Source organism: Cricetulus griseus, chromosome X (genome assembly GCF_003668045.3).
Source record: "Cricetulus griseus strain 17A/GY chromosome X, alternate assembly CriGri-PICRH-1.0, whole genome shotgun sequence".
In the NCBI taxonomy this organism is placed as follows: domain Eukaryota; kingdom Metazoa; phylum Chordata; class Mammalia; order Rodentia; family Cricetidae; genus Cricetulus; species Cricetulus griseus.
Window position 1 is genome coordinate 25,914,130 of NC_048604.1, and position 102,846 is coordinate 26,016,975.

The 102,846-nt window shown below is 42.7% G+C and overlaps 2 long non-coding RNA genes across 10 annotated transcripts; both read left to right on the forward strand.

Annotated features, from left to right (window-relative positions):
• The first annotated feature begins 21,664 nt into the window (after positions 1 to 21,664).
• On the forward strand, positions 21,665 to 73,005 carry LOC103159158. Of its 9 annotated transcripts, XR_003488517.2 has the most exons (9): positions 21,665 to 21,800; positions 22,930 to 23,088; positions 31,011 to 31,076; positions 39,172 to 39,290; positions 52,274 to 52,349; positions 53,934 to 54,117; positions 54,353 to 54,459; positions 71,970 to 72,010; positions 72,482 to 73,005. It is a non-coding gene; the product is annotated as an uncharacterized LOC103159158 (long non-coding RNA). The 9 variants fall into 9 exon arrangements; XR_004771507.1 differs by lacking the exon at positions 52,274 to 52,349 and having other exon boundaries at positions 21,786 to 21,918; positions 72,482 to 73,003; XR_004771506.1 differs by lacking the exon at positions 53,934 to 54,117 and having other exon boundaries at positions 21,786 to 21,918; positions 72,482 to 73,002.
• On the forward strand, positions 46,821 to 47,867 carry LOC118239435. Its single transcript, XR_004771511.1, has 2 exons — positions 46,821 to 46,962; positions 47,408 to 47,867. It is a non-coding gene; the product is annotated as an uncharacterized LOC118239435 (long non-coding RNA).
• Positions 73,006 to 102,846: the final 29,841 nt, after the last annotated feature.

Genomic DNA, 102,846 nt, shown 5'->3' on the forward strand with positions numbered 1-102,846 from the left:
GGGTATATAGGAAGCACAAATTAAACTTGCTGCATTTAAACAAAAGGACAAAGTCAGGTGGTAGATCTGGGAGGAGTTGGGGAGGTAGGTGACTGTGATCAAAATGCCATGCATAAAATTCTCAAAGAACTAATAAAAATATTAAACAAAATATTATAATGACTTAAACATTCTAAAAGTCACAGATATTAATTGAAGTTACTTTTGCCATCAACTTCTGTTGGTCAAGAAATAGCCTGTTTAAATGGAAGAGAATTTAACACTCATTACAGTTGCCAAATTACAACGATGTCATGTTTAGGCCAAATAACATACCAAGAGGAATCAGCTGCATTATGGGAAGAGTGGCAAGACAGTTTGTCCTCCAACATGGTAAAGTGCTAAATGATGCTACTAATAATTGCATAAGGATAACAGGCATGAATCATGGTCACCATAGGCAAAGCAGATAGAAGAACATGTGGTCACCCTAGCTACAAGACAAGCTGGTTCTCCAGAATCTTCCACATTGCCATTCTGTCCTCAGTATGTTTGTGAAATGCAAAATAAACAAATGGCTAAAACTCAAATAACAGCAAAAATGAAAGATTCTGATGTAGCAATGAATACATATCCAGATATTTCTCAAAGGGGGATGTATAATCGGCCAACTACCACATTAAACACCAGAATACAAATAAAAGCCACAATGAAGTATCACCTCACACCTATCAGGATAGCTATTATTTGAAAGACAAAAACCAACAAATGCTGCTGAGGATATGAAAAAAGGACCTACAAACAGGAATGTAAACTAGCACTGCCATTATGGAACACAAAATGGAAGCTCTTCTTGGTTTTGTGTAGATGTGTGTGCTTGGTATGCATGCATGTGCATGGATATCTTTCTCTATCATTCTCTACTTTGTTGTGGCAGAATCTTTCAGCTGAACTACGAGCTGGCTGATCCAGCCAGCTTCTGCCTCCACAATACACTGGGCCATCTTTCCAGCCCCTAAATTGAGCCTCTTCAAAAACTAGACAAGAGCTGAGTTTGGAGAGGTGGTTCAGCAGTTAAGAGCACTTACTGCTCTTCCAGAGGTCCCGAGTTCGGTTCCCAGCATCGATATCCACATCAGACTGCTTACATCACCTGTAACTTCAGCTTCTGGGGATCTAATGCCTCTGGTCTCCTTGGGCACCTACACTCACATGCACACAATCATAGGTCTACACACACACACACACACACACACACACACACACACACACACACACACACACACACAAATAAGTTTCAAAACCAATTAGACAATGATGGAGATGTTGCTAATGTAGCAGAGTACTCACCTAGCCCTGGGTTTAACCTTAACACTACATAAACTGGGTGTGGCAGTACACCAACGATCTCAGAACTTAGGAGGTGGAAGCAAGAGGATTAGAATTTCAAGCTCATTCTCAGCTCCATAACAAGTTTTAGGCCAGCCTGTGATACACAATCTCAAAAACAAACAGACAGACAGCTAACACAGGAGCTAGGGCATACATCCAGGGAAGTAAAATCAGTATGCTGAAGAGACACCTGTATTTGCCCACTTATTATAGCACTATTTGTATGTAGGTGACCATTGTGGAACAGAAAAAGAAAATGTAGTGTATGTATACAATGTAATATTTATCCTTAAAAAGATTAAAATTCTGCCACTTTGCAGAAACATGAATAGAACTGGATGAAATTATGTGAAGTAAAACATATCAGCTACTTATGTGGAAGCTAAAAGGTTAATGGGCACAAAGGTGTAGTTGAACAGAAGTAACTTACTTTCTTTCCCTTTTGTTTGGAGACAGAGTTTCACTACATAATCCAGGCTGGCCTCATATTTACTGCCCAAAGCCTTCAGAGTCCTGGGATTACAGGAATGTACCACCCAAACCTGCAGGACAAAGAATTCCTTTTCTGTCTTTCTGTGTCATGTGTATGGGTGAATGTGCAAGTGCAGGCCTGTGCACATGGAAGCCTACTGCTGATATTGGCAATTATCCCCAATTTCCCTTTCATCTTATCCTTTGAGACAAGATCTCTGAATCAAGCCTAGACCTCACTGATAATGTCTAGTCCGTTAGTCAGCTTGCCCCGGAGAGCCTGTCTCCTACTCTGGAATTAGGAGTGTGCCACCGTGCCCACACAGCATTTATTTAGGTTCTGAGAATCAAAACTTAGGTTCTCATACTTGCATAGCATATGGTTTAGCTACTGAGCCATCTATGAAGCCCTGGTTACTAATGTTCTGCAGTAACCTAGGAAAACTATGGTTGGAAATAATTAGCCAGACACTTCAAAATAGTTAACAGACAAGCTTTGAATATTCTCAATGCAAAGAAAATGTCTGAAATAAGAGACAACGAATATTACTCTGATCTTATTTAATGCATATTTTGCATGTAGTAAACACGTGACACTATAGCACATACACTTATAATTACTGTGTCAATTAAAAATAGATTTTAAGGGCTGGAGAGATGGCTCAGCAGTTAAAAGCACTGGTTGCTCTTCCAGAGGATCAGGGTTCATTTTCCAGCACCCATATGGCAGCTCATAGTTGTTTGCAACTCCATTTCCAGGGGATCCAACACCCTCATACAGACATACATGCATGCAAAACACCAATGCACATGAAATAAAAATAAATCATTTTAAGAAGCTCTCTCTCTCTCTCTCTCTCTCTCTCTCTCTCTCTCTCTCTCTCTCTCTCTGTGTGTGTGTGTGTGTGTGTGTGTGTGTGTGTGTGTGTGTGTGTGTATATTAATAGATTCAGGGGGCTAAGGCAGGGGACATTGAATTAGAGACTAGCCAGACCCTTCTGAAAACACACACAAACTCAAGCACACACACGCACACACACCACTCAGAATGGTCACGGTGTCTTGTTTGCTTCTAGACATTAATTTTTTTAGGATCTTGGAAAGACTGATGAAGAACTTTGGGCACTATGTTAGCACAGTATGTCACAGAACATCAATTCCCTTTAGTGTAATATTTAAAAAATGCCTCTCTTGAAAGATGACAATAAACTTATGTGGCCTAGCCAATTTTCACTAGTATTCATATATCCCTTAAGAGCTGACTTTTATCTGTCTCTGAGCAATTTTTTGAATACAGTTTTAGATACTTTTGACTAGCATTTTCCAGATGTTTGAAAACATTCTGGCAATAATGTTCAAAGTTTTCTGTTGAATCAGCATAAACTAGATGATTAAATAAGAGATTCAAAGAAACAAAAAGCTAGCTGATAAGCTATCAAGAAAAACATTAATACAGAATTATGTAAAATTTTATATTGTTTTTAAATTGTTGCACAACTAAGAAACATGAATAAATGATTTAGAATGAAGTCATATAAAGGCAAACGTCCAGTTTAAAACCTTGGGATTTTAGTTAATTGCAAATTTCTTACAAGCCAACATTACATGGCTGCTAAAAACCTCACAGCCTTCAGACTGTGTTAGTGTCCAGATGTGGAATATTCACATCCAATTCAGCTACAGAACGAATATTCCCTCAGTTCCAAACACATTTTAGGAGGAACACTGACAAATGTTCATGTCTTTAGAAGAGCAATCAAGATAATATATGAGGAAGAGTTGGATGAGCCAAGACTATTTATCCTAAAAGGAGGGAGGGTTGACATGTGGAAAAGAAATCCAAATTCCATGTACCTTTACTTTACAGTGGAATTAAGGCCAGCATATATACTTAATACATTGTACTAATTATTTTCATTTTAAAATTTGCACACACCTATTGCACACCACACACACACAGCAGAGTATGTGCCACAGCACATGTGTGGAGGTCAGAAGACAACTCTTGGGACCCAGTTTTCTTCTCCCACCATGTGGACTCCAAAGATAAAAAGTCACTGAGCTCATGGGAGCTCTCGGACTCCAGACCAACAGCTAGGGAGCCTGCATGGGACCCACCTAAGCCCTCTGCATGTGGGTGACAGTTGTGTAGCTTGTTCTGATTGTGGTGGCCCTAGCAGTGGGACCAGGATCTGTCCCTGGTGCATGAACTGGCTTTTTGGAATCTATTCCCTATGGTGGGATGCTTCTCTCTGCCTTGATGCAGGGGGAGGAATTTGGTCCTGGTCCTGCCTCAACTTGATATTCCACGCACTGTTTACTCCCATGGGAGGCCTGTACCTTTCCAAGGAATGGATGGGAGGGTGGGGTAGAAAGGAGGTGGAGGGAGGGAACAGGGGGAAGAGGAGAGAGGGAAAGCTGTGGTTGGTATGTAAAATAAATAAAAAATAAAAAATAAAAATAATTTAAAAAACTGAGGTCATCAGGTTTGGCAGCAGGCACTTTTACCTGATGAGCCCTCTGGCTGGCTCATGACCAATACATTTTAGCCCTGTATATGAATCAACTTTGAAACAAGCAAGAGCAGTACAAAGTGAGTTGGGTTGCCTTGGGAATTATGAGTCCTTCCCATCAGTAACAAGAGACTTCAGTGTAGACTCAAAAGACTAAGCATTTTCAAGTCTCTAATTATCCCGAAGAATGGTCAACATAAATAAAATCATGAAACCCACCTTCCCCGAGACAAACATATAAAATTTCCTTGCATATAAAATTAAAGATCAAGTCTTATTTCACAAAGGCAGAAATTTAGTGAGGATCATTTTTTAAACCTATTCCAGATCTCTGTGTGAGGCTTTGAAGAGGAGACTTTAAGTGGATATAGTGGCACGTTCCTGTAATCCTAGCATTCTGGAGTATAGGGCAGGAAGATGATGAGTTCAAGGTGAGTTTAAGACTTTGCCTCAAAAAAATAATAGAAGGAAACTTCACTTTCTCAGGGATTAATTCCATGCTATTGGTTTGGATTACACAGGTTTGAAAAGCAGGTATTTGAATGAATATTACATGTCCATTATAAGATGTAGAAGGCTGCCAATATCGTTACCAGATAAGCTAAAAGTGAAAGATAAGTGACAATCAAGAGAAACCTGGGGGGTGGGGTGGGGTAAAGATGGTTTGCTAGGTAAAAGTGCTTCTACTACAAAGTCTGCGGCCCAAGTTAAATCCTGATAACAGATATAAAGGTCAAGGACGGAAACAACTCTGCAAAGTTGTTCTTGACCTCTAATCATGCAATTTGTGTGTGTCTTTCTCGAATGTCAAACATACTTACATGAATGAATGACAAGGTTTCACCACAAAATGTGTACGTACACACACACACACACACACACACACACACACACACACACACACACACACACACAGAGGAAACCTGGGTTTGGAAGAAGGTAACAGAGAGGAAAATAAAGAGTCACATGAAATGAACGCTGGGAAGGGACCAGAGATAAGTATAATTTATAAAAAGCAGAGAGTTGTGAACATAAAAAATGAGGTATATGCCTATTGGAGAAAGCTTACAAATTGGCTTTGAATATTAAAAAGAGGAAAAGAAAAGATATGAGGAGATAATTTAAGGTTTCTCTGTATCTGTATATTCAGGCTTTGTACTTGGTAAGCAGAAACGGAGAAAAGCAGGGAGCACAATGCCAAAGAATCCTTTGCCAAAAGGGAAGGCAGTTGGAAATCTTGAAGGAAATAATGATTGGGGAAAATTGTACCATGGAAGTCAACAATGAAACAAAATGGAACAGCAAGCATGCTTTTATGATAGATTTGAAAGATTTTACGATGGTGATATAGTTTGTAATGCTGGGATTAATGGCCCATGCCTGTAATCCTAGCACTTGGCAGGTGGAGGGAGGCAGGAGTTCAAGTATAGCCTCTGTTACATGGTGATTTTCAAAGTCAACCTGGTTACACAAGGTCCTGTCTCCCCCTGAAAAAAGTAAAATACACATGTGTAGACAGAGACAGACAGATCCTAGTCAGCTCTGTGAAGAAAACTATGGGCAGGTGCTAAGAATAGAGGAGTGCTAACCTAGAGAGAAGAAAGGAAGGAAGGAAGCAGGTTGACATACAGAAACAAAAAAAACCCTGCCAATTTACTATTTGCAGACAATATAAAAGGTTTTTCTTCTCCTAGATTTTTATTAAGGGATGTAGAATACATGTTATTTAGACAATCAAAATGTTTTAACTTGACTAGGGAGATGGCTCATCAGGTAAAATCACTTGCCATGCCAAGTGTGAGGACTTGAATTTGAATCCCTAGAACCCACATAAAAGTGGGACAAAAAGGGAAAGCATCTAGAATTCCAGGATTCCTATTGGGAGATAGAAGATGGAGACAGGAGAATTCCTGGAGACTCAAGAACCAACTTGCCTGACATGCATAGTGGAAAAACAACACAGACCCTGTCTCAAACAAAGTGAAAGGAGAGGACCAAGGTTGCCTTCTGGCCTCCATACATGTGCTACAGGATGCATGTACCTGCATACACACACACACACACACACACACACACACACACACACACACACACACACACACACACACACACACACACACAGAGTTTTAACTGATTTGCTTTGCTCTGTTCTATCAACCACAGAAAGGCAGCATCTAGTCACTAGTATGCTTTAGACTTCTATTTTCTATTCTAGACATGGATGCTCTCCCATAAACTTATCACAGGGTTTCCAATTACAATCACAGCACTAAGAATTACCCAGGATTCTGTATCTGGGATGTTTTCACAAGAACATGGCTTAGGAAAAAGATCTAGGGATCCTTATATCCCAGTTTGATTCAGGAGCTCTGGCTTACAACAGAAGAATGTTAGCTCTTTTATGTTTTAGAAGTTAATGGTATATGTCAAGCATGATACCTTACGCCTATAAGCCCAACTACTTGGGAGAATGAGGCAGCAAGCCCACAAGTTTAAGGCCTACCTGGGTTATATACCAATTTTAAGGCCATGAATTTGAGGGTAGCTTGACCTACATAAAGCCCCATTTCAAATAAAAATGAATGATGACAATGATGAAAATCACATTATAATAGAAAATAGTGGTATGCTACCGGTTAAAGGCATTCTTATAACTGAAGAACAAATTCATCTGAGTCTGAAACTATGTTTTCCCCCTCAAATTTAGTGAGCTTAGCAAGTGGCATCGGTCCAGAATTTGAGACATATGCTCCCCCCTCCAAAAAAACCTCTCAGGAGCTAGAACAATTATAACATTATGAAACAACTGAATGTCTTCTAAGTGAGGATATCACAGGACTTGTAAAATTAGCTTTTATGAGCTTTTAGTGTAGGGATGGTGGCTCACACTTGCAATCCCAGCATGCAAGAAACTAAAGCAGAAGGATAGTTGTATGCTGTCAGTCCTGAGGTACATAGTGAGTTCTAGGACAGGCAAGGATAGCTACAAACCTTTTATTTAGTCTTGCTACACAAAAGTGGCTGTAGCTTAGTTGTAGAGCACTTGTAAAGCATGTTTGAGGCTTTACATTCTATCACCAGCCCTTCCAAAATAAATAAATACATGAATAAAATAAAAAATGAAAGAAAGATAAAACAACAACAAAAGAGTTGAACCTTAGGGCTAGAGATATGGCTCAGCAGCTAAGATCACCATCACGCTTCTGGAGGACCGGGTTCAATTCCCAGCACCCTTATGGCAGCTCACAACTGTCTTTAACTCTAGTTCCAGAGGATCCGGAGATCCTCACACAGACATACATGCAGGCAAATAATGGACATAAAATAAATAAATAAATAAATCTTTAAAACCTATATTAAAAAAAAGAGCTGAACCTTGATACCAATGACCCAGAATAGGTATGGGAAAACTAGCACAACCATAAAATGTTATTAAAAATAAAATTAAAAAGTACATTAAAGGCTGCTAGGACTGAAGAGTGGAAACTGGGGAACAAATGTAAATGCTAACTGGGTCTTAGCAGAAAGTCTAAAAGTTAGATCTCGGTGACAGTTATACAACTCTGTAAATATACTGAAAAACATGAAATAGCATGTATACTTTGTGTTTTTATTTTTGTGGTGCTGGAGATGGAACTCATGGTCTCGTGCCTGCAAAGCAAATGTTCTACCACTATAGCAAATGCTATACCATACTGTGGTATGTAGGTCCATAAATGCATACTCTAATTTTATAGCATTTGAATAATATAGCATTCAATAAAGCTGTTAAAATATTAAAACTGTTTGGCAATTGTTAAAGTTTAAGTGTAAAAAAGTTGCATTTACCAGTGAAATTAGCTGTGTTTTAATTAGTTGTCTTTGATGTTCAGAATGTGGTAATATGGTATATTTTCAGAATGACATTGAGAGGACTATGGCATTTCTGTTTTAAGTGTTTGCATATTTCACTTATCTTCAGGTACCCAGTTAATTTTTTCTGAAACACATAAATTCTAGTGTGAATAAAGCTTAAAGCCATCTCTTATTTGGCGGGGGGGGGGGTTCGAGAAAGGGTTTCTCTGTGGCTTTGGAGGCTGTCCTGGAACTAGCTCTTGTAGACCAGGCTGGTCTCGAACTCACAGAGATCCACCTGCCTCCGCCCCCCCCCCCCAGTGCTGGGATTAAAGGCATGCAGCAGCAGCAGCAGCAGCAGCAGCAGCAGCAGCACCACCACCACCACCACCACCTGGCAAAACCATCTCTCATGTTACTGAGAATCTAAACTCTTATGTTTCCAAGTATTGCTATTATTATTATTTTATTTTTGAGGGAAATGGGGGAAACCAGGGAAGGAGGGACGCATTCCTTGTAGCCCAGGGCAGCCTTGAATTCCTGGTCCTTCAGCTGCCATCTCCTGGGAGCTTGGTTTAAAGATGTATACCACACTGGGCTCCTGTATACTTAAAAATGATATTCATTTATTTTGAAGGCGAGGAAGGTTGTATCACAACCTGCATGTGGCAATCAGAGGACAACTTGCTGGAGTCAGTTCTCTCCTTTCACCATGTGTGCCCAAGGCATTGAACTCAGGTCATCAGACTTGGCAACAAAGTGCCTTTTGCTGCTGAGCCATCTTGTCAACCCTATTATTCTTTTGTCTTTTTTTTTTTTTTGAGACAGGGTCTCACTATGTAGCCCTGGCTAGCCTCAAACTCAAAGATCCACCTGCCCCTAGGATTAAACACATGAATCATGTCTGGTTGTATTTTATTTCTTAATGCAATGATTTCCCCACTAACTATATAAGTTACTTCCTGACATGTTTCTTTTCCTAGAAAGCCAAGTGGCTGTAGGACTAGCCTTCTATGCTATTAAAGTTATGTTCAATTATGAAATCTTGTTACAACTGTTAACAATAGCTTCTATCCTAAAACTTACATATTTATAAATTAACTCCAAATGTTTTAAAAAGTAAATTTTGGGGCTGGAGTGGTGGCTCAGCGGTTAAGAGCACTGCTTGCTCTTCCAGAAGTCCTGAGTTCAATTCCCAGCACCCACACAGTGGCTCACAACCATCTGTAATGAGATCTGGTGCCCTCTTTTGGCCTGCAGGGATACATGCAGAAAGAACACTGTATACATGATAAATAAATAAGTCTTTAAAAAATATTAAAAAAGTAAATTGGAACTGGCTTATAGTTTCAGAGGTGTAGGCCACTGTCATGGCGGGAAGCATGGCGTCATGCAGGCAGACATGGTGCAGGAGGAGATGAGAGTTCTGTATCTTGATCCACGGGCAACACTGGGCATGGCTTGAGTATATGAGACCTCAATGCCTATTCCCACAGTGACACACTTCTTCCAGCAAGGCCATACCTCCACCAACAAGGTCCTACCTCCTAATAATGCCACACCGTATGAGCCTATTAGGGGCCATTTTCATTCAAATCACCATAGTGACCTATTTGTAATCCTGCTAAATTGGAGGCTAGCCTGGACTACAGGAGATCCTGTCTCAAAGACAGTATATAAGCTCGGTTTAACACCACACAGTGTGCTTATCATATGCAAGGACCTGGGTTCAATTCTCAGCACAGGAAATAAAAGCATCCATTATAGATTCAGGTTGGACAGGTGAAACGGTTCATTAGGTAAAGGCCTGGAAATCTGAGTTCAATCTGCAGCTCCCAGGTGAAAGTGGAAAGAATGAACTGATCTCACAAAGTTTCCCTCTAACCTCCTCATGCACATTGTGGACCCCCCACCCCCGCCCCGCACAAAACATTAAAAAAAGATGTACACATTTTTAAAAATCAAACTCCAGATTGTAGGGCCAGGGGTATTTTATTTTAGATCAATGCTAGATCAATGCCCAGTGTTCCATCCCCAGAACTAAAGCAAACAAAAACAGAAACAAAACCCCAAAACTCAGGTTGTAGATGAATACTTAATTATAACGAACATATATTCATGATACTGTATTAAGTGAAAAAGCTGTTTACAAGGTTTTGGTGTAAGTAAGTGGTACAATGCCTGCTTAGCATGCATGAGGTCCTGGGATCTCCATTATAGTGATGATGACAATCCCAATAATACAAACATATAAAGTAGGGATATTATAAACTGAAATTTTATTATTGCAAAGCATGGTGGCTAAGGTTGATGCAGAAAAACTGCTCAAAGTTTGAGGCAAGCCTGGGATACACAATGATTTCCAAGCCAGCTTGGGCTCCAATGTTGAGACCCTATTGTTTACAAAATATGTTATCTCTGGGTAATGCTATTACTGATTTATTTTCTTCCTTGTGCTTTCTTTCACTGTTTAAATTTTATGCAGCAAGTATACTGAATTCTAAACAAAAGAATAAGCAGGTGGATTCTTAATTTGTCAGGGGACCATTATACAATCCTGCCCTACCAGAGTGTCATCTGGCTACTATCCATGTCAAAATGCTTCCTTCATCTGTGAATACATTAATCTAATAAACTGAGTATCAGGGCCTTATACTGCCAGGTTTTGACTTTTCATTAAAGACAAGTTTCATAAATTACAGAAGAAAGATATGTTCTTTAGTTCACTACCTATCCTGAGATTTCCTGCCAGTTTGTTACTTAGGTAACTGTCTAGGAGGAAATCATACAAGAGAGGAGAAATTGTAAATTGATGTCAACAGTGTCGAGCATCAGGTTAGACTAGAGATGGAAAGATAAAGGTGAAGTCCCAGTGACTGGCACTTACCAGGAAACAAATGCCTTTTGATCCACTGGTTAGATGTAAATAACTCAGCTACAAAAGGGGGGAAAACCCCAGTTAACCCAATTCCTACATTGTTGGAGGGGAGGGGAATTTGTCTACTTATGAGATAGATAGGGTCTTACTCTGTGGAACAGGTTGGCCTAGAACTCACTATATAGCTCATGATGGCCTCCAATGACTCCTGCTTTAGCTTATCAATGCTGGTTGTAATTTTAAAAATCAGCACACGAGAGAAAGTTGCTATGGGACAGAGCTTGGGTGGAGGGTTTTTTATTGGGGGAAAGTGAATGGGAAAAGGGGAAGACCAGCCTGTGGGGACAGGAGCAACAGAAGGAGAGAGGGGCGGGGAGGGAGAGGGAGGAGAGGGAAAGGAGGGGCAAAGAGGGGAGGGGAGGAAGAGAGAGAGGGAAATACAGAGAGAGGGAGAGAAGGAGATGGGGAAGGAGGGAGAGAGGAGGCGAGACTAAGAGGCAGAGAAGCAGAGAGAGAGAAAGACGGGAGGTGGGCAGGGGCCCTTTAAAAGGGAACATAGTGAATGTGCACAGGTGGTGCTCTTAGTAGCTGCAGCTGAGGGTGTATCCTGTCAGAACCCCAAGGATCTGGCTCATTAGTTTGGGGTTGAAAATAAATGGGCTTTGTTGCAGAGTATTTTTAACTGATCTGTAGTTAACTATTCATATACTGTCATGTTAAAAATAAGAGGACTTGATGATGCACACCTTTAATCTCTCAGCACTAGGGAGACAGAGGAAGGCAGATCTGTGAATATGAGACTAGCCTGATCTACACAGTGAGTTGTAGGGTCTCCAGTGCTACACAGTGAGACCCTGTCTCAAAAAAAAAAAAAAGGAAAAAAGGAAAAGGAAAGTATAATGATTTTAAAGGCCTAATAACCACCTAAAAATTAAACCTAGATGGCTACCTCTAGCCAAAAATGTCTCTCAATTTTTTTTATTCCTCATATACCTTTTACAAATGAGCAGCTGGTTGAGAAACAATTATACTGAAAATTAAAAGTGCTACATTTTATCGACATTCAGAAACAAAATTGTCCATCCTTTAATTCCAGCACTTAGGAGGCAGAGGCAGCAGACATCTGAGAGTTCCAGGCCAGTTAGAGGTACAAAGTGAGATGGTCTCAAAAGATTAAAAAATTCATTGACTATGTGCTGAACAGGACAGCAGAAATTACTCCTTTCACAGATAAAGACACTAAAGCATACGGAAATGAAAATCTGACCAAGGCCACATAGTTGATTACTGGCAGAGAACTATGTGTTATTCTCTGATCTTCTGTGCTTGATTAGATAACTTATTCTGACAGTGATCTGGGTACATACAGTATTGAATCAGGTGATCTCACAATGCAATGGTTGGTGCTCATTTAGTGGATGGTTTGGCAAATAGGTTATATTACCTACCCTAGAAATGTCTCAGAAAAAATTGTTATTCATTTTTTGTAATGCTGTGGATAGAAACCAAGGCCCATGCATGCAAGGAAAACATTATACCAGGGCTGTACTGATCCTGGAACGAAATATTCAATTTTATGTTCATGCTAGGAATCTCAAGCAAGAGCTAAACAAACTATTTTGTTTACTTTGGGACAGGGCCTCACATAGCCCATGTTAGCCATACACTTTTTTTTATACGAATTTAAAAATATCAAATTACATTTATTTATTTATGGGGGGGCATGTGCAGAAGTCTGGACTACTTGCAGCCACTGGCTCTCTCATTTCACCACGTGGGTCCCAGGGATTTAACTCAGGTTGTCCAGGCTGGGGACAAGCAACTTTACATACTGGGCCATCTCACCAGCACTGATCTTGATTAGCACTCTTGATCCATCTGCCTCTACGTCCCAAGTGCTAGGATTACAGATGTGCAGACCTGTGCTAGTATGCCTAACTATGTTGTTTTTTTTTTCAGATAGTGCCACACTATGTAGCTCAGGCTGGCCTCAAAAGTTGTGATTTTTCTGCTTCAGTCTTCTGAGTGCTGGGATGACAAATTCGTACCACCATGCCACACCTTTGAAACAAATTCCTGATGGGAGGGAGCCTACTTTTTTCCCCTTTTCCCATTACAAAAATATCTGGTACGTTTATCCTGTCTAGGTTAAAACTTACTATGTATCCTGGGCTGGCCTAGAACTCTTGGTCCTCCTCCTTTGACCTACCAAGTATGGTTTTAACGTCTTCAAGTACCAAACACTACCTTGCAATTTTTATTTTCCTCAATACCATATTATAATTAAATGCTTAGCTGCAAGTAAATATTTGCTCCAATCCAGAAAACAAAATAAGATGAAATGAGAAATTTCCTTAATTTAAGCATAGGTTAGTGTAACTCTATATCCCGTCCTTTTTTTGCCATGTTTCCTTTAATAATAGATACAATTTATCAGTGTACTTTTAAATTTTAGTTAGGATGCTTTGATATGTGATATCTGCTTTAACTTACAGAACACACTTATTATAGCTTCATGTATAAAATGGGCAAACCCTGGTTCTGACTGGTGGTTACTTGTCAGACATAACACAACAAATGAAAGACAAAAAATTCAAACCCATTTCTTGTGATTAACATAGTTCTAAAGAAATTACTGCTGGTGGGGGTGGCACACACCTTTAGTCCCAGTGCTCAGGATGCAGAAGCAGACAGAACTCTGTGAGTTCGAGGCTAGCCTGGTCTTGAGTTCCAGGACAGGCTCCAAAGCTACACAGAGAAAACCTTGTCTCAAAAAACAAAACAAACAAACAAAAACAAAAACAAAAAGCAAGCAAACAAAATACATTATTGGAAAATATTATTGGCAGAATCTACTGAGGTATAAGAAAATGTGAAGCTTCCTAACCTTTCTATGCTTGAAAAATATTCTGAAGCATGAAAGGCAGACCACATAGGAGTACAGTGAGAGACCTGTTCTGTTCACTTTGAGAAAGGGTTTCACTATGTAGCCAAAGCTGTCCATGAACTGAGGGTCTTCCTTTCTCTATTCATAACTGATAATGGAATTACAGGGATGTCCCATCCTGGACAGGCTCTTCTAAGTCTATGGTTCTGAGGTCAATAAAATGGTTGCAGATATATAAAAATTTAAATTACACATGTAAGTATAAATGGCATGGAATGCATAGTAGCACTACCTTTTCTCCATTTAACCAAATACCATTTAAAATAAAAGTCAGTCTTAGCCAGGCATGGTGGCATATACCTGTAATCCCAGTACTCAAGGAACAGGGAAGAGAGGACTGAACACAAGTTCAAGACTAGCCAGCTCTATATGTGAGTTCCAGTACAGCCAGTTATACAGTAAGACTGTCAAGAAACAAAAAGTTGGTCAGGCGTTGGTGGTGCAAGCCTCTAATCCCAGCACTTGGGAGACAGAGGCAGGCAGATCTCTGTGAGTTCGAGGGCAGCCTGGTCTCCAGGGCGAGTGTCAGGATAGGTCCAAAGCTACACAGAGAAACCCTGTCTCGAAAAACCAAAAAACCCAAAACCAAAAAGTTGATCTTAGCCTGGCATCAATATACCAGGCCTATATTTCCAGCACTCAAAAGCGCAGGAAGCTAAAGCAGGAAGATTAAGAAATCAAATCCCAGCTGGGCGGTGGTTGTGCATGCCATTGGGCAGATCTCTGTGGGCTCCTGGTCTATAGGAGTTCCAGGAAAGCCAGGGCTACACAGAAACCCTATCTCAAACAACTAAAACAAAATAAACATAAAAAAAGAATTCAAATCCTACCTGGACTACATAGCAGAGCTTACTTCAAATTGTAAAAAGTCTACATTCACTCAGTCTGACCATCCAATTAGTATTACTTATTCCCAGGCTACAAAGTGTAACTGTTTTTCACCATGTCTCAAAATTTTAAAAATAACTATAAAACCAGATCATGAACCAGGTAGAGTAGAGCACATCTATAATACCAAATCCTCATGAGGCTGAGGTAGGAGGACCCCAAATTCAAGGCCTCCCTGAGGTACACAGTGAATACCAGACTGGCATGGCTAGACAGCAAAACACTCTCATATACAAACATGGCTGAAAAGATGTTTCAGGCCAGCGTTGGTGGAGCATGCCTTTAATCCCAGCACTCGGGAGGCAGAGGCAGGCAGATCTCCGTGAGTTGGAGGCCAGCCTGGTCTCCAGAGCGAGTGCCAGGATAGGCTCCAAAGCTACACAGAGAAACCCTGTCTCGAAAAAAAAAAAAAAAAAAAAAAAGGATGTTTCACTGTGTCAAATAGCTTGTCTTGAAAGCTTGATGACCTGAATTCAATCACTATAAAGGTGTATGAAAAGAACTAAAGAACTAATTCCGTAAAGTTGTCTTCTAATCCCCACACATACACTATGGTGCATGTGCACATGTATAACAAACATACACAATAAAAATCAAGTCTAATAACAGCAAAAACAACTCCCACAAGGTGAATCAAATGTATTCTTAAGAAGACTGTACATGAAATCATAATTAATCAAAATAACAAGACTACAATTATACTATAGTCCAAAATAATAAGAACCCATGTTAAAATTCAGTAAAATGGACACAAATCTGGTTTTGCCACAGAACAGATGAAACTATTAAACAATAATTGATCAGATGAAATGTCCAGCTCACATTTGGGCTTAAACTTGTGTGTCTAGTACAATAATTAACAACTTCTTCATCAGAATTTAGAAGGACCTCTTTTTTGGATTACCCTATTAATCCAAGGAATGTCTCTGTGCAATCAGAGGCATTCAGTTAGTAGGTTTGTAAATCTATGTGCGTCTGTAGGTATGCCAGGAGTATGAAGGTGCCCTTACAGGTTACAAGAGGGCATACATCCTGGGACTGGCTTTACAGGTAGCTGTGAGCTATATGATGTGGGTGCTGGGAACCCAACTGGTCTTCTAGAAGTACAGCAAGTGCTCTTAACCTGTGAACACCAAGGTAATTAATTCTTTTTACTAAGAACTACACTTTGTATGATAGTCAATGTCTTTTTTGTTTCTTTGTTTTTGAGACAAGGTCTCATGCAGCTGCCCAGAACTCAGCTTGTAGACCAGGCTGACCTCAAACTCAGAGATCCACCTGACTCTGCCTCTCGAGTGCTGGGATTAAAGGTTTCACCACCATACAGGGCTTTATGAAAGTCAGAATCTATGCATAGGTATTTGAAACTACCTCTACAACTGTTTGCCCAGAAATAGTTTCTGACTTCCCATAAACTCTCTTCATCTCAAACCCAGAAGCCTGCTTCTTCCCTTTTATAATCCTATTCTGCATCTACCACACAAAACAGGCTAGCAACTGCCATTCATACTCCAAAAAAATTCAAATTCAAATACTTACCACTAGAAGTTCAAAATTAAATGCCAGGGAGCTGGGAGCAATCCCAGTACTCAAGAAGCAGAGGCAGGAGGATTTCAGTGTGGTTAAGGCCAGCCGAGACTACACAGAAAGATTCCAAATCTCAAAATACCTCTGCCACCAACAATAATAAATACATGAAATTAAATGAAAGAAAGCTGGCTATGGGAGCATCCATCTATAATCCTAGCACTCAGGAAACTGAAGCCTGAATAAGGAAAAGGGAGGGTTCAAGGTCACCCTGAAGATACATCTCAGAGCCCTATCTCAAAAAAATAAATAAAATATAAGCCACAAGTTACTAAGGGTTTTACTTTCATCTTTTCTTGTCTCTTTAAAATGTAACTGATATTATTATAAGGCTTTACAAAATGGCATGTTCACTGGTGGTGGTGGCATGTGCCTTTAAGCCAAGCACGAAGGAGGCAGAGGCAAGAGGATCTCTGAGTTCCAAGACAGCCAAGACTGTTTCACAGAAAATCCCTGTCTTAAAAATCAAAAAGATCAAACAAACAAGAAGAGGCATGGTCAGCAGGGTGGTGGTGGCGCATGCTTTTAAGCCAAGCAGGAAGGAGTCAGAGGCAGGCGGATCTCTGTGAGTTCCAGGCCAGCCTGGTGTACAGACCGAGTTTCAGGACAGACTTCAAAGTTACAAAGAGAAACCCTGTTTCGAAAAAGGCATGGTCTCACTGTTCCTGGGCTATTCTTAACATCCCAAGCTCAAGAGATCCCTCTGCAAAGATCAATTAAAAATGAAAACAAAAAATCAAAACCAGATCCTTCTGCTTAAACTTCCAGAGTAGCTGGCATTATATGAATGTGCCAGTCTAAGCTACACAGCAAAACCTTGCCACAAAATGTAAAATAAAAAATAAGAGCTAGGTGATGGTGCATGCCTTTAATCCCAGCACCCAGGAGGCAGAGGCAGGTGGATCTCTGTGATTTCAAGGCCAGCCTGGTCTCCAGAGTGAGTTCCAGGACAGCCAGGGTTACACATAGCGGAACCCTGTTACAAAAAAAATGAAGAAAAAATAATGAAATGAGATAATTAAAATATAATTGAATCTGAATCTTTGGAATCATGGAGCTCAAATCCATACAAGCAGGTTATCCAATAAAAATTACATCTTGAAAGACTTTTTTTTTTGACACAGGAATCCCAACAAAATCCTGAATGAGAAAGTACTGAATAAGGCCAAGACTCCTGCCTCCATCCCCATTTCAGGGTATTTTCCACTGTATTTGATTATTGAAGTTCAGTATTAATTTCTCATTTTCTAATACTGTTTGTGTCCTGGAATGGACATGGACAATGACCTTAAACAATGCTAACAGGTTACATAATACTATTAACAGATTACCCCAGAGATAAAATTTAAGAATTGACAGCTTATCATAATCTTACTGCCTCAAAATAACAAAGGCACTTTACCATATTCATCTTTTAGCTCGGTTTTTGAGATGGGAGGTCTCAACATGCAGCCCAGGCTGTCCTGGAACATGTTACCCTCTTGTCTCACTTTCCCAAGTACAAAAATTACAAATGTGTATCACTGTATGTGGTATCTAGTCATCTTTAGACCCCTAACACAGCATGCAGTTTATTCGAACATACTAGGTACTCAATAAATGTTTACTTTCTAAAACAGAGCCTTTTCCCTCCTGCTAGCACTTGCTACTAGACTTATTAAATCAAGCAAAAACTGAAATCTCATTAAGTTACATTAGGAGTCTCCAATCATTAAATATAGAGGATATACTAAATAAATTAATGCACACAATGAAAGTTAAGGAACCATTTATTTATATTAAAATTATAAGTGCTACTGGTCGGTGGTGACACATGCCTTTAATTCCAGCACGAAAAAGACAGAGGCAAGAGGATCTCTGTGAGTTCAAGGCCAGCCTGGCCTACAGAGTGAGTTCCAGAATAGCCAGGACTGTTACACAGAGAAACCCTATCTCAAAAAACCAAACCAAAAAATTATAAGTGCTATACTAAATTAACTGGCATATTAATTATAATACTTGCCAACTGAAATGTCTGACTGACCTTTCGCCAGCATTATTTTGTTATCTTAGTTGGCCTGATTGAATGAAAGCAATTTACACATGATCTAGACTAGAATGTAGACTCCAGTTCAAAGTCTGCTAATAACAAACAATATAATTCTGAGCAATTCATTGTTTTCATTTTTAGCTCCTCATTAGCCTATCAGTAACAAGAGAACACCCTTTTTTAAGTTCTAGGAAATGACTACAAACCCTTTGAAGCTTTTATCCCCAACTTAAAACATTTACTATTTTTAAAACTTTATAATATGTAATGAGGACTGGTAAAGATGGCACAAAAAGCAAACACTTAAGTACCAAATAATGCCATGCAATATAAAAATTGTATTGATTGTGAGTCTGTCTGTACAGAGTTTGATGTAGCCCAAGTTGGCTCTGAACTCTTGATCATCTTCCTACAAAATGCAGAGATTACAAGTGTGAGCCCTGACTCTGCTTATTTTAGTATTTTATGTGTATAGGTACTTTGCAAGCAGTGTCCATGGAGGCCAAAAAGAGATGCTGAGACCCCCAGGGCTGGAGTTACAGCTGTCTTTGAGATACCATGTGAGTGCTGGGAATAGAACCCAGGTCCTCTGAAAGAACAGTCAGGGAGCTTAAACACTGAGCCATCTCTCCAATGCAACTTTGTTTTTGAAGCAAGGTCTCACTATGTAGCCCAGGTTGAACTTGAATTTGCAGTTCTCCTGCATTGATTACAAAGTGCTAGGATTAAGCCACCAAGTCTGGCTTTCTTTCCCTCTTCTTCTATTGGCATATATTTATTGTACAAAACAAAGGGTTATCTTATTTTTCACAAATTATATAATGTACTCTGCTCAACTTTTAACCTTTTCTTTGACATGTTCAAAAAAATCAAACCCAGAGCCTTACACATGGTAAGCAAGTACTCAGTATACCACGCTGAGCTACATACATCCCAATATAATTTGTACATACTTAACCTTTTAAAAAATAATTATAATCCAGAAAGATCCTGTGATTCAGATTTATCTACATGTCGTATGTGAAATATGAATCCTATAGCTTGCTATACTATTTGATAATCAGGAAGCTTACTATGGTAGACTAACCTTTTTACCATCTCACATGAATGGAGTAACAATAAGTGAAAATCAAAATAGAAACATAAATACCCAAATAATCAAGCCTGTTCTGTTAAGACAACATAAGCCACACAGGATTTTTACAGCACACATCATTGATATATAAATAGATATGGTAATAAATATTTATGTGTGCTTCATAAAGCATTCAAATAATAAAATTAAAACTTGTTTATAGTCAAACATTCAAACATCCATATGTTGAAGGCACAAGAGAAAAGCAAAGTGAAAAGTTTGCCAGCCTTCTTCAAAAGTAACCAGTGTTAATCATTTTTCCTGTTTATCTTTCAAGGATCCATGTGACCTAATCCAAGTAGATATAAACTTATGTTTCTGTGTCTCTAGGTATAAATCTGTCTGGTCTAAGATGTTCTCCATTCTTAATGGGGGAAAAGAATCCCAGGCACAATCTTTACATACATGTTCAGTACACTGACAATGGTCCAGGCATCAGCACAAGGTAGTATTATGCTGTACAGAAATGGTAAATAGAATATACTTAGATTTTGTGCTTAGAGGTTACATGAAGCAACAGGAGTGCAAAGGTCAGGGATCCACAAAACCTGACTTCTAATCTAAGTAGCCTTGTAACCTTGAGCAAGTCATGAAAGCTTGAGCCTGAGCCTTAGTTTCTGCTTTGTAAAACACAAGGATTGAGCTAAGCTCCTTCCCAACTCTAAAATGGCATAATTATTTCTAAGATGGCCGGCTCTAACAGTGTTCTCTTGAACTGGCTACAAAAAAAAAAAAAAAGTATTAAGGAGAAATGAGAAGAATGAAGAACTACAGTAATCTCCAGTCTTCCAAAAGGAAATATCTATGACTCGTTCATCATCAAGGCACAGATGTAGTGTCACAATTGTACTTGAAGGTAAAGCAGTAGATTATGAAAATCTGATAGGTTTGTTTTCCCCAAAGTTTCCATTAAAACGTTTTGCTTTTCGGAGATGGAGAGAGCTACTGTTTAGTTTCAGCAATCGCCACTCCCCTCCCTTAAAAGAGTAACACCCTGCCACAATTCAAGTAAACTGTGGAGTTAAAAAAAAAAAAAAGAAAAGAAACTGAAAGTCAATTTGGCATTTTTCTTTCAGAAGTAATGCTGGGGAAGTGACCGAGGGTGGCAAGAATGAATTTCCTCCTCTTCGGCCCTCATTCTTTTGGTTTCACATACCAGAAACACACTATCCTGACCCAAACATGCCACAGGCATCAGATGGGAGGGGGGCAGGGAGATTGATCGTTATCTTTTTTGTTAAAATTATTTAACTTGATTTACCTTAGGTGTCACGAAGTTTAAGGAGGCTGACCCGAAGGCTTGAAGCCAGTCACCCTACCCACGGCTTCCAGGGGCAATCCCGGGAACCTTGGACAAGAAGTCCAGTCCAAGCATTCGCCGCGGGCAGGCGGGCGGGCGCGGCCTTCCCGCCCAATTAGGCAGAGCTAGCCCAAGCGGAAGGGAGGGGGCAGAGGAGGAGGGCGGGGAGGAGCGGGAGGAGAGGGAGGGAGGGAGGAGAGGGGGGAGGAGGGAAGAGGAGAAGAGGGGAGGGGAGGGCGGGAAACCCACAAGAGCAGTACCCACCGCGCCAAGTAAGCCCGTCCAAAGCGCCGCGAGCGACCGTTCCCGAGGGGAGGGTCCCGGAGGAGGGGCAGCCCGAGCCGGATCAGGAAAACCCAACTCCGCGGGGCGGCGGGCCGCGGCCTAGGACAAGGAAACGGAAGTCGCTATGTGTCCCTCCCTCGGCCTCCACAGGCCGAACGGTCCCCACGGAGAAAACTCGGAGACCGGAACCAAGTGCGTCCACGTCAGGGCTTTAAAAAAAAAAAAAAAAAAAAAAAAAAGCCACCGGGTGCATTCCGCCAGCTTCCCGGGCCAGCCCAGCCACTGGCCTCGGGCCATGTCCTTCCCACCATCCCCCGGGGAGCTGGGCTCCCGCCCGACGAAGCCCCTCCTTCTTTCCCGCTCCGCCATCTTCCGACCTACCCGCTCGGGCCGGGCGGCCCGCGATTAGCGTGGCGCCCGCTCCGGGGACCACCAACGTCCCGCCGCTTCTCGGAGCCGGAAGGGGGCATCCAGAAAATCCCCAGTCCGCCTCATTATGCAGCCCGAACCCCCTCCCCAGCGCCAAGCCAGAGCCTGACCCAGCGGTTGCACATGCGCACAGGTCACCTCGCAGTCCCCGCCCCCAACCCCAGCGTTTCCTCTTTTAGTATCCAGGACTTTTTTTTTTTTCTTCCCATGGCCTTTATCTGGATTTTAGGGTGAGGAGTAGGGGAATTCAGGTAAGAGGATTAAAAACCGAGGGAGAAAGAGTCAGGACATACTGGATTATTAGTGGCTATCAGGGACTCCACTAGGTGTATAACATACCCTTTGTTATGTAGAGAACCCTGAAAGGCAGGACACCCCTAATGAAACGCTCTGTCCGGGGAAACTGAGACCCAGAGAAGTTAATTATCCCAGTATCACCTACCTAATAAAAAGAGAACCGAGATGAGAGTCGGTCGTCTCCAAATTGAGCAAGATGAAAAGGAGAAGAGAGACAAAAGAGTGAGAGATGTTTGATTTGTGAAAGAGAAAGAGAAATAAAAGAAATAATGGGACGAAAATGGAAAAGAAACACAGAAAGTCTTTGTACACAAAATGATGATCCCGCCCCTAGATTATTCAAATATGCTTGTAGGGTTGTCAGATAAACCTGAATTTAGGTTTGAGGAATTTGGGCTCTTAGTGGCTAGTGTAATAAGATATATTCTGAATATCATTTCAAAGAAGATCATGAGTACCACCTGCCTGGTTAAATATAATGCTGCCCTTGATGAAAAGGAACTTGGAAAAGAAGACAAATATTTTTGGTTCTTAAACTTTTGCTAACATAGTATCTCTCCTAATAATCTTTTTTATTTTAAATTATTACATTGAATTACAGTGTGAGATCAGAGGACAACATGGGGAGCTCATTCTCTCCCAGCATGTGGGTTCCAGGGATGAATTCAGGTCCTCAAGCTTGGTGGCAATACCTTTATCCACTGAGCCACCTGTGTCCTAGGCCCTGATGTGCTTTTACAGCCCTGAGAATTACATCTGACTGATTGCAGTGACGGGAATTACAAACAAAGACTGGGAATGTAAGGCATGGGTGGAGCGTTTGTCTATAGCATGTGCAAGCTCTGGGTTTCAAATCTCATCACTGCCAACAAAACAAAACTCCAAGCAAATATCTGTCTCATTTCTCAGAGAGCTCCCACTTAAATATATAAATCAGTAACCTCCCCCCCTTTTTTTTTCTTTAGATGGGAGTGTTACCAAGCCACCCTCAAATTCATCAAGAGAAGGGTCAGGAGTTCAAGGTCATCCTCAGTAGCAAGTTTGAGCACAGCCTAAGATTCATGGGACCCCGTCTCAACACAAAACTAACAAAATTCACCTCAAGCTACCTCCTTTGTCTTACAGTAAGTTGGTCTGCCATCACCTCCTTTGAAAGAAGCTGATGTCAATTGTACTGGTTTGTGTTATTCAACCCTTGATCTTTCTGCTCTCAGGTTTGCCTGACCATCACCCAGTCTGATTTCTCCGGTCTTAGGCTTGTCGCCACTTCCCCCAGTCTCGCTTGTATGAAGCTGAGTTAAATCCTTCCATTCTGACTTCAGGATAATCGTAAATCCCCTTAGCCTTGAGTTCACTCTCCTCTAGGACAATGTGTAGTGGCTTCTAAGAAAACTTCTTACCATGCCCTGGCTCTTGCCAGTTTGCCTGTCTGTCTTCCTGTCACTTATTGAAACTAGTTGAACAGAAGTAGAGCCTTCTCTAATGCCCTTACCTGAAGATTTTGTTTTCTCACTTTTTGTTCTCTCTTATTCTTTGAACTGAAAGTGTTTTATAGAATCTGTGCTAGGTAGCCTTCCTTGTCTAGATACTTGTTCCAAGCTGGGTTCAAACTCAGGGCAATCCTCTGCTACAACCTCTTGAGTGCTGAGATTATGAGTTTGAGCAACTACCCCCAGCCAGCTAACAATGTTTTTATTGTAAAATGTACACAAATTTACTATTTTAGCCATTTTGTTTTAACAATTCTAAGTGAATGAAAATGAGGCCGTGAATGCTCCAAGGTGTGTTTGAGAAGGACAGAGTTCAGCCAGAGGCATCTGGGAGGGTCAGGACTGAACTAGGCCATGGAGGGGGAGGGGAGCAAGAGGGGAAGAGAAGACAAAGAGAAGAGGGGGGGTAAGAGGATCAAGAGAAGAGTCAAGGACCAAGAGTACTCATGGCCAAAATGGCGTTTTTTTTATATAGCTGGGGGAAGGGAAGCAAAGCCCAGCCCCTGGGCTGGAGAGGTTTAGGGTAGGAGGTGGTGTGAGAAGTGCTGGGAGGAGCCACAGGGACTGAGTGTGCCTGGTCCCTGGTTTCTGTGAGATCTGACAGCAAGTTCAGTGTCATTCAGTACATTCCTGTTACTGTACAACCATCACCACTGCCCATTTCTAGAACCTTCCATCTACCTTCCTCGTTAAACTTAATGGTTTTTTTTTTCTTTGTTACAGTGCAGTTTGTCGTGTCACACAATATAGCTACTTGTATAAATGTCTCATTTCTCCTCTGGTGTAAGCTCGTTTATGGGAAGATCTTTATCCAACTCATTTTTGGAAAGCCCTTGAAGTCACCTTTTCCAAATTTTAAATTTATTCATGGGAGCCAATGCCAGGTCATGTGCGTGGAGGTCAGAGGACAGCTTGCTAGAGTTGACTTTCCTCCCACCATTTGGGTTCTAGGGATCAAACTCAGGTTAAAGGTCCCTTTACCCACAGCTCCCTCTCTCTAGCTCCTTGGATTTTTCAAGACAGAGTCTTGTGTATCCCACACTTATGACATAGCTGGAACTTTTTTCCTTTTTTATTATTAAGGCCAGAGAGAGAGAGACAGACAGGCAGACAGACAGAGAGAGAGAGAGAGAGAGAGAGAGAGAGAGAGAGAGAGAGAGAGATCTGTGTAAGTTCAGGCCTGTGCACACCATAGGCATGTGACAGGCACATGTATGGGGGTTAGAGGGCACAATTCTGCAGTTATCTACTTCTGCCATTGCTTCCATGAATCCAATTCTGGTCACCAGGCTTGTAGGCCCAATCTTGAATTTATCATCCTTTCTCCACCTCCCTGTTGCTGGGATTATAGGTGTGCACCACCCTGCCCGGTTTCTGTGCTGGTGACGTCAGGGCTTTGTGCATACTAGGTAAGCCCTCTCCCCACAGCTGCAGTCCCCAACACCTGGACACATCTCTAGATTCTCTCATCTCACATCCAGCCCACCAGCAAAGCTTACCATGGCTATCTTCAAATTATGGCCAGAGTACGAAAAGTGTTCATCAGCTTCACCAGCACCCCCCCCCCAAAGCCCATCCCTCTCCTGGCCCCCAGTAGCCTCCTCATTGGTCTCCGTTCCCACTCCACTCCATTTCCATAGCAGCCAGTTACCACATGTAAACCATAATACAGACCAGTTTTCCTGTCAGATGCCTTCACTGGCTCTCTGTTTCACTCAAAAAAAAAAAAAAAGACTACTTCCAAAGGTTATGGTGTCAAGCGGGGTGGTGGTGGCACCCACCTTTGATCCCAGCACTTTGGAGGCAGAGACAGGCAGATCTCTGTGAGCTCAAGGCCAGCCTGTTCTACAGAGTGAGTTCTAGGATAGTCTCTAAAGCTACAGAGAAACCGTGTCTGGAAAAAAAAAAAAAGATAGGTTATGGTGTCAGCTACCAGATGGCGTCCAACAGTCTTCACCTCTGACTAGTCACCACTAGTCATGTGCTTGCATGTGTTTCTTCTGCAGAGAATTAGCGCTGTCCTGTGTGACTGATAGAATACAGAAGTGGTGACCTATGACATTTAAGGTGAGGTTGTAAAAGGTCTGTGGTTTCTGCCTTGCTCCCTTGGATTGCTTGTTGTGGAGTAAGCCGGGCATGTTTGAGTACTCAAACAGAAGGTGAAGCTAGCTGCCATGGCTCATGACTAATCCCAGTACTCTAGAGGCCAAGGCAGGAGGATTATGAATGTAAAGCCAGTCTAGTCTACATAGTAAGACCTTACTTCAAGAAAGAAAAGAAGACCATTGCCACATGCTTGTAGTCTAGTCCTTGGAAGGTAGAGACGGAGGCAGGAAGACCAGGATTTCAAGATCACACGTAGCTACATAAGAAGCCAACCTGGGCTACATATCTCAAACCCTACCCAAAAGGGAGAAAAAGAAAAGAAAAAGAATGAAGGAAGGAAGGGCAGGAAACCAGATGACCCCGCCCAGTATCAGAACTAATGCGGAGAAAATGAGTTCTACCCCTTTTCCATCTTTCCTCCCCCAGGACCAGCTAGCTGCCACACCTTGCTGACCACGTGAGTAAGACACTTGGAAGAGGCTATTTCAGGCCTAAGACTCCGATAACTAGTCTCTTGAGGACCGGCATGTAGCTCAGTTGGTAGAGTGCTTGCCCAGCACACATGAAGCTCTGAGTCTGATCTCCCGCACCACATAAACCTAATGTGGTGCTTTATGCCTGTAACTCCAGCACTGGGGAGGCATTGGCAGGAAGATCAGAAGTTCAAAGTCATCCTCAGCAACTTAGTGAATTCAAAGCCAGCTTGGAATACATGAGGCCCTGTCTTAAGTAAATCACTAAAAGAAAGCAAAATCCCCTGTCATAGGTAGGTATTCTATTGCTGTGGAAGGACACCATGACCATGGCAACTCTTCTGAGGAAACCATTTAGTTGAGGGGGCTCACTTACAGTTCCATTATCATCATGGCGAGGAACATGGCAGCATGCATGCAGATGTGTTGGAGGAGTAGCTGTGAGTCCTACACCTTGAAGTCAACAGGAAGTGGTCTTAGACACTGGGCAGCATTCTGAGCATAGGAAACCTCAAAACTCATCCTCACAGTGACACACTTCCTCCAGCAAGGCTACACCCACTCCAACCAAGTCATGCTTCCTACTAGTGCCACTCCCTGTGAGATTATGGGGGCCAGTTACTTTCAAACTAACACATCCCCCAAACAAAACCGTACAACTTACAAAACCGTACAACTTATTGAGAACCAAAGCTAGAATTCTCTCTTTCTTTCCTTTCTTTCTTTCTTTTTTCTTCCTTCCTTCCTTTTTTCTTTTTCTTTCTTTTTTTTTTTTTTTTTTGTTTTTCGAGACAGGGTTTCTCTGTGGCTTTGGATGCTGTCCTTGAACTCACTCTTGTAGACCAGGCTGGCCTTGAACTCACAGAGATCTGCCTGCCTCTTCCTCCCGAGGGCTGGGATTAAAGGCATGCTCCACCAACACCCTGCTCTTTTTTTTCCCCTTTCTTTTGTATGTGGGTCAGACAACTTCAGATGCTGTTTCTCAAGAGCTGTGGTGATTAGATTTTTGTTCATTTGACACAAGCTAGAGTCATCTGGGAAGATAAGAACCTCACTTGGAAAAATGCCTCCGTCATATTGACATATAGGCAAGTCTGTGTGGTATTTTCTTTATTAATGATGTGGGAGGGCCTAGCCCACTGTGGGTGGTCCCAACCCTAGGCAGATGGACCTGGGTTGTACAAAAAAGTATATTGAACAAGCAACATTCCTCTAATGGTCTCTGCTTTAGTTCCTGCATCCAGGTTCCTGCCTTCAGTCCCTGACCTGCCTTTCGTCCATGATAAACTGTAAACTGTAAGATGAAAAAAGCCTGTTTGTCCCCAAGTTGCTTTTGGTTAGGATGTTTATTACATCAACAGAGAAGCAAACTAATACAGGAGCTGCCTCCCAGGTTTTGGAGCTAGGGACTCTCATTTTGCCTAAAGATCACTGTGTATACCAGGCTGACTGGCCAGTGAGCTCCAGGGAATCTACCGTGTCTCTGCCCCACCCCCCTTTCCAATGCTTGGATTCCAAGCCCGTGTTACTATGCCTAGTTTTTTCTCCATAGGCAGGCCTTCATACTTGTAAGGCAAGCACTCTTCTTGAGTTATCCTTCCTCCCAGTCCTATACTGTTGTTCTGCTTTCGTTTTCAGAAGCTAAGTTTTGGAGTAATTTATGAGTCTCTTACACAGAAACAAACAACTGATAAAAATCCTCCCGGCTTCATCCCTGGCATCTCCATGTCCTCACCTCTCACCTTCTATTCCGTTAGCTTTCGTGCTGCAGTGGCTTCGGTGCCCATTCTGTCCGGAACACTGCCTCCACACCCAGTATCTCCATGCCTTGACTTCTGCCTCTCTTGTCATCTTTGCTTACTTGTCACCTTCTCCAAAAGCCCTACAGTGAGCACCGTGTTTAGAGCTTTTAAAGTTGGACATGTAGCCGTGCTCTAAGTCTGGTGAGACCCCAGGACTATTTCTAAGAATTAAAATAAAATTATAATTCCTCCTCCCACTGCTCTCCTTCTCCTTTCCCCAACTCTATATTTTGTTGTCAACAGCATCTATTGTTTCCTTTTGAATTGTTTTTCTTTTTGAGACAGGGTCTCATTATAGAGTCCAGGCTGGCCTGACTTGCAATGCAGACCAGGCTGGCCTCAAACTCATAGAGATCCATCTCCCTCTACTACTCAAGTCCTGGAATTAAAGATATGTGACACCAGGATCGGCTATTTTTCCTCTTTAATATTTTTATAATTAGTTTTAAAATTAATGTTTTTTTTCTGTTTTGTCTTTTCGAGACAGGGTTTCTCTGTGTAGCCTTGGCTGTCCTAGAACACGCTGGACTCAAATTCACAGAGATCTGCCTGCCTCTGCCTCTTGAGTGATCGGCTTAAAGTCATGCACCACCACAGCCTGGCTCAAAATAATAGTTTTTTTTTTTTTTTTTTTTTTTTTTTTTTTTTTTTGGTTTTTCGAGACAGGGTTTCTCTGTGGCTTTGGAGGCTGTCCTGGTACTAGCTCTTGTAGACCAGGCTGGTCTCGAACTCACAGAGATCCACCTGCCTCTGCCTCCCGAGTGCTGGGATTAAAGGCATGCACTACCAACGCCCAGCTAAAATCATAGGTTTTATTATGACATTTTCATCTTAAAATATCATGTGTCTTGCTCATATTCCTCCCACTATTTTTATCTATCTCCTGCATTTTCTGATATACTATATAGTTATCTTACTATTTTCTCTTCTTTTAAAAATATTTATTTTTATTTTTAGTTATGTGTATATATAAGAATCTGTGTGGGGGGTTATGTGCATATGAGTGTAGGTACCCTTAGAAGCCAGAAGAGGGCATCAGAGCTATTGGAACTAGAGTTACAGGCCTCCCAGTGTGAATACTGGGAATTGAACTGAGGTCTCCTGGAGCAGTAGTACCTGCTCTTAACCATTGAGACATCTCTCCAGCTATTTCTTTTGTTTTTGTTCTCTTTCTTTCTTTCTTTCATTCTTTCTTTCTTTCTGTCTGTCTGTCTGTCTTTCTGTCTTTCTGTCTTTCTTTCTTTCTTCCTTTCTTCCTTTCTTCCTTTCTTTCTTTCCTTTTTTTTCCCCTCCAGACAGGGTTTCTCTGTGTAACAGTCCTGGCTGTTCTGGAACTTGCTTTGTAGACCAGGGTGGCATTGAACTCACTGAGATTCACCTGCTTCTAGCTCTCAAGTGCTGGGATTAAAGGTGTGTGCCATCACCACCGCCTGGCTTGTTTCATTTTTTTTGGTAGAGTATCTTTTATTTATTCTTTGACAATTGTATACATGTAAACAATGCATCTTGATCATATGTAACCAAATTCCTCTCTCTAGCTCCCCATAGGAGCTCCTGACTCCTCCTTCCCACTCCCCCTTGGGCATGGTAACATGCCCCCTCCATTCCATGTCCTTTCAGCTGTTTTCTTGTTTCATTATTTTATGTGTGTTAATGTTTTGGATGCATGTATGTCTGTGTGTTCCTGGTGCCTGCAGGGGTGAAAAAGGCATTGAATCCACGGGAACTGGATTTACAGATGGTTGTGAGCTGCCATGTGGGTGCTCGGAATAGAATCCAGGTCCTTTGGAAGAACAGCCAGTGCTCTTAACCACTGAGCCGTCTTTCCAACCCTCATCTGTTTTTTTTTTTTTAACTATATATTTCTTCCTTTCATCCCACTAGAATAAACCCTCAAGAACAAAATGATCAGGAGCCAGGCCTGTTCCTGCATTCTGTAACCCCAGCATTTAAGAGGGTGTGGCAGAAAGAGCAAGAGTTTGAAAACAGCACCACTAAATAGTAAAACCTTGTCTCCAGGGATTGGAGAGATGGTCCAGTGATTAAGAATGCTTTCTGTTTTTTGCAGAGGACCTTCATTAAGTTCCCAGTGCTCACATAGTCATTTAAAAACCATCTGTAATTCCAGTTGCTGGTGGTCTCATGCCCTCTGTACTTTCATCAGATAGTACAGATGAGCTCTTACAGTCTCGCATAGAATTAAGAAGAAAGGAAGAAAGGGGAAAAAACATCACATAGAGCAGGGATCTTTCAGTTGTTCATATAGTTCAAGTGCCCACAACAACATTTGACATGATATGTGTTCAGCAGATATTTGTAGAATGGATGAACAAACATTTCATGACTATTTTAGGCCCTTGGTAAATAGTGAGTTATCCACTGGGATTTATGATCCTACAAAAGTTTGATATCTTGATTCTATGTCTAGGCATCCATAGAAGTGTTACGTTTAAAAAAAAAATCTATTGAATGCTTATTCTTACATGTGCAAGGATATTTGCTTGGAATTTTTCTAAACTAAGAAAAATTTTGGGAAAAAGTATACCAAGCACAAGACTGCAACCAGTGAAAATCACAGTGTTGAAACTTAGTCATGATGGCACACACCTGTAATCTTAGTATTCAGGAGGTGAAGACAGGAGGGCCAGATGTTCAAGGCCATCCATGGCTACATAGTGGGTTTCAAGCCAATCTGAGATGGTTGAGACCCTAACTCAAAACAAACAAGAAACAGAAAAACCTGCCAATGGCCCTCTAAAGGATTCAAACAGAAACTTAGTATGCGGCCACATAGTAAGAGAAAAAAATGGATGGCATATGGATTCATAGGAAAGTAGGAAAAGATAAGTCACATACAAACAGAAGCATTTGCTTTGAATAGGAGAAAGGACACACCTTCAGAGACTAAACTGCATTAGATGAAGATAAATAGAGGAGAATATTTAACAGTAGTCACCACACCTCAGTGGCAACTAGGTTTTTTTGAAAGCAAAATTCATAGTTACCTGCTGGGTGTAATGGCAGTAGGTTAGCATTGGAATTTTTTTACAAGAAGTTAGAAGATAGAGCCCAAATAGAGGAGATCAAAAGCAGAAGTGCTTTGATTGAAGGGGTGTGGGTGGGGTGAGCCCAGGCTTTGCCCTTAGAGCTATTATTGTCTTACGCTCTTTTACAGGAGGGGTACATACCTTCCAAGGATCACACTGGTATCAGAGGATGGCCTTCGTGAAGATCATCGATGGTAATCAATTGGCATCTACTTGCAGCATCTGCTTTTTTGTCCTCTGGCCCCCTCCTTCCCCTTTTCCCTCCCTCCCTCCCTCCCTCCTCCCTCCCTCCCTCCCTCCCTCCCTCCCTTACTTTCTTCCTTCTCTCTCTTTCTGTCCTTCTCTGCTTCTCTCCTTTCTTTTCTGTCTCTCCTTCTTAACCAAGTCTCATACTGTGGTCCAGACTGGCTGGGAACTCCTGGGACTCCTCCTGCTTCAGCTTCCTGACGTTCTGGGATTATAGGTGTAGACCAATCACATCTAGTTCTTTCCTTCTGACTTTTGCTCTGGTGTCTGCATAGCTAAACTTTCCCTCACTTCTTGCAACTGTCATTTCCTCTCCTTATGTAGTCATAAGCTGACAAACTGCTCTGTCTCTAGCCCTCCCTTTCCGTTCCTTCTCTGCCTTTATGTTCCAGGGAATGGGTCAGACAGTTTGGGGTGGTGCCAAAAGTGCACACAGTCATCTCAAGCTAAGGGAAAAGTCCATCCAAGCTTTCTATACACTAGTCCCACCCTATGTCTATATGCAGTCTCTTCAGTGTTCAAAGAGACAACAGTCCAAAAACAGCCAAGGTCAGGGAATTGTTCCTGTGAGTCTGGATTGGAAGAAGGCAAAAACTACTGGAGTTAAGGTCCAGGAGGGAAGCTGGCTTTCTGGAGGGTCAATATGAATGATGGGATGTGTGCTTAGATAGAAAGACTGTGGAGCAGAAGCAAAAGAGCCGAATGGATTCATAGCTTAAATATAGATAATTGCACATAGTGTCTGCTGAATGTTCACCATGGTCTAAGTGTTCTTTTTGTCTTTTTTTTCTTTTCAATTTTTTACTTTTATTATGTGATTGTGTGTGTGTGTGTGTGTGTGTGTGTGTGTGTGTGTGTGTGTGTGGTGCTGACTGTAGGTGTTTGTGTGTAACACTCTGGGTTTGGAGGTCAGAAGACAGTTTTCACATGTTGAGTCTCTCCTTCCATCTTGAAATCTGGGAATTGAACTCAGACCATCAGGCTTGCAAGGCAAATGCTTTTACCCACTGTGCCATTTTGTTGGCCCTCAGAATTGTAAAAAGGACTGAAGATGTAACTTGGTGATAAGTGCTTATCTAGCACATTCTAGGTCCCATGTTCAGCCCCTAGGACCTGGGATGGGGAGTCGGGTGGGGAGAAAAACCTGACTGTACTAGAAGCAACTGGAAAAGATAGAGGAACTAAACTTCTCCCCAGAACCTAGCCCAGAGTGATTGAACATGAATCATGCCCTGGAATTAGAAGTTTCCTAAAGATCTTCCAGTGATTCTGACTCACCACCAGCTTTCAGAATAACTGGTCTATAGATTAAGGTTCAAATCCTTTACTGAACTTTGCATGGCCAATGTCATCACTCCCCCTAATATGGTGGATCCCTGTCTCCTAATATTTCAGAATATGATTATATTTAGAGAAAGGGCCTCTGAAGAGGTAGTTAAGTTAAAGTGCAATTGTCAGGGTGGAACCTACTAAAACCTGATTTTGTCCTTATTGTCCTTGTAATAGGAGAGGAGGCCATTAAAAGAAACATCAGCTGGGCAGTAGTGGAGTACACCTTTAATCCCAGCACTCAGGAGGCAGAAGCAGGTGGATCTTTGTGAGTTTGAGGCCAGCCTGATCTATAGAGCTAGTTCTAGGACAGCCAAGACTTCACAGAGAAACCTTGCCTCAATCCCCCCACCCACCCTCAAAAAAAGCCGGTTGGTAGTGGTGCACGCCCTTAATGCCAGCTCTTGGGAGGCAAGAGACAGTCAGATCTCTGAGTTCGAGGCCGGTGTGATCTACAGAGTGAGTTGCAGGACAGGTTCCAAAGCTATACAGAGAAACCCTGTCTCGAAAAACAAAGATAAAAAACCAACAAAAACCAGAAACCCACAAACAACAGCAACATCCAAGATGCACATACACAGTGAGCATACCAGTGCCTAGGAAGATGGACAGAGGCCTTAGAGGAGAGTGACCTTGCTCATGCCTGATCTTAGATTTCATCCTTCAAAAACAACAACAAGACTTCTAGCCTTCTGACCTGAGACCAGACAAATTTGTATCTGGTATTTTTGTTATGGCAGCTCCAATGGACTAGACCACTTTTTTTTTTTACTCTGGCCCTGAAGAGTTCCCTGGAGCCTCTGCCATTCTTTCCATCCTCTCTCTCCCACTCCACTCTTTGACATTGTGAATCCACAGGACGCTTCTGCCGTCATCTCCAGCACTCTGTTCTGTAAAATGATGCTAACAAAGAACACTTCTCATAGGGTTCCATGAAAACCAACCGTGATCTTTGTCAAAATACTTTTCATATCTATTAAAGAAAGGCTCTGTCACGATGGGTAGAGAGAGCATCGCAAAGAGATTTTTTGCAGCAGAGGAAGGAAGTTAGGCTCGGCTTCACACATAACAAGGAAGGACAGTAATATGTAGCCAAGGGAAAGGAGAGGGGTCAACAGATGGAAAACTACCAAGAGGAAATGTCAAATCTGGGGGAATTCTTGCTGGAGGCAGGCCAGAGTGATGAGCACAGAATGAGGAATTCAATCAGATACCAAGGGTGTTGGTTGCTAGAGACTCAACAGACTCTTAGTAAAACTGGACTAACTGGACTTTAGGACACAGCCCAATGTCCCAGAGGAGCCAGACCCCAGTTCGGTTAAGGAGGGAGCCTTTGTTACTATGTAACACAATTAACATAGTTTGAGAACAGTAAGCACCCAGAAGGCACTGACTGCCATTCCCATGTACAAAGTGTTTTGTTCCATTTCTATGCCTTGTTATGTTCTGACTTGTCAGCTTAAATCTTCTGTTCCACTGCTTCGTTCACCTAATTCCTCAAGATGGACATCTTAGGAAGATGTGGTGCTGAATACCTATAATCTCATCACAAGAGTATCAAGAGTTCAGAGCCACAGCTCAGTTTAGTGGAGCATACCTTTCATCCCAGCATTCAGGAGGCAGTTTCAGACAGATCTCTGTGAGCTCAAGGCCAGCCTGGTCTACAGAGCAAGTCAGGTCAGTCAGAGCTACATAATGAGACCCTGTCTTGAAAAACAAAAAAAACAGAACAACCAAAAAAGTGTTCATAGTAAGCCTTAGCTATATAGCAAGTTTGAGGCCAGCCTGGGCTACATGAGACTCTATATTAAAAAAACAAATTACTACTGAAGTCTGTTGTAGCATGCTTTGATCTGTGTCCAGGGCCCCTCTTGTAGGCTCCACCAGAGAGAAGTTACTGCAGGGGTGGGCTTGGATAGATGATGAGTGGTAGAGGTCTTTGGGTAGAGGGACCCTAACTTGAGAACATCCTGCACGCTTGGCATTCTTCTAGGTTTGGGATCAGAACATGGAGAAAAAGAATACCTGGGTACGAAGACAGACTTTAGTTGGCAGAATGTTTGTATTTATGTCATTTATAACAGATATGGGGCCATCCCAGAATTTAGGAGGTAGAGGCAGAAAGATGAAAAGTTCAAGGCAAGCCTGGACTATGTGAAGCCCTGTCTCATAAAACAGAACAACAACAACTAAAGCCAAAGTGCTTTGCATGGGGCTGGAGACAAAGCTCAGCAGTTCAGAACACTGACTCCTCTTGTAGAGGACCTGAGTTCTGTTTCCAGAACTCACATAGTGACTCACAACTATCTGAACTCCAGCCCCGGGTGTTCTGACTCCCTGTTCTGACCTCCACAGGCACTGACTGCATGCTCATGGTGTACATAGGCACATAGACAAAACACAAACATAAAATAAAGTAAAACTTTAAAAAAGTGCTTGCCATTGCTGGGCAGTGGTGGTGCATGCCTTTAAACCCAGCACTCGGGAGCCAGAGGCAGGCAGATCTCTGAGTTCAAGGCCAGCCTGGTCTACAGAGCAAGTTCCAGGACAGGCTCCAAAGCTACAGAGAAACCCTGACTAAGAAAAAAAATGCTTGCTATGCAAGCTTGATGACTTGAGTTCAGTCCTCAATCTGATCTCATAGTAGATGGAAAGGACTGACTCCCTAAATTATCCTCTGGCTTACACACACACACACACACACACACACACACACACACACACACACACACACACACACAATTATTTTTATTATTGAGACAAGGTGTCTCTAAATTGCCCAGGTTCTGCTTCCTAGTTCAGCCTCCCAAGTAGCAGAGAGCACAGGTGTATACCACCAGACTTGGCTGGCTTATGGTGCAGTCAGGTTTTAGGAACACTTCTGCGGAGAAGAAAACCATCAAAAGAATTGAGGATGTATGCTTTGTTTTGTTGTATTTTATGTTTTCTTGAGACAGGCTTTGCTCTAACTTGCGATTCACCAGCTGCAGCCTCCCAAGTGCTAGGACTGTAGGCTTGAGCTACAATGCCTGGACTAGCAAAGGAATTTTAAATCAAAGTTGGCCTTTTGAAAACCACCGTGATAGCGTAATATAGTGAAAAGATTCGAGGGAAGAAATGGAAGGAAGTCAGGAAACTATTGCAGTAACCCCGGGAACAAGGAAGGTCCCAAAAGAGAGTAACAATGTGTCTAAAAGACATGCTCTCAAGCCATGATGAAGCATGTCTATAATTCCAGCATTTGGCAGCTTGTGGCAAAAGGATAGTGTGTTTAAGGACAGCCTGAGTTATGTAGTAAGTTCCGGGTCAGACTGGGCTGCGTAGCAAGACTCTGTTTCAAAAACAAATAAGCAGCTGGGCAGAGGTGGCGAATGCCTTTAATCCCAGCACTTGGGAGGCAGAATCAGGTGGATCTCTGAGTTCGAGGCCAGTCTGATCTACAGAGTTAGTTCTTGGACAGCCAGAGCTATTACACAAATAATATCCATCTCAAAGGCTAAGAAAACAAACAAACAAACAAAAAAAACCAAATAAGCAAAAACACCTTAATAATGAAAAAGAAAACAACTCAATTACAAAACATAAAATGCCTAAATAGAAGTTTCTCTAAAGACTGAAGAATGTCTAAAGGCATGGGTCTTTAATCCCAGCATTTGGGAAGCAGAGACAGGAGGATCTCTATGTGTTTGAAGCTAGCCGGCTCTATGTAGAGAATTCCAAGATATCTATGGCTACACAGCAAGACCCTGTCTCGAAAACATGGCTAAAAGCATGTGGAAAAGTCCATGCCACTAACCATCAGGCAAAGGCAATCAGAACCACAATGAGCTATCACTTCATAATTGTAAGAATGGTTATTTTGAAAAATATCAAGGACTGGGGCTGGGACTTAGTTGAGTGCTTGCTGGGCATGCCCCAGGCCCTGGATTCAATATCTTGCATTTCATAAAATTGGGCATGGTGACACATGCCAGTAATGCCAGCACCAGGGTAATGTAGGCATGAGAATCAGGAGTTCAAGATCAACCTTGGCTACATAGTGAACTTGAGGCTAGCCGAAAGATACACGAGACCCTGTCTCAAAACAAATCCAATTTAACAATTGATGACAGAACAGAGAACTTTTGCAAACAGTTGGTGTAAATGTGAACTGGCACAGTCATTGTGGAAAACGGTATAAAAGCATGGTCGCTTACACCTGTAATGCCAGCATTTGTGTGGCCAAGGCAGGCCAAGGCAGAAGGATGGCTACAAGTTTAAGGCCAGCCAGGGTTGCATAGTCAGTTCCCAGACAGCTTAATCTGCAGGATAAAACCCTATCTAATGAAAGAAGAAGCAGAATGAAAGTTCCTAACAGGCCAGGGGTTGTGACTTTAATCCCAGCAGGTAGATGTTTGAGTTCTAGGCCAGCCTGATCTATGTAATGAATTCCAGAACAGTTGGAGCTATGTTGAGAGACCCTGGCTCAAGAAAACAACAGCAAAAGCAAAAAGGAAGTTCCTAACAGAATTTAAAGTATAACTACCATGTGATCTAGCAATTACACTACTGCCTGTATATCCAATGAAAATGAAATCAGTTATGATGAAAAGTCACCGGCACTCCATGTTCACATTAACTGCAGCAGTATTCATAATAACCAAGAAACAGAAATAACCCGAGTGTCCATCAACCGATCCTTGGATTAAAAAAAAAAAACAAAAAAACAAAACGTGACTTGTGACATGAATGAAACTGAAGATAATTATGGTAAGTGAAATAAGCCACACAGAGAAGCCAGAATTGCTATAGAAGTTGATAGAGTGGTAGTTAGCAGAGAAGGCAGACAGTAAGGGAATGAGAGGGCTGGGAGAGGCTGATCAATGGGTAATTAAGTTGCATTTGGATAAGAGTAAGAACTCCTGGTGTGTCAGGCATGGTGACATGCCTTTAATTCCAGCACTCTGGACGCTGAAGTAGACAGATCCTTGTGCATCAGAGGCCAGCTGGAGCTACATAATGAGGCCCTGTCTCAAAACAAAGCAGGCCTTTGAAAGTTTTCACCAAAGAAGTGAAACTGATAGAAGGTATAGTTTCTGATATATATATATATATATATATATATTATAATATATTATATAGTATTTAGTTATCACTTGATGCTCAATAGTAATGCATGATTTTTATACTTTTATGTATCAGTTAAAATAGATTTAGCTGGGTGTTGGGGCATGTGCCAGTAGTCCTGACCCTTGAAGGTTGAAGCAGAGGATTGCCTAGGCTCAGGAGCTCAAGACCAACTCAGGTAACATAGTCCTATCCAATCTCTGAATAAAAGATGGAGGCTACTGGTCAGTGGTAGAGTCCTTGCCTAGCATGTGCTGAAACCCTAGTACTTTAAAATGTAAGATAGCTTTTGTTTTTATTCTGTTTAAGCAGCGTTTTGCCATGTAGCCCCCACTAGCCTAGTACTTGCTATATAGACCAGTCTGGCCTGAAACTTGCAGTGATCCTCCTGCCTCACACATCTCCCAGCACCACACTCGGGTTTTTGTTTGTTTTTATTTCTTTTGAGATAAGGTCTCATATAGGCCAGGGTGGCATCCAGTGTGAATCCAGTATGTGACCTTTAGTGAACTTGAACACCTGATCCTTCCGCCTCTACCTCCCAAGCGCTGGGATTGCAGGCTTGCACCACCATTCCCTGCCTAGTACTGTGAACAATATATTACTACTGTAAAAGTGAATCAGCCAGGCACAGTTGGGTATACTTATAATTCTAGTACTTGGGAATTGTGTGTGAGGCAAGAGGATCAGAAATTCAAGGTTCTCCTCAATACATAGGAAGTTTGAAGATATCCAGGGTTACATAAAATTACCTTTAAAAAAGCAACAAAGCTGGGCTCTGGTGGTGCACGACTATAATCCCAGCACTTGGCAGGCAGAGGCAGGCAGATCTCTGTGAGTTCAGGGCCAGCCTGATCTACAGAGTGAGTTTCAGGAAGTCCAGGACTATTACACACAGAAACCCTGTCATGAAAAGCCAATTAAATAAACAAATCAATAAATAAGCAACAATAAGTGTACTAGTACATGCCTTTCATCACAGCATTTGGAAGCAGAGGCAGGCAAAACTCTTGAGTTTGAGGCTAGCCTGGTCTACATAGTGAGTTCAAGGACAGCCAGAGCCACATGATAGAGAAACCCTGTCTCAAAAACTAAAATAATAATAATAATAATAATAATAGCCAGAAATTTTTATATAAATTGTCTTTAATTCTAATTGTTTTTTTTCCATTGTACTTAACCCCATTGAATTTTATCTTAGTGTAACATGCATGATTTTGTGCTTTAACAATCTATGCATTGAATTCTTTTTTTCCCCAGATTTATATGTGGAAGTCATAATTCCCACTGGATGTTGGGATATAAGACCCTTAGGACATAATTAGGTTTAAATGAGAGGTCTGTGAGTGTGTGTGTGGGGATGTCTTGTGTCCAGATTGGTGCCCTTGGACAAAGAGAGCTTTGTGGGCATCCTTATGTGGGGACATAGGGATAAGAAGACTGTGCACAGTCAGGAAGAGCACATTTACCTGATACTGGTTGTGTGTGTGCCTCTGTCCTGGACCTCTAGCCTCTACAACTATGAGGAAATAACTGTCTATAATATTTGGTTATGGCAACTAGAGTGAGGACAATTTTTCCTGATCACTTCTCCCATTTCTTTTTTAGCAAAAACTGAATTTAAAACGATTTTTTAGAACATCATGGTAACATACACCTGTAATCTCAGCACTTGGGATATGGACACAAAGGATCAGGAGTCCACGGTCATCATCATCTTCTGCACGGTGAGTTCAATACTAACCTGGAGTATATTAGACCTCCTGAAATAAGAGTCCTTTAGAACATATTAGCAAGCCAAGTTTTAACTATTAGACATTTTTTCTTCCTCATGGGAGTGGACCAGTACTACTTTTGGTTAGAATATGACAGAGTTCAGCACCAATTCTATTTCTTGTTTTTTGGTGTGTGTGCGTGCGTGTGTGCGTGCGTGCGTGCGTGCGTGCGTGCGTGTGTGTGTGTGTGTGTGTGTGTGTGTGCACTGGATTTCTTGAAGCTAGAGCAGTAATGAACTCCCCCATGTGGGTGTAGAGATCTGAACTCTGGTCCTCTGAGAAACCAGTAAGTGTTCAGTCCTATGGTTAAAAAAGTCCTGTCAAGTGAGATTTGCATTGTTTTTTACAAACTGACTTGACTTTCAATTCAAATGAAAGCATATTAATATACTCTTTGTGAACAACTATCATTATCACATTTATGAAGTCTATTTTTATTACACTTTACTTATTTTTAAATTAATTTGAAAAATTATATATTATTTATTTTATGTGTGTGGGTTTTTGGCCTGTGGGGGTCAGAAGAGGATGTGGGGTCCCCTGGAAATGGAGTTACAGAAAGTTACTAGCTGCCATGTGGGTGCTGGGAATCAAACCCGAGTCCTATGGAAGAGCAGGCAGTTCTCTTAACATCTGAGCCATCTTTCCAGCTCCAAGATTAATTTTTTAATGGATATTTTTCAAAGTTTCACTGTGTAACCCTAGCTAGCCTGGAACTTGCTGTGAAGACCAGGCTGGCCTCACACTCACAGAGATCCACCTTCCTCTGCCTCCCTAGTGCTGTGATTAAAGGCGTGCACCACCGTCCCCAGTCTTTCAGATTTGTATTTGTTTGTGTGTGTATGAGTGCATCCACAGAAGACAAAAACCGCTGTCAGATCCCTTGGAGCTGCAGGTACAGGAGGTTGTGAGCCCCTTGACATGGATATTGGGAACCAAACTCTGGTTCACTGGAAGAGTAGCAAGCACACTTAACTGCTTAGCCATTTCTCTAGCACACTTTCCCTCTCTCTCTTCTTCCCCTCCATGCCTCCCTGCCACCCTCCCTGCCTCCCTCCCTCCCCCTCCCTCCCTCTCTTTCTTTTTCTCATGTGTGTACAGTGCCGTATCTTATGGAGGTCAGAGGACAGATGTGTTCTTCAAATGTGTGGGTCCCGGGGATGGAATTCAGATTGTCAAGTTTGGTGGCAGGCACCTTTATGGCAGGCACCAGCTCTGGTTTCTGAATTCTGAGAAAGAGGTGGTATAGTCTTGCCATGAAATTGTTGCCTGGAATAAGGCTCTGTCATCATCTGTATTTCTTACTCAAACTCTCTTTACTTTCTCTTTTTTTGGTGGGACTTCCTCTCAGGAACAGAAAACGACACAGACTATGGATGTGACATCAGTACTATTCCTTCATTATCCCTTTGCTATGTTATTGTGAAACATTTTAAACAAATGGAGATGTTGACAGGCTGGCCTTGAACTCTTGAGCCTCCTGCCTCATGTTTGCCATTGCTGGGATTAAGGACATTGGCCACTAGGCCTGACAGCATGCACACATTTAACATCAATATATTGATTTGCTCCTTTGTTTGGTTTGTCAGAGGCTTTCTGTCTGATTCAAGTGTGATTTAAGGGTTTAACATGGTGCGACTTGGGAAGGAGTGCAGGTAAACTTGTGAAAAGACGGTTGGGAAATGTAACCGAGAATGAGGGTACCACACAGGCACTCTTGTCTTTCACTTTAGGCATGAACAAACATGAAAATCGGGAGTTGGGGCTGGGAATATAGCTCAGTTGATAGAGCACTTGCTTAGCATACAGTGTGCTTTGCTAGTACTTTATAAAACCATGGACAGCAACACCTGCCTGTTAAAGTCATTCTCATCGATGTAGCTAGTTCAAGGTCAGCCCGTGCTACATGAAACTGTCTTCAAACAAACAAACAAACAAAAACCCCACCAGAGTAGACATGGAAATTGAGGATGTGGAAATAAAATCCCTCACAGTTATCTATATTTGCTTTGGTTTGTTGGTTTGTTTGCTTGCTTGCTTTTGTTGTCATTTGAAACAGGGCCTCATATCCCAGGCTGGTCTTGAACTCCATATATATATATATTGATTTATATATATATATATATATATATATATATATATATATATATATGATTTTATATATATATATATATATTGATTTATATATATATATATATATATATATTGATTTATGAATATATATATATTCAAGGATAGCCATGAACCTCTGACCCTCCTGTCTCCACTTCCTAAGTGTTGGCACTGCCAGTATGTGCCACCATACCTATTTTTGTTTAGTTTTTAATGTTTAGTTATTTTGCACACATGAAGGTCAAAGAACAACTTGTAGTCTGTTCTCTCCTTTCACTGTGTGGGGTTCAGTGATGGGACTCAGGCTGTCTGGCTTGTCAGCAGTCGCCCATTACTTGCTGAACCAACTCTCCAGCCCCAGTTTTATGCAGTTTGGGACATCAAATTGATGGCCTTGTGTATTCTAGGTGTGCACCGTGCCAACTGAGCTGCATCCCCAGATAGTTTTTTTTTTAAGGGTCTGGTCTTGAACTATGTAACTGTGGCTGTCTTTCAATTCCTTACCCTCCTCCCTTCTGCCTACTGGTAGGAATACTGATATGTTTCACTATACTAGGCTAAGCCATCTATATACGTGAACACCTTAGAAAGTCTTCATATACCCTTAAGGAATATTAAGAATGTACCTCAGACTTTAAGACCCTGCTCTTAAATATGATAAACTATAAACTATAAAAGAAAAAATAATTAAAGATTTGACTGTATTAAAATGTAAAATTCTGCATAAGAAAGATACATAAACAAAGTAAAAGCACAAGATATTTATAGCACGTTAGAGACTCATGGTTAGCATCCAGAATAAGAGCATCAAAACAGAAAAATGTTAAAAGACAAACAACCCAATCAAAAGTGAGCAAAGTGTATGGGCAGAAAATATACAGAGTGAAATATGGCTACCATAAAATGTGTTCAGCCCTACTAGTAAGCAGGGAAATGCAAATTAAAACAATAAACTGAAGATAAATGAAAGTATACATCCACAAAGAATGATGGCATGGGCCAGCCAGGTGGCTCAGTGGGTAAAGGCACTTGCTGCCAAGCCTGATGACCTGAGTTTAATCCCTGAGACCCACATGGTGGAAGGAGAGACCCAGCCCTCACGAGTTGATCTCTGAGCTCTACATCCAGGCAATCTGTGGTGTACACATACCCATGCATATGAAAACACATGAAATAAATGAGTTTTTACTAAAGAATGGTGAACAGCTTCACTTATAATACCTAAAACCTAAAAGTAGAGCAGTGCCCATCATTGGAAAAGTGGATGAACAAACTGGAATATTCATAAAGTGGGATTCTATTCAACAGGAAAGGGGAACAAATTACTGATAGATGTGACAACCTGGACAAATCTTGGAAAACATATTGAATGAGAGAAACTATCCACAAAACAGTACCCAGTATCTGGATCAGGAAAAACCAGTACATTATCTAGAAAAAGTGAAAGCAGATAGTGAATGCCTATAATCCCAGGGTTTAGCAGGTAGAGGCCTTGAACATCAGGAAGGAGTTCAAGATTACTTTTAACCACAGAATAAGTTCCAGACCAATCTGGACTATAGGAGACCCTTTCTCGAGAAAACAAAGTGACTCTAGTGACTCAGCAGTTAAGAGTGCATACTGCGCTTGCAGAGGATCCGGGTTTGGTTTCCAGCATTCAAAATGGGTGGCTCACAACCATCTGTAAGTGTAGCTTCAGAGGATCTGATACCCTCTTCCCGTCCCCCTGGGCATGTACATGCATATACTCACACTCACACACACACACATACATAGATAAATATGTATAAAACTAAAAATAATACAAATAAATAAATCCAAAAAGCTAAAATAAAAATAGTAGTTGCCCAATGGAAGTTGAGTTAGTGAATTTTCTGGAAGCAATGAGTGTGTTTGTGTGTGTGTGTGTGTGTGTGTGTGTGTGTGTGTAGAGAGAGAGAGAGAGAGAGAGAGAGAGGGCGGTATATATGTATATGTAATGGTATATAGAGATCTATTGATATAATATATATATATATATGTATGTATATTTTGGTTTTTATCGAGATATGGTTTCTCTGTGTAGCTTTGGAGCCTATCCTGGCACTCACTCTGGAGACCAGGCTGGCCTCGAACTCATAGAGATCCGCTTACCTCTGCCTCCCTAGTGCTGGGATTAAAGGCATGCGCCACCAATGCCTGGCGATATAGATTATAATGTTTAACAGCATATAGATATAGAATATTTCATATAGTTCAGGCTGACTTCAACCTCATTATGTAAAATAGGATGACCTTGAACTCCTGGTGCTCCTGTCTCTACACCCTACATGCTGGATTATAGGCTTGCTCTACCACATCTGGCTTTTTGTTTATTTGGAACAAGATCTTAAGGTTCAGACCAGGTTGGCCTTAAATTTGTGATCTTTCTACCTCAGCCTCTAGAATACTGGGATTGCAGGTGGAAATCACTATAACCAGCTTTACTTTATACTTACATTTGGGGATAAAGTATACTAATGTTTGTTATAGTAGTACATACCTGTAATCCTAGCACTCCAGTGGCAGTAGGTACCCAGGCTAGCCAGGGTTACTTAGTGAAACCCTGTCGTAATTGGAAGGAGGGGCTGAGAGTGTAGCCCAGTTGGTAGACTGCTGGCCTAACATTAAAAAAATCAGGGGTCCCCACCCTAGCACAGTATAAACTGGTATAGTGGTACATACCTATAATCCTAACACTTGGGAGGCACAGACTGAAGGATCAGAAGTTCAAGGTCGTCTGTTGTTATATAGCTAGTTTGAGGCCAGCCTGGGTATGTGAAACCCTGTCTCAAAACAAAACAAAACAAAACAAAACAAAACAAAACAAAACCCCACCACAGATATTTATAATTTGCTTTGAATTATCTAACAAAATTAGGTAGGCTGAATTGTGTTTAGTGGGGTTGCATATAAAAGCAAGTAAGACAAAATTCCTATGTACAAATTTTATATATGTCTAAAATTTTTGTAGTAAAATACCGAGGGAAGAAGTGATGAGCTATGAGCTCACGCCATTGGAGTGGCAGAAACAAAACCCAACAGTACAAAGCATTGATGGTACAGTGAAATGTAGTGGCAAAGCTGTCTTGGAAAATAATTTAGCAGTATCTGCTGATGCTGAAGGTGTTCGGACTTTATGGTTTGCAAACTGCATCTCAGCAAGACAAAACGCCAGCCCACAGAATGGGAAAAGATACTCACCAACCCCACATCTGACAGAGGGCTGACCACCAAATATACAATGAACTCAAGAAGCTAGCCACCAAAACACCCAACAGTGTAATTAAAAAGTAGAGTGCACGGGCATTGGTGGCACATGCCTTTAATCCCAGCACTTGGGAGGCAGAGGCAGGTGGATCTCTGTGAGTTCAAGGCCAGCCTGGTGAGGGTCAGGACAGTGTCCAAAAAGTAGAGTGCAGAACTAAATGTAGAATTCTCAACAGAGGAATCTAAAAATGGCTGAGAGACACTTGGGAAAGTGCTCAACATCCTTAGTCATCAAGGAAATGCAGCTCAAAACCACTCTGAGATACCATCTTACTCCTATCAGAATGGCTAAAATCAATAACACCAATGACAGTCTATGCTGGAGAGGGTGTGGAGAAAGAGGAACACTCCTCCATTGCTGGTGGGAGTGCAAACTTGTACAACCACTTTGTAAATCAGTATGTCGGTTTCTCAGAAAAATGGGAATCAGTCTACCTCAAGATCCAGCAATTCCACTCTTGGGCATATAATCAAACAATGCACATTCATACAATAAGGACATATGTTCAACTATGTTCATAGCAGCATTATTTGTAATAGCAGAACCTGGAAGCAACCTAGATGCCCCTCACTAAAGAATGGATAGAGAAAATGTGGTACATTTACACAATTGAGTACTACTCAGCGGAAAAAAACAAACAATGGAATCTTGAAATTTGCAGGCAAATGGATGGAACTAGAAGAAACTATCCTGAGTGAGGTAATCTGATCACAAAAAGATAAACATGGTATGTACTCACTCATATATGAATTTTAGACATAGAGCAAAGGATTACCAGTCTACAATCCACACTGCCAGAGGAGCTGGGAAACAAGGAGATCCCAAGAGAAGATTGCATAGTCACATGAAGAAGGGGAGGGGGACAAGAACCCCTGAACAAAATGGAAGGGTAGGAGAGGAAGGAGGTGGGAAGGGAAGAAGGGGAGGGGGAGGAGAACAAGAGGACTGAGACAGGGGAGGAATAGAGGAGGGCAAGAAAGGAGATGCCTTGACAGAGGGAGACGGTACAGGTATGGAGAGAGGTCTGGCACAGGGGAAATGTTAGGGATCCACAGGGATGACCCCAACTAAGAATCCAAGAAGTGGTGGAGAAGATGCCATTGATGCCCTTCCCCTATAATGAGATTGGTGTCTACCTTGGTTACCATTCCTAGAGCCTTCATCCAGTAGCTGTTTGAAGCAGAAACAGGTACCCACAGCTAAGCACTGAACCATACTACTGGAATTCAGTTGTGGAGAGGGGGATGGATGAGCAAAAGAGCCAAGACGGTGCTACAGAAACCTGCAGAAACAGTTGACCTGACCTAGTGAGAGCACAGAGACCCTAGTCATAAAGCTGGGGAACCAGCATTGGACCAAACCAAGCCCTCTGAATGTGGGTACCAGCTAGGAGGCCAAGACAGCCTATGGGACCTCTAACAGTGGAGCCAGTCTTTAACCCTAGGGCACAAATGGACTTTGGGAACCCATTCCCTATGGAGGGATACTATTGCAGCCCAGATACAGCAAGGAGGGCCTAGGCCCTCCCCCAAATGATATGATGGACTTTGAAGGTCCCTGGGGGGGCCTCACTATCCCTGGGGAGGAGTTGGGGGATGGGTTGGGGGGATTGGTGGGAAGATGGGAGGATGAGAGGGCGAGGGAATGGGGGGATGGGTATGTAAATATGAGTAGTAATTAAAGAATTTAAATTAAAAAATGTTGTAAAGAGAGCTTGTTGTTCTTGAAGAAGACATAGGTTCAGTTTCCAGCACCATGTCTGGCTGCTCAGTACCTCCTATAACTCCAACTCTAGGGGATGTGATGGCTTTTGGCCTCTGAGGACACTTGTACTCCTTTGCACATGCCTCCATATAGACACATATTCATGCATAGTTATAAATTTAAAATGGGAGATCGAGAGTTTGCTCAGTGTTTAAGAGCGTTTGCTGTTCTTTTTTGTTTGTTTTTTTGAAACAGGGTTTCTCTGTGTAATAGCTCTGGGTGTCCTGGAACTCTCTTTGTAGACCAGGATGGCCTTGAACTCACAGAGATCTGCCTGCCTCTGCCTCCCAAGTGCTTCAATTAAAGGTGTGCACCACCACGCTCGGCTCATTTGCTGTTCTTGTAGAGGACCAGGATTCAGTTCCCAGCATCGCATTGTGGTTCACAGATAACATTAACTCCAGTTCTTGGTGATCTGACACCCTCCTGTGACCTCCAAAGCCACCAGGTACACATTGGGTACGTATTATATTCCTGCAGAAAACACTCATACACATAAAATAAAATAAAATAAAATAAAATAAAATAAAAATTTTAAAGTAGCTAGACAGTGGTGGCGCATGCCTTTAGTTCCAGCACTCGGGACGCAGAGGCAGGTGGATCTCTGTGAGTTCGAGACCAGCCTGGTCTACAAGAGCTAGTTCCAGGACAGCCTCCAAAGCCACAGAGAAACCCTGTCTCAAAAAACCAAAAAAAGTAAGAATACATTTAAAAAAAAATCTAGATACCAAAGTATTAGAAAATAGATCACAGACCTATGCAGTTTATAAAAAGGTAAAACAAGATGAGAGAAAATCTTTGCAGCCCTTAGGTATGCTGTTGAATTTTTACTTATATTCTTTTGAGATTTTTTTTAATGTATGTTGGTTTTTCACCTATATGTATGTACACCATGTGCCTGCAGTGACCACAGAGGCAAGAAGAGGACAGTGGATCACTTTGAAACGGACCATAGTGAGCCAGCTGCAATATGAGTGCTCCAAATCAAATGCAGGCCTTCTGGAAGAGCCATCAGTGTTCTTAACTGCTGACCCAGCTCTCCAGCCCTGCTGCTGACTTTTTACACGGAAAGCAATAGTCCCTGAAAGATCTAATTGATAAGCTGGATTTCATTGAAGCTAAATTGTCTTTTCTGACTGGGTCTGGTGTCAGGGGGTTCTAATTCCAGCTACTTAGAAGGCTGAGGCAGGAGGATCAGAATTTCAGGTCCTGCTTGAGCAACTTAGGGAGACCCTGTCTTGAAACAAAAAAATGAAAAGAAGGCTGTGATATAGCTTGGTGGTAAAAAGAGGGGGCTTGCCTAGCATTTGTAAAGCCCTATGTTCAATCTCGGTACTTCAGTAAAGAAGGCAAAACCCCTTCTGGCTGGTTGGTGATGGCATACATCTTTAATCCCAGCACTCGAGAGGCAGAGGCAGGGGGATCTCTTTGAGTTCTAGGCCAGTCTGGTCTACATAGTAAGTTCTAGGACAGCCAGAACTCTTACACAGAGAAACCCTGCCTTGAAAAACCAAAGAACAACAACAACAAAAAAACCCTTCTGTTGTGTAACAGTGTCAAGAGAATAAGACAAATTAATTGAAGAGGAGATAATATTTTCAAAGACACATGAGATAGAGAGGAGAGAGACTTATCCCAACTATAGAATGGACTCAGAGATGGAGGCAGATGGATTTTTTTCTGAGTTCCAGACCCGTCAGGACCACAAAGTAAGGCCCTGTCTCAAGGAAGAAAAAAAAAAAAAGGAAAAGAAATGTTAAAAATTAGCAGTTTTTCATAACTGTCAAAACTTGTAAGGAACTGCCCTTCAGTTTGTAAATGAATAAACAAAATCTAGACAATGGACTGCTTTGAGCACTAAAATTAAATATGCTACCAAACCATGGGAAGAGGTCGCAGAACTTGAAATGCATATTAAGTACATATAAATGCATATAAAGCTTGAAAGGACTACATAGCGTATGACCCTGTGTGACATTGTGGAAGAGGATAAATGAGTGTGAGACTAAAAGCTCAGTTAGCATCCGGGCAGTGATGAGGAACGCCTTTAAACACAGCACTCAGGAGGCAGAGGCAGAGGCAGAGGCAGAGGCAGAGGCAGACGGATCTCTGTGAGTTGGAGACCAGCCTAGGCTGTTACAAAGAGAAACCTCATCTCCAAAACCCAACCCCTCCCCACAAACAAAACATAATAAAAGGTCAGTTAGCCCAGGATTAGTTGCTGAGAGGGACCAATAGGAAGAGCACGGAAGAAACTATGTAGTGTGACAGCAATAATGGTGCTTACATGTCACTTTATAGTTTTCCGCTAACATAGAAAACTTGTCTCAAGTGAACCTTCACTTGGAAATTGCAATGGCCTCCAGCAAGGAGGATGACTAAGAGCTCGTCAGAGTGTCACTCTGTCCTGAATCAGTCATGCCTTGGACACAGTTAACACCTGGTTGTATAGAAGCCCTGAAGATTTGTAAAGTTCACACTCGAGACAAGGTAGAGCCAAGCTTTTTATTATATTAATATCTATAAAGATAGACATCATTTCTAGATTTAGACATTTTAATATATACAGCAAAAATAAGAGTCAATCTAATGCCATCTCCCCGAGACCCCTGTCTGCCATCGTAAAGAGGACTATACTGACGTGGAAGGGGCCAGATGACTTCAGCATGAACTGTGTATGAGTCACGCTGCTTTGGAGGAAGCCATTTTAGGCTGCCTTTGGGGAGATCATTTTCTGTGACTTTTTACAGTCTATATAGAATATCCATTTACACAAATTTGTACTTCGTAGTCACATAAAACTTTTATTGTAGTCAGGCAGTGGTGACTCATGCCTTTAACCCGGCAATCAGGAGGCAGAGGCAGATGGATCTCTATGAGTTCAAGGCCAGCCTGTTCTGCAGAGCAAGTTCCAGGAAAGCCGAGGCTACACAGAGGAACCCTGTCTCAAAAAACCAAACAGCCCTCCTCAAAATCTTTTATTTTATGAATGTACACATTCTTGTACATATTCTACATGAAAGCAGTTTTGTATTCTGCAGAGACAGGGCAGCAACAGCCATTTCTCCGCAGAACCTGGGAAGCAAAAAGAAACGGGCTCATGCCGGTCTCATAGGGGACAGAGGACAGTGAGTGTGATTGTCTGATGAGAGTCCCTTACTGGCTGTCACACTTTTCTGTTCTACAAGGGTCACAAGGCGCTCTGTCAGAACTCAGGTTAGTTGTGGGTCAAATGTTTGCCTCTGTGGATACATGCGAGGCTAGGGTGCCATGATGGACTCATTTCCCTACAAGCCTAGTTTTTTTTTTTTTTTTTTTAATCACTACTAATTAAACGTCTGGCTTAGAGCAATGGCTCAGTGCCTTGGGTCTGTTCCTGGCACACACATGGTGGTTCACAGCCATCTGTAAGTTCGTTCTAGGGATGCCCTCTTTTGATTTCTGCAGGTACCAGGCACACATGTGCTGCACACATACACAGGCAGGCAAAACTCATACATGTGAAATAAGCTAAGTAAATCTTAGTTAATTTCTTGCAGGGCGGTGGTGGCTCACACCTTTAATCCCAGCACACAGGAGGCAGAGGCAGGCGGGTTTCTGAATTTGAGGGCAGCCTGGGCTATAAAGTAAGTTCCAAGACAACCAAGACTAAAAACACAGAGAAAGCCTGTCTAAAACAAAACAAAACAAAACAAAACAAAACAAAACTAAAAGTCGGTATCTGGGCACTTTTGCACATGCACACAGTGTACACCGACCACTTTCACCTCTCACCTCCCTACCACCCCATAGGAGTTCTCTGACTCATTTTATGACTGTTTGTTTTGTGATCCACTGTGATTAACCAGGCCTGTCTGTGTGACTACGGATTTGAGTTATCTCTTGGAGCCTGGTGGACTCAGCAGTAGGTACACAGCTAAAGATGCTGGCTCTCTTCTTTCAGAGTCATATCAATAGCCAACATTAAAGCATAAGGTCCTGTGACCCTCATCCCCACCTTGACTTATTGGTGGGGCTTGTCTTATATGCACCCAGTACAGGTAGTTCAGTTGAATGGTAATAATGGCAGTCGTTGTATAGAGTCTAGAGAATGGTATTTCCCCTTCACCTTATCTTCCAGCTATTGCAAACTTCCTGGCCTCTTTTCCGTAGTCTTCCCTGAGCCTTAGAGGGGATGCTATAAAATTCCTTTTTTAGAGCTATGCCTGCAGCAAGCCTGTTTATTTATTGACAATAGTTTTAGTAATGGCAACTGCAGTCTTGTGTGGATGGAAGGATGCAGACCTCCCTTGACTGATCATGATTTGCAGAAAATACAAGGTCTTATTTTCTGACTGTTAGATCTTAGAGTCTTTATGTTGTTCTAGAAATTGATTTGCTTCCTCCAGCCATGTCTGTCAGGAGAGAGAGGGGGCTTAGTGGTAAGTTAACAACGTTGACCTTTGAAATTCTGATGATTTCATTTGTATCATATTGTTCTCTCCAGAGTATAGTTCCTTCTTCTCAATTAGTCCGTTTTATTGTCTTACAAGGTTTTTAGGTTGGAGTGTAGCTGTGTGGTAGAGTCTGTGCTTAGCACGTGAAAACCCCGGACATTCCGTCCTCAGCATGGAAAGAAAACATTGAGGAAAGATGTTTGCTGTGTGAAGAAGAGAACTCTTAAGCAGTGCTTGGGCGTTACCAATGGTTACAGCCACGTTTCTGTCCAGATAGAGCAGACTAAATCAACAGTTCCTCTTGAGGGTGCTGTTCCTGTTTGGGCATGCCTCATGTTATACGACACTAATGTCCTAAGAAAAAAAAATGAAGGCCAGCATTCACAAAGTCAATAACCCACAGGAAACCTGTGGATTATTTAAAAAATAAAATACTCCATTGGAAGCCTGGAAAAAAAATGTATGCCAGTAATAAAAAAAAAACATACTAGGTACATGGGAAATCAAATAGGCCGTTTGGTTAGCTGCAGAGTCAAAGGAGCTGTTGTGAGAAGGAAAAAGATGTCTTTCAAAAAATGGAAATGTCGTTTCTAATGGGGAGAATTGGGGAGTTAGAAAAACATGGCAGCTCAGATACTAAGTGGAAATTACACAGACTCAAAACAACGATGACTCCTTTGCTAGAGACTCTAAGGCTCCTCTCAGAAATATATCTGAGAAAATGCCAGCTAGCGAATCAGTGGGATTAAAGAGATTAAAAGGGGATTTGATGCATGGCCAGAGGCTGGGAGGTGGGGGTTTCAGGTCGTTGGTGGCTTGAAGGAAGGACTACAATAAAAGCTTTGAGTGTGACAGGTGACTGAGTAAAAAAGTTATTATTTTCCCTTCTCTCACTGCCTATTTCACTCTCCCCTTGGCCTTTTCCTAAGTCAGCCTGCCTTTTTGTCTCTGTCTTGAATGTTTTTTTTTCTCTTTTCTGACCTTATCTTTGTCATTTCCAAATTATGATGCCTAGTCAGAAGGCTTTAAATAGGGCTTACTGGGCACATAGGAGAGTGCCCACTCAGAAGCAGTCCTGTTAAATTTCTCCACCAAAGTAGCTGGGACCAGGAGCAGGTGAGGGGTTAAAAGTTGTATCTTTGTACTTTTGCTTTCTCTGGTGCTGGACAGGACCATCGACTAGGCCATCCTGGCCTAGAAGGGTTTAGCTGGGTGATGCTGACACCTGGTGGTCAGACATGGAAGGTGCAGAAGAGTTCATCGTGGCCTCCTACCTTTACCATTTACTGACCATCTAATGGGAGCCATTCCCTTAAAGGAATTATCTCTTTTAGATGTCACAAGTCATGCCATGCATGCTGGCTCACAGCACTCAAGAGGCTGAGGCAGGAGGATTGCTGAGAGTCTAAGGTAAACCTGAGCTATAGTATGAAACCTTCCTTTTCTTAAAAAAAAAAAATGGAGGGGCCTGGAAATGTAGCCCAGTTGGTAGAGTACTTGCCTACCAACATGAAGCCCTGGGTTCAAGACCCAGCACTGCATAAGCCTGATGTGCTGATGCACATCTGTAATCTCAGCACTTGGAAGGTAAAGGCAAGATCAGGAGTTCAAGGTCATCCTTAGCTACATAGGGAGTTCAAGACCAGCCTGGGCTATATGAGACCATGCCTCACAAAACAAAAACACAACCAACGATCCAATAAAAATAAATTAAAAAATTAATCTTTGTCAAAACAACCCTAGTGAGGCATGGTACCTGAGGCCTGTAATGCTGATACTTGTCAGGCAGAAGCAGAACTGTGTTGAGTTCCAGGCTAGCCTGGACCACAGAGTGCTTCCAAACCAAACCAAATCCCTGAAACCATCTTTCGCAGTGGGTGTCGCCATCTCAACTTGGTACGTGGATGACGTATATTAGACTGTTAAGGCAATTTAAGGACTTGAGTGTACAGGTCAGGGGCTGGAATGCTTGCCTAGCATGCTTGATGGGCCAGCGTTGAGCTCCAGCACCATATAAGCTGGGAGCACTAGCACGTGGCCATTCAAGGAACTGAAGAGGGAGGATCACGGGAGTCTTTGAAACCAGCCTTGGATAACGCTAATGTAGCTAGTTCCAGGACAGTTTGGGCTACAGAGTGAGATTTCTGTCCCACAACCAAATTATTTTATTAGTCTGGTTGGTGTATGTTAAAAACTCAACAGGAAACCAGAAAGTTATGCCACCTAATGCTGTTCAGTTGCTGCTACTTTGGAGTGTCCCACCTGAATGGGTTCTCCAGATGGACTTTTACTCATAGAAATACTGCAGTAAAGGGCAGTGAGAGCTGCATGAGCCCGGTGACCTGCATGTCATCTCTGGAACCCACAAGAAGTTGCAAAGCAGAGAATCAACTTCTCAAAGTTGTCCTCAGACCTCCACACACACACACACTTTGGCATCCATGCCCACCCCACATCAGGTACTTATATACACAATAATGAATTAAAAAAAAAAAAACAACAACCAGGACTTGTGATGCACGCCTCTAATCCCAGCACTCAGGAGGCAGAGGCAAGTGGATCTCCCTGAGTTTGAGGCCAGCCTTGTCTCCAGAGTGGATTCCATATGTATGCATGCCCAATATTCTGGCAAGGAAGACTGTGAGACTGGCGACATGTTCAATGACAGGCTGGCCAGCATGTTGTTTGACAGTTTCACCGGAGAGCTGACGATAGCATGAAACTCACAGAAGCAATATTACAAGAATTGTTGCCTAGCAGAAGCAGTGATGAAGGAGGAGAATGCCAGCTTCATATCGGACATGGGTCTGTGATATGCAGAGCATAAATAAATGAGCCCCTTCCACTGGAGGGAGGTACAGGGGAAGTGGTACCTTTTATTTAGGGCTAGAAAGTGGCACGGAGTGTATGAAGATGAAGGGATGAGAGAAGAACCATGACCAATCAAATGAGATGTCTAAACTGAAGAGTGATTATTAGCTTTCCTCTAAGCAGGGGTCCTCGGCTACCATGGGGGATAGACATTTGGAGGCATCATTTTGACTCATCAGGGAGGAGTCCAGGGCCATCAACAGAGAAGTGGTGGCTGTGCGGGTAAAATCAAAGCCATTACTGTGCTGACCTTCTCTTGGTGAAAATGATGGAGATTACCAAGTGAGAACCTTTAAAAGGCCGAAAGGTAAAAGCTTTCCCACCCTAGAACGGAGGATGTCTTCCATCAGTAAGCTACACGTTGAACCTCACTAATTTAAAGTTGTGTGTGCATGCTAGAGGCAGAACCTGGGGCTTCATGGGGAAGCATCCTACCGCTGAGCTGCATGACCACCTTTTATGAGGATTTCGTTTGCTTTCAACTCCTCTCCCCCCCTCCTCTTTTTTTTTTCTTTTCATAATCTGAACCTCTTGTGTCCTAGGCTGGCCTTGAACTCCCTATGAAGCCAAGGATGACCTTCAACTTCCGATCCTTCTGCCTCCGCTTTTGAAGTGCTGAGATAACAGTCATGTGTTACCACATGCCCAGGTATGTGATGCTGGAAATCCATCCCAGGACTTAGTACCTGTGAGGCGAGTAGTCTACCAACCGAGGTACATCCTTAGCCCTCCCTGGTCAGCCTGACTTTGGATGACAACTTTCTGAACCCTCTTGGAAGTTTGTTGGTGTTTCATTTTATGTATCTCTGTCTCTTATTTTCCTTTGTGTAAACACGTATGTGCCCCTGTGCATGCGGGTATGAGTGTGTGTGTGTGTGTGTGTGTGTGTGTGTGTGTGTGTGGTGTGTTTACTGTCAATAGAACTCAGAGCCTTACACATGCTAGTGGTTGGGATAGTTTGTTTGTTTGTTTGTTTTCCTTTTGGTCAACTTTGCAAGAATGATCTGGGAAGAGGGAACCTCAGTTGAGAAAATGTGTCCATCAGATTGGCCTTCAGGCCAGTGATTGGTGTGGAAGGGCCTATCCTACTGTGGGTATTACCTCCCTTGGATAGTGGGCCTGGCTTGTATAAGACAACAAACCGAGTAAGCCATGAGGAGTAAGCTAGTAGGAAGCACTCCCCTATGGTTTCTGGTTTAGTTCCTGCTTCCAAGTTCCTGCCTTGAGTTCCTACCCTGACCTCCTTTAATGATAGACTTTTTACTCTATAAGACTAAATAAACCCTTTACTCCCCAGGTTGCTTTTGGTCATGGGGTTTATTACTGAGCCACATCCACACCCTCTTAGACATTTTTTCTTAAAAATTGAAGTAAGTTTTATTTTATGTGTATGAGTGTTTTACCTGTATGTATGTATGTGTACCACATGTATGCCTTTTGCTCTCAGAGATCAGAAGAGGGCATTGGAAAGGGAACCCAGATCCTCTGCAAGAGCGAGAATTGTGCTTAACTGCTGAGCCATCTCTTTAGCACTTTTAGACATCTGTCATCCTTAGAGATTCCATCAAGTCCTGTGCTCTTTCTTTGTCACTCGGCCGTTTTTGATTCCGCCCATTTGACATTTTTTCCCCTAACTGCAGCAAAGGAAGCAATGCGATGGAAAGCCCATAGAGATCTTGAAGTAGATAAGAGTGAACCTGAAGCAGCTTCTGTTGGTTGGCCTTGTTCTTGGCTGAAAGGGAGGGGCTAAGTCATCCCCATAAGGTTGTTGTGCTCACCGGATGAAATAGTAGATAGGAATCACTTAGCGGAGTGCATGGCTGAAGAAGGCAGAATTTGGACAAAGCATCCTGTGTCTGTTGGGCACGGTGGCACATACCTGTAATCCTGGGACTTTAGAGGCTGACGCAGATTGAGAGTCTGAGGCCACCCTGAGCTGCTGTCAGTATGCCGTTACAAACACCAAAGGCAGACCTTGTGAAGAAGTCAAAGTCCTGTTGGGCATGGCTGTAGTCGAGTCAACTTAGGGCGGTTGGGCAAGGCTCCAGAACTGAGAATGTGGTATGGGTGGAGTAGGTGTGGTGGCCTTGGGCATTGTCCAGGGCTAAGTGAACACACAGAAGCAGAGATGCGGAAAAGCGGAAGCCTGTGCGCGACCGAAGCTCATGTGAAGCAATTGAGTCCCATTACGTGGATTAAATAGTCGCTTTGAAGAGAAGCATGGGTGCTGACAAGCTATTTTCTAGCCAGGTTGCTTTAGTCCCAAAGGTTCTTTCCTGGGTAGATCTTTGAGGGCCATCCATTATGATCCATTACGGAGTCTAACTTTGTACAGAGTCTAACCAGATAAGCAGTATTATAGGAAAAGGAGGGAGAGAAATGAGGACAGCTGATGGGCAAGGGGGAGAACTGGAGGAGGGAATTTAGGATAGTAGAAAGTTTGACTGTGAGTAGAGGCATAGGCCTTGGAACATGGAGACAGGGGGCCCAGGACAGCCTTGGGTACCTAGTGAGTTTCAGGCCAACTTGGTCCTACCCTCCCCCCAAAAAATGGACCAAAGGGCATATTTGGGGGCTGGAGAGATGGCTCAGCAGTTAACACTTGCTGCTCTTGAAGAGGAGCTTCGTTTGATTCTCGTCACCCGAATAGTGCTTCATACCATCTGTAACTTCAGTTCCAAGGCATCCAATGTCCTCTTCAGACTTCCACGGGCATCCATGGAGTATGCGCACATGCATGCAGGCAAAACACTCATACGGATAAAATAAATATTTTTAAAGGGGACACGTGTGTGTGTGTGTGTGTGTGTGTGTGTGTGTGTGTGTGTGTGAGAGAGAGAGAGAGAGAGAGAGAGAGAGAGAGAGAGAGAGAGAGAGAGAGAGAGAGAACACTTGGTAGACAGAGGCAGATGAATCTTTGTGAGTTCGAGGCCAGCCTGGGCTACAGAACAAGTTCCAAGACAGGCTCCAAAGCTACAAAGAAACCCGGCCTAAAAACAACAACAACAACAACAACAACAACAACAACAACAAAACAAAGAAAACAAAGAATTCATTATCCTGGAAGCCGTGGTACATATTCCAGTGACAGAGTTTGAGAGTGGGTTTAGATTCATTGTTACAGAATGGCTAGCTGATTAATAGGGAGAAATAGTGGGAGTGTAGGTGGAGGCTTTGTTCAGAGATGGGTGAATGCCCCTGGACAGCTCAGGATACAAGGAGACACATGCCAGGGGAGATCTCTGTAGTCAAGAGTAAAACAAGGTCTCCACCTGACCCAGTGCAGGCACTATGAAGAGACAGCCTCCCACTCAGGCCTATGCTGATCAGACCATTGAACCAACCTCAGTCCTGCACGGATGCTGTCTTCTGGGCTCCCCACCGTGTTCTCCAAAGCTCCCTAGTTCACACAACTTCTGTGGCCCTAGTCTGCCCATGTGTCCCCATCAGCCAAGAATAACCTGGTGTTTCCTCTCTGCCACAGTGTGTCAAGGTGATGATCCTGGGTACTCCCTTACTTCCTCACTGATAGGAAGACCCTGTCACTCACCCCAAGTCTCCTAGGACAGGGCCACACAGAACTGGGCTCCTCCCCAGCCAGAGGCCTGTGTGTTTGGAAGATCCAAAGGGGAGGGGGTAGCTGTGACCTGCACAGGCAGTCAGAAGCTCCCACGGACAGGCAGCAGAGGACACACAGGCCAGCGCACCATTGGGCAAAGCCGAGGAAGGAAGAGGCAAGAGGGGCTGGGAAATGAGGACTGCTCTCAGCAAATGGCTCTGCTAATTCCAGAGGGCAGAGTCAGTGTGAGTTGAATTGGCTGAGATGCGTGGGTGCAGACATAGCCATCGTGAGAGGCCTGGAGGGCCCTTCAAGTCCTGCTGTTAGTGAGGGTAATTTGGCAGGCCTGAGAGAGCCAGGATGCCCTGGAGGAGGGAGAGAACCACATTTGGCTGCAGCTCAAATGGTGGTGATGGCCCTCCAATTCCAGGTCAAGTGATGGCTTCTCAATGCTCAGATGAGCCAGGCCTCTCTCTGCATGCAGGGGCCCAGCATCCTTCTGGGCAGTGGTGGGGAGGTGCCCCATCACAGGGGAGACAAAGGGCCAAGCTTACCAGCTCTCCTGGGCAAGCCAGGCGTGGGTGATTCAAGCCTGTAATCCCAGCACTGGGAAGGCTGAGGTGGGGAGGATAGGGAGTTTAAGGCCAGCCTGGGCTACAGTGAAAGCCTGTCTCAAAACAAACAAACAAACAAAAAACCCCAGCAACAAAAGCAAATCAGGATAGAGTGTGCACACAGGGACACTTGGTTCCCCCCTAGGTGACACTGGAAAGCCTGACAGTGTCAGAGCAGACGAAGCTCCGGAGGGCTTTCTCTGACTTATATAGCCTACTAGCCTTGGGAGTACTTGGTCCATGTCCCATTCAGCCCTGGAGATGGCAGGTCTTAGGCCTTCCTCTGGCAAGACGAACACCATCAGTGGTCTTGTCTCATCTCTGATTTGGGGATATCATGTGTTATATTGATAAAAGCCAGAGGCTGCACTTATACCCTTCTTGGAGGTTGTCAGCTAGGGTTGGTGTGCACCCCACAATTGTAATGGGGATGCCTTAATCTTGGCATAGTCGCAGACTATGGACTGAGCTTACATGGCTATGTGATCACACTTGCAGTCAGTGTCCTGTGTTCAGTGGGGAGGTGATGATATGCTGGTCTCAGTGCAGCTTGTCTATTCAGTGGACGCGTGAACAGTATCTCAGGGAAGGTGTTTGTCTAGCTAAAGCTTAGCCCCAAACCCTGGTCTGTTTAGGAAATGCTTTATCTGGTGTGTTTGTGCGTCATGTCATTGGAGGTGATGTTGTGTCTTCCCTACTAGTGGTGTTTCTTGAGACATGATGGAGATCAGAAAAAGGGCTATGACTATCCCCGAACACAACAAGAGGGGGTATTTAGCTTTGTTTTTTTTTCCTAGACTTTGATATTCTTGGGACTCATGTTCTTTGTAATGACAGAACTTTTTGTTTTGTGTGAGACAGGGTCTCAGAAAGCTGAGGCAGACCTCATACTCTGTATCCTTCTAATTCCTCTAGATGGCTAGAATTACAGGAATATGCCATCGTACCTGACTCCAGAATTTCATCTAAAGAAATAAAGGGGGTTTCAGCATCTATGTCGCTCCTGCCCTGGGACACTAGGTTGACTTCCTCTGTGTGTCCGTGGGATACAGTGCAAGTGGCAGTGAAGGGCACCCAGCTGCGCAGTCTGCTGTGGCATTTGTCAAGGTCATTTTGTGTCATGAGGTGATGCTGGTAGTGGTTTCCAGGATGGATGGAGCTGCTTGAGCCTTGTGTACATGCTCTGCAGTGGACTAGAGGGTCTCTGCAGCAACCACCCCTTCGTCCCATGCCAGCAGGAACCCTGAGCTGACAGCTGGAGCAGCCAGCAGTGGCCACTTTGATGGCCTCCCATAGACCCATTAAGGGAATCCTCAAGAACAAGGTGTCTTCCCTGGTGATCACCAGGGGAAGAGATGAGTAAAAAGTCCCAGACGTAGGATGAAATGAATATCCTGGCAGTGTATCTCCAGCTGACAAAGACGATGGTTTGATGGAAGCAGATGAACCAAACACTGCTTATCGCAACATGATAGATGATGATGAAGATATCTATAGTGATTCAGAAGCCAATGATGTCATGACTCCACATATCTTAGTTAAGAAATAGGCTGCTGCTGAAAGCTAAGAGCCCAAGAGTCAGATTTGAGAATAGCAACACAGTGGAGAGGAAGAGCAAAAAGAAAAAAAGAAAACCAAAAAGCAACAACAACAACAACAAAACGAAGTAACAGGAACCCTCATCTGGGTGTTGGTGGCGCAGGCCTTTAATCCCAGCACTCGAGAGGCAGAGGCAGGCAGATCTCTGTGAGTTCAAGGCCAGCCTGGTCTCCAGAGCGACTGCCAGTATAGGCTCCAAAGCTACACAGAGAAACTCTGTCTCAAAAAAAAAAAAAAAAAACAAAAAAAGAGGGAAACCTCACTAGAACAAAGGACTGAATATTAAATTAGCTGGACAGTACAACAGATCTATATGATGAAGACGAACATGAAGAAACTGCAGATAGAGACAGCATGAATACTGAAGAGTCAACTCAAGGACCTACAACAAGTGATGACAGCAAAACAAATCATCAAGTGCATAAAAGAAATATGTTCAGTGTTGCAGTCATTTGTCAAATACAAACCTTGTTACTATAATACACGACTTCTTGTTCTCTACCATTTGTTATGTAAGTATCAAAATACATGGCTGGTTATTGTCGATTGCCAAAAATTAAAGCGATAACCATGGAGACTGATTAGACTGAAAGTGTCTGATTACTGAATATATTCTTGTGCCTCGTGCTTCACCACAAATACAGTATAATATCATTAGTCCAGTCCAAAACTGCTTTATTTTTATAAAAACACTGGTTACTTTGTGTGAGGTATTACATAGCTTTTATGCTTTAGAGATGAAATGTCATAGGGGAAACTACTTTGTTTTTGGTACCTCTCATAAAAACTGTAAGGGGGTTTGATTTTTTTCTTCTTTTAGTCAAAAACCTGTTGGTACACTGGAATATATGGGTGTATATATTCAGGGTGAAAAATATTTTTTTTGAGACAGGGTTTCTCTGTGTAGCTTTGGCGCCTGTCCTGGAACTTGCTCTATAGACCAGGCTGGCCTCAAATTCACAGAGCTCTACCTGCCTCCGGGATTAAAGGTGTGCACCACCAGTGCCCATCGAGTGAAAGCTGTTTTTACCTGTTTTCTTTAACTTGTTTTGGTTAATTGAGGAGAGTAGAAGTTACTCTTGCATTTTTCTGATCTATGATCTCTAAAATTCCTGTTGAGTTTTTTTTTTTTTTTTTTTTTTTTTTTGTGCTTGTAAGGGAAGAACTGAAATTTTTCCCATCCACACTAGTTTCCCCCCATCAAACCCAAATAAATTACCATGTTAAAGTGGCACTGGCCTTTGCTCTTCTCTCGAATATTCTGTCATTTGCTGCAGTAATGAAATTCTCACTTTGACACCTGTCAGTTCTAATACAGAAAGGAGGTAGATCAAGTAGCTGGACCATGGCAGGAAGAACAGCTAAACAGCCCGATCTCTTTCTGTACTTCTCTGATAAACAGCTTGGTCAATACATGGCTAATATTAGTTCATTCGACCTACTTAGTCCTTAGAATACAATTAACTGTGGTTCTTTTTTGCATGATGAGAGAATTGTGTGTAACCAGATATATGAATGTTCCTGAATGTAAAGACAGAATTTTGCCTAAACATTTTTAAATGTAAAGATTCTAAGTAGCCCCTGCTTTAAGGAAATATGATAATGCACATCATGATAAGTGAACTTGATTCCTCTAACATGGTAGAAATTATTTGGATTCCCCCCAAAAATGAGATGTAGTTCCTGTATGCCTTAGTTTACTGATGGTTTTCTTTATAGTCATTTGTTTGTATTGTAAGTTTTTGGTAGCACCAAATGAACCTGTTATATGGTAGACTTTTAAATTAACTTCTGTACATACATATGTATGTATGTATGTATGTATGTATGTATGTATGTATGTATGAAATAGCTTGTATTTTTTGAGTTTTCAAGACAGGATTTCTCTGTAGTTTTGGAGCCTGTCCTGGAACTCCTTCTGTAGACCAGGCTGGCCTCAAACTCACAGAGATCTGCCTGCCTCTGCCTCCTCAGTGCTGTGATTAAAGGCATGTGCTACCACCGCCCATCTATGAAATAGCTTTTATTTGAAAGGGTTATCTTCTACTTGAAATGTATGGAACTATCATGATGTCAACATTTTTAAAAAGCGGGGAGAGTACAAAAACAAAAGAAAGGAAGGAAGGAAGGATGGAAGAAAGGAAGGAAGGAAGAAGGGTCATCAAGTTGGCTCATCAGGTAAAGGTGTTTGTCACCAATCCTGAAGGCCTGGGTTTGATACCTGGGATCCACATGGTGGAAGGAAATAATCCTGTAGTTTCTCCTCTCATCTCCAAATGTGAACTATGGCACTTTTAATAATTCCCCGATAAATAGATACATTGTTTATTTATGGTCAGTATGGCGACACATAAAATTCCATGTAAGCCTGAGCTACATGACATCCTGGCTTGACAAAACAAAATACTACCAACCCAATCAAACAAAAAAGAAAAGAAAAATATAACAAGCCCCAGTTGAAGTTCCTTCTCTGTGTCTTGGATCACTTTTCCTAACTCCAGAGGTAACTACACCCAGAAATTGGACTTCGGATTTCTCATACACGCTGGAACTCTTAGCTAGCCTTCCTTTTATTTTGCTTTTCAGAATTTCATCATCCAGCAAGGACAAGAAATACTAGTTTTTCAAGTTCGTATAAACTCCCCAATCATTTTCCTTACACCTTACACCTCTGATGAGGTGTACTTTGAACCTTGCTGTTTGGAGTCTAGTGTCTTTTGATGATTCTAATCTTTTCATGAGTGTGCTTGCCAGCAAGTGAGGTAGGTAGTACTCATCAGAGCTGGGGTCATGACTAAGTTTTGTCAGCCACAAATGAGTGATCTTCAGGCCTGGGAGATGGCTCAGCAGGTAGGAGTACTTCCCATCAAGGCTAAAGATCTCAGATCAGTCCCCAGGACCCACATGGTAGAAGGAAAGACCCTACTCCTTCAGCTTGACCTCTGACCTACACACACACACACACTAAACATAATTTTTAGTAAGTACTTTGGAGTGCCATCCACTTTGACTCACTTGGGACAAAGGCAAATATAGCAGAGTCACTTATCATAAGAGTTTTTTGTCCCAAGCATATTCCTGAGTACATGCTGAACTGGGACTGGTTAGCAAAATGAAAACATCTCAGTCAAAGGGGTGAAGAAAGAAGGAGACCGGAAGTTGAAAGTTAAAGCAGTGGCAAGCGTTAGCTTCAGAGCACCGTCTTCGATTTGTAGTATGAAATTAGTTAAGGAGTAGTGACAAGGGAAGGTCATAGCTGGTGAAAAGTCCAGTGTAATCAGATTGTGAAGCCAAGGGCGGTAGCATGGGCCTGTGATTCCAGCCCTTGGGAGGCTGAGGCAAGAGTACCCAGGTATTTGAAGCCTACCTGGGTTGCACAGTGAGTGCCAGACCAACCTGGGCTATATAGAAAGATTCTGTATACAAACAAGCGAGGACAGGTTGAGTTAAAGAGCTAGCTGACACGAAGAGGAAAGAACAGCAGGGACCTGGGGCCTATTCTTTATTGATTTGTTCCTCTGGATTTACTCTCCATCTGAAGTGCTCCATGGCCTCTGGCTGTCACATTGGTTTGACCTTTGGAGTGCACTGGCAAGCATTTGCAGAGCATTGTCATTTGATGAGTTTCTGTGGGCTAGTTGGTGGGTTGTTTCCCATGTGAGTCTAAGCTCCTCCTGTCTGTGGCTCATTTCAGAGAATACTTGCTGTTTCCCTATCCAGATACAAGGCCCCCTCTTTGTCGTTCAGGCAGAAGGGCGTTCACAGCCTGTTACTATGTTAGCCCGTGTTCTGCAATATTGGCTGTGGCTTCTCTGCATCCTGCCCAGGTGTTGTAAATGGTTGCTTCATAAGATGCTTCTTTCAAAAAATATTGAAGTGAGGATGGTGTCACAGCCCCTTAATCCCAAATCTTGGGAGGCAGAGATAGGCAGATCTCTGTGCCATCAAGGTGAATGTGCTCTAGCAAGTTCCAGGACTACAAGAGTGAGATCTTGTCGCAATAAAACAATATGAAAGGAAAAGAAAAGGCGTTAAAGAGATGGCTCAGAGGTTAAGAGCACTGGCTGTTCTTCCAGAGGTCCTGAGTTCAGTTTCTAGCAAGCATCTATAATGAGATCTGGTGCCCTCTTCTGGTTTGCAGACATACATGGAGGCAGAATGTTGTATTCATAATAAATAAATAAATCAAAACAGAAAAGAAAAGAGCATAAGTAGTTGGGAAGGTGGGAAGGTGGGATTGGGTCTGGGAGGAATTCTGGGGAATAGTGGGGGCTGAATATAGTCTACCTACATCTTTGTTTTTTTTTTTTTGGTTTTTCGAGACAGGGTTTCTCTGTGTAGCTTTGGAGCCTATCCTGGCACTTGCTCTGGAGACAGGCTGACCTCGAACTCACAGAAATCCACCTGGCTCTGCCTCCCGAGTGCTGGGATTAAAGGCGTGTGCCATCAATGCCCCACTCTATACCTACATCTTTAATCCCAGCACTTGGGAGGCAGAGGCAGGCAGATCTCTGTGAGTTTGAAGCCAGCCTGGTCTACAGAGCTAGTTCTGGAACAGACTCCAAAGCTACACAGAGAAATCCTATCTTGGAAAACCAAAAAAAAAAAGTACTTAATTAATAAATATTACATTAAGGAAATCACATCTTGGAAGCATGGCTAATTGGCAGAGAACATGCTTAACATGTTGGCAAAGTTTTGGGTTTAATCCCCAGTACAAAAAGAGAAAGGAAAAATAAAGATATTTAGGAGTATTGAGTCCTCAATTTAGGAATATATATTCTTTTTCAAATACTCATTTTTAAGATAATATTTGAGACAATTCTCATGTATCTTAGGCTAACTTCAAACTCTATATAGCTGAGGATGACCTTGAACTTCTGATCCTTCCTGCCCCATCTGCTAAATCCTGTACCGCAGGATTATAGATGTACAGCACTAGGGATAGAATCCGGACTTCCTGCACACTAGGCTACCACAGCCAACTGAGTTACAGCCCCAGCCCAAAATACTGAGTCTTGCAATGTGCTTACTTGTGTAATGTCTGCTTCCCCTACTAAACTCCACGATAAAAGAGACTTGCTTGTTTTGTTTGTTTGTTCATTTAAGAAAAGTCTCCCTCTGTAGTCCATGCTGGTCTCAAATTGTGTGATCTGGGCTGGCCTAGGGCTCATTGTAGTCTTCCATTGAAGAGGAAGGCCTCAGCTTCCCAAGTGTTGACTTTACAGATGTGATTATCTGTCATAATCTCTGTACTGTTCATGGGGATAAGGATAGCACCCCTAAACAGTACTTACAAACATTTATGTTTGTTCGTTTTGCAGTGCTGGAGAGGGGACCCAGGGTGTTGTGTATGGTAGGCAAGTGTACTCCCACTGAGCTGTACCTCCAGCTCCAAGAAAAGTTTTTAAAAAATTGCATGAGTGAAAGCCAGGCTTGACAGTGTATTCCTATAATCTCAGTGCTTGTGGGTAGAGCCTGCAGAGTGAGACTATAAGCCTGAGCTAAAAAAAATAATATTTGAGTAAAAAATAATATATGAGAAGAAACAGAGAGACCATGGGATTGAAAAACCTCTAAAAAGAATGAGTGAATACAAAAAAGTTAAGAGCAGCAGTAACAGCAATTAACCATGATGGATTCCTGATGAGTCACTGCCTTCATTAGCTACAGATTTAACGAGACATACACTTGTTTGGACAGCTTTCTCAGAAGATCCTGTGACCTCTCCATGGCTTATAATCATATCTCCTTGTGAAGGTGGTGTGGGAGCGTTCACACACATTTCAGGGTGTCTGCTCAATTATAGAGATAACAGGAGACGGTCAATTTCAACACAGAACTGTTTGCAGCGTAGAAAAGCCCTCACACATTCCGAGCTGAGAAATCCAGCAAGCATACATACTTTACAGGGGTGTGCCAGCAGTATCACCTGAAGGCTGAAGGGAAGAGGCAGTCCAATCAGGCAGTCTAGAAATGCTTTCGGTGGGAACAGCAGCAGCATACTTGAACCCTTTTCTCACACGTTACCCAGGAAACAACCTGTGTCAGCCCACCGTCTTTCTGTGGGGTAGTCACTTTTTCAGGGCTTCTGACCAATCAGCACATGTTCATACTAAACCTATTATGCGTCTTGTCTAGTCCCATGAAGGAACTCTCCCACCCCAGGCTGTGGCATGATGATTAAGACACAGTCTGTACGGGATTGCTCATAGACTCATGGAGCCACAGTTTCAGTTTGTTATGGTACTTGCTTTAATGAAGGCATTGTTGTTTGGTTTCTTTTTAAAGATTTTTTTTATCTTATATGTGTGAGTCTTTGCCTGCGTACATGCATGCCCACCATGTGCGGACCTAATTCCATCATCAGTGCTGAAAAAAAATCAATGTTTGTGAGTACTGTTTTTGTTGTTTTTTTTTGTTTTGTTTTGTTTTCGACACAGGGTTTTCTTTGTAGCTTTAGAGCCTGTCATGGAACTTACTTTGTAGACCAGCCTGGCTTCGAACTCACAGAGATCTGCCTGCCTCTGCTTCCCGAGTGCTGGGATTAAGGTGTGTGGTACCACTACTGTTTAAGGGATATTGCTGTGATCCTCATAAACAGAGCACTGAATACAACAGATAACCATGCCAGTAATCTCAAAATTTGGGAGCCTGAGGCTGGAAGAGTACAGTGAACTCCAGGCCAGCCCGGGCCATACAATGGCTTCAAGGCCAGCATGGACTACAGAGGAAGACCTTTCTAAAATTAACAAACAAAACAGGCAAATCTCTATTTTCATGGAGTTCAGTGGGGAAAGCAGACATTATGTAAGACCAGAAGAGGGCACTGGATTCCCTAGAAGTGGAGTTAAAGATAGTTGTGAGCTTCCATGTGGGTGCTGGGAACTGAACCTGGTCTCTGAAAGAGCAACCAGTGCTCTTAACCACTGAACCATCTTTCTGTATCTTGTAGTTTGGTTTCTTTACTTTTCATTCAGGGAGAAATTCTTTTTTTAGGCAGGGCCTTTCTCTGTAGCCCAAACTCACCTCAAACTCATGAGTGCTCCTCTTGCCTTTGCCTTACAAGTGCTAGAATTATAGGTGTGAGTCACCACAGTAGGCTTTGAAGAGAACTTTCCATTTTCAGGAAGAGTACTAGAATAAAAATCGTGAAAAAGGGTACCTATATAGCAATCACCCAGGTTCCCTTCCTATTAACTCTTTACCCCAGATGCTTTGTCATTTCTGTGGTCATTCTCTTTCATTTAGAACTGGATTATTTGTGTGTGTATGTGTACACATGTGCACATACCCATGCATGCATTTGAAGGCCAAAGGACAACTTGTAAGAGTTGCTTCTTACCTTCTATCCTGTGGCTCCTAGGTATTGCACTCAGGTTGTCAGGCTTGGTGATAAACATACCTACTCACTGAGTCATCTCACTGGTCCATCTTTTGAACCTATCCATCTGTCTGTGTGTGTGCCTTCCCTCAACTATTGGACTGTAACATATATCCTGGCCCTTCCTCCAAAAATATTCCCATGCATGTTTCCTAAAGGATATGGTAATGTATGGTAAGCCAGATGTGCCCATGCCTGTAATCCTAGCAATTGGGACACTGAGGCAAGAAGCATGATACAAATTAATAAGCAAGCATGGAATATATAATTAGCTATACTCTGTAGCCACGACCTGGCTATAGAGTAAGACCATAGCTCAAAAAAGAAACAAAACAAAACAATACAGTGCTGCTGGGCATGGCAGCACACACCTTTAATTCTAGCACTTGGGAGGCAGAGGCAGGCAGATCTCTGAGTTTAAGGTCAGTCTGGTCTATATAGAGAATTCCAGGCCATCCAGGACTACATAATGAGACCCTGTCTCAAGCAAAATAAAACAAAACAAACAATCCCCCTACACAAAACAGTGGTTCCTTTTTATACAAGCACAGGCCAGTGTCAATTTCAAAATTTTACATTTGTTTCACTTTTATTTAATCTAATGAATCCTTTTATGTTGCTTTTAGCAGTTGATCCACTAACTTCCTTTTCCCCCCTCCAGGACACAATGAAGTCAGGTACCGTCTACTTAGAATACATTCAGCCTCTAAAGATGAATTTCTTGCCTGGCGTTGGTGGCACATGTCTTTAGTCCCAGCACTCGGGAGGCAGAGGCAGGTGGATCTCTGTGAGTTCAAGGCCAGCCTGCTGTACAGAGCGAGCTCCAGGACAGCCTCCAAAGTTACACAGAGAAACCCTGTGTCGAAAAAACAAACAAAAAAAGATGAATTTCTTTAGAACATTAAATAATCATTTTACAGGCCTAGTAAACAGTGTTCCACTTATAAGAAAACAGCATCATTTTGCTTTCCTTTTTTAAAAAATAAAATTAATATTTTTATTAATGCGAATGTGTGCCTGCCTGTGTGTGGGTATGTGCCTATGAATACAGGCGCCTGAGAAGGTCAGAGGAGGGCATCTGGTCCTCTGTTGTTGGAATTAGAGGTGGTTGTGAGGCATTTGTGGGTGCTGGGAAGCCAACTCGGGTCCTCTGAAAGAGCAGTTATCACTTTTAACCACCGAGTCATCTCTCTGGCCCCTAGTTTTGTCTTTTGTAGTTTTTTTTTTTTTTTTTTTTTCTGGATAGGAATGGCATTCAGGACACATTGAGACAGTTTCACTTTGTAGTTCAGATGAGCCTAGAACTTAACTCAGACTGTCCTCAACTTGTGACATTTCTGCCTCAGACTGCCAAGTGCCGTACCTGTCCCTTATTTACAGATTTTGAGTAACTGGTTAAAAAAAACCCCACGAAGGAACATACGTAAACACTTGTTTATTTTTAAATATGTGAGTGGGTTGCCTAAATGTGTGCCTGGTGCCTGCACAGGCCACAAGAAGGTGTTGGATGTCCCCTGGAAGTGAAGTTTAAGAGCCACCGAATGAATGGTTTTGGTCCATCTGATGTGGATGCTGAGAACTGAACCTGGGTCTTCTGGAAGAACAGCTCTTTTGTTTTGTTTTGTTTTGTTTTTAGACATGGTTTCTCTGTGGCTTTGGAGGCTGTCCTGGAACTTGCTCTTGTAGACCAGGCTGGTCTCCAACTCACAGAGATCCGCCTGCCTCTGCCTCCCGAGTGCTGGGATTAAAGGCGTGCGCCACCACCGCCCAGCACAGCTAGAGCTCTTAAGCACTGAGCCATCTCTCCAGCTGCAAGGAGCGTGTTTATCTTGGTAAAATCTCACATTGTGGGTGTCAGGAGAGTACTGTCTCCCACATTATCAGACTGCAGCCGGAAGCTGTATTCATCACTTTTTGTCATCAACTTCTTTCTCCACAGGGTCAAGACATGCATCTGAGCCTAGCAAGGGAAATCAATACCCATGAAAAATAGTTACCATTCTCTCCCCAGATGCTCATTGAAACCTCATTTACACAGGGGCCTTGTGCAGTTTGTTACTGATACCAAATCATTTTTGAGTGGCCTGCTTCTCTCTAAGGCATGAGACATGCCCAGATGTGGTTGAATTGCAACCATGAGGCCAATGAACACAAACCAGGAGGCTCACAGTCCTCCTCTTCTTAGAGGACTGCTTTCTTTCCAGGAGCTCATCCAGCTATCTTGGCTAGATTATAGTGCCATCTAAATGCTTTTGGAACAAGGCAAATCCATCACCAAGTCCAATGGCAGCATCCAGTGTTGACACTGTCCTACTAAAAAGGCAATGGCATCTTGATTTGTCTCTGTCTCTGTCTCTGGTTCAGATAAGATTTTTTTATTCCTGTAAAGTCGGAAACTGAGAGTACTTAAGCTCTCTGGGCACCGTCTAGTTAGATAAGTAGGAGCAGACGGTGGTTCTGTGCCATCCTGTTTGTTTAGGGTCTGGTAGGTTTAGGCCTATTTGCCTTGTCTTATTTTTCCACCCAATGTCCTGGAACCTCATAAGAAACAATCAATGACTCTTGCGTTTGTCCTTCCTTCATTCCTTTGTTCCTTTGTTTCTTTATTCCTTCATTTGTTCGTTCCTTCCTTTTTCCTTTTGGTTTCTTGAGACAGGGTTTCTCTGTGTCGTCCTGGCTGTTCTGGAACTTGCTTTGTAGACCAGGCTGGTCGTGAACTCAGAGATCCCCCTGCCTCTGCCACTGCCTCCCCTCTCTTGCATCTTTCATTAGGGTTTGTATTTGCCTACTTTTAGGGCCCCAATCTGTGCCTTATTTGAGGGGTTGGAGGCCCCCCTCACTATAAATGGCACTGCCTGACTCCAGTTCTGTGGCCTCTCTTTGCCCTGCGTGTATAAGGCAGGGTCCCGGAAGGAAGCAGAAGGTTCATTCACAGGGTTGATCCGAGGTGAGTTGAATACAGATGTAGGCAGGGAGATTGGAATCACTATAGGTTCATAGTGTCTTCTAGGCTGTAACAGAAGAAAGTCATTTCCGGCTTTATTAGTCACGGTTGTTGAAAGGAACACAACTTAGAGAATGAATACATAATAAAAGAGGATGTATTCCTGTGGCTTATAGGCTGTGGTCAGGCTAGTACAATGGCATCTCTCAAGGGAAAGGCCAAGAATCTAGTAGTTGTTCATTCCACAAGGCTGGGTGTCTCAGCTGCTCTTCAGTCTATGTTGGAATCCCAAAGAAGTAGGTTCTAATGCCAGAGAAGGAATGCCTCAGCAACAGGATAGATTAACTTGCCAGTGAAAGTGAGGACAAGCAGGTGAGAAGCCAAAAGCTTCTATCTTCCATGTCTTTTTATGTGGGCTGCCACCCGAAGGTGCGATCCATATTTAGGCTGGGTCTTCCCACCTCAGATGATCCAGTCAAGAGAATTCCTCACTGATGTGCTCTCCTGCTTAGATTTCAATTTATTGCAGATGTAGCTAAGTTGACAAGCAAGATTAGCCATCAGACTAGCCCTCACCTTGAAAGGGGAGAAAGAAACAGGATTAAAGTTGGGTGAGAAAGGAAACTGGAGAAAGGGGTTGCCCAGTCTTCATTGTGGCCATTGGGGTGTCATGTTGTCTTCTCATCATAGCACGGCCATTGTTGCTTTGAAGTAAGAGGTTCTGCATTTACCCTCAGGACTCCCTCACAAGGTTTGGCCCATGTCCATTTCCTTGTGGAGAGGAGGAGAGCTCATGTGACAGCCCTTGAGGCCCCATTCCCCCTAGAGGAGCTATAAGCAGTTAAAGGTCATTGGGGGAGAGGAGACATTTTCTTCAGTGGAATATTAATTGTCCATGCTCCTGTGGGTAACCACTTACCCTCTTGCAAGTAGCCTGGCTAAATGAAACTTACTGTGTTAAGACAAGACTATGCCCCATTGCAAGGGATTCCACTATTAAATAAAACAGTGGTTTTTCAGGCCACATATGCATTGCTGTAGGAGACACTATCTTCCAAGCAGGTTTCGACTCCATTCTGAGAAAGGAGGAGGACTGTAACCACTGGGTGGAGCCAGAAATTGCACCATCTGTCAGGCACTACCCACCCAGCACAGACTGATAAGTGACTTATTACTGGGAACAGGGAGAACAGGGAGGGAACCACCCTATACATTTATTGGGGAGACTTGAAACTGTGGGGGCACATTAAAATCTTATCAGGGAAGCCAAGCCTAAGAACTTATCAAACACACCAGATCAAGGAAAGGGTGTAACTCCTTCACCTGTACTCCATAAAGTGATGGACACGTAACTCTGGAATGGCATGGCCCTACACTAATGTGTCATCTGATAGCTGCTGTGTGCTCAAGAGCGGATGACTCCTCTATGTGGCTTGTTTTCATGGCAGGTGATGGAAGCCACTCCACTGTTTGCCCATCTGTTTGCTTGTCTGGACCTGGACAGGGCCCATGTCCCACTCGGAACCTGGTTAGGCCTTTTTACCTACAATGTTGAAGCCTCACTCACACCTGATACCAGTTTCCACCAGCAGCTGCACTCCAGCCCTAGGCTGGTTCGTTATCTTTTCTATACAGACTTTTTTCAGCCCACTTTTGGATCCTCTTGAGTGCTGTTGCTTTAACTTTTCATTCACGTTGCTCTAACTATTCATTCTTTAACACATGTATTCACAGTCACATATACAAGGGTAGATGAGTTTACTGTGTGGTGTGTGATAAATAAGATCGGAATGAAAGAAACCGCATTTTCCTCTGCCAAGCTACCAAGGTAGGCAGATGTTATGACAAATTGCCATCATTAAACCCTCTAAACCATGTGAATTTATTTTTGTTTAATACATTCTGCCATTGTGGAAAGGCACGAGTTTGTTTGCATGTTTCTGGCATACTGTGTTCACAACACATTGATTCACCAAGCTAGGCTTGAGTGGAATTGTTTCTCTACTCTGTAATCAGTATCCTATTTGGGGTGACTAGATGTTTGTTCATGTCTTCCCAGGAAAATGTGATACTTGGCCAGCTATGAAGAGAGCAGAAACAGTAAGTATTCAGATTGCTCTTTCTTTGCACTCAGTCTGATGTCACTGTATGCAGCCTACCATAGGACAAAGCCAAGTGCAAGCCAGTGATCAAGAGAACTCATGGGATTCAGACTGTGGCAAGGTCAGCTTCCAGGGTAATCCTAGAATCCCAGAACTTGGATGACAGAGGCAGGCAGATCTCTCAGGTCTACATCTACCCTGGTCTACGTAGAGTTCCAGGCCAGCTAGGGCTACATAGTGAGACTCCGTGTCACCAAAGGCAGATTCTGTGTCAACAAAAAGCAGGCGGACTTCTTTTGTGACAGGAATTGAGAATGGACAGAAAGGCAATAAAGGAGAAGGATTGAAAATGTGCACTTTGGAACTGGACTGACCTCGGGCCTTTCTTGCTTCTAGATGTCAAATTAAATTGTTTCCATACTGTGCTGGCGTAGCTTAGTCTTACAATTCTCCTTCCAAAAATTGACAGGTAACAGGCACATGTTCCTACTTGAAGATGGAGTCAGATCGTTAAAGTAGACGTGAAGGCTCCAACATGACAGCGATTCCAAATATAGAGGTCATTACAGGGGAAAAGGACAATATAGCAAGAACGGGAAGAGTCTGAAGAGACCAGAGGCAAGCTCCAGTTGTCCCCAAGAGGACTTTCTGTCTATAACCTGAAACCACAAAAGTTTAACTTCAGAGGCCCAGGTGAGGGTGTGTGTGTGTGTGGGGGCACGACAAGGGACTTCTGGCAACAAAGCCAGGTTCAAGTCATTAATCAACTAATGGCCCCAAATACTCCCATCCAAAATACCTAGAAAAAGCTTATAATTTGACAAACATAAGAAACCTCAATTTAAAATTGGCCAAAGCATCTTAAAAGTCATTTCTTTAAAGAAGATACAATGAATATTGACGACATGAAAAGATACTCAAGCAAACCAGAGCCACACACACACACACACACACACACACACAGAGAGAGAGAGAGAGAGAGAGAGAGAGAGAGAGAGACAGAGAGAGAGACAGAAGAGGAAGAGAGACAGAGACACACACACACACACACACACAGAGAGAGAGAGAGAGAGAGAGAGAAAGAGAGAGAGAGAGAGAGAACAGTGCATAGCTGATGATGCCTATATAATCCCAACAGTGGCTACTATCACTACATTGAGTTCGAGGTCAGGCTGGGCTACATGGCAAGACTAAGTCTCAAAAAGAAAATCAACAGAATAGCAACAATAGAAATCGAAGAGCAAGACAAAAATAAGGAGTGAGAAAGAAAAATACAATGGGGAGGGAATGTGATCGAAATACATGGTATGCATGTGTGAAAATGTCATAATGAAACCTATTATTATATAAAACTGATATATGCTAATATTTTTAAATGCTAGCAAGGATGACAAAGAAAGGGTGCCTAGCTGATAAAGTTATTAAATGGTATAGTAACTTTGGAGAAGTTATTTGGTCATTCTTCAAAACACTAGTGTTCCCATATAACCAAGTAATTTCATTCTTAGGTATATGCCCAAGAAGAATGAAGACATATGTTTCTATTAAAATATAAACTAGTCAGCCGGGCGTCAGTGGTGCACGCCTTTAATCCCAGCACTCGAGAGGCAGAGGATCTCTGCGAGTTTGAGGTCAGCCTGGTCTTCAGAGTGAGTGTCAGGATAGGCTCCAAAGCTACACAGAGTAACCCTGTCTCGAAAAACATATATATATATATATATATATATATATATATACTTCTTAGAAGCATTATCCTAATAGCTAAAAAATGGCAACAAATGATGAATGGATAAAGAAAATGTGGTATAATCACAAATGGAATACTATTTAGCCATAAAAATAATACTGATATATGCTAAAACATGGATGAATCTTGAAAGCATTATGCCATATTGTGCTAGTTAGACTGGGCATGTTTGTTTTTGTTTTTCGAGACAGGGTTTCTCTGTGTAGCCCTAGCTGTCCTGGAACATGTTTTGTAGACCAGGCTGGCCTCAAACTCATAGAGATCCGCCTGCCTCTGCTTCCTGAGTGATGGGATTAAAGGCGTGTGCCATGATGCCTGGCTGTGCTAGTTAGTTTTAAATGTCAACTTGCTATAACCTAGAATCACCGGGAACAGAGCCTCATTAACAAACTGTCTAGGTTAGGTTAGTCTATGAGTGAGTGCATTTCTGGAGGAGAGTCTTGATTGTTGATTGATATGGGAGGAGCCAGCCATTGTGCAGGGTACCATTCCCTGGGCAGGGGATCCTGAACTCTTTAAGAATAGGAAAACCTTGCTGAGTAGTGACAGCAAGCAGGAAACATGGGTGCAATTCTCTCTGCTTTTGACTGTAGATGTGATAAAGACTAGCTGCCTGGATTCCTACCTTGACTTCTCCCTTATGGTGGACTGACACCTGGAACTGTAAATCAGATAAGCCCTTTCTTCCTCTGTGTTGATTTTGGCCAAAGTGTTTGTCTTAGTTAGGGTTTTACTACTGTGCAGAGACACCATGACCATGGCAGTTCCTATAAAGGAAAACATGTAATTGGGGCTTGCAGTTTCAAGGTTTAGTCCATGATCATCATGGTGGGAAGCATGGCAGCACGCATGCAGAGAGTTCTAGATCTGGATGCACAGGCAGCAAGAAGAGAGAGCTACTGGCACTGGCTTGAGTTTCTGGAACCTCAAGGCCCACCCCCAGTGACACACTTCCTCCATTAAGGCCACGCCTATTCCAACAAGGCTATATCTCCAATGATACCACTCTCTATGAGAATGTGGGGGCCGTTTTCATTCAAACCACCACTGTAAGAGCAACCAAACAGCATATATTTGAAAGGAGTCAATCCTTAAGGCAACATCATATATAATTCACTAATATGAAATGTATCTAATAATAAAATACAAAGAGAAAAAGAGTAAATCAGAAGTTGCCAGGCATGGAGGGAGAATTGGGAAATACAGGGCTTCTTTTGGTGATAATGAAAATATTCTGGAATTAGATAGTGATGATTGCTGCACTACATTCTGAATACATTAAAAAAAAAAGCTGGTTGGAGCCAGGCGTTGGTGGCGCATGCCTTTAATCCCAACACTGGGGAGGCAGAGGCAGGTGGATCTCTGTGAGTTCGAGGCCAGCCTGGTCTCCAGAGTGAGTGCCAGGATAGGTTCCAAAGCTACACACGCCTTTAATCCCAGCACTTGGGAGTCAGAGACAGGTGGATTTCTGTGAGTCTGAGCCCAGCCTGGTCTACAAAGTGTGTTCCAGGACAGCCAAGGCCACACAGAGAAACCCTGTCTGGAAACAAAACAAAACAAAACAAAACAAAAACCTGAAATGGGCCTCCAACTGGTGGGATGCTGGCTTAATGAGCACATGACTGTGGGGCTATCTTCAGCAGCCTTCCAAAGAAAAAAAGAATTGTATCTCAAAATAAAGAAATGTGTAGTGTGAACTAGTCACGGTTAAAACTAAATTAGAACGATGATAATGTTGTACAAACAGTTCTGAAATGACTTGCATTGAAGACTAGAAACCATACTACTCTATTTCCTTCTTTGATTTGGACAAGGGCCTTGGAAGAACCTTGACAAAATCCTCTGGCTAATTTCTAGATAGTTGGATACTTAGTTAGATGCAGCCTGCATGTAAATAAAGGCCTTTCCTACAGGTTACTCCAAACATTATCCTCACAGCACACCCAGAAGTTAGTGTCCAAATCAGGGCTGACAAAGTCCCCTAGGGTGAGTCCTCCCAGAAGAGGTCCCAAGCCACCCCACCTCTAGGCAGAACTGGATAAGGACCCATGGTCTAAAGGACACACTGCTGGGTTATAACTCAGACAAAGCCCTCCTGAGCTTCCTCTGCTCTGACACTGTCAGGCTGTGCACAGTCTATCCTGATTTGCTTTTGTTGCTGGGGTTTTCTTTGTTTTGAGACAGGCTCTCACTGTAGCCCAGGCTGGCCTTAAACTCCCTATCCTCCCCACCTCAGCCTTCCCAGTGCTGGGATTACAGGCTTGAATCACCCACGCCTGGCTTGCCCAGGAGAGCTGGTAAGCTTGGCCCTTTGTCTCCCCTGTGATGGGGCACCTCCCCACCACTGCCCAGAAGGATGCTGGGCCCCTGCATGCAGAGAGAGGCCTGGCTCATCTGAGCATTGAGAAGCCATCACTTGACCTGGAATTGGAGGGCCATCACCACCATTTGAGCTGCAGCCAAATGTGGCTCTCTCCCTCCTCCAGGGCATCCTGGCTCTCTCAGGCCTGCCAAATTACCCTCACTAACAGCAGGACTTGAAGGGCCCTCCAGGCCTCTCACGATGGCTATGTCTGCACCCACGCATCTCAGCCAATTCAACTCACACTGACTCTGCCCTCTGGAATTAGCAGAGCCATTTGCTGAGAGCAGTCCTCATTTCCCAGCCCCTCTTGCCTCTTCCTTCCTCGGCTTTGCCCAATGGTGCGCTGGCCTGTGTGTCCTCTGCTGCCTGTCCGTGGGAGCTTCTGACTGCCTGTGCAGGTCACAGCTACCCCCTCCCCTTTGGATCTTCCAAACACACAGGCCTCTGGCTGGGGAGGAGCCCAGTTCTGTGTGGCCCTGTCCTAGGAGACTTGGGGTGAGTGACAGGGTCTTCCTATCAGTGAGGAAGTAAGGGAGTACCCAGGATCATCACCTTGACACACTGTGGCAGAGAGGAAACACCAGGTTATTCTTGGCTGATGGGGACACATGGGCAGACTAGGGCCACAGAAGTTGTGTGAACTAGGGAGCTTTGGAGAACACGGTGGGGAGCCCAGAAGACAGCATCCGTGCAGGACTGAGGTTGGTTCAATGGTCTGATCAGCATAGGCCTGAGTGGGAGGCTGTCTCTTCATAGTGCCTGCACTGGGTCAGGTGGAGATCCTGGCTCATTCCGTACTGTGAAACTTTGGATGCAGGGATATATCACAATGGGCTCTGAGTTACCCTAGGTCATGGTTGCAACTCTGAAGGAGGTCCTCCTTCTTGCTGGAGATGTGATGCGCATATCTTTGACAGACAGGTGTAGTACTGGGATTTGCTGCCACAGATGCTCCTTTTGTCTATCTCAGCCTTCCTCTTGGGATGCTGAGGGTTGCTGTATGTCAAAGATTCTCTGTGAGGTCCTGGAGAGTTGTGTTTGAATTTTTGTGTTCCTTTAGGGAAAAAGGCAGCTTGGGCAGAGTAGAAACCAGTGCTATTTTTCTTTTGTTTTGTTGTTGTTTTCCTTATTCTTGGCAATGGAACAAAATCCATACCCATTTGTCCTCTGCATGGCCAGGAGAGTCCTGCCAAGGTACAAAGTGGCTGATAGCAGAGGAAGCTGGAATGGATATTTTTACAGGTCTCAGGAAAAGTCCAGGAGGCCAGTGAGTTTGTGCAGCAGGTAAAGACCCTTGTTAGCAAGCCTGGTGACTTGAGTCTGATCTGCAGGACCTACATGGTGGAACCAGATAACCAATTCCCTCAGATTCCCCCCTAAGCTCCAGAAATGTGCCACAGTGCTCTCTCTCTCTCTCTCTCTCTCTCTCTCTCTCTCTCTCTCTCTCTCTCTCTCTCTCACACACACACACACACACAAATAAATATGATACATTTTATCTTTTGAGACAAGGTCTCATTATGTCATCCTTGTTGGCCTGGAACTCACTATGTAGATCAGGCTGGCCTTGAACCCACAGACATCTCCCTGCCTCTGCCTCAGGAGTGCTGGGATTACAGATGTGTGCCTGGCCAGATACATGCCATTTTTTAAAGCAAAGAAAAAGAATAGCAGAAATGATTGCGTTGTCCTGGAGGTTGGGGCAGAAATCTCAAGGATGGAGAATGAGGGTGTGTTTGGGTGCCTTACTTCTGAATAAAGAACAGCCAAATAAGGAGATCTGTGATGTGGGGAGGAGGAGGCACGGAGGACTAGGCAGATCATTCCCTCAGTTGTGTGTCACTGCACACAGTTGAGCCTCCTTCATTTTTTTTTCTTTGGGGTAGTGTCAGAGGCGTGGGGTGTTGAGCTTTTCAGGTCTCAGGTTCCCCTGCTGAGCCTAGTGTGACAAATCCTTCAGGGTGGTCATCTTGGGCCATGAGCTGCCTACTTATTTGCCAGAGCTAACCCTAAAAAAACCAATTTCTGAGACTACAGAGATGGCCCTTGATGTTCTCCCAGAGGAGCGGAGTTCGATTCCAAGAATTCATATCAGGTGGCTCACAACTGCCTCTTACTCCAGTTCCAGGGGATCTGACATTCTCTTTTGGTCTCTGTTGGCACCTACACACATGTGTACACTCATACATGTGCATAGACTAAAAATAATCTATAACTTTTAGTGATAAAATAAAGATAAGTATAAACATATCCAGGTATGGTGGTACACACTTGTAATCCCAGCACTTGTGGGGAACAGGCTGGGGGATCGGGAATTCAAATCAGTTCTGATCAGCTGGTGCATTTGAGACCAACCTGGGGTACGTGAGATCCTATTTCAAAAACAAAACTAAACAAAACTAGCAAGCATAGCAGTATACAGGTTAAAATAGTACAAGGTTTTGAGAGGATAAATTCAAATTTTTGTTATTTGCATGGGATAACTATGCATACTAATACCTCCAAAGCATTTACTGATCAATGATAAGGATTAATGAGACAGTTGGACCAGGAGGCTTATTTCTTTTATTTTATTCTTCTTGTGGTACTGAGGATAAAATGCAAGGCTTTGTGCATCCTAGGCAAGCACTGTACCAACTGCATCCCCATCCCCCAAGTAAGATTTTGGGTAGAACTGCACACTGTTCAGTCTTGTTTCCACATAATAGTAGCAAGAAGTTGGAAACTGGGAACTAGGAAAAAGAAAAGGATGTTGAGGAATTTGGAGATAAGTGTTCTGGTGTAGCGCAGTATTCCATGCGGATCCCAGGGCTGGACCACACAGATCACCAGGCTCCACAGCAGTCACTACTCACCGATCCAGCTTGCTGCCATTAGGCTTTCTCTACTTGTAATTTGCTAAATGCGATGAATGGAGTCTGTTTTTTGAGCTACATTAGAAATATCCCAGGAAGGAAAAGTAAATCTTTTGAGGTTTGTGTTGTTGTTGTTGGTTTATTTTGGGGTTTTCGAGACAGGGTTTCTCTGTGGCTTTGGAGGCTGTCATGGAACTAGCTCTTGTAGACCAGTCTGGTCTCGAACTCACAGAGATCTGCCTGCCTCTGGTGGTGGTGTTGTTTTAAAGATTTTTCTTTCTTCATTTTTTGAGATATGATCTCACTATGTAGCCCTGGCTGGCCTGAATTCACTATGTACACCAGGCTGGCCTCAAACTCACAGCATACTTTTCCACACTGAGTTCTGGCACCAAACACATGTACCACTATATCTGACCTTATTTATTTTTAACTCTATATGTGTGTTTGGCTGGAGAGATGGTTTAGAACACTGGCTGCTCTTCCAGAGTACATGGGTTTGGTTTCCAGAACCCACATAGACACTTATAACCACCTGTAACTCCAGTTCCAGGGGTTTCAGGTGGTTTTGAGCCATTCATTGTGGGCACTGGAAACCAGACAGGGTTCCTTTGCAAAAGCAGCTAGTGCTCTTAATTACCAAGCTATAAAAAAAAGAAGAAGAAAGAAGTCAGCAAAGACACACCTAGCTTGATTGATACAGCAGCTCTCAGCACACAATAGTCCATGTTCAAAGGCAGCCTATACGAAATGCTACCTGCAAAGACCAGGGACTGTGTACAAACTGATACAGCCCGAGTGCAGCACATATATCTGGAACAAGGTGTACATTCCACTACTCTAAGGCTGAGATAATTATTTGATTTAGACTGCAGACTCTCTCACATTGCCACATAATTTGCTGTGAAATAATCATCAATAAAACTAATTTGTGTATCCATGTTATAGATGAGTAAATCAGAGAAAAATATGTTTCTGGGTTTATTTGTTATACTATGAGGGACCTGACTTCACGCACTGGAAATGGGGCTATCTAGTATAGACCATAATGTATCATGAATGGCAGAAGGAATATAGGTTCTGTATTGTGGATATTTATATTAGTTACTTGTCTTGGTTTTTGTTTTTGTTTTTCGAGACAGGGTTTATCTGTGTAGCTTTGGAAACTTTCCTGGAGCTCACTTTGTAGATCAGACTGGCCTTGAACTCATAGAGATCTTCCTGCCTCTGTCTCCTGAGTGCTGGAACTAAAGGTGTGCGTCACCACCGCCTGGCCAATTACTTGTCTTGTTGCTGCAACCAAGTTCTTGTCCAAGAGCATCTTAAAGATGGAAGGTTTTATCTAGTTGTAGTTCTGGATCATACAGTTCATTATGACATGGAAGGTATAGGAATAGGAGCAAGGAGATGGCTGGTCAAATTGCTCCCACAGTCAGGAATTAGCAGATAATGAATTTCTGTGCTCAACTTGCTTTTTCTTTTGTTTTCAGACTGAGACACCAGCCTATGGAATGGCACTCCTCTAATTTGGAGTGGGTTTCCCCACATCACCTAATCTAGATAATGTCTCACAGACATACCCAGAAAGGAATTTCTTCTTCTCCTTCTTCTTCTTCTTCTTCTTCTTCTTCTTCTTCTTCTTCTTCTTCTTCTTCTTCTTCTTCTTCTTCTTCTTCTTCTTCTTCCTCTTCCTCCTCCTCCTCCTCCTCCTCCTCCTCTTCCTTCTCCCCTCTTCCTCTTCCTCCTCCTCCCTCTCTTGCTCCTTCTTCTTTGAGACAGGGGATCTCTATGTAGCCCTGGCTGTCCAGTAACTTGCTATGTAGACCAGGCTGACCTCAAACTCACAGAGATTCACCTGCCTTGCCTCCCAAGTGCTGGGACTAAGGTGTGTGCCACCACTGCCTGGCTCTCTGTGGTGATTCTAAATCCCATCAGGTTACAATCAAGATTGACTGTCACTGTACAGTCTTCTGATTTGTCAAACTATGTCACATTTATATGGCAAGTGTCTTTAGGCTTTTTGTATTGTCTTAATAAAATACCGAGCACTCATAGCTTTCTGCAGGAAAAAGGTTTATCTAGCTTCTAGTTTTGGAAGTTTGAGAGCACAGCACCAGGGTGTGCTAAACTCTGGTGAGGGCCTTCAGGCTATATCACAGCATGGAGCATGGCCTCAGAGTGTGAGGACAGAATAGAGATCAGCTAGTGAGGCAGGAAGGCAGAGAGAGCCCAGGAAGCTGAACCTGCATTGTAAGTAACCCATTCTCACAAATTCTAAGGCACAGCAAACATAAACCCTTCTAAGCCTACTGCCACGACAGCCTGATTGTCTTCCACTCGGCCCCACTTCTTCCTCTTCCTCCTCTTCTTCTTCTGAGGGTTTCCCTGTGTAGCCCAGGCTGTCCTGGAATTCGCTCTGTAGACCAGGCTGATCTTAAACTCAGAGACCTTCCTACCTCTGACTTCAGAGTGCTGGGATTAAAGGTCTGCGCCACCACCGCCTGGCCGGAATGATACTTTTTATTTTGTTTTGCAATTTTCAGATAGGGTCTTACACTGTCACCCTGACTGTCTTGCTGGACTTGCCTCTGTATCTCCAGTGCTGGGATTACAGGCATGAACCACCACACTTGGCTGTAAAAAGGTTCCACTGTGTCTCAATACGGAGATAGGCAGCATGGGGATAGCATGGCAACCTGGAGCCCTGCTTGGCTTGAGCTCTGCACACCCCTTTCTCACAAGGCACTTAGTGATCTATGAGCCATCGAGCTGCTTGAAACAAAACAACTGGTCACTCTGCCCCAAGAGCTCCCTAGCAACACATTTATCCCCCCGCCCCTGCCTTTTGTGGCTAAGCACATTCTATAATATATCCTAAAACTAGAGACAGTGGGTCAATCTAGCCTGGACTTTTTTTTTTTTTGGATGCATGTGTTGTAAGACAACCTGTGCCCTCTGAATGAACTTTCAGGAAAAGCACTATATTCATCATCTTATGCATGGGCATGATTAAGCATGCATATGATTAAAATATGATACTTGAGAACGGACATGCACAGTGAGAGCAAAGACTTACATAACCTTAGCCTATCAATCACAGCCGAAGACCACTTACACCTCACCCCCAGTGGGCTGGCTAGTGTTTGTCTTGACACAAGGTAGAGTCATTTGGGAAGAGAGAACCTTCGCTGAGAAAATGCCCCCATCAGATTGGCTTGTGGGGAAGCTTGTGGTGCCTTTTCTTGACTAATGATTGATGGGGGAAAGCTCAGCCACTGTGAGCGGTGCTAATCTTGAGCAGATGGACCTGGGGTGTATAAGAAAGCAGGCAGAGCAAGCCATAAGGAGCAAGCCAGTAAGCAGCATTTCTCCACGGTCTCTGCTTTAGGTCCCATCTTGAGTTCCTGTCCTGACTTCCTTCTAAGATGGGTTGCGATGTGGAGGTATAAGCCAAATAACGCCTTTCCTCCTGTGTTGCTTTTGACCATGGCATTTTATCACACTAATAGAAATCATAAACACCTAGCGATTAACTCTTCCTTCTGGACCTGAAAAATGAAGGGCCAGATACTGAGCAGGGCTCTTGAGTAAATCTCACCTAGAGCTCATTGTTTCCTTGCGGTTTCTCTACTCAGTGCTTTGGCATAAAATCCTTGTTCCTTTTTAATTTATATGCGATTCTCCAGTTCTCTAAACAAGAGCCACAGGCATTTGAATCATACAGACTAAGAGTAACAAGGCTACCACTGTGAAGACCAACATTCCAGCGCATGAACCTTGAGCATACATACCTAAAACTACACCTAAACCACAGCATGTGGTCTATAAAAATGCTGTTTCAGGGCAGTGGGTTGGGGCTATCCATGTGACTACCATATAGGGAGATACTAATTTGTTTTGAATGAGCACAGGCATAGGACTTAGGTCCATACCTTTCTAGTTACACATGGTTATGTTCATGGAAGTACTGGCTCATGTTTGCTGAGTAGTGCGAAATCATTAACTCGGATGGCTTCAGGTAAATGAATGGATACACAGATGGGTCATTTACAGGTTTAACTGTGACGAACATTAATTATTTGTTTAACTAAATCATCTTTAGTGCCAGCGAACGCAGCTAAGGAGGTAGAATTCTTGCCTGCCATGCTCAAGACCCTGGGTTCTATCCCCAGTGCTGTATAAACTAGGACTGCTTGGGAGGTGAAAAGCAGGAGGATCTCAAGTACAAGGTTATTCTTGGAATCAGGGCAAGTTTGAGGCCAGCCTGGGATATATGCAACTTTGTCTCAAAGTAAGAAGAGAGAAAAAACAAAACCAGAAAAAAAATAGCACCCACTTAAAAAAAAAAAAAAAAACTAAAACACATCTCATGGGAGCATGGACTCAGAAAATGGTCTCATATGAGAGAAAAACAAATAGTATAAGCACAATGATAACTGGTAGCCAACATTGGCACTGGATTGTGAATGGAACGAAATGAAGGCAGCTGCTATTGTGATGTCGCCGTGGAGGAAAGCAGTTAAGCGTTGCCATATTTTCTAACTTCTAAGAGACTCCGAAGAAAGCCAGATTGTGTTTTTAACAGAGAAATATTCTGATTTTTAAAACTTGGCTCAATTTAAGAAGAGTGGAAGGAAGGAGAAAACTAAGAGGGAGGGAAAATGAAAGGCGACAGAAAGAAAACACTGTGTGTGGACAAGAGTGTGCAAAGTAGATTCAACCTGAAGGATGCCACTTTTTTTGTCTTGCTCTCATGAAGCCTAGGCTGGACTCACAGTCATTATGAAGTGTAGGCTGGTTTTGAACTCCTGATCCTCCTGTCTCCATTTCCCAAGAGCCAGGAAACTAGCCATGTGTCACCATGCCCAGCATGCCCTACAATTTCTCTTATAGAGGGTGTCGACCTGCCACTGTCCCCATATCCTGAACTACATTAAGGATCCGGACCTTGGCTGATTTGGCTTTGTCTTCTGGGAGGATTGTTTAGGGAGTTCAGGTCATCTGGGTCTGGATAACAACCCTGAACTAGGAGGAGAGTATCTCCCAGCTTTCCAGCTACTGTGAGAGAGGACAGTGGGTCATGTGAAGGCTCCATGTTTGTGTTAGGACACAATACATACAAGATCCCTGGACAGGGCAGGGCCCATGTTTACTGGGCCTGGCAGTGATATCCATATAAGCTTTCTTCCATGTGTTTATCTTTTTGTTTTGAAATAGCGTCTTGCTGTAGCCAAGGCTGGCCTAGAACTCATATATAGACCAGGCTGATGTTGTTTCCTCCCGCGTGCTGCAGTTACAGGCATGCATTACCACACCGGACTTGAGCTCTCCTCTTCTTGCTCCTTCTCCCTCTTCTGCCTTCCTCTTCTTGTTTATAGAAAGGGTCTCACTGCATAGGGGGCCATCCTGGAACTCACTCTATAGATCAGACACACCTTGAAATCACTGAGAATCATTCGCCAGGATCAAGTGAGAGTCATCCACGAAATCTGATAGTTCTGTTTAATGAAATATATATATATATATATATATATATATATATATATTATATGTATCTATATACATACATATATTTACTTCTGTGCTAGGGAGAAAATGCTAAGCACATGCCATATCACTGAGTTATGTAGCTAGCTCCTTCTAATAGCTACTGAGTTAATAGATTAATAGATGAAAGATAGAAAACAATTACATTATTGGCTTTATTATTATTAATTTCTCTGGGCATTCACATGTCAGTTTTCTCCTTGTAATTGGACTTAAGGCCTGTTCAACAAAAGGGAGTTCATGCCTCATATTGGAAACCTAGCCAACTACCTGGGGATAGTGAGATCATGGATCTTTTTTTTTTCCAAGACAGAGTTCCTTTGTGAACAGCCTTGGCTGTCCTGGATCGAACTCATTCTGTAGCCGAAGGCTGGCTTCGAACTCACAGAGATCCACCTGCCTCTGCCTCCAGAGTGCTGGAATCAAAGGTATGCACCACCACCACCCAGCTGAGATCGTGAATCTTTGAGGAGAACCTAAAACCATCATTTTAGTAAACCACCATAATCCTTAAGTTGTATTATGTATTTAGGAATATATATGTATATACATATATGTATTTAACAACAATTAATGAAAAAGAAGCCATGAATTTGAGAGAGATAGAGGAAAGGCACTTGGGGGGGGGGACTTAGAGTGAGCTCCCACCAATGGGATGAGACACAGTCACCACGTTAGTCATGGGGAGAAGATGGAAATCATCTTGGTCAAGTGTACTTGGTAGTTCAGTTTGGGCCTTTGTACACAATGAATTGCTGTTTACAATAGCAATTTCTGGGCTTGGAGTGATAACTCAGTGGTCAAGAGTACTAGCTATTCTTTCAGAAGTCCCGAGTTGGAATCCCACACTGTGGCTTACAACTGCCTGTAACTCCAGTTCCAGGGCATCCAACTCCCTCTTCTGGCCTCTGCAGGTTCCAGGCATACACTTGTTACAAAGACACACAGGCAAAACACCCATATACAGAAAATAAAGAAATAAAAATATTAGAAAAAAAGAATCTCCTTGCTGGGCTACTCTGGCTTAACAGTCTACTTGGGCACACAAACAGTTTGTCCCTTTGTGTGGCGCCCATATTATTCTTTGTATCTATGAGCCATCTCACAAACACCCATATCATCTTAATTAGTGTGCTCTGAGAATAATCTGAACTAATTCAATGCTTATTTATGATACCATTCTTTTTGAGACAGGATCTTTCTGCATGCTGCTGGCTGACCTGGAACTCACTGTGTAGACCAGGCTGGTCTTAAAATCGAGGTGAGGGCCTTGAACTTCTGCCTCTGCCAACCAATTCCTGGGATTATAGGCATGTGTCACAGTGCTTGGCTGATACTATTTTTTTGAAACTTTTAATTAAACAGGGACAGATGGATATTGCCTTAACATGATTAAAAAATAAAAAACAGGCCTCAAGTAAAAAGCCAGAATCATATTTTATTTTTTTTCTCCTGTGTGTTCTTCTGTGATGAATAAAACACTAAAGCAGATGCTACAATTTGGAATAGAAAAAAAATCTTTTAACCATCTACTGGAACAGAGAAAAATTAGGATGAGGCTCTGACTGAAGATGCATTGCTGCCCCACCAGCAAATTTGTTGTGTAAATAACACTGCCATGGGGGAGCTTTAACAAGTTTGTGAAGCCCTCGATTGGCTGGAAGTAGGGTAGCTGGCTCAGCAAGAAGGGTCAGTATTTCTGTGTGGGCTGATAATGTTAGCGACCACGTCATATTACAAAACAGACTCAAGCAATATTATGTCATGAGTGGCCTGGGGCTGGTCTCTCTCTCTCGCTCTCTCTCTCTCTCTTTCTCTCTCTCTCTCTCTTCTCTCTCTCTCTCTCTCTGTGTGTGTGTGTGTGTGTGAGAGAGAGACAGAGAGAGAGAGACAGAGAGAGAGAGAGAGACAAAGAGAGACAGAGACAGACAGACAGAGACAGACAGAGACAGACAGACAGACACACACAGGAACAGGGACAGGGACAGACAGACAAGAGAAAGGTTGCTAACATGGAGCCTTGTGATACATAAAATATTTATAAGGCGGGGCACAAGGAGGCTTATGGGAAAACATTAACTAGGATAGATGAATACTTAAGGAATAGTGCTCACGACATACTTTCTTTTCCTAGGTGCTTACTGTTTGGTTTGTTGGTTTGGGGAGCACTTTTTGCAGTTGGAGATATCAAATCCAGGCCCCATATATACATTGTATCCCTGAGGTATAGCCATAGAACTGTACCCTTTGCAGCAGTCATTGGGCTTATTTTATTTTTTCCTTTGCTCCCATTTTCAGGTGCTTATAGTTCCTATGTTTTTTACATTCTACAAGCCTTAGGTGTCTTGGGCTGGCCTCAAACCTGATGTAGTGGTGGTGGTGGTGGTGGTGGTGGTGGTGGAGGTGGTGTCACCTTGAACTTCTAATCCTCCTGTCTCTAGCTTCTGAGTGCAGGGATTACATGGATGTATGCACCATCATTCGTAGATTATATGGTACTGGGAACTGAGTGTTGGGTTTAGTACATGTTAGGCAATCATTCTGTCAAGTGAGCTACATCTCCATCCTGGAACCTACGGACTTATTCATGGTAGGCAAGTATTATGCCCTGAACTATGTCCCTAAGCCTATTTTTTACCTTTTTATTTTGAGGTTGTTCCCACATTGACTGTGAATGGCATCAGTAACCAAACCAACCAAACAAAACAAAGCAAACAAAGGCAACATAAATCATGTTTGAGAGCTCACGTTTGCCGAAAGGCTTTATAGGGAGAAGCTGGGGGCAACAGGCAGGAAAGAATTGATGCCTGGACATCTCCAAGGTTTGTTCCAATAACCTGGAACAGGATGTGGTCTTAATCACTCTTATCTTGGTGTGCTCATTCTTAAAGGAGCAGAGATTCAGTAACGAGGTCAAATTAACCTTGTGAAGTTCGACACAAGCCGTTTTTTAAAATGGCTCATCTATCTGCATGCAAAATTGAGAAGATACAGTCTGACCCAAAGGTCAAGGTAGCCAAGGAGACGTGCCATTGGAAAGCAGAGAGGCCAAGCTTTTCTATTGAGTTAGTCACTCATTGGACATCTGCGGGGCTCAGTGCTTTCAGCAAAAGTGGACTCCATGTTCCTGAAAAGTAACCTAGGCAACCGTTATCCTCATTACCCACACAGCAGAAGTGGTGTTGACAGCAAGGCTAATGGGAGACTAATAATATATTGCCCAGCTGCATGACCTCCAAAAATTAGGAATTTTTAAAATTAACTGAAAGCAAGCAAAGCTAGCAGGTTTATTGAGGTGGTTGTTGTTGTTGTTGTTTCCTCAGTTACGGATGTTTTCGATTGCATGGCAGGATCTTTAAGTACCTACATTTAGATTTTCTTTGTTCCTGAGAATTCTGCCTCAAATGTGATCAATTTAAACATGAATTTTGTGCCACGAGTGGCTTTTTCTTAACTTCTTTTCATTGTCATTCCTTCCATCTTTTACCTGTTTGTGTGTTTGGTTTGCAGCCCCGAGGCATGAACCCAGACTCTCCTGTGTGCTCAGGAAGCGGCTCCACTAGCCCTCCCCCCACTCAATTGATTTTGACACAGAGTCTCACTAATTGCTGAAGCTGGCCTCAAACACATGTGTTTTCTGGCTTGGCCTCCCAAATAGCTGGAATTATAGTCACATGCCACTAGTATTAACTTCTTCTTCTTCTTTTTTTTTGAGACAGGGTTTCTCTGAGTAGCCCTGGCTATCCTAGAACTTTCTCTGTAGGCCAGGCTGCCTGGAACTCAGAGATGTGCCTGCCTCTGCCTCCTGAGTGCTGGGATCAAAGATGTAACCCACTACCACCCAGCTTAGTCGTAACTTCTTACTGTGTTTTATTTATTTACTTACTTCGAGTCTCATGTGGCCCCTGCTGGCCTTCAACCTGATGTGTAGCTGAGAGTGACCCTGGGCTCCTCAAGCTCCTGCCACAGCCTTGAGTGCCCTTTAATTTAGTATTCTAGCCTAAGATGATTTGGGTTTTTTTTCCCCCCTCAGTGTCTTTCTTTGGTTCACTTATCAGTCATTTCATATTTCTGTTTCTCATGGTTTGTTTAAAAAGTATTCATTTATTTTTATGAGTACTTGTGCATCCCTTGTGCCTGTGGAGGCCAGAAGAGGGCATTGGATGTCCTGAACTGGAAATACAGGTAGTTGTGAGCCTCCATATGCATGCAAGGAATCAAACCTGGGTCCTCTGCAAGAACAAGTGTTCTTAACTGCTGAACCATCTCCTCAGCCCCCCGTTTCCCATGTTTTGTTCTTTCGTATTCCTACTGATTATTTAATGATATCAGTTTGTCTACTCCTCTGCTTTGTGGTTCTTTTTATCACAGGGTGATTATTTATATCCACTGAAAAGCTTTGACTCTTAGAGGCTGGGGTGTAGCCCAGTGGTAGTGGTAGAACTCTAGCCTAGTGTGTGTGAGGCCTTGACATCAACTCCAAACACATTATAAGGCACTAAATAAATAAAGATAATAAAACTATAAAATAAAAGTTTGGAGAGATGTTCCAGTACATAGGAGTACTTGCTGTTCCTCCTGAAGACCTGGGTTTAATTCCCTGAACCCACTCGGTAGCTCACAACCATCTGTAACTCCAGCTCTAGGGAATCTGATGCTGTCTTCTGGCTTCCGTGGTTACTGGGCACACACATGGTGCAGACATACATGCAGGCAAACACTAATGCACAGAAAGTGAAAATATGAAAGGCTTTAAAAAGAGTTTTGACTCAGCAGAGTATACTGTCACTAGCATCTAGTACCAGCACTCAGGGGGTGGAGAAAGGAGAATCAGGTGTTCAAGGCAATCGTGAGACCCTGTCTCAAAACAAAAGCAAGCAAGCAAGAAATAAAGAAATAAAGAGATAAAAGGGGAAAGAAATATAAAATTCGGGTCAAGGAGATGGCCTCGTGCATAAAGGAGCTTGCTGCCAAGCCAGAAAACCTGTGTGATCCCTGGGTCCTACACAGAGAAAGGAAAGAACTGACTTTGGCAAGTTGTCCTCTTGTGAAACCCAAGCTAATAAAAAGTTTGATCTCTTGCTTTTCTCTTCTCTTATTGTACCTACCTTCATACAGATGCTGTTTTTTTTTTTTTTTTTCTCATCACAATAAAGTGTTCCCAGGTTTCCTGGATCCACTGAGCCACTAGTGCTATGGGGCTAAAATGTGGATGCCTTATTTGGTTGATTGGCTCAAGAGCACCCTCTTCTGTTGGTACAACAATGTACAGTTTCTTTAATAAACCTAGTTTTAGGAGGAGGAGCATTTGATTGATGGCTGTAATGCTATTCCACCAGCAGCCATTTCTTTTTATGTCTTCCTGGCTTCATAAGATTTCTAGTTCTTCTTCTTCTTCTTCTTCTTCTTCTTCTTCTTCTTCTTCTTCTTCTTCTTCTTCTTCTTCTTCTTCTTCTTCTTCTCCTTCTCCTTCTCCTTCTCCTTCTCCTTCTCCTTCTCCTTCTCCTTCTCCTTCTTCTTCTTTTTTGGTTTTTCGAGACAGGGTTTCTCTGTGGCTTTGGAGGCTGTCCTGGAACTAGCTCTGTAGACCAGGCTGGTTTCAAACTCACAGAGATCCGCCTGCCTCTGCCTAGATTTCTAGTTCTTATTGAGTGTTCTGACTCGCTAGGCTTCACACATGCTCTTAGTAGTCACTTAGTCAGGATGGGCCTCTTTTCTTTCAAGTGCAAACTGTAGGTGATGGTATGTATGTTTTCTTACTGATCATATGCTTCAGGGCTCCCTTCTCTTTCTCCCATTTCCTGCCTTACATTTCAAAGAATGGAGTAATAGCGGCAGTGTTTCGTGACTGGTTTCTGGATACAATTTCTTCAGTGCTTATCTGTGTACTAAGAAGTATGTATCATCAATAGTTTATTCTTCTTGTATGTGTATAATCTTCCATTGTATAAATATTCCATATTTTCCTCACTCATACATATGTTGGACCATTCCCAGTATTTGGCTATTATCTGGATTTTGTTTTATTGGTGCAGGGAATTGACGCTCATACACATAATCTGTACTACTGTACTCTAGCACCATTTTGGCTATTATGAATACTACCATTATGAAGATTTGTGCACAAGTTGTTTTTGTGCAAGCATGCTTTCATTTATATTGGGTATATACCTAGAGATAGGATTAGTAGGACCTAGAAGAGCTATACATTTGGTATTTTGAAGAGTGGCTAAATTCTTATATGAGAGACTAGGGATGTGTCTCAGTAGGTAGAATTCTTGGCTAGCATGCATGAAAGCCCTGTGGTTCCCCCCCCACACACACACACATAAACTATGTGTGGTCATGCATGCCTGTAATATCAGCAGTGAGGGAGGTGTAGGCCCGAGGTTAAGGAATTTAAGGTCATACTTGGCTAAATAGTGAGTTTGAAGCCATCTGAGAATATAGGAGGCCATGTCTAAAACAGCAAAGCAAAACAAATAGTTGTATCATTTTACATTCTTACCAGAAATGTCTGAGGGTACTCAAATGTTTGCGATATTTGCAAATATTTTTCTCATTCTCTTGGCTTTCTTTTTACTGCCTCTTTTACTCATCTTTTTGAGATGGGCTTTTGTTATATCATTCAGTTTGGTCTGTTGCATGAATTCTAATTGTTCTTAATAATAAAAACACAGAGTCAGGTATTGGGGCGTATTGAAAATGAGAGAAGCAAAGCAGCCAGCCACTAGTTCTTACTTCTACCTCAGCCTGCCCTCATATCGTCTCCTCAGACTACTTCCTCAGACTGCTTCATACTAACTGCTGCTCACACTGCTGCTTCAGGCCTTGCCTCAGACTGCCACAAGCTCCTGTCTCCTCCTACCTTATATCCCTCTCTCTGCCCAGCCATATCCCTTCCTGTCTCCACATCCTTAGTGCTGGGATTCAAGGCATGGCACTCCAAGTGCTGAGATCACCTTTGTGTGAGCTCTGTTTCTCTTTTAGACTGGATCAATTTTGTGTAGCCCAGGATGGAAGTGAGCTAACAGAGATCTGTCTGCCTCTGTCTCCAGAGTGCTAAGATTAAGCATGTGTACCACCACTGCCTGGCCTCTATGGCTAACTAGTGTGGCTGCTGGGATTAAAGTTGTGTACCACCATTGCCTACCCTCTATGGCTAACAAAGTGTGGCTATCTTTGCATTCTGATATTCAGGCAATCGTTATTTGTTAGGTCATAAACAAAGTATTACCACACTGGTCTGAAACTCACTGTAGCCCAGACTGGCCTCTAACAAATTGCCTTTCTACTTTTGTCCCCTGAGTGTTGTGATTATAGATGTACACCACCATGCACAGCTGTCTTTTCATTTAAAACTATTACATTCATCATTGTGGAGGTAGGGAGGGGATGGAGGGTGGAGGGTGGGGGGTCAGATGACAACTTGCCAGAGTAGGTTGTCTTTTTCCCCCACAATGTGGATTCTTTGGGTTGAATTCAGGCTGTTAGGGTCTGTTGCAAGAGCCTTTAGCAACTGAGTCATCTCACTAACCCTCTTTTTCTTTCTTTCATTTGAGTATCTTTATCATGCTCCATGGTACTTTTTGAGACAGGGTCTCTCACTGAACCCAGGACTCACTAGCTTGTCAAGAATCAGTGGCCCCTGGGCTGGAGAGATGGCACTGACGCCATCTGTAATGACATTTGGTGCCCTCTTCTTCTGCTCTGCTATCATACATGCAGGCAGAACATTGTATACATAATAAATAAATCTTAAAAAATACTCTTGAATTAAAAAAAAGAATCACAGGCCTTCATGGTGCTGGGATTACAGATGTATACTACTACTCCTAGTCTAGTACCCTGTGGGAACTAGGAGTCTAAACTTAGGTCCTCATGCTTGCATAGTAGCTATTTTGCCAACTAAGATGTTTTCCCAGCCCCCTTTGCAGGTAGTCTCCTGTAGCCCAGGCTGAGTTTGAGCTTGAACTCTTGATCCTTCTGCCTCTACCTCCTGAGTGCTGAGATTACAGTGACACACTTCCTCCAACAAGGCCACACCTACTCAAACAAGGCCACATCTCCTAATAGTACCAGTACTTGTGGGCCAAACATTCAAACACAAGAGTCTATGGGGACGATTCCTATTCAAAACACCACAGATAGTGTTTAAATGGCATACCTTTCCTCACATTTTTGTTTTGTGTTTGTTTTTTAAGACAGGATGTTATGTAGCCAAAACTGGTCTCAAATTCACTATGTAGCCAAAAATGCTCATGAATTCTTGACTCTCCTGCTTCCAAGTGTTGGTATTACAGGTACACATGCCCAGTTTTATCCCAGATTTTAAATATTTCTATAAATTTTTATAATACATACATTTCTTAATTAAAGCAAGCAACTGTGTGTGCACCTGCATATGTCTGAGTGAATGTAGTCTAACAATCTGTTTTTAATTGATGCATTTAGTAAAATTACAGTTAATATAATTTGGTGTACATTAATTGATCTTTTTAATGTACTATCTCTTTGTGCCACCTGTTCTGTGTTTATTTTCTTCCTTCTAGCTTTGGATGCTTAAGGTTTTAAAATTATTAATGGTTTATGAATAGATCATCATATGGGGCTTTTCTTAGTTTGTCTGAAACCTCGGGCTTAATTTCTAGGAGCACAAGAAATTTATTTCCTACTCCTATAACTCCCTAACTTACACCCTTTAGAAACTTTCCTGGGGGGGTGTTGTGGTAGCACAAGACTTTAATCTTAGCATTCAGGCGACAGAGACAGGCATATTTCTGTGAGTTCAAAGCCAACCTTGTCTATATTAATTTCCAGACCATCCAGAGCTACACAATGAGACCCTTTCTTAAAAAAGTTTTTTTTTCAGTTGTAATGGTACCCAGATATCTGAAGAGGCAGAGACAGAGAGGCAGGATACTAACAAGGTTGAGAACAGCTTAGGCTACATATTCTCAAGGTGTGGTGACATACTACCTTAATCCCAGCACTCAGGAGGGAGAAGCAAGCAGATCTCTATGAGTTTAAGACCATTGTGGTGAGTTCCAAGTAGCCAGGGCTACATAGTGAGACCTTTTCTCAAAAACAAACTGTTTGACAGTTTCATATGTTTATATAATGAATTTTGGTTATTTTTACTCTGTGTTCTTCTATAAACGTGGTCATGAACCCTTGAGGGATAGTCCGTGGGGGGGTAGCTACTGCTGTTGCTTTACTAACTAATCAGTGTCTCTTAGAACCTGCATAGTTACTACTTTCTTTGTTCTTTATTCCTGCTCCAATCTGAGCTTCTGTCTGGAATCGTCTTCCTTCTGCCTTAAGAACAGTGCTTAAAACTGTGTTCACTGAGTGATAGGAAATGCTTTCATGGGAAACTGTCTTCATTTTATTTTCTTTATTCAAATATATTCCCATGACATACAATTGTAGGTGGACAATCACATCCTTATAACATCTTTTTCTTTTGTGAGATATGGTCTCACTATTGTGAACTGAAGTTCCTGGGGGGGGGGGAAGGTCCTGCTTGTAACAAGTGGAGACCACTACAGTATACTACAGTCAATCAAAATGCAGAGTTGTGGAACCCAGTCCTAAGGATATAACTGCAAAACTCCCACAGCTAAGGCTCAGGGAACATTGCTGAAGACAGGGAGGAAAGACTGACCCTCTGTAAGAGCCAGAGGGTCAGGAAGTTTGCTGCGAGACTGTGTCTCTTAGTAACATCAGAAGCTACACCTACAAAGTCTCACCAGCATGACTGCCCAACGTGCTGAACAAGGATGACACCAATGAACCTATCTAACTGCTCAGGGGGAGGGAGAGCCCATGTAGCCATAATCCCACACAAAGAACTACAGGCAACTGAGCAAAGCTGTCCTCCCCAGGGAAGAGCAAAGCAATTGGTTTTCCAGTGCCAAATGGTCACTCCTGAAAACATACGTGCAAATAACGTTTTATGGGCTCAACAGGTTATATTTGGGAATGTATGTATGTATATATAAACACATGTATGCTTGCAAGAACAATTGATGAACAAAGAGGACATGATTTTGAAAAAGAGTGGGGAGAGGTATAGGGGAGAATTTGGAGGGAGGAAAAGGAAGAGAAAAATGTAGTTAAAATACAATATCAAAAATAAACAATAGCCGGGCATTGGTGGCACACACCTTTAATCCCAGCACTCAGGAGGCAGAGGCAGGCGGGTCTCTGTGAGTTCAAGACCAGCCTGGTCTACAAGAGCCAGGACAGCCTCCAAAGCTACAGAGAAACCCTGTCTTGAAAAAAAAAGTAAACAACAAAAGCTATGTTTATATTAAACATTCTGGAAAGGTTATTAATTGAGAATAAGAATGTTACAAGTTGGGAGCCAAAATTACCTTAGGCTAGCCTATTCCCCTAAGTAGCCGTTTATTTCCCACCTATGTATGTGACCTAACTTCTTTGTGACTATGAGGTAAATATTTTATGGAGTATACAAACAGACTCCCAAGCTTCCAGTAACTCAAAGGCTAAGAATTTCACCAGGTAACCTCTGAAGACTATTACAAATTGCCCTGTTTTGCTATCACTGGCTGTCTGAATTTTCCGTCATTGTGTTTGAAGTGTCTTGATTTATGATTGTCTTTGTTCTCTTACTCTAAAGCTTTATGAAACAGTTACTACATTGGAACCTGATAATTGGAATAATGAGTCTATGTTCCTGGGCCTGGGGTCACTCCTTTTTGGCTGCAGAACAAACTATCTCTTATTCACTTTGAGCTGTGAGCTGTATTTTGTGGCTATTGTTGTTTCAGTGCTTTGTAGTCCTAATTGGTCTGGAACTCACTCCACAGCCCAAGCTGGTCTCAGATTTGCACTAATCATATTGCCTCTGCCCCCGCTCCTCACATGTGCTGGAATTATAGGTCTGCATCACTGAACTGGTGTGTGTGTGTGTGTGTGTGTGTGTGTGTGTGTGTGTGTGTGTGTGTGTGTGTGTAACTTAGCCATCTCAATTGCCTGCCCATCTCCCTGTTGCCAGGACCTGTACCTGCTCTCTGCTGTTTTACCTCACAGGTGGACTCCATCCTGCAACACTTGTTTTCAGCAGCCCAGGCTCCGCTAAGGATCTCAGTAGCAGCTCCCTCCGGATTCGACTAACAGCTTGATCAGTCCACTTCTGAATCCCCTAGAATGTTGCTACAGCCTCTTTAACTTGTATTCATGCTGTAACCACATATATGCATATTTGAGAAACATTTACTCTTTGCAGTATGATATGAGAGTTAATATATATTTTTCATTTTGAGAGTTAATGTTTATTACCCATTCTTTTAACATTATTTTTATTTCTTAAATTCTCTCTCTCTCCCCCCTGAATGTGGGTGTCAGTGAGGAGACCTCAGAAATCTATGGGGCCCCTTGTAATGGATTAGTACTTATCCCTAGCATAGGAAGGGACTTTGGGAGCCCATTCCATATGGAGGGATACTCTCTCAGCTTAGACATATGGGGGTGGGCCTAGGCCCTATCCCAAAGAATATGACAGACTCTGAAGACCCCATACGGAAGGCCTCACCCTCCCTGGGGAGCAGAAAGAGTATGGGATAGATAGGGTGCTAGTTGGGGGGCAGGGGAGGAGGGGAGGGAAAGGGACCTGGGATTGACATGTAAAATAATCTTTCTAATTCAAATAAAAAATTTAAAAAATAAACAAAAAATTCTCTCTCTCTCTCTCTCTCTCTCTCTCTCGTGTGTCTCTGTGTGTGTGTGTGTGTGTGTGTGTGTGTGTGTGTGTGTGTGTGAATATGTACATATGAGTGCAGGTGTCTTGGTGACCTAAGGAGTCGGATCTTCTGGAGCTAGAGATGCAGGGTGTTGTGAGCCACCAGATGTGGATGAACACTGGTCCCCTGGAAGAACAACACTTGCTCTTAACTCCAGAGCCATCTCTCCAGCTCCTACCTTATGTATCATTTATTTAGTAATTAACATTAGAATAAAAGAAACTGTCTCAGCCAAGTAGGCAGGATTATCTGGCAAATCGCTGCCATTGAAACCTTAGTGAATTTATTGTTATTGAGTAAATTTTGACATCATAGAAATACACAATTCTGCTCATCTGGGTTTCTGGTATAGTGCTCTCATAACCAATAGCTGGAGTTTGCTGAGTACCTACATGTAGACAGGTTCTATTCACATTTCTGTGTTCTGACCACAGCTGCTGCACCCAGTAAAGTGACCATAATCTTTTGTTTTGTTTTTTTCTTTGTTTTTCGTGACAGGGTATCTCAGTAGCTATGAAGCCGTCCTGGAACTCGCTCTGTAGACCAGGCTGGCCTTGAACTCATAGAGATCCACCTGTCTGCTTCTGCCTCCCAATTGCTGGGACTAAAGGCGTGTGCCGCCACCGCCTGGCTGTTTGTTTTTTGTGAAAGGGTTTGTCTGTGTAGTTGTGGCTGTCCTGGATCTTCCTCTGTAGACCAGGCTGACCTCAAACTCATAGAGATTCACCTGCCTCTGCCTTGTGAGAGCTGGGATTAAAGGTGTGCAGCCCTCCCCCACCCAACAAGTGACCATAATCTTATCAAACAATAAATCAGACATTTCATTCCTTTGTTTAAAACCTCCCTGTGGCTTGTGAACCCAATCAAGATAAAGAGACTTACTTAACGGACTCCCTAGTTCCCACTTAGATCTTATCAGGAATCCTGCAGTCAGCTAGCTACTGGCCAGTCCTCAAATGGGCCAGGTATGCTTGTGCCTTAGGGCTTCCCTCTAACCTGCTAGCGTGGTTCTTTGCTAAGATATTTTTAAGCTGAGTTGACGAACTCCAAGTTTCTGCTCAAATTTCACCTGTCATCAGAAGGGCTTTCCTGACCACCTTGTGTAAAATAGCATATCTCCCTTTATTCCTGTTAAAACCTTATTTGGTTATAGTAAAAGATGCGTTTCATTGTTACACTTTCTTAATTATATACCTCGTACCTTGTGTGTATTAACTACCTTCACCTCCCTTCCTTGTCCCTGATTTCCACCTCCTGCTTCCCTCACGCCCTATAGAACACGAAAGTGTTCTCCCACTTATGTAACACACCACACACACACACACACACACACACACACACACACACACACACACATAGATTTCCCAATAGGACAGAAAACAGTCGACATTTTTCTTTCTTCTCCTTTTAAAAAATGTAAACAAACAAACAAACAAACATAAAACCAGCACTCATTTCCAAAACAGTGAGAGACAGTTTATTCTGGAGCCAAATAAGAGTGACCATTGATGGGGAATGTACTGTGTATGTTTATTTTATTGATTGTTAAATAAAATTCTGTTTGGCCAATGAGACAGCAAGTTAGACTGGACTAGGAGTCAAAGAGGATTCTGGGAAATGTAGTAGAGAAGTGGTGATCCAGGCAGGAAGTGGCATAGCAAGGAGACTCATATTTAAAGAAGAAGAAACAGGAAGGGTCCCTCTTTTCCCGTTCGCCTCCTCCAGCAGCAGGATATGAGCCACCGGCCAGGAGGGACGCCAATATGGCGTCCGATAAGATAAGTCTTATAAAATATATAGATGTATGATAGTTAAGACTGAGCTAACAGATGAGAATCCTAGTCATTAGCCAAGCAACTTTGAACCTAATACAAGTTTCTGTGTATTCATTTGGGCCTAACTCGGGCGGGCAGCTGGTGTAAAGCTCACACGTGGCAGTGGGGCTCAGGCAGCTTTTGGCAGAAAGATTTATCGAAACAGACCATGGCCCAGATTACAGATTTAGGTCACCACAAATTTCACATTCCAACATGTTAACAGTTTTTTTTACGCATTTATTATTACTTTTATGTGTATTAGTGTTTTCTCTGTATGTATGTATGAGCACCATATGCGTGCTTGGTGCTTGTGGAACTGGAAGAGGGCATTGGTCCCCTGGAACTGGAGTTGAGGATGCCTGTAAGCCACCATGGAGGTGCTGGCAACCAAGTTCAGGTCCTCTGTATGAGCAGCAAGTGCTCCGGACCATTTAGACATTTCTCTGGCCCTAAATGAATATTTTGTCATGGAAACAATTTGAGCAGAAACTTGCCACAGAATTTTGAGATCCATGAGGAAGGCTTTTAAATCTAAAATGTTTCTCAAAAGTTTCTGTTTTAAAAGCTTATCACCCCGCTTGCTGCTATTAGGAGATGGTAAAACGTTGTACTTACAAGATGAGCCTCCTGGTCATTGAGAGTGGGCCCATCAATAGGATATTAGTACCCCTGTCTCTTCCTTCTCCTCTTTTTCCACTTTCTAGCTGTCATGAGCTATGCAGCTTCTTCTACAATATGCTCCTGCCTGCTGTAGCTTACTGCCTTGCCACAGGTACATAAACAATACCAAATTTACCATGGACTGAGACTCCAAATGCCAGTGTGCACTCCTGTAATCCTAGCCCTCGGGAGGATCAGAAGCTCAAGGCTAATAGCAAGTTCAAGACCAATCCAGACAATATATGACCCTGTCTGAAGAAACCAAACCAAATGAAATCAAAATCTCCTTCAAAGCTATGAATCAAAACAAACCTTTCTGCTTTCTCATTTCTGCTCTAATGGGCCCTAGGCAAGTGTGTTTCCTCATTTAAAGGTAATTATCTCAGGCATTTGTGGCATTAATGAAAAACCAACTAACATTAAAATAAAATTCAATGAGGAAAGAACAAAAAGTGTAGCATCTGTATAAAGGAAATTAAAGTTTCTCAAACCAACACCAAAGGACTGAATTTTGTAAAGATGTTATCCTCAAGTTGGTTCATAAAGTTAATTGAAATTCTCATTTTAAAACCTAACACTGTTTTGTGTGTGTGTCTGTGTGTGTAGTCAGAAAGATCGTAATGTTTTATCTAAATAATTATATGTATCAATGGAGTTTATGAAAACAAATTTAATCCGGGGAAGATTAGGGGCCAGAGTCATAGCTCAGCCAGTATAAACTGCTTGCAGGCATTTAGACCTGAGTTCAACTCCCAGCACTCAAGTGTGGTGGCACATGTTTATAATCAGTCCTGGGGAGGCAGAGGCAAAAGGATTCCCAGGACTCACTGGTTAACAAGCATAGCTGAACCAGTGAATCTCAGTTCCCAGTGAGAAATCCTGTCTCAGAAAATAAAGTGGGTGGCTCCTGTGGGGCTGACACCCAGGGCTCTCATGTGGGTGTATACTTGCGCATCCTCTCACACACACAAGTTAAGTCTAGCTCTACTGTACTTTAAAACAAATTGTAAGTAGTAATTTTAAACTTATGATTCAATTAATGTAGTAGAAAATCATAAACTAAGAGAATAATTTAGATTTTGGTAAAGGTAGCATTTTGAAACCAGTAGTGAAAATAACAAATTGTCCAAAAAAAAAAAAAACCAAAAAAACACTGTCTGGAAAATTGGCTGGCATTTTGGAAAATTAGAGATGCTTTTCTACCTCATTTCTTTCTCTGGAAAAAATTCAAACATCTCAAAGATTTAATTAATAGAACCATGAAAGTATTGTAGGAAGAAAAAAGTAGTGAGGCATTTGTACATATAACACAAAGCCCGAAACTCAAAAGGCAAAATTCAACTGCACTCAAGTGAAAAATAAATCTATGCAACATAAAATGTCAGAGATAAAAGTAAAAAAATAAATTGGACATAATACTTATAATGTTTTATCTAATGAAAATACCCCAAACCCTTGTGACTAATAACCAAATAATTAGCAAAATGGGCGAACATACAGATAGCTAATAACTGTATAAAAAACACTCATTATTGTTAATAACTAATGAAATGAAAGCCAAAATACTTCCTTTGAGCTATTGGATGGGCAAAGATGCAGAATATTGACAAGTCTGCCCTTTGGTGGACCAAACTGTGTAACACAAACAGACTCAACAGGGCAAGTAAGAGCTCTCTCTTATATATTTAGTATTCTGTGGCCTTAAAAGCCTTCTGAGGTTCCTTGGTGGTATCTATACTAGGAGAAGTGGTATCTTCCAAGAGAAGATGGTACAGTGTGGCTGCCCGAGAAGAGTCCACAATCTCATCCCAGTTTTATAGGGCTACAGAACTTCTTAGGTGATGTTTCCTCATGCCATATTAAATGCTGGTGTATAAGCCATGTTTCTTTCCAGACCGATTCCTAGTAAACCAAGGAATGATAGGATGATGGCCTTGGTTTGAATAGACCCTTTCGATTGGTGCAGTGAGAGCTGGTATAGAGCTTACACTGGTGCTGTTAATTAGAGATCTCAGTAGGACTACAGTGTAGTTTTCTTTTTAATAAAAAGAGTGGTGGTGTCCTTCGAACTTTTTGCTATCTGATGAATGCCATATTTGTATGGCATTATAGTTAAGAGATAGAGTGTGGAGGCTGGACAGATGTCTCAGTGGACAAGAGCACTTGTTGCACTAGCATAAGGACCTGAATTTATATCCCCAGCACCAACATTAAAAAACAAAAACAAAAACAAAACCCCACAAACAGAAACAGAGAGAGGAGGTTCACTGGAGCTTGCTGGCCACTGGCCAAGGCACAGATTCAATGAGAGACCCTCCTATGGCCTCCACACACACCCTCCATACATGTACACAATATGAGAGACAGAGAGAGAGAGAGAGAGAGAGAGAGAGAGAGAGAGAGAGAGAGGAGAGAGAGAATACAAGAGAACAAGAGAAGGCTGAGGGAGGGCTAGAATGATTGCTTATTTTTGCTCAATGGTTAAGAAAACTTGGTACTCTCTTGCAAAGGACCAGAATTTGGTTTGCAGAACCCTTGTGGAAGGCTCATAGCCACCCCTAACTCTAGGCTCAAAATATCTGAAGCCCTGTTCAGCCCTCCTCAGGCATCTACATGCATCCACCCAGACACAGACACAGACACATAAACAAAAATAAAATCAATATTTTAAAAAAGGATGTTTGGTGCCTCTGGGTTATTGCAGTGTATTCTGAGCTCAGTAGCCTATCATCTGGAGCTCAAACTGCTTGTTCCATGAATGCGTGTGCACCTGCTCCTGACCCTTTCTTCATGTCCTTACCTGTCTGACCCTAATCTTTCAAGATGCTTTAGGGAATTCAGGTTAGTCATTAAGGTGTTGATCATTTCTCTCAGGAAACTGCTGGTGCAATGTTGTTTTATTTTCCTTCATTCTTTTTTTTTTCAAATTAGCACTGATGCAATGTATCTATAGTATTTAAAATAAAGAAAAATGGGCATTTTTATGCTCAAATTTGAGAAGATAGTAGCTTGAACACATGGCCCAGACTTCCTCTTCTTACTGAATCCTGCTTGCAAGTAACACCACAGCTGGAATTGGTAGCATGGTGCAGCCTGGGGGGGTGTATCTAAGGCTGTACTTCTTATAGGATCGTCCACAGTGGATGGAATGCAGATCTGAGAAGTGTCCAGCCAATGACTGTGTGTAGCCATGATGTCAGCTCATGACAATTTCTGCTTTGTGGGAGACACTTAGGCGATCTTTACTCTGTGCTTCAAAAAAGTGGCCGAATTATTCAATCTGCTTATTGCTGGGAGAGAGTCCAGGGACAGTATGGAGAATACAACATAGCTGTTGAGACCAGGGATAATGGCAGTGATTCTGTGCTTCTTCCAGACAATTCTCCTTCATGTGCAGTATGTATGTAGACTTCCCTACCTGGTTTCCTGAGGTCCTAGCGTGCCTGTCTGATTCTGACAATATGATGGGCCTTGAAGTATACTCTTTGGCTGGCCAGAGTCAGAGTTGTTTTCAGCTTCTCTGATTTGAAGAGATGGCCACTTAGGGTCTGAGGAACCCGAGGCAAAGACAGTTCCTCCTTGTGTTTCAGCAGGGGGATAATGGCTCTTCATCTAATTGGGATCTAAAAGAGCAAAGCTGCTGAGTCTTCTACTATTTACTGGGTAACCACTGCTCATGGGACCATAGTAATCTGACATTCCTGCTCAGAAGTCCAAATCATGACCAGGCAAATCATGACTCATTCCACAGATATATTAACTAGATAAAGGAAGACTAACTTGAACAACTAGAAAAGTGGCTTCTATTGATGAAGCACTACAGGATGAGGCAGAGAAAATTATTAACTGATTAAACAAGTTAGTATTTGTAAAATATTTATGTATATGTGTAAAATTTGTCAAATGTTTGTATATGTGTCATATACAAACCTGTCAAATAAATTGCAACAGAAAAGTCATGTGAGCTCTCAAAGATGTACTGCGCGCACGCACACACACACACACACACACACACACACACACACACACACACACACACACACACACGACACCATAGAACTAGAAAACATGCTTT